Below are 120,816 nucleotides of genomic sequence, written 5' to 3'. Positions count from 1 at the left end.
GTGCAGTAAAGCAAATGTAGGAAAAACCCCTTCTTGTGTGAAAATACGCATTTTCTGTTATAACTGGTGTGATACAGGGCCTAAAGACTTGTCTGCAGCATTACAACAAATTACAGATCTGTGTAGGTTCAGCAGACCTTATACAGACTGATAATCAGACCCCTTCATTATTCATTCTTTCATTTCTCTTATTTGAATCACCGAAAAACATCCAAAATTGGTTCAGCAACTCAGAGGTCTGGAACCCAGCTAGACCGTGTACAATGTTGTGTGAAGACAGGAACATTTGCAATCACACGCCAAGCTTTCCAAATACATCATTTTAACAACATTAAGCTATTGTACCTCTACTCAGTTGCATATTCATGAGAGTGAATCACCCTGATCTTGGAAAAACAGGTAAACTTGAGTTTGAAAAGGAAATGTCTGCTAAAATCTAATCAAGTAAGCCAAATCTGGAGGCCTAATCTGTATTTTTTGACAGTGAAAATTAAAAGTTGTCACTTTTACTCCAGTGTTTAAATTGCTCATATACAGCAAACAAATGTGTAACAGAAACAAAACATTTATCCAAACATTCCCATTTTGTTGTCCAGGGACTCATCTGGTATCACATGCTGATTATTAGTTAATACAGTGAGACTATTATACATCATTTTCCTAATTTCTTATTATATTCCATGTTTTTGAACCTCATTAATCTGAAGAAAGAATTACTTCTCTTCAGTGTCAGAGAGTAACAGGCTTGACATAATGTGATTCAGTGTCCCACCTGGTGGCCAAATCTAGAAATTATCTGGAATGTTGGGAGGTGTAAAAGGTTACTGTATTAAGGTACCACATCAGTAAGAGCTGGTCCACAAACACCTTTGATGGATCATTTCTAGGTGTTAAAACCATCTAGAGAAAGAACTCAATAAAAAGAGGGTGATTATGCCTCTTTTTCTCCAACAAATTTAAACGTGTTGGATGATAGACTTCTTGGAAGTCTAAAATTAGATATGCATGAATAAGAAGGGGAAAAAAAGAGAAGATTAGATTTGCTGCTGACTTCTCTCAGTTCTGTTTCATCTTGGACCATGCTGAGATGTCAACAGAGCCACTGGACATTTGGAGGGAGTGACACTTTGCAGATGACAGTGATTTAGATATCCTTTCAGAACTAATTAGGCTCTATCCCCAGTTTTGGTGTCCTAATTCATCTTTTTCTCCTCAATTATGCATTGACATATATATTTAGCAGGAATGTTCTATATAGATCACACAGAACGGAGCGTAGTCGAGCCGTTTTTCTCAACTTGCAGATTTTTCACACTGCTGGACAACCCAAGGCTAGGAGGCGACATATTACTACTACTAGAAATACATCCAGTTACCGCTTAACAGAACTGTCTGACTCAATTCAATAAAACCAAAAACAAGCCATTCCTAAAGTCAAACATAGTTTATTGTGAACAACATGGGCTCAGATTCTGCCAAATGAATGCCAGATTATGTCAAATTAATCAGATATTGCACAAAAGCATTTATGCTGTTGAAAAAATATAACAGTATAAAGAGTGGTCATTCAGCAATATACATATCACATAGCCAAATCTTGATTGTCTTTAATGTGGATGATTTATCATCTCCAACACCAAAATCGTGTCAACTCCCTTAAAGTAAAACAATCACAATCCCAAGATTAGATTTCACCGGGCACAAAACATACTGTATATTTTCACAATGTAAACAATACTAAAACAACATATGAACAGGGGATATAGATTATCATTATGATGGCCATTGCTAGTCTTACATCTTGTCACAGGGGGCTTTTTAATGACAACAAAGAAAAAAAGTTAGTAAAAAGCATTCAACCAACACTTGACAAAATGCAGGGAAACTGGTCAGGATGTCTCTGTAGCAATATTAATTTAGGATGGTTACCTGGAAAAAAAATCTGCTTTATGGACTGTGGAACTGAGCCTCACTGGCTACACTTACATACGTGCAGCAACCAGACACTTGCTCATGCTCTCGCTGGGCTCTCGTTCAGATCAAGCTATTTACATGTGCCCTTGATAGATTGTGACTGAGAATTCCTGTTTCTATGAATACTACAGGAAGGGGACGCTGAAGCCATTTTTCAGTAGACTCATCACGGGGAGGCCAGCTCAGCCTTTAAAAATGGTTGCAGCATGCCTTCTGTTGCTCTGGAGGAAGCTGCATTTTGTCTGATGATGTCGTCAGGGTTATCTCGGCTCGGGCTGGAAGACGACAAATTTCTAACAGAGAGTGCAAGTCAAAAACCCCAGGCATCGAAAATGTGCACTTAGTCGCATTAAAGGAAATGTAGGGTAGAATCCGGCATCTTTGAGGCTTGATCCATACTGAGGAAAATGAGTCAAGATATTTCTGCCTCTGCTGCACTGATTTTTACCGTTAAAAAAAAAAATCTGCCTCTTGTATATCTCCCACCTTTGCAACACTATATAGGCGGAGTACCCCATAACAGAAAATTTCTGTCAGCTACCAAAAGGTATGAACACTTTGCTCTCACTTTAATCTTTCCCTCTTTTAATAAGCAATAGTAAGTTCATTTCTATATAAGAGGAAAAAAAACATAATGATTCCAAAAGTTATGGAAGCAATAGGTAGTGCCTAAAAATAACCTGATGTTACACCAAGCTGCAGTTGTTGATGAAAATGCACCAATCTGAGAAATGTACACATGATTCTTGAGATGAGTTTTTGTTAGTAAGAATGACAAAAAAACAAACAGAAGTAGTGAGATATGTGCCGCAGTGCAGAGGTTAGTATCAGAGAATAAGCACACGATTTCTCACAATCACACTACATTGTTCTGAATCATGACATAAACACGTGTTAACCCGAAAACTGCTTCATTAACTGTTTTAAGAGTGGACTTCTCTTTGCATGAACACCCACCCAGTGAGAAGGGCCTGGTGCTTCCTATTGTGAGAAAGAGAGTAAGTTCTCCTATGGCACGCTGTCAGTCTCCTCAGCCTCCACCAGTCCTGCCTGGTCTGTGTCCAGGACTCGGAACGGAGGGTGGTACTCAAACGCCGTGAGGATAGTGGAGCCAAGATTATGCTTCTGGTGCAGGAACCAAATAACTGCTGAGACTCCCATGATGGCCACCACGCTGAGAATGACCAGGGCGGACAGCAGCGCACTGGGTTCTGAGGAGGACAAGTTACAATGCAAGGAAAGTGACTACTACAAACACAAAAGAACAGAGGAATACGTAAAGAAACAGCAAGGAAAAAAGTGCAAAGGTCGACTTACTGTGCTTGGCTTCCTCTGCTATAGAGTAAAAAAAAAAAAAACACATTGTGAGACAAGAGGAAAAACAACTCCCAACCATGTTTACATAAATCGCACTGACTCAAATTCTTGCTACATACTCATAAATCAATCACTTGAATAAAATCTAGAGGTAAACAGATTAATGTGTTGCATAAAAACAGACTTGTGTCTTACTCTGATCTGTCTCACAGACCACTCCATTCTCTACTTCATCCAGGCAGCTGACATTTTCCCACTTTCCCGAGTTGCTGTGCAAAGCCACACACGTGTCTATGGGCACGAGATCTGACGGCGATGAGCTGTCCTCCCAGTTAGTGAACCTCACAGGTTCCTCGCCAAACCACATCATGTCTTCACCTGACAAGATACCACCAATCACTACTCCAGCCTAATGGCTAGGCAAAAATACCAGCCACCATCACAGGTAATGTCAGCCATGTAACGGTGAAATTCTCAGTGTACCCCTTTAGCTTTGCCATTGGATCTTCTTCCAGCATTCACACACACCGCAATGAACTGTGTCACAGCACAAATCATGTTGGAAGAAGTCAGGACTCAGGACTTACACAAATGGAAATGTGCTTCCAAAAAAAAAACCAAGCACAAAATAGGGGACAAGCTAACAGACAGTGCCCCTCATAGGAAAATAGAGAAATAACCAAAACAGAAAGATAAAAATAAATAAATAAATCCTAGCTATTCAGACTACTGTTTCCAAGGTCAATAACTAACTTTCAGGCTTAACTTTTTAGCTGACATAGATGATTAGTCCTAAAACTGTGCAGAAATATGCAGATTAGTTAACCTTGAGTCAAGAATACATCTATAACAAAACCATGTAAGATTTACTGTCTGTTTTCCACCTAGTTACCTCCAAACCATTGTAATTAAGTTGGTAAGTAATGTTTTAAGTTTCTGATTGTTATGGAGAATCAGATTTGATCTTATATGGAAGTTACCCAGCATGTTTTCACAGTCCACTGGTCACATGGTACTTACTGTTTGTGTCATAATACATTCCCAGCCAAACGTTGACATTGCCTTTCCACACCTTTGGACTATAATTAATGACAAAGTCATTCTCCTCAGCACTCTGTATGGTCAAAAGCTCTGGAAAAATCACAACAATGCACAGGACAACACAGTCACACACACATTGAGATTTGTCATTTGTCATTTTGTCTTTGATGCAAAAACTGAACATAATTGAAAATAAAATGTCTCATGTACCAAAGCCTAGACAGAGGGTTTTTGCTCTATCAAAAGTATAGCTTTTGATTCTGTCTTCGTCTCCGTGGACAAAGTGGTAACATCTGTTTTGAAAAGGCACCCAGGTGCGTCCATCCGCCGGGCAATCTGAGGAAAAGTCATAGGACAAAACAGGGTCATGGAAAGATTTGGCATCTGACCTATTTACCAGCTTTGCATCATATCTGACTGTAGGCCACTCAACACCACTGTACAACACCCATACTGTCTGTACTACCCTGTTGGTTAGTTTCAACTTGTGACAGTTGTTCCTCTTTACTGGTACACTTTGTCTGTGCTTGGCAAAGCTCTTATGATTTTCTCGACCATTCCCCTGTTTAGTTTTCCAACTTCTGCACCTGTTATCTGGGATCAGACCCTCCCCTCTTTGGAGCTCTGTTGTCTCTGTCAGGTTGCTTTAAAAACATATCTGTCAGACTTATCTTACAGCTGATCCTGCCTGACATGTCTCACCTTCACAGCATCGTTATAGGAGGTTATAAATTTAATTTAAAGTTCATACCTTTTCAGTGAGTGTACCCATTTATTACCAGTCATTTATGGTCGAAAAAATCGGATGTATATTAATGAGATTTTGTAGGTTTTCGTTGCAAATTAGCGACTATTAGCCGCACTAAGGCAAAAGGGAAAACATATACATACATACTTAATACAAGTTTCGCAACATTGGCAAACACACAACTTTGAACTTAGTTACGTGAACAAACTTTGTGTGCCGTGTGTGTTCAAAAGTCATGTTTCCGTATGTAAAACAAGTGTCGACATTCAGGAACGCTGGTTTGCTTACAATCACTACTCTACAGCCATGTCTTATCACTTGAAACCTTGAGCTAAACAAATACAAGAACAAAGAGCGCAGAGTTTCGGGGCACTTACTTTAACACAGGCCTACACAAAGCTATATTCAAAGGCCGTGTACAACCATGGCTAAACCCAGCAGCACCACAACACGCTTGTTTGGTTTAAAGTGAAAACTCGGTCTCAAAGTCCTACCTCCAGCCAAAGCTAACTTCAGGTGCGAACACAGCACGAAGACACAGCATAGCAATGATCCCAAATGGTGACTTTTCTTCAGCGACTCCATGACAGCGAAGACCAAGTAAGAAAGAAAGAAATATATATGTATATATATCGCAGACTCGAAGTTTTCTGACTGTTGCTCGACTCAAACGCCAGGCCAGCAGCAGTGTGAACGAGATCCCACCCACACACAGCACAGCGGCCTGCACACTCCGCGCAGCGTAAAACCTACCAACCTCCTGATTTCACTGATTTCACATACGCTGCTTTACAGCAATTTAATAATGTTGTAGTTATACGGTCTGGACAGAAGTGCCAAAAAGAAACAAAAACAAAAAAACAAAAACAAACAAAACAACAACAACAACAACAAAAAAAAAAACGATTTCAACAATTTTATTATCAGTGTTTTTATTACAAAAATCCAGCACGGAGACAGTTAATCTGCGTTTATGCAACAGTACGAAACAGCTTCCTTGGAAATTCTTCGGTTGTGTTGTCGTATGGAAACAGAAAGTACACTCCTGTGGGATCAGATTTTGCAGTAATCTGCGCACAGGGACCTCTAGGTGGTGCTGTACCCACAGTTTTCGTAAGACTGAATGAAGTTTGTGGATTTACATTGTTTTTTTATGAAGAGAAAGCTGTTCAGCTCAAAATGGACACTAACACACATGATCTCTGCCGGTACGCAGACATAGTTGTCAATATAGACTTATTTCTTCTGATTCTGGGGTTAAATATTTTGGATTAAGCCAGTATTGTACGCTAGGTTCCATCTTCTGCCTTTATTTTGAAATGTATGTATCATAACCATTATTGTGATATGTATAAGGCTCTTAATGTGCAGTATTTTAATGGAAGAAGACTTTTTAATTAGTTTATGTTCATTTTAAATGCATTCAGCTTAATTACCCACCATACTTAAAAACTTTCTCATGAGAAATGTTATTATCATAGTTTACAGTCATATTAAAGCCATAACATCTTTTGGTTTATTGAGAACAAACTTTTTTTTCCTTATTTCTTAATATGTTTTGAAGTTACATTTCTAAGTATGCACAACACTGCATGAAGTTGCAGTGTTGTTCATGGGATGCAATTCAGTTCAATGTCAGTACACATTATGGTATTAAAGTTACCGCAGCTGCATCAACAGCTCTCTAACATAGTAAGATTTGCAAATGTATTTGTTGTAGGGGTAGTGCAGTCGATTGCATTGTGTTGTGTTGCTGCATACTCTGTAATTTTGACGATATCAAATCAACTGTCAATCTGGTTCAGTAAATAATGCTGTAGCTGATTCTGATTCTATAATAAGATCTGAATAATCACAATCAGTATGTTTTATAATTAATTTTTAGTTGTGTATAGGATGAAGCATTTCCTTCTTAAACTGTAGATTTAGTAAAAATAGTATGATGGAAGTATTCTTTCTACCTGAGCAGGTGAGACAGCAGGGAAGCAGCGAGCCTCAGGGGCAGAATGGTTGGACAGGGGGAAGAGAGGGTTTCAACTCCATTGCTTGTAGGCGCAGGTGGCACAGACACAGACAGCTGGAGTGTGAGTTTTGCTCCTCGTCTGGAACTGGTGGCTTCCCGTAGGGTGGCACAACACCCCGCAGGATACCGTGGGGACCCATCTGCCATGGCAAGGCCTGCTCACAGATGCCCCCATCCACCCACCCTATGCCATACCTCCTGATGCCCATAACTCACCCTGTCCAGGCCATGCGTGTTGTCAACAATACCATGTGACAGTGTTGATATAGTCCTTATCAGGTCCTCACCCTCTGAGCTGAAAGCACAGCAATGTATAAATACTGGTTGTCCATCTCAACAGAGCTACAATACACTGAAAGAAGTGCAGTTATTAAAAGTGATGACATTACTATTTATTTTTTAATTGTAAAGGACTGAAACTGTTTGATAGTAATTAAATATGGAGTAGGTTTGGTTTGAGCAGAATATCTTGTCATAGCTTTGATTTTTTTTTTGTGATGTACAATAATGCGACACCACACATTAGAGGAAAGCATCATCTGTTAGACAGTATACATTCACTCCACGGTTAAATGTTTCCAGGCAGCTGCAAGAGATAATAACGTCTCATTAATTCAATGAGTGGGCCTCTGAAGGACTGACTGATGTATGTGCAGTATGTATGTGTAGGGGATGGTCACTGTCACGTTAATGGAGCCTGGTATCTAGGAGAAAACTGACAGCAAAGAGACCTTTGTCAGCTGCTGCTTTCATTAGGGTGCTCAAACAGATGTTGTTCTTTTTCTTCTTACATTTTTGCATTTCTGAACTGCAGTCCATAGTGAACTGTTCCAAGTATATTTATTCCAGCTTATGTTTCAATATAACTATAAAAATAACACTTTAAACATTGTTAAAAGTGCACATCACTATAAACCACTTATTTTTGTTATGGAACATATTTCTGTGTTTGGCAATATTTTTTATAAATTGACGACATTATTTTCAAGCTGTTGCAAGAAAGGTAATTCATTAACACATACATATTTTCCAAATTCTGAAAAAGCCAGATTCTTTATTAAACATAAATTGAAAGCGAGAGACAAAGTGAGAGACAGTGCTTGGATTTCAGCCCTCTGAAGCTTCTGCCAAGCTCCCGTAACAATGACGTATTAAAATTTCCTGTTCAGCTACTTAAAAAAACATTTTACTGGCAAGCTGGCTAATCTAAAGATGTATTTCACATAATTTCATCATTGAACAATGCAAGGTTTCCAAATGGCTGTACTCACTTAAAAGGGAGAACAGGTTTACTCAGGGTTCGTGACAAAGAACAAAAGATCTTCTTGCAAATAAACACTAGACATGCAACGAATTAAAAGGTGAAAATTTTTTAAATTTTTATTCAAAAAATGTCAAAGAAATGAACAGAACAAACCTTAGGAAACAAGCTACTTAAAAAAAAGAAAAACAGAAGTCTTTGGCTTTAACAAACACTATAAAACAAAAATACAGATGAAAGTTTCCTTAACTGTACAAGTTGCCACTGGCAATTGTGTGGCACAAGTTAAAAAAAAAACAATAAACTTTCATCTAGCACTATGAAAATCTTTCTTTTCTCAAGCTGTCTGTACAAAAATTTTCATAAATTAGAACTTTTTTCATATAACTTAATGACTGTTCAACATGATGGTTACCTATATGAGCAGTTTTCTTTGATGCACCTCTGCAACTCTTGATCCAGATACTATGGCACTTGGTTCAGACACCATTAGCAGCATAAACCTCACAGGACAGTATTACTTCTCAGTCTCAGGCATTACACAGAAATCTCAAGTATAGCGGCCCTACATTTGTTGCACACCTAAGTTAACTACAGAGGAAATGCTGCTGCGAGTTTGTCAAGACCCAAGACAAAGCAAAAAAACAAAAAATGTTTGTTTAAAGGAGCGCAGATCCAGTGAACACCACAAAGCTTTGTTGTTATTGTTGGTCGTAAAGATCTTACATCAGCCTCTGGAATCTATTGTCATAAAAGCAGCAGCTCTTTTTGAAACTACAAAACTGAACATGAGTAGAAATGTGTTGTCGCCCCCCCACCCTCCTTCCCATGATTACAATAATACATCATAAAAAAATAGGTCTGATGAAAATCAAAAAGTGTTCAAAACAACCTGAAAGGGAACAGCTGTATGTGGCCAGCTCCTGAGCGTGGCATTTGGTCTGGAAGGGCGGGCTGGACCTGCTAACCCGACCTAAATACAGAGGAGAAAGAAAACTCTGAGGTAGATAATTGGTCAGACTGACCATCAGGTCGGATCACAGGCTTATTGGAGGACACCTTAATCAAAAACCCTGCTTTAATCTATTATGATCAAATTTAGTGCTATGTCCTATCAGATTGCAATCATAGCACCATCTGTTCATTGTTTCAATTGTTTTCTTTTAAACTTAATATTTACTATAATGGTGCATGTAAGTATGAATTCATCTGTGGCACTTGTTGGATCCAGGCCTTCCTTCATGCTTGTGTGTGTTTGTACTGTACTAACACCTATGAAAACTGAATGCAAATGTACAAAAAAGGCACACTGTCCAAACTGCAATTTAGTTTGCAGAGTCACTTATGTCTTGGTTAAAGAGACAAATGATGCTATTCCCTCACTGTACTAGCACACAATCTTTGGTGAAATAAACTACAATTGAAAGTGCCAAGTTTGTTTGTTTCTTATCAAAGAGTGAGGTGCAATTAAATACACATATTCATCTCATCTCATTTTACCCCCCAACTCAGTTCTATTACAAGGCTGTGATGAGTTGTTTTTTTTTTCACAATCATGAGTTCATGTTTTCCTCTTAGTTTTTCAAATAAAAGTGAAAAAGACACACCCCCATCAAAATAACAATTTACATCATCCAAAAAGACAAAAGCATGACAAACAAATAAAATACATTAGTCCCCTCCCTTTCCCCTAACCCACCAAGATCAATTTCAGCTACTCTACAATACCAAGTATTCAAAAAGGCAAGATTCAAAAGGTTATCTTTCAACAGAATTTCACCATTTCAACATCCAGAAACATGTAGGGCCTTCTTACTAAATAAATATTACATCCAATAAAATCATCAGATGTTGAGTCATTTCATTCAAAACATTGTTCTCTAAAATTACCTCTACTTTTCTAGCAGTCCTGGGAGGGAAAAAGCAAAAACACAGGTTTTATTTTATTTCTTTTTTTTTTCGTCCTATGTGGCTGATTTCAAAGGTGACAGCTTTTGCTTATTACCACTGTCTGTGGTGGTCTGTACAACTACTGTATCAAAACTATTAAGGCAAATTTTAATTAGACAGCAAGATCAATCTAAAGTACTAGGAGAAATCACTTTACAAGAAAACGACAGTTAATACTTCACCATAGCAACACTCACACAGCAAGCACAAAAACGGCATTTTCAAAATGTCTGGCTGAAAAAAAAATCGTCAGGAAAAAAAAAGTATTTGGAAATATTAACAAAAGACATATCAAGACTATCATGCACTTGGAACAACTAGTCACATGATTCTTCCTTGTATCCTGCAGCAATCCTTGGTAAAAAATAAACGTTCTAGTATGAAAATAAAACTTTGTCAAAACTTTTTTTTTTATATAGTTTGAAGCATTGGATGAACTCAGATATTCTCTCTGAAAATTATACCAAAAATAGTCTCACTTAAACATTTGCAGAACCTGTGCAAAAACAGTGAAAAGATCCTTAGCGTCCATTGCATTTGTAGACATGATTGTTTTAGCTGTTGTCCAAATGTTACCTCAGCACTACTTGGTTGGTTGGTATGAATATGGGGAATGATTTCTGGATGAGTCCACTTGTGACTGTGCACCATTTTCCTGGAAGAGAGAATGAGATAACCCAAATTCTTTCCCACTGCCATTTTGCTAACAATGAGCTGCTGTTTTAAATGAATGAATAAGGTTTTATACAAGTAAGATAGCACTGATATTAAAACATACCTCCACAGGAACAGGAGCGGTCTGCATGTGTGCATACTGTGGGATATATGCTCCTTGCATAGCTGTGTTGGCGGCCATAAACTGCACAATGAAGAAGAGAGACATTATCATATAGGGATTGTATTCTTTATCTATATGTTTTACAGTTTAATGAAGCACATTAAGCTTATTCTCAAATAAGTATAATGTGTGAAGTCATTTCTGATTCCATGCAGCACTGTCTCACCGTTCCTGCACTACCCAGAGAGAGGTGACTCATCTGCTGTGTGAGGGGGGCCATCATTGAAGCAGGCTGCAGTGACATAGATGGGTCCATAGAGGGCGATATCACGGTACCCTGGAGGAAAAGTGTACACAGGTGAGAGAGGAATGCGTGCAGCTGGTGGAGTAATCTCTCTGTAAAACTCAAATACTTTCCAAAAATCTGAGTGAGTAAAGATTATTCAATACCACAGCAGTTACGCCTGAATTTCAGGCAAAGAGAAACTGTATAATCTCAGACTTTTCATCTCATGCAAACAGCAGAAGGTGAGTAGTCACAAGTTGAACAAGTTGTCTATAAGCACCTTGGCTGGCCTGATGCATCTAGCAGTGTTTTCTCGTCTACGTTGGCTTGTTTTCAAAGCAAGAAAGGACTCCTCTATCTCAATACAAATCCATCTGCTATAAAATATTCGGCATCTGTCATCAAATGCGCATCTTTATATAGCCTCCCTAAAGCAGTCGTTTTTACATTCCTATACAAACACTTTAGCACAGTAAATCCTCAAGGATCACTGTCACCTTATGTGTAACTACAACTCTTCCATATTGTGTCTGTTTGTTTACAGAAAAATGTTTTTATTCTGTAACAACCACAGAGACAAATGTTTTTATGAAATTTAAAAAAAAAAAGAAAAGAGGGAATGTGATGAATACAGTGATGATGAGAGGATGAAGAGATTTTGCTCTTACGGGGTGCTGCATGATGTACTGTTGATGAGGCACCCAGGATGGATTCTGCACCTGGAACATCACACAAACACACTCTGTAAACACATTGGTACTAAGCAGCTGCTATTTCCAGAGATCACATGCTACTGTGATTGGCACAGAATCAAGCATGAAAGGCCACAGCGCCCTTTGTCACATTTAACCTACACTTCCAAAATCCCAGGGGGACATGTTTCTGGATCCCGATGACACATGGTTTATAAGCATAAATGCTGAAATGCTTTTTTTTTAAGTATTACAAGTACTGTTTTTTTTTATCTTTTTTATCAGAGCTACATCTACATAATTGAAGAGAGGCATTCAAACCTGGTATGTTGAAACCGGAGACATGTAAGGAGATATGGACGTTTGAGCAATCATCCTGTTTGAAATGCTGTATGCTGGTGGGAAAAATCTGTGGACACAGGATAAAGTGTATTTCAATAAAATAACTAAGTAAATTAGGTACACTGAAAAACACTGGACACAACAGTGCAATCTCATCTGTTGTTGTAGCTCACCCATTTTGCATTGCAGCCGCACTGGGGTCATACGTGAGTGTCATTCCAGCCTAGAGGAAAAGGACAGCACAGGTTTGACAGCTAAAATGAGGCATTCAACTCAAACACTTAACCAGCTCAACAACGTTGTACTAGAGTCTGTTCTAACATCTATTATGCTTGAACCTGAATGAGTGCGCCCTTGACTACACTGGACTTTACAATGAACAGCAGAGAGTATAACCAGGCCTACAATAAAAATCAAAAGCACTTCAGAGTGACAGATATGATACTATACATGTCATGTATTCCTTTAGATGACTCAACAACATTATACAATAATAAAGTGTTTTTCTGTCAGGTTGTAATCTTTGTCACATCCTCTGTTGTTTATTATATAACACCTTAGGTTTATCCTTTTTTATTCCTATCTGGTCATGGATTCACTCAGACTTCTCACTGCATCCTGGCCACCACTTACCAGTCTCGAGTCACCGTCCCTTGCCCAACCCCGACCATTCTGGGCGAATTTATTCTGACTTTGTCTCTTTTTCTGCCCTCCATCAGCAAACTTGCACAGCAAGGGTTCAGAGGGTGCTAAAGACAGAGAAATGGTGAAAGAATAAAATAAAAGGTTTGTCTTAACCAAAGACTATCCCATAGCTAATGCTGTCTGTCACTGCTCGCTATACAGTCATTCACTCCCTGAAGCCTGGGAGAGCACATTTACTAGCCAGCCTTGGAACACAGACATCTAATTTGGCAGCTGTGGAGCTGTAATCCCCTCCCCTTCCTAAAGGAGGAAAGGCCAGCAGAGACTATTTCAATCTAATAATCCAATTAAAAAGCTTAGAGAGGGAGTGGCGGCCACACAGAGCAGCTCTCTCTCTCTCTCTCATTTTCTTTGTCTGTTTTATGCCACTTAGGGCTGAGTGTATGTGAGCTCTTTACCAGCAGACACACTGACTCCTGTTAGAAGCATGAATCAGCTGGCCAACCACTTCATCCTGTCTATACAACTCCGCCTATTAAGACTGTGCACATTATAGTCATCATAGGACAAATCCTGTTGTTTTCTTTCACATGTTCTTTTCATGGCATGGCAGTTAAACTACATCATTTTACATTGCATGTCTGCAGCGTGTGTCCACAAAAAAGATAATTATATAGTATGTCTTACCTGGAACACCTGCAGGTGTCTTAATATACTTTCCATTGAAGTGAGAAATGACTGCATCACATTTTTCAGTTGACTCCATCCTAAAGTTATAAAAGACAAACAGAGCACAACTACATCAGCAATAGCTGCAGTAATGAGGGTGAGCGGGTGCTTTCCAAGACCTGCTTCCTTTCTGGGTGGGTGGAAAAGGTGGTTCAAAATAACAGAACTTTATCCGTGTTTATCAAATGTACATATGTTATGGACTTGCGCAGTCTTTGCCATTTTTACCACCCAGACCCATTAGTGCACACCCACACACACAAACATCCCTATGATACATTATGATATTTTTGTTTTGTCAGTCATGACCCTGGCCTTGTCTATCAGGTATTTCTGTCAAACGTCAGGTTATGCAAGTACGACTGGAGGAAGCCAGCATTGCCACTATAATTAAACCATCCAGTCATTGTGAAACAATTTTTTAAAGGAGTTTCTATTTGTCCATACAGGAACTGTTCTTTCTGCCTTGTTATCAACAACATAGCTGTTTTTTTCTAGTTATTCATTTTAGACTTGAAACACATTCTATATTATTGATCTGAGAGATGAGAAATCACCAAAACCTTTATAACAATTTGAAAGGTGTACTCAGTGTGATATTTTTAAATGTTGCTTTATTATTGGTAATTGGTAAAGAATAGTAGCCTTGATTTCAATCCTGTGGTCTCTTCCAGTTTATGGTTGTAAAGGGGCCTAATTTGGCCACAAAGTCATCCAACAAAGTTCCTGATCTGATCTAGTGGTAAACTATGTAAAATCCTAATTAGAGCCCTAAATAGAGGCTTGTCAGTTATCTCAGTTACTTTGATACTTTGTGCTTGGTCTGGTCATAACACTGTTATATTTGGCGTAGTTTAGACATATTGATGTTAAAATGCTACAGCATATATAGCACCAAGAAAACAACCTCTTAATATTGTTTCAGTTGCATGAGTCATTGACGGTAAATTGCACAAGTAGCTGACCTGGCAAAGCCCACACCTCTGCTGGCTCCACTGGAGTCTCTCAGGATGCGTGTGGATATGACCTGGCCAAAGTGCTTTAACATATTCTCTAGCTCCTGCTCATCCACAGACAAAGGCAAGTTGGAGATATACAAGTTTGTGGGGTCTTGTTCTTGTTGCTGTGTGGTCAAAAAAAGAGAGAGAGAGAGAAGCCAGAGGTAATGTAATTACACTATTGGAAATTTCTTTGAGCATCACATTCAAATTGGCTTCAGTAATGTAGTAATGTAAAGAAGAAGGAGGAATAGAGGGTGGAAGGAGAAGTTTCCTTACAGTTCCATTTAATTTATCCCTAGAAATAGTTAAACATCCAATACACTTTTAATACAGACATTAGCAATAAGGTTATCATGTCTCTGCTTCTTCCTAACTGTCTCTGTTGGAGGTTTCAGGTAATCAAGGGACACTTTGTCCAGAGATAATTAGGGATTTTTATGCAGCCCGCGGTGGCTTAATTCTCACATCAGCTTTTTTCTTGCTGTATTTTAATAGTATCAGCAGAAACAAAAGGCACGGCTACGAGTCACTGGGGAGCAGCCTCTCACCATTACTATTCATCAGCTTTGTGTTGCATTCAGAGTCAGCTATAGGGCAATACTGCTTTACTAAAAGTAATGCACTGACAGGAAAAAAAATATCATCAGAGGACAATGAATGGGCCATAGTCTGTACTGTAACTAAACCCAAGTAAAGTTTTTCAGGTTTTTCAGTCAGAGGAAGTGGCCCTGAAAAGAGATGGAAGGACAGATGAGAGGATGGATTGAGGGGTGCAGGGATGTGTTTCAGCACTCCAGCTCTCAGCTCTAATAACTCAAAAGGGAGCAGGAGACCTTTAGTAATACTCCTACCTGCTTTTCACATATGGGAGTACACACACACATGCGTATGCTTGTACACATGCACAAACTGGGTCCAAAAAGAAAAAGAAAAAAACAAAAAATGCTGTTTTTTGTTTTCTCTCTTACTTCACTGTCACTGACTTAGATTTCTAGAAGGAATCTTACTTGTTGACTAACTGAAAGAGGGTCTGAAGATAAGAATGACACATTTTTTTATTGATGCAGTAAATTTAACCATAACGGCTCCAGGGATCCATAGGCACTTGCTGTAAGACTAACTGTTCCATCATTTCACAGAATTTTGAAAGAAGTACGATAAAGACATGTTTGTGCATCAAATGTGTCGCCATGCATCAGTCATTAACTGTGACTGACACATGCTTGTGGATGAAGAGCTGTTGAAAAGAGGTATGGCTGGGGAAGGGGTGTTACTCTTTGTCCTGCTACAGAGAATATAAAAGAATATAAATACTGTTTACTGAGAAACACTCTGCTCCCACTTTCAGGAGTGGTAGATGCCCAGTACAGCCTCAGTCTTATCTGTTGACCACTGAGCAGGTCCACCGGAGAACTTGGGACATTACCGGTGTCTTCCTCGAGGGCACTACAACAGTGGGAATGAAGAATGGGCATGTGCTGCTCTTTCACTTACCCCCACCCACATTTATCTTGCTGATGTAGGCATGAGACTGTGACTTTCCGGTCACAAGAAACAATACAAAACAATGCTCTTCCTGTATAAATTTCATCCACACAACTTGATAAAGCCATCTTAAAGAATTCCATGAATTCAGTTTTACCTGTAGTAATACATAATAATAATGTATACTGAGAAAGGGACGCATAAATGGTAATCAAGTATCACAAAACATTCGCTGAAATAATATGGGGTAAAAAAGAAGGGAAACTCTTATCTGGCCACTTCCCACCACCTGCCTTTTAAATAATAAAGAGAGAAAGTCCACTGAAGGATGCCTGGGCAGATAAAAAACAGGAAAAGGGACCTTTGTTGGAGAGTCCATTAAGCCCAAACAAGCTTCTCCAATGGTGAGAATAAAGCTGGAGTGAAAGGCTCACACTTTATAATGGCATTTACCTTCCACAATACAAAGATTAAACTTAGGCATGCCCCTCAAAGCTGCTCTCTTTTAATTAAAAAAAGTAAAATGGGTGCACAGAGGCATGTCAAGAAGCTCTACAGATCCCCAGACAGGGAAATGAGGGGAAGGGTTCTTCCTAAGTGCTGTATGGGAACAAATTTTCCGGGACTGGTTCCTGTTACCATAACAACACACAATTATTTACTTCCTTTTCTGATTTCAGAGACAAGTGTAATGTCAAAGGCAATATAGCCTTACTTTAAAGCCCCTCATCTGATAATCTCCAATATTATATTGTGAACAATAAAGCCTTGAATGACTGGCTGTCCACACAACACTGGGCACAATCAATCTGGCAATCTACCATGCCTCCAACTTACCCAGTGACAAAAAGAGATGCATCCATGTGTATCTCTTGAAATGTTTTCAAATGTTTTAAACATATTTGCTGCATGAAGCCTCATTAACTGAATATTCATTTTTGAGAGGTTTAAGTAAAAAAACATATATATGTAGTATCTCCCTGAAAGTTTTTTGTTAATGTATAAGAGTGCTGCAACAGTGTCAGACTCCAGCTCCTGGACAGACTTAAAACACATTCATTTGGTGGGTAATTCCTCTGGTACATCATCCTGCTGTCAGCAATATATGCTATAGTCTGACTATTGGCGCCATTCACATCTGAAACCTTTCTGTCAGCCTGAATGAGGGTGGTCGGCTGACAGAAAACCTTTGGTAACCATTAGTGATGTATAAACATGTAATACTTGGAGGGAAACGTATGCTCATCATAACACATCAGCATATTACAAATACATTTTAAAAATAAGAGCCACATTTGGCTCAGCAAGAATGTGCACTGTTTTAATCCTGCATTGACTGCACTATTAATCCAACTTGAGTTAAACTGCCTTCACTGCAAATGAAAAAAATAGAATGAGACAAGAGAGCAAAACAAATAAGGAAGAGACAGAACAGCAAGTATGGCAATGATATAGAAACGCCTCACCAATGCAGAAAGACAGAGGAGAGTTGAGCAACAATCTATGACATCACTGTAAAAATATGAGAAACAGGAAGTGGTTTCCATGTGGTGCTAAAAATCCCCACCATGTGAGTGTAAAGCTACACAGTCCCTTCTTTTTTTTTAGCCAAACAAAACCACTGAATCAAACTTAAAAAAAGGCCACCTCTGGAATCCTCCACACAACTGGTTGACTTTTGGTTGGGTGCAAAGTTCTCCATATTGTAATTGATTTATTTGAATAATTATTTTGTTTCAAATCAACCTACGTGTAGTGCCTGTTGATCCCTGGATGGCGCTCTATTCTGCGGGAGAGACACCCTGTCTACACATACCATGTTAAAAATGACCTACATAGCCTTGAGTGACTGTGTATAGGCCATGATGTACCCTTCAGGCAACCAGGAGGATATTTTAGCCAGGGATTACACTAAATGCTAAACTGGGTGAAAGAGCATGAACTTATGACCTTTCCTTCATTTCAACTCTAATCTCAAATGGTGTTGATATGGTCATGTCTCACCAAAAAACAGAGATAAATGCACACTTTAAATATCTTGTCAAAAAAAAAGTACAGTTGCTAACATGTTGACATTGAGTTTCAAGTCTAATGAACACAAACCACAACAGCCCATCTACTGTTGAGTGTTTGCAGTTACACAATAACCTGATATTGTTTTCATTAACAATTAGTACAAATTTTGTGACTGCAATAAATCCAACTGAACACATACTCAGGCTGCATTAACATATCTCCAACTATGTGTGCAGTCCTTCATTAAATGCATGTGCAAAAAGGACACAGTCTCACCTTGCAGACGCTTGCATTATTCACAACCAAACTGAGACTTGCAAACTGCAACAACCTGATGCACATGTGCCACATTTCTCTGAAATATGTAGCAAAACACCTCAGTAAATCTGGTGATGAAAAGTGCAAATGCCTAAAATCAAATACAGTTCCATACACGAGGATGTACAAATACACATTGTTTTCAGCACTGGTGTTCTTCATGATTAAAGTCGGTGATCTCTGGGTCACTGAGCAAGTGTTGGGGAGCATTCACCTAGCAGTCAAAGATTCCAGTCCTGCTATTTAATACCACAAGGATTAGGTTTAAGCTGCCTGACCATGCAGATGGAGGAGAAACAGTGTTAATGGGTGACTTGTATGGATGTTACATCAGGATTAGACTGTAATGAATCCTCACCTTTGCCATCTGAGCTTGGACACCAGTAGTCTTCAGGGCAGCCACAGCCTTCTGAGCTGAAGCGGGGCTGTCAAAGTCCACAAAGCCATATCCTGAGGAGACGAGCAGCACAGTTAGGACAATATTCTATGGCCAGCACAGACAATGGTGGAGCCACCATGCTGTGTGGGTAAACCTATGCCTCTCGTGGATGGTGATGGTCTGTGTGTTCATTTGTGCATATAATGTGTTCCTATGAGAAAGCTTTACATACACTGTGTTACTGACAAATTGTACGGTAAGTATGTGTGTGTGTGTATGTGTATCTAATTTTATATGCATGTTTGTGTGGAAGTAGCAGTAGAAAAGTGCTGAGGATGCAGATACTAGTGTGACATTCATGGCTCAGGTCAGCTCTTTGTCCTGAGGGGGGTACAAACAGGGTAAAACCATGGTCCCTGGCCTGCACTGCAGCTGCTATATTTAACCTATTCGTACTAAATTATGGTGAATATGACAGGGCTCTTTCGGATGAGAATATGGATCGCATTGGTACTGAAAGTTTAATGTGAATGCTTCTCTTTGTACGAAAGAGTTCTTGATAAAGTGTTAAATTAAAAAAAAAACCATTGTGTGTTTGTGTGTTTTTTAAAACATTTAGTCCAAACATTTTGTGAGACTTGAGGTTACACAAGGTTATTGTTAAAGTCATTTCTGGGTTCTATTTAAAATTCAGTCAGAGCTTTACAAGGTATTTAACGGTGTCCCATTTCCCTGAGAGCCTTCGATTAACTGGTATCTGTATAATCCAGAATAGAGTGACAAAGCATTCTCTTAATCTCATCAGCAATAGAGAGAATCAGTAAGTCTCTCTTTAGCCAGGTGGGCTGTCTACTAGAACTGGAACAAAACCAACACTGTCATTCAGTAGAAAGAGGAGGAGTCGCCCTTCTCTCCAGGAACCACCCACAACAGTGACACCAACAGACAAGGGCTGCGGCTTAAAATAACATGAGCTGGGAGGCAGCTTCAAGCAGCCTGGTTGTCTTGTCTCCCAACGTGCCCAGATCCTCTGAGACAACCCCATAGCTGCTAAATGACCTGAGGTTTAGGCAGAATTCACACACTGAATGTCTACTTATTTTGTGAAGTGTAAAAGTGATATTCTCTCTCACAGCAAAGTGTTGAATATGCAACAGGGCAGTTCTTAAAATGGAAAAAGAGGGTTGGAGAGAAAACAATGTCACACACCTTTACATTTGTTTGTAGTCTTGTCCAGAATAGCCTTCGTTGATACAATTTTGCCATACCTAAGGGAAGAGCAGAAAGGCGAGGCATTGTTCGAAGGATTATATACCAGACAGATCCAGTTATAAAACACACAGAGAGGGAGGGTTGAGCAACAATCTATGACATCACTGTAAAAATATGAGAAACAGGAAGTGGTTTCCATGTGGTGCTGAAAATCCCCACCATGTGAGTGCAAAGCTAAACAGTCCCTTCTTTTTTTTTAAGCCAAATTAAACCACCGTATCAAACTCTATAAAGAGTCAACAAAGTCTCTCTTGGGAGAAGTTGGGTCATTTGGGTACCATCTTGGTAAGGACCCTGGGTATTTGGAATTATTGGTCTCCTACGTTTTTATATGGGGAGTCATGTATATGTAAAGTTCTGATGTATAACTACTGTTTCCATTTCATATTTAGGAGCACAGGTCATCTGCATACACCTTAGGGATTTTCATGGCACACTATTTTCATAGAAGGCAACTTTTTTTTAACGTACTGATACTAAAGGGCTGCCTCACACACACAGATTAGGACATTCAAAAGTCTCTTCAGGTTCATGCCATTGCCATGGTTTCAAACGAGCAGTATGCATGGTATGCATGCAGGCCACAGGAAAGCACTAGTGGTAACACTGGAAAACACTGTGTTACAACAGTGTCTTTTCTTAAAAGAAGCTTTGATGCGGTAACTGTTACCTGAAAGTATCGAGGTGAATGGGTAAAAACCTCAAACACATTCTGTTTCTCTCTTTTTTTTTTTTTTTTACCACAGAAAGAGTCTAAATAGCTGACTTTTAAAATTGCTGTTTTATAAAAATTAGAAATTTTGATATTTGTTGTACAGTCCCGACTGTAAGTATATGGACAGCTAATTTAAGTAATCCATGAAACTAGAGGAGGTCTAGTTAAAATATGCGAGAGCAACAAAACTGGCAAACCGAGACTAAATCCTGTGACAGATGTTTAAATAAAGGCTGCAAAACTGATTGGCTTTCAATTGGGTGCTAAGTTCTTCACAAAGAAATCCATTCATTTACAATATAATTATTTTGTTTCAAACCAACCTATTCTGAAGATTTTTTTTACTCAATAATGCAGAGAGACATTGTGTCCACACAGATCAAGTTAAGAATTACCTATATAATCTACACTGACAGTGATATAGCCCACAATGTACCCTTCAGTCAACCAGGAGGATATTTTAGCCAGGGATTACACTAAATGCTAAACTGGGTGAAAGAGCATGAACCTATGACCTTTCCTTCATCTGAACTCTAATCGCAAATCATGTGTGGCTTCAGCATGCTTGCTCTTAGCACCTTCAAAATGTAGTAAATGTAAATGCACACATAGTTAGTGGAACACTTGGTATTTAGTGTGACTCTGTGACATTTTGAATGCACAAGAAAAAAAGGTCCTGTTTGCCCACATAGCTGCACACAAAGTGGTAAAACAGAACACCCGAAGCTTTATGTTCTAAAGTCAGCATTAAATTGTGTAGATAGGGCCTCAGAAAATAACATCAATGAAAAGTCCAAGGCACCAGGGTGGTCTCTCTGCTTGGCAATTATAAAGCATTCATTGCACAAAGAGAGCTGTGGTCAAGCCTACTGCTGACAATATCTCCCCTTCATCCACACACATGATATATGAAATCTCTGCTGCTGTGCCCCACATGCTGTCAAATAGCTCATCATCTACACTCTGTCCTTGTGTGGTCTTTAAGATCTTCTTTTTTTCATATTCAAATGAAGCCTGCAATACTTTTGCATTTGTTATAATCTCAAATAGAAACTACTCAATTTGTTTTACAAAGCGTAAATAATTAAATCTTAAACCCTTTCTTGGACTATTTTACAGACCAATAGGGCCCAACTTATCATTCAAAGTCTTATTATTAAAAAGGAAGAAAATTTCCAATAACAATAAATTGTTACAATAAACACTATATAAATATTCTCATCTTTCAATAAAATAAGCATCCAACTGAGCTAGTAAGATGGCATATTAACATCTTAGCTTTTATTTTTTCACACCTTATTTGTATTTTACCCAATGTAAATCAATAAGTGACTGCCCCACCAAATTAAAACTCAACTCTAAACCTAAGTAGGCCAAGAAATCAATGGCTGATCAATACTAGATAATGATGAGAGGAAGTGTGGTACTCACGGCTGACAGAGCTTGACCAGGTCATGGTCTGTGGTTGAAGGGGACAGGCCTCGGATGTAGAGGTTTGTTTTGCTCAGCTGGTCCCAGCCTGCAGTGCTACTGCTACTGCTGTTGTTAGTGCTGCTGTTGGTGCTCGGACTGGGTGGAGCCATGGGGTGTGACGATGGGGCAACGTGTGGCTGGAACAGACAGGGAGACAGAAAATCTAGTTTGAATTTCAGTTCAGGTCGGGTGGTAATTAAATAATATTGTGTACGGTCCCTCCATATAATAATCCTGTACCAAATGTACCATAGCAAGATAAAAACGTGGCTCACGTCAAATTTTTCATTATAAGATCTGACACTACAAAATGAACAAGTTAAACTTTTTACCACGTGATTGTGAATACATTAACAGAAAACATGAGACTGAGAAGCGCTTAACATCAACATATATAATGAGCTCCTGCATCTCTGCATGAAAATTAAGCCCAAAACAGCTCACTATGTGCCCTCCCCAAGTCATTCATATATAGCCACATATTAGATGCGTCCATCTTTGCAGATTTCTTCTTTACAATGTGAGGATTGTGGTTTTACAGCGCAGTGATCCATATCTACAGAGCAATCTCCATCATGCCTTCACAGTCAGCACAATCAGGGTCCACAGGGGCTTGTAGCTCTGACATCAGTGTCACACTGATGTCAGACATGCTGCTGTGGGGTGCTGAATAAGCTATTTGGAGGTCAAAATAAAAAGTCGCCTATGGTCTAATTCCAGACTCCTTAACCTTAATGCTCCTTTTAATAAAATAGCTTTGATTTTCAGAATGGTTGGAGAGGTGTCAAGTATGACTGTGTATCTTGCCCCTAATATAATAATCAAGAAGTGAACAACTGTTAATACATTTGTATTCTTCATGAGATTATATAAAACATTGTCAAACAACTTGAAGTGCAATTTCCAGTTTTGGTTCATAGACTAAGTATTGCTTCTAAGAGCAGCAGAGGGTAATGGGGAAAAAAAGCAAAAATCCATCTGCAATTGTGCAACTTTGTGTTTTATATATACGGGACACAGATGTCCTGGTCTGAGAGAGCTTTCTCCTTCCGGGATTTGTCTTCTTTACTATCTGACACTGATTACCCGCCCCCCCTCCTCCTCTGAGGAACCACAAGCTGAGAGGAAGATGATGGAATTCCAAGTATGAAGTGGTGACAGGATTGAGCAACTCAAGTCTGGACTTCAGCCTAAAAGGATCTTCTCTTGTGATTTGCTCGTTGACTGCTCCGCATGCCTTCAATGTGAATAAAATTTCTCTTTCTATTATTATTATTAGAATTATTAGTATTAGTATTATTAGTATAGCACCTTTTATACTAGAAGCGCTGCTCAAAGTGAAATTACATGACAGAGTTACATTTCAACGAATGCTATAATTAATGTCACATAACATGGAATATAAAACCCACTTAATAATAAAAATAATAAGATAAAAATAAAGATGATAACAGAATACATAAAATACATTAAAATTAAAATGACATAATAATAATACAAAAATAAAATAAAATTAAAGATTAAAAAATTTAATACAAAAAATCTACTAAAATACAACAGGAAGGAAAAAAAGGAGTGCAGCAATGCATAAATGCAAAGCAAAAACAAAATGCAAAAAAAAAATTTCATCAGGAAAGTAAAGAAACAGTTAAAGGTTAAAGTGAAGAGATATGTATTTGATTTTATTTTAAAATATTTAGCAAGCTGGCTTGCCTGATATCTATCTATCTTTAGGGTGGGGTAATAGACAAAGGCTACACCCCCTTTTTCTTTCAGCTGTTGCTGGTAGCCCCCAGTAAACCAGCAGCAGATGATCACAGTGTTCTTGAAGGCAAATAGTTAACAAGGGAGTTACCAATGTTCCTTGGTCTTAGCCCCTTCAGGGCTTTGTATATTAGGAGAGCGAGAAGAAATCAGTTATAAATGTTACAGGAAGCCAGTGCAGAGCAGCTAAAACTGGACTAATGTGCTTTTTCCTCTTAGTTCCGGTTAATAGCTGAGCTTTAGTGTTTTGAATGAATCTCTCAGTAGTTTTTTTGTGAGGCCAGTACAGTAATCAAATCTGCTAGAAATAAAGGCATGACCCAGTTTCTCAGCATCTATTTGATTTGTAGATGGTCTTTACTTTGTTTCTACGGTGGAAAAACAATGTTTTCATCACCTTGTTAATGTGGGACTTGCAGCTTAGATCTGAATCTAAGATAACACCAAGACTTGTGACCTCAGATTTAATACAGGCAAATTAATTTCCTCAGCTAATTAAACAGCATTTCTTTCTCTTTTTTTTAAAGGGCCCAACTAGTAGGATTTCAGTTTTGTCCTCGTTTAACTTTTTATTGCTCATCCATTTATCTATTGCCAAAAAATGGGTAGTAATGGAGTTTACAGATGTAGAATCAGAAGATGTCCAATTATGTATCATTCACATCATCTTTTGCCAATTTTCTGAAAATTCAGTTAAAATTTGCAATACATTTGGATAGAAACCAGACCATTGCTTAACCATGGTGAGATTCTTTCAGTCAACCTATTTTTAATCTTTAGTATTTATAACAGATGACAAGGTACTGCTGAAATTTTCAACCATGCCATTTAAAGAGCAGTCCCATCTGTATGGAGAACTCTGGTTCAGCCTTGCCATCTAGGGATCGCTTTTGGACCAAAACTTCCTCTTTGGCTTTTGTTAAGATCAGGTTGGTATAAAAAACACACAGGTAAGAAATAGGTCATTTAAATACTGAAACATTATTAGTGTTTAACTTTGGTTTCATTGCTAAATCTTGTATGATGAGTGGCTTCATTCGTTGGGTGAACTGTAGGCTGCCCAGTAAATTCACAAGCTTTGGAGTCATTCTTTTTATTACTATCACTGCTTAGGTCTCCATTCAGGATTAATTTATCATATCTAGTGATGACACATAACATAGGCTCTGAGAGTTCCTGTAGAAATAATGATGAATATATTATTATATTATTATAGATATAATGTAATGATGAGAACTGGAAATTCTGCTTTTGGCTTAAGAGCAAGATATTTAAATGGTGTGAATTCACCCAGGTCAATGTTATTACACACAACCCGTGTAGAGAATATGGCTGCAGTCCCTCCTCCTTTCCTGTTCTGTCTGATGGACTGATAAAAATTATAGTTTGGAGGACAAGCCTCTATCGGTGTTACTACACCAGAAGTGCTGTTTTGCCAGGTCTCAACTAAAAATATACAATGCAAATTCTTTTCAATGACGAGATCATTTACCAAATACAAAAAGGATTTGGTAGCCAATGATCTTACGTTTAAAAAAGATAACTTAAGCTGTAAGGATTCTGTGACAGGAAAGGAGACTGATCGTGTCTGACAAATTTAAGATTACTGAGACTGGTACTACTAGATGGTCTGTGACTGATTGATATCTGTGGTTATTATTGTTAAACAGTTCATCAATTTGACTGAACTTCAGCATGGCAGCTTTAAGTAAGTCCTTGATTGGCAAATGGGAGAACGGGTGTCGCTGAGTCCCTATTAATGCCTTGGTTGATGTGAAGCAGAGGGTCAGATGAGTGGGGACAGATACAGACTTTCTGTCTGTGTGCACTGTCCTTCGTGCTTATCTACATATTCTTGTTTGGGTATGGCACCCCAAGTACATGACTTAAGTTGGCATTGAGATTAAAGGGTCTTCATAGTCACAAAAGATATTGAAATTATCAATAAATTTTATCCCATGGGTGAGGCTCGCCTGATGTCAGCCATGTATTCAGGCCAAGGAGTCTGCTAAAACACTGGATTCCTTTCCCCAAAGTTGGAATGGGGCCTGAGGGATGTTGCATACTGTTGCATCTAACAGTTGCAATTTTTTCTCCAGTAGCAGGGGAAAGTATTTTTTAGGATTTCAGAGCTAGTTTTCCTTCACTGATTGTCAAAAGACCCAGCATGGATAATAATCCTCAAATTACTTGGATGTGTAGAAAAAATAACTGGTAACGGCTCTGTTAGCTCCCTGACAGGTGTGTCAGCCATAGTTAGATTTTCAGTCTCTGCCATTCTTCCATGCTTGCTAATCGAGTCCCCAATCTAAATAGTGTCTGGGTTATCAAGCACTGGTTTGGGAGCCATTTCTTAGGTTTTGGTTAGCCTCAGTGCTAGTGGAATGATTAGTTTTTGCGGCTGACGACATCAGACCAAGACCTTGCTGGTGCTGATACTTTCAGCCTAGTGCCATTGCTGTGCCACTAAGAGTTCTCATTAGGTAAGGCTGGTTTGGGAGCCTCAGCAGCTAATCCAGTAGTGTTAGGATAGGGAAACATGTCAGCCAAGTCCATGACAGGATGCTCTACATTTGATGTAATCCCATTTATAAAAATCTGTGTCTGTCCCTTAGCATGCCACAGAGTCCAAGAATTGCTCAGTCTTGCATCTTTGATGCAGGTTTTCTTTAAAACTTTCCTGTGTCCCAAAAATAAACTATTTTTTTGTTCATTCCCCTATAGATATTGTCATAGGCACCAATGTAACCGGTAATTGCTCTCTTTGGAAGAATATTTAGGAAATTAGAAAATGTAAGCACATAGTAAGCAAGAGCTGGGGAAAACTCAAAAAAAATTTCTCCAACCTGACCACCTCCACCCAAACCTCTAGTCATTAGCAGGGACCCGATCACAAAGTTAAACTTATTCCCTGGGGAGATTTCATACAACTGAAGTATACGGCCCCACTCTTTAGTAAGAACCACAAAGACAACAGCGCCAATATTGCTGCTGTTGCTACTTGAAATTTGTTTTCCAATTCCTGGAAAATTAAAAAAAAACAACAACTTATCAACAGACAATCAATGTGAAACACGTCACAGTTGCACTCATGACTAGAACTCATTTACAAACAACAGAGCCATGACTAAATTTTCATGATTTTTTAGTCATTACAAGGAAACCTGAATCACTGGTTAGAATACTGTCAGGCCAAACACTTACTTAACATGAATAAAACTCGGCAGATATTATATTATCATTCTACTTCAGAGACACTGCACCTTCTTTAACATTGAAACAGTGTCTCTTAACCTTTTTATGGTTTTCATCCAATCACAAGAAATAACACAAGTCTGAAATTACAACTTACTTCTCTTCATCTCATGCTCTTCTGAGAAGCACACACTCAAGAGTTATCTTGGGTGTTTACTTTTCAGGCATGAATTTGAGGTAGACCCTACAGAGATAAAATAAGTACATTTATTTCAAGTTTCTTTATGTTTGTGACTTGAACAATAACAGTAATAAGTTGACTGTAACAATTTTATTTAACTTTAAACCATTGACAGTCACTGTCGTCGCTGTCCCAAATGCATTTGTGAGATGTAAATACATTAAACAGCATGCCAAATAATTACTCCTACTAAAAAACAGTCTAACATGCATTACATAAATTTCAGTCATAGTTTATAACATACTGCATGTAGCCTATCAACACACTACAGAAGGTGGTCTTTAAAGAAAATGCCTGCAACAGAGCCACAACCTTTCATTGTCTGGGGTTCAGATGACTGCGACTACCCTTTTCTGTGGGACTGACAGTAAATTTAGTTTTCATTCATCTGCCCGACCACTTAGATGCAGGACTGTGACAGACTGTGATGGGGAGAGGATGGCATCTTATCAGCCAGTTCCAGACCAGCAGAGCCCGTCATATCCGAGCTGGAAATACACAGGGCTTCCAGTAACAGGCCTCGCCCATGGAGCTCTAGCCACAGGATAACAGCATGAGCACGACAGAGTAAATATGCTTATTCAAATCTTTTGGCTAAGGGGAGTTTTAAAAAAAATCTATATGTAACTGGGACAAAGTGAATGCACCAGTGGGCAATTAGTCAACCATATTTTATAATTCTGTGCAATACAGATAAGACTAATACTGCAAACAAATGTGGTGTATGAACAGCATTTAATGGAATGTATACCTCAAATATTTAAGGTAACCTATGGCCCACTGAAGGTGAGTTTGATCAAAAACTGAAGCCAACCAATCGGTTTAAACCAAACAACTATGGAAACTGCTTTTGTTTGGTTGATTTTCTGTGAAGTGGTGTTAACGGCCAGCTCATGTGTATTACATACCTTTAAAAATCCTGAATATTAAATGAGGGTTGCTTTTGGGAAGGGTTAGCCTGCTGTTTTACTAATTGGACAGTACAGCCATAACATAAGCAAAGCATCAACTTCAGACACATCGGCCTATATCTCTCCAGCAGTATCAGACCTGGACCATAGCCCGAGCAGCAGGTATTCTCATTATGCATAATGGCCTATCTGGATTTTACATCAGACGCAGGAACACAACACTGCCATTTCAAATGACATTAGTCAAAGTTAGTTTTCTGTCTGTTAGTGCGTCGGTTATACATTAAGTTTATACAGGCAGCGAGCTGCTGTAAAACAGACCTATTTTGCGACTTTAATGGAGTCAGTTTTGTGGACAGTATGTCTTAAGGCTAGTCTTTGGTAAATATTTGCGTGTTTACCTGTTTACGATACGGAGTCCTTAGTGGGTTTCCAGAATTAGCAAAAATCATCCTCGGTTCGAAAAGGGAGGGTATTTTTAGTTAAGCTACAAATTTCAAGCGAAATACATCAAACTCCTCGTTTAAGTAGAAAATTAGTTGACATATGTATCCTCCTTACTCCGCTAAAGGACACAAAAACAGGTTTCTACACATACTAGCCGTATACATATCCTTATTGTCGTCGACTATCCAGCAGCAGAAACCACCGTAAATTGTCCCAACTTCGACCGCCCAGCCCCTTTGCCTTGACTGGCTTCATTGATTTGCAGTCGGCGCTGCGCAGGACAGACGCTGCTACGGTGGGAGAAACCATTCCGCCTGTTGGTGTAGGGGTAGCTTTTCAACGGTGTTCCGCAAAATCTATTACAGTTCGTTTATCTTCGGTTGAATAGACATTTTAAAGAATATTTTTGTTATAACTGAAAACACATCCTGTCATTTGCGACTATCTATATTTTCTTGGTTGTCTAAAGCGACGCTGTTAAGAAGTTGTTTTCACCTCAAACACCTTTGCATATTAAGAGAGGCATACCAAACATTCCTCCGTGCGGCTGCTGGTCCTGGCTGTGATATTCTGACAAGTTTCATTTTTGCCTTTAACTCCCACAGTTGTATTAAGGATATAATCAGGTGGCGTGCAAGTAACATGCATTACTGTGTTTTGGTATAATTATAACTATTAATCGCAATGAAGGATTCTATATTTAACGTAGGCGGCAATCTACCTGTGATCAATAATCTACAATGCAGATGGACGTGATAAATGTGTGGTTTTAACAGACGCCTGATTAAAAAAGAAGAAAAAAAATTTAGAAAGTAAAACTTATCACTCTCTTGTTCGTTTAATAAGAGATCTTAAATAAAATGAAAACAAATAAAACAGTTTGTGATATAATTATTACATATTTATCAAGAATGAGTGAAATGGGACAAATGTTTGGTTCACAGTTGGAGTAAAGAATCAACATACCCAAATAACAAAACAACACGTTTTCCTAATTAAATCAACAGAGTGTTCTTTTGGGAACGTTTCTTTTTAGCTGTACCCTCCTGTAACTTTTGCCCCACCCCAATACAATGGAGATGAATGCAATTTCACTTGTGGTGCACTGAAAAAGACATCTGGAAAACTCCACGTAAGGATATTGTGTCTTCCCAGACACAGTAGCCCAGGTAATCAGTTGTAATAAATAATAGCAATTGTAATAAACTACTTCCACTCCAGTAAAGAAAATACTGTATTTTTCTGTTTTTATCAATTGCAAATTATGAGACATTCAAAAGCTTATCCAGGTTGAGTGGTACCTTATTTCTGGGAAGCAATGTTGCTGTTGCATTTTAAGTGCTTTAGCCTCCCAAACCAAATTCCATTCACCTCCACTGTATTTGGTGAAAGGAGTCTCAGTGGTGGATATTACAAAACCTAAACCTCCAAGCTACATGTATGGCTAGAACCCAGAGGAAATTAGGTTAACAGATCTTTTAAGCATTGGGTTTCACAGTAGCTTACAATTTTGTTGAAAAAGGTGCCTTCTATTAAGGATTGGGAGTAGGACCCTCTTAATGTGAGTGATGGGTGGTTGCGATGCTGGTGTTTGTTTGTGTGGGGGTCTTTATTGGAGCAGGTAAGGCGGACAGGCCGGGCTATAAATCAAAGGTAATCTACCCTCCACTGTCACCCGCTGATTGGAAAACCAACAGTGGTGGCAGAAAATGTGAATTAATGGCGACCTTCAGCAAGGTGCAAGCGCCATGCCATGCTATAACCATGGTCTTGCTCTGCCTTTATAGTCTGCCTAAAGCACTGAACCTTCTAATTTCAGTTTGGGTAGCAGCTGTTTTGTGTCGCCACTGTTAGCTAGAACAAATAAGATGATCCAAATTAAATATCACCTTCATGTTTTTCACTTTCACTTTGATGAGAATGCAATAACAAGAGAGAGCATAGCTGAGAAATGCTCTGCTTTAGCTGTGAAATTAAACAGGAGGGTCCCTAAGCCTTACTAATCACTGAAAATATCCTGAGCCCACAATGACATCAGTGTCCTGTTACTGCAGGCAGCGGCACAATGTGTATGCACTGGTGTGATACATGATATATCAACCTAAATGAAACCAAAGGTCACCAGCAGAGCATGTAGAAAAGTTCACCAGGCCAACAGGAGTCAATGGGTCAGCACTAGAAGAAAGGGAGAGAGGTCTGATTCAGCACTCTGCCCAGGGTACTAAAAGGGGGGCAGGGTAGACAGAGAGGCAATTGAAACACCACCTTTTATGAAACACTGAAAGGAAAGGTTATCTCTGATCCCTGTGTAGGCCTGTAATAACACCTAAACCTAAACATGTGTCTATTATAAATTAATGTTATTATCACAGGTAGAATCATTCTGAGTTTTTGTCTGCACTGTAATTAAACAGTTTCTGCTGATTTCCATTACACAAACCAGGCCTGGAATGAATAAGTCATTAAATGTTAAGCCTACAGTGTATAGAATATATTAAATCATTAAATCACTTCAGGCAGGTTGTTTTGCTGTGGAAGGGCAGCCATTGCCAATAGAAGAACAAACAGATATCCAGAGAGCGTGCTGTTCCTTAAGATCTGCTTTCATTCTACAGATGCAGGTTTAGATTGTGCATGTGTAATCATTCAAACAGGCACACACATGCATAGATGCAAAGATTACAAGACACAAACCCATAGACACACAAGCTCACACTGACACACACACAGACTGGGTATTTCCAAGGGAAATAAGAGTGAGGTTATTTTAGGACATTGTGCTATTTGTTCTCACTCTTCCCTGAACTAATGAAAACAGTCTCTACCAGCAAATAACTCTGAGGTATATGAAGAAAGTGTTGCTCTCTGTTTGGTCCTCAGAGATTATAACAGCAATTACAGTCTCACAGCTCAATCTGTGAAAGGCAGAGAGAGATGTTTCTTCTCACTTCCTCTCTGTGTTAGATTCCTGAGAAGTGGCACCACCACAGTCAGTGCTGCAGAGAGTTTTAAGCAGTTCCAGGAAGCTTTTTAGTAACAGCTTCTTACCTTCCTGCCTGGATGGAAGGGTTGGGGCATGTCACCCCTCTTTGGCAGCAACAGATTAATTTCCTCTGACTTTTGACTGTAAATTAGCCACAAAAGAGAGTTGTGACTGCCTATGTGTGTGTGTCACATGAAAAAGAAAAGGCCACATTCACAGCTCTGGTCTTTAATTGAGGTGCGGGTGTGGGAGTGGTGTTCATGACAGTCCTGCTCAGTTATTCAAAAATGAATGAGTCACTTTACTGCTTTCATTTAATAATCATCAACTGAGAATTATCTTTTTGAATGCCTGAGAAATGAATTATACACTATGGTTAGATATTTGAAATGACTGATGGTCTTTCATTGTGTTTATTACAAGATCCTTAGGAATCCCTCACCACACAGTACATAATCTGTGTTTGATTTACAGCAACAGAGAACTCGGATATAATCACCCTGGCGAGAGCAGCACTACCATACTTTGCCAAATTCAGTGCACTCTGACGTTTAGGTGAGAAGGTCCTTATAGTTAGGAAGAATATACACCTTTGGCATTCTTGAAACCTATCTCTTCATTCATATATGTAAAAAAGACATCCGTAGGATGCTGTAGCTGTAGGACATTTTATTTTGAAGCAACTTTCGTAGCCTTTATGTACAAAACATGTGGCAAGGCAATTTTTGAATCCAGAAGCAGCAAACTGAAAATCTCACAACTTGATGTGTGTCTGATGTGATCATCTTTTAAAATGTCCTATATAGGGGTTTGTATGATGAGGTGGGTTGTGTTCATATTTCTATCAGACATTTTTACTAACATCTATAAAGCTTTTTCAGTGCATTAGAGGAAATACTTGACAGCAGCAGGAAAGGTTTTATTGTTGAGCTTGCCCCTCATTTTGCTCATGTCAAATGCCCCGAGAATGAGAGTCATATGGGTACAAAGGCAGTTCTTTCAGGCCTGAACACTGACATAAAGAGTAGCACCACTGAGCTGTTTCATTGTGTACATTCTGCTGCCAGGCAACTCTCCAAACTTTATTGTAAACATTGTATGGTGCTGTTCAGCCTCAGCATAATGCCATTGTCCACATTCCCACCACGGCATTAAATGCTTGATCCTTGATACTGATTTAAAGTTTACTTTGGTGAAAGCAACCTGCTTTTGGCTATCACCAAAATGTTAACAGGTTATCACCACCTTGCTGAGACTTGTTATCTCTGAACAGTCTATATCCGTAAACTGTAAAATCCGCCTCTTTTTTCTTTTTCAAAAATAGTCTTGACAAAGAACACTAGAATAAAATCGGCACAGTCCATTCTCCAGAAATAGTATTTACAAATGTTATACTTAAAACTGTGCAGTCCAATTCATTATTAAGATAAATACATATTTATTTTGGGTTAGGCAAACCAAGAAAGCCCTCTGTGTGATAACATTTATGGGGATCACAGTAGGAGAAATGGACACAGTAAAATGTTGTTCATTGGTTTACGTGCCACTATGGCACTCTGTTACCATGAAACTAATAAAACACCAGAGATGTCCCAAAGAAACAAACAGCCAGCCTTGTCACTTATTTTACAATAATACTTTATCTGGTAAATAGTTGAATAATCTCAGACAAATCTTAGCACCCCTTGTAATCATAAGGCCTGGCATGAATGAATGGCCCCATTCTATTGTGGCCATTCACTGATGATGATTCAGGAAGTGTGTCTGAGGATCCACTAATGCACCAAAAAGTATGATTCCCACCACTCTCATAGTAGCATAATTTATAGCATGGTCTGTGTTTCCGGTTGCTGGTAGAGATTATCTATCTGGAGCCTTGAGTCTCCTGCTGATAATATTTTCATGAGCTTGTGTAATGGAGAGCACTAGTGGGCTCTTTATATGAGATTAGTCAGGGACTTTCCTCTTAACCTCATACACCCTGTCACTTTTGTTCCATCTGCACTTGCTTTTTGTACTATTCTCTACCAAGCCACATAAGCAACCTGTGCTCTGCCTTACAGGACCGTTATCTTATAGTGGGTTGCTTTAATATTTTAAGTTACAAAAATTTACAAATTTACAGTTACAGTTACACAAAATGGGGCATGTTCTGGAGACCAAATACCCTATCTATGTCACAGCTGCAACAACCAGAATCCAGCTTTTGCCTACTGCGTTTGTTCAGGTATGAGATCTATTGTGAACATCCCACATGCATCATCAAGTCAACCCAATTCCTTTAAAAACCCCAACACTGTACCTTGGTTTGCAAGTCTTGGGAATATTGAGGGATCAGTGTTGGTTCCCACTTTTTCCCATGAAGACAGACACAACACAACACCACATTCATATCTTCCGTATGTCATCCTGTGTGGGAAACACACACCGCTGTGACCCTCTCTTTCTACAAGACTATTGATTGCATGCGAATGTCCAAGATGCCTTATCTTATACTGACAAATTAGAAATCAATGCACGTGTTTGAGCACAACCAGTGATTTATTGTGGGCTCTCTTTGAGGGTATCGGACTGTTGATATTTGTGAAACAAAATGAGTATCTGCGTACAGTTAAATAAGATGATATAATATTACATTTGATCAAAAGTGAGGGTTTGTGTTTATAATAAGACTTTGAAAATGTGGCAACAGAGGTGACGAAAAAGGCGGGTTTTGTATCATATTGAGTCAGTAACACTTGAAGTAACATGTGGTTCATCAACCCTTTAAAGGAAAGTTAAAGATCTATTCAGGGATGTCATAATTAGTGTGGTTGATGCATTACTTTACTAATGGAAACTACATTTTATTAAATGAGAGGTTTGTGGTTTAGCGCTTATGTAACAGGAACAGGGAGAGAACTTCCTTTCGCTATCAATCAGGAAATTCTACAAGCATGCAGGAAAGTCTTCTTGCTGTATTTCTGCAAGCTGAAAACTCTCTGAGCAACATCTTATTTAGATCACAGTTGGGGTACAAACAAATAACTTGCTTTTCACAATTTAATCACTTCATGAATCTGTTATATGTTTTTGCTCCTCCCTGGAATTAGACATATAAAAACCATGTCAGCCTACAAGAGTCTGTAAGAGTCCAGTACAGCTTGTGATCGTGAATTTCCCCGTTAACGTTTAGAATATAATAACAACTTGTGTAAATGTCTCAGAACTACTACTCTTCTCACAGTTTTTCATAATACTCATCCCCACCCCATCCTCTTCAAATAGCAGGAAGCCCCTGAGGCCAGAGCCTCAACCAAAACAATATTGTGTGCAGCTTTAGCTTCTGATGGAAACAAAAGTGGCTCACTGGTCTGCTCAGATGTTATGAATGCACGCATGCTATGTCCTGTTTTCATGTATTTGTGGCTAATACTTAAGCTGCACCATGTCATAATGAGATTAATAGTTTTTGCACTACGATTCAGATGAATAAATAGCACAATAGCGTACTTGATGCAAACATTTTTATGAAAAGTGCAAAAGGACAAAGTTGCATTCTTATTTTCTGAACTTGAATTTATATTTCTGCCTAGTTCCTCTGAAAAGCCAGGTTTCTTTTCAATCTGCTCCACCTCTCTCTGGGCTCCTGAAATCTGATCACTGTGTTTCCCCCTGAATTCCTCTTCCCCTGGCATGCCAGAGTCCTCAGCTCTGCCCTCTGTCTGATCTCCTGTTTCTGCAGACCTACAGCAGATTGTTTATTTTGCTGGACATGGAGGAAACAGTGTTGGACCCTTCACTGCCTCGAGATTTACTGCTAAGCCCCACCCAGGCTCCAGTTTGATGGGTATCAAGAACAGGGTCCCCCAATAACAGCATGTTTAGTATCCTTTTCACCAGTGACACATAACAAAGGACAATGGGATGGTCTGCCTGTGGAATACACCATTAGATGATCACATCAGTTGATACGGCATGGTATTGTGCATACAAATAGTCTACTCATTCGGCTAATTGTACAGATTGAGGGCATAGATCACTCAATGAATCACATACACCAATGTCCTATAATGGACAAAGGGCAAAAGACCCACATCTGACCCTTTCAGATGTCTTCTCCAGGGTATTACTGGAAAAGGACACCACATCTCCCCAGAGATAATTTCTGGTGAAATTTATGAGGCCTCTGCACCACTAGTGCCCCCATGTAAGTGATGAGATCAGGGTATTCGATAAAAATTGCTTTGGGAGACTAATTTCTCAAAAGAAAAACACCTCTATGTTCACTCTATGGTTTACATTGAGCAAATACTGTATATCTGTTTTACTTGGCTGCATGGAACACAGATTGATGGTAACAGTGGTTTACAGTGGTCACACAGCACCCAGTGCAGTGTGATCTTTTCATTTCTTCTTTTCAACTCTTTAGTATGTGTGGGTTATTGAAGTACTTATATACTGTGGTCTCACTGCAGGAAATGCAGATATTGTTAACGGAAATGCTTCAATGTGAGATGCAACAAAAAGGATGGCACACTTCTAGGTGTATGTGAGTGTTGTAGTTAATAGCAATGCACGGTGGAGCTTTGAGGAGGCCATTATGATTTAATTCTCACTCAAGGGGGAGTTAAGTAAGTACATAAAGTTCTTACTTTGGAAGGGGGGAAAAGAGAGAAAGAAAGGGCAAGATGGGGAGAGAGAGATCAAACAGAGCAGATCGCCACATGAAAGGAGCAGGAGTATTCATAAAGCTGCCTCATCATGTTTGCACTTTTCTCATCTTTAGTGTGGTTTACTCTCACCCAGGCATGGCAGGTAAAGTTGAGAAAAAAAAGTCTATTGCAGTTCAAAGTTCAAAGCAACCATAATAATATCTGATATTCTTAAGATGGCCTGGTTTAAGAATTTCAAAATGTTGTTTTTATATATACACCAATCAGCCACAACATAAAAACCACTGATTAGTCAGTGTTGTGACTGAGTGACCTGGGGTTGTTTGTAGCAATCTCTAAGGTCATTGAGGGTAAGACACGACAATCTCTGTGGCAGGATGCAAGAAAACACTCCCTCGATGAGTCAGGCCACTGGACCCCCACTGTGCCTGACTGCCCACACAGAGGTCTGCAGCCCACCGACTGATCCTCAGACCAATAATGGAGACAAGAGATACTCATCCACTTATCCTGCTGTGTCATTTTTATGCAGCTCTGGATTCAATCAGTTACAGAGTGGGACTGGGTCATTTAACCTAACACATGCCTTCCTGTGTACAACAATTTAAACCCTTAAAGAAAAGCCATTTAAATTGCTGCTGAACATGGCATCTTTCAAAATACAAAAATAAGACCTATACCCCAGAAATGAAAAAAAATAAGTCAATCAGAAATTCCTGGGTCTGTGTGCCCCGGCCATGGAAAGGTTAACAAACAGGTGTCTGAGAAAGTTAGGCAATGAAATATGCAAAACATCCCTAGAGACACCGTGATGTGTCCATGAAGAAGGAAAAGAATGTGGGGCTAACTGATTTCAAATGCATCAGGAGGAAAATCTGTGGAGAGCTGAGTCATGTTTGGAGACCAGTAGTATGAAACCACATCACTAATGTTTAGAGTTGTGGTAAATCTTATATTGACACACGACTTTTTAAAGAATTGCTTAATCTGTATAAGTACATTTTTCCATTAGATCAATTTGTGATTATGTTATTTATATAAATGTGTTTGTAGAAGTGTTTCCACGTCCACTGATATTAAACAGGCTTTAAATAATGTCAGATCCACATTATTCACATGACCACTGTCAACAAGTAAGAAATTAGAGCAACATCAGCAGGGTAGTGAAACAACTTAAATTTTCCTGTAATTAATTTCATTTCACTCACAAAATACATAGTTTTGTCTAGTAAACAGGTAACAGAGCACAGTCTTATGCACATTAATGTCATATTAAAATATCATTCCACCAGCAACCAAGTTATCATTAAGTCACTGCCTTTGTCAGTGAACTCCACTGATACCCACCTTCCCCAGTACGTTATGGTACTTTTCCAAAGGTTTATGTACCACACACTGGAAAGTACACTGTTGCCCATGAAGTTGGAATAAAATATATTTGACCTCTTCTCATGAAGTGTGTGACTATGCGTTTTATTCTTGATAGATAAAGTGTATATCTTCTCAAAACTTTATTGGTCCATGTCTTCCAAATACATTACTGATGTGTATAAATAGCAATAAAAATAGGAATGTGTCTGCAAACAAAATTATTCCAACTTTATGGGCAACAGTGTATTACATGGGGTCTGGGGATATCAGCTGCAGGCACTTCAAATAATCAGATGGGACTGACAGCAGGAATTGTTTCACTTGGTTTTATAACCTCAGTGGGTGGCACATCATACTCTGCCTCTGTGCTCTAAGAATCTTCAATAACTAAAAGGTTAAAGTCTCTGCAAGGAAGTAAAGAAGATACCTCATCTCAAAAAGTCACTTAGCTGCCATCTAGTGGTTATTGTTTTTGTTCTGCTGGCATTTCAGTTTTCACTGTGGCACACAATGCAGTCTGGGACATGCGTTCATTTAGTCACGGTCAGAGGTGACACAGATGAGAACTATAGACCTAAATCATGTTTAATCATACCCACACATTAAACAAGGAGAGGATGTTTGGAGAACCGTAAAAGCATGACCGTAGTTGTATAGAAAGAGCTAAGACATGAACAATGAAGTGAGTAGGGCAGAGTACTGCACCACTGCTCACTTACCATGTGTTTATACTGCCAAATAATAATAAGAAGAAGAAGAAGAAGAAGAAAAAGGGATGCATGTGGGAAGATTACTCACATGTCCAAGCCATTAAGAAAAAAAAAAACTTGTGTTTTCCTTAATTTAATTAAGGTAGCAGTGAGACATTCATCCTTATTCTAGGATGCTAAGTTTTAAAAGAAGTGAAAAAAATTCTGTCTTGCCAATTTGCAAACCTATGGTTAACAGTCTATATCAGTGCCAAATGAAAAAACATGTTATGTGGCCCATTTTTTCTTAACAACTTAATATCTTATCATTATCATTCAACATTTCTTCCTCTTCAGGGATTTCATAAGTCTGGCACTGAACAGGTTCATTGCATTACAAGGCCTTAACATCATACCTCACTGAGTCTTTGCCAATATATAAGAACCTGATCCCATGTGGTAGAAGTTGTGGCCACATGGTTTTTGCTGATGAACATTCAGGTTAAGCTCACTGAATGAGTTGTTTTGTGAAGAATAAATCAACAATTTTCACAAAAAGCATAAAACCAACAATGCATCAGTCTGTCTCTTGATGCATTCCAAATTTTATACCCTGTCTGTGGCTCTCAGACCTAAATATTTAATAAATAGGTCAAGAATGTGTAGGCCCTACTTTCATTTTTGAAAAATGCCAAATGATTTCCCAAAACGGTATAGTTAGTGGTAATTTAATTAAACATAACTTTATTTAGGATTATTTGTCATTTGACCACAATATAAACTGAAGTAACAGAGGTCTTTGTTGACACAGGGCCTTTCTGCAAAACAGGGCCACGAGATTATGTAATAATGCAGGATGCAGGATAGTGGTGCAAACTCCCAAACAAATTAAATGATCAAATTACCAAAACTCAACTGACACACAGTGAACTGGGGCCTTCTGGGGTCTCTGGAGGCCTGAGCATTTGCCCGCTTTACCCAGACTGTAACTAAGTTTTTTCATATTGCCTTGTTTCCTTTACATCTTGTCTTCATTACTTTTTGTGTTATAAAGTGCTGTGAGTATCCTTGCTGTTGAAAGGTGCTCTACAAACAGACTTACATGACCTGATAAGCCTCAAAAGCCCCAAACACTGCATGTCAGGTTTTTTTCTTTTCTTTTTTTGATTAACTGCACATTGCGCATTTTGAGCCAGTAGGCTAAAGTACACGAACTAAAGCAGTGTTGCCTTGTGCAGAAGAGTCCCAGAGCATTTTTTTTTAAAAATTTTATTCTTTTTTTCTTTTGCCTGTGGGCTCTTCATCAGGTTAATCCGACCATGTTTACAACAAAGCAAGCCGAGTTCTTTCGACAGATCTTGCTTAAAGTTCAGCAATAAAAGTAAAAAAAAAAAAAAAAAAGTTGAAGAGTAAAATGAGCACAGCACACGTCTCGTTTGGAGACAGTTTTAACATGCACAGCAGTCGGTTTGCAGACGCGTAGGAAGAACCCTCAACCAGCTAACCACCCAACTCTTCTCTCTGAACTCCGCGCTGATTGGCCGGGGTCGAGTAAAGACGGAAGTCTCAGAGCAGGGGGATTCCCCGAGGGAAGTTCCCAACTCAACTAGGCTATGTAAAACATACTTTGCAATATCCTCTCCAGCGCTTCGTAACTTCGCATTTGAAGATCAGGCGACGACGCTGCGGTGGTGTCAAAACAATAAATTCGACTTTAGCTGTTACTCGAATGAAGGTAAGAGGATACTCAGTCACTGGCAGCGGGGTAAACTGATCTGTGGAGTTGTTGCTCGGTCGCTTTATCCACCACCGGCTGAATGAGCTACGGCTAACAAGTCTCTTACATTGTAAAGAATACGGAACTGTGTGGATCTGGTTTTGAACGACACTTTAAAGTGCTCCTCTGCTGTGTCCCGGTAGGCTCCAGCGTTAGTGTTACTGTCATTTTACAACTCAGCCTGCATCTTCTACTGTGGCTTCATCCAGGAGCTGTTGCTGTGTAGTACCGCTGACAGGTAGTGTGCTGCTATGACATTCATTATGAAGAGCGAGAAATAATTGCTGAGCAGCTCTGGGTGAGACTGGCATCAGCTTCTTATTCTTATTTTGCACCACATCAACTCGTCCACGGGGACTGTTGCAACAGTAAATATGGTGCTGTAACTGTCCTGCAATTGCTCAAAAATTGTGTGAATGTCAGTTCAGGCAATGGACAAGAAAAGAAAAAAGAAAAAGCAAAATGTAAGAACTGTGTGGGTCAGTAGTCTTTGTATTTGTTGTGCAAGATATTGCAAATGCATTGAGTAACTTCATTTGTCATTACTTGACAGTAGCTCAGTTGCTCATCATTTCATCCAGAGCTAGAACAAGGTATCAGTTGTTGAAACGTGAATACAATTTTGCTTTTGTGTGCAAAATGATATTTCACCCTCACTGCCAATGTTTTTTTTTTTTTTTTTTTTTTTTTTTTTTAGAGATTAGGAAGTGAGTTTACTCAGTTTTGGCACACTTTTGTCATTGCATCAGTAGCTTACATAAATCAACCAAATAATTTGGCACCACTTTATTGACTTTTATTTATTTTTAAAGCGTGTGAAGACAAGTTGACAAGTTGTGTGCAGAGAAGAGCAGTAAGATTCACTCAGCATCTCCATGCTTTTTTTTTCTCTTGTCAAAAAAAGTGCTATCTTTAAAAGTGTGTAGCTTTTTGGAACAAATTGTTGGTGTGCTTTGAAACATGTTGTGATTTCACTCATAGGGCTCATGTCTGCTGTGTCAGTGATGATTGTGGAGCACACGGCATGGAAAGGAACATCGGAGACCAGCTCAACAAAGCTTTTGAAGCTTATCGCCAGGTCTCCATTGAAAAGGACAATGCTAAAAAAGAGCTGCAGAAAATGGTAACCATTTTCAAGCTTTGTGTGAATTGTTAACTGTTAATTGTCAAATAGGAGGAAATCTGTTTTGATTATTACTTATGTAAATGTGAATGTGGCACACATGGATGTATAGACACGGATGATATTCCAGATAATGGTGCTAAATACAATAAATAACAAAAATTCTTTTTCACAGACTGAATATTATGAGGAATACACTCAAACACTTCAAAAGCAGATAGAAGACCAGCAGCAGTTGATTTCAAAACTTCAAGCTAAGTTGTCAGCAACAAGGCAACCATCAGGTTAGTGAGGCATGCCAGATGATCTCTTTGCTTATATGCTGGAAAGGTAATTTATCCTTGCATTGCATTCCATTCTAGGCACTGAACAATTTTTAATACGTTGTCATCAAATATACTGAATCTGTTTCATCTATCATTTCCTCCTGTTAATTTTTTAACTGTTTTGGATTCTAAGGAGAGATGAAATGTGAGCCTTGCAACCATCTCCTTGATGGGGCCAGTGCTTATAGGATAAAACCGTACCCGGTATGTTCACTGTGCTCATTTTGTGTCTACTCTGTGTGAAAACCTCTATATCATGACTCCAAAACAGGTTTTTCCTCATTCTCACATTTCAGATTATGCGTGAGCATACATACAGCTTCCTTTCACACACAAACGCACACGTTGACAGTGCTTCTGCTTGATGTTGCTGCTCTTGTGTTTGCAAGAACGTTAAAGGCACATATTACGTTAGTGGCCAATGAATATGGCATAAACTATGAGGCTTAAGATATGGTTGGTCCATATATTTCATACTGTCATACAAATTCTGAACAGTGTTTTTATGACTGTTAGATCTAAGCATGATCCTTTAAAGTAATTTTTACGTTTCATTTCTGCACCTCTGGCTGTACAGCACAAGTTAGCCTGCAAAAATAACTTTTTTTTCACTGCTGCTAACCATTGTTTACTCTGCTCTAAAGCAGTATGCAGATAATCTCATGATAGTTGAAGGAAATTCTGTTCTAATTCAGACATTCACTCTGATGAGAAGGGATGTGCTTTTATAGTGTTTCTATATTCTTCTATTTATTTGTTTTTCAATTATTAAGTTGTTGAGGGTGGCTAAGATTGTATTTCTGCGGTAATAGCACCCATCCTCTGTTTTACTCTACACAAGGTGTATCTACTTTCACTTCACCAGATGGTGCTAGAGGATAATATCACTGCACAGCTCAGCAGCTTGAGCTTCACTGTTCATTATTTAACTATCCAGGAAACGTTTTTCACTAGTAAAAACTAAACTTGTGATGTGTTAATAAAACTGCACATGTATTAACATGGATAATTGGTATTAATGATCACTATCAATGTAATGTGTCTTTTTTCAGGAGAATATGGGCACTGTTGCTGTTGCTCCTAATTTGCCAGTCAACAGCAGCGTTGACTAGTATGTGTCTCTCTTTGCCCAAAGACTTTTTTTTTTTTTTTTTTAAATCATCAACATTACATTTGAAGGTAGGAATTTTTTTTCTCACTCTTTTATTTATTTGTTTGTCAGCCAGGACATGCTGGATGTATTTGAAGTTATTCAAGGAAAATTCCGGCAGATTCGGTCTCTGACCCAAAGACAAAAAGACCACCTAAAAAGATTCCATGGACGAAGTGATTCATCAAACGGTAATGTTAATATTTATTAAATATCACCTGCTGCTTTTTTAAAGGCTTGAATCTAATCTCCGTTTTTTTTTTCTTAATTCAATTACTTGAAATTGTGTTGCATTAAAATAGGTTTGTATGGGTCATAAAAACTTGTGTGTTTATTAGCTTTTGCTTTGTTCCTTAAGATAATTAGATAGCAACACCTTAGCGAGGACTATACATGAATGGCTCATTGTTCTTTCGAACCATGGCTGGCCACCTCTGTGAAAATTGCATGGATAAACACACTTAATAATTCCAGTGACTAATGGACAAAGCTGGCTCTGGATATGGCATGTTTAATTAATAATATAATATTATTATTCATATAACAATTATTGTAAAGTCTGGTAAAAGTATCTTTCAGTTATATACATGTTGAAAGGACCAGTGTGAGAGTACCCTTGAGATATTATTTTATGTCTGTGCAACTTCTCAAATCATTGCCAAGCTCAAATGTCCTTAAAGCCAGCACTGAAATACGTCAACATGTTGACTGAGACAGAAAAACTGTGTAAAATCTAATGTTTTTCTGCCATCTGACAGATCAGCGGTTCTCCATGCCCATCCAGTGCACAGACCGTACAGCAGAGGCAGAGGGACCCTTTTCCTCAGTGCTAAGGTCAGCAGTGGATATCCCACACCCACCCACATCTCTGGCATCCCGTGGCGCCAGCCCCGAGGAAAGGGACTTAGTAGACTCTCTCACCAAACTCAGTGTCAAATTCCCGCCCTCTGCGGACAGTGAATATGACTTCCTGAACAGTGCTCCAGAGAGACACATTGGTCTCACCATGCCCATGAAGCCGCCTGTCAGTACTATCCCCTCCGCAGTGACAGAGGAGGAGTCCGTGGAACAGCCCATGGCTTTTGTCTACCCTTCCTCCCCCTCCCACTCAACATCATCTTCGCTCTCCCAGGAGAATGTGCGGGGACCCCAGCAGGTGAGAATCACAGGAGAAGGTCTGAGAAAACTAGTAGCAAATTATCAGTTTATGATTGGTCTTTGCTAATGGAGGAGTGAAACAGTGTGAAGTCCAAAAAAATCCCCTTGGCTTAACTCGAAATGTATTACTGTGTAATGTGTGCTGATTCGTTTTTTTTTTTTTTAAACTTAAGCATGGATGCTCTGGTTATATTTGGCATCTTTGCTGGAAAGTGTGAGCCAGATGGAAGCAAATTACAGTGTCTGAATCTGATGAAGCAAGCATGATGGTTAAGTGGGATTTTATTTGCTGATGTGTATAAAAAATGCCTAATAAAAAACTGTGAATGACATGCAGTAAGATCTTAAAGTTGGTCCAGTTTTTCATAATATGATTCTTTCCTTAGATTCCATCAACATGGCCATTTATAATAGACATGATATAATAGACATGTTTTGATAACTTGGATGAACACAAATAGCAAGATAATTAAACACTTGAGGATAGCCTTTTGCCTTTAGTGTTGCATGAATATTTCCACTGGTTATTGGGTTGACAAAGGATCTGTTCTTCTTTTCATTAAAACAACAGATACTTCAACCTGAAGGCCAAGTGATCCACAGAGTTAGTGTTAGAATTGTTTAGAACATGAATAATATTTTGTTTTTGTTTTTTTTTTGGTTCATCCTGCTCTGCAGCCTCTCTGGAGCCCTGAGCTGTGTGAGGCAGTTGACGTGGGGACAGAGCGGGTGACGCCTCCGAGCAGCAGTCCTGATAAATGTGCTTTCTGCAACGCTGTGGTTCCTCAGGACCGAATGAACAGCCACCTCTACTCGCATTTCTCTAATAAAAATGAAGTCGACAATTGACAGCGGAAGCAGAGACTGGCGGGCCAAGGCCTCAACTGCTCCAAGACTTTACTGTATTCATGGTTTGCCATGATCCTGCCTGCCATGAAGTACATGCTCTGTACTGGATTTGAAATGACACTGCAATAAGACTTGAATCCATTTATTTAATATTGAAGAATTGAATGGTACACTTCTCTGACCATTATATTTTTCTAGTATCGCGCTGAGATTTTACTATAGGAAGTGACTATGATACATAATATGGTATATATGCGCAAATAAAGCTGATATTTACTCTTCTGACATTTTTATCACTTGAATCGTTTTCAACATGTGAACAGAAAACACGGTGGTATAGTCTTTTTATGAGTACATAAAGACATCAGGTGGACTGTGTGTGTGTGTGTATATATATATATATATATATATACACACACACACACACACACACACACACACACATCTTGAACATATTTATATATTTTAATTTCACAACATAATTTCCACAAGAAATGCATCAATCTCCTTTTGGAGAGACATTAATTCTGCAAATCAGGATTTGGTGCAGGTAGATTTTCTTTTGATAGTTTCTGCTGATATGACAGCTTTGCCCCCTTTTTACGTTGGCATCAGGATTTTATATCTCATAGAACAACCATATGTTATGTATTGGACATGCCAACAATATGCATCAAATCATTTAAATATAAATCATTCAGGCTTTTCTAGAATGGTGGACATGCTGATTAGCTCTTCCTTGTTGTGCACCAGGATAATATGAAGCAGCTGTGTGTCATTATTGGTGCGGAGTTGAAAATATTACTTTGAAGTAAGTTTAAAAGTTGGTATGCCATGTGTTCATTAAAATTGTCTACACAGATGGCAACACAACACTTAGGCACACATTCATTGTTCAATTAGTTGCCCAATTACCTTGCTGTTTGTATAGTAATGGTTTGTACTTTATGCAATATTACAGTGTAGCTATGTAGGCACTTTTACTTTAATGGTTACATTAACATGTATTATGTTTTTACTCAAATTATGCTATACATAGTTATAAAATGAGACATTCTAGGTATGCTGGTTTTAAATTACACCATAGGGTACATTTTAATATTATGAAAATATATGACAGTTTAATGCTGAACAGTGAAATACAGGTAATCGGAATTTGGAAATGGAACAGATGATTTATCAGTCACTGCTCATTGTGTGAGTGCACATCTTTCACAGTATGTACACCAGTCTTTTGACTAAACCTGAGTCTTCTAAACGGCGGCATCAGTTCTTGATTTTTGCAGTATTTATTCACACCTTTGCAAACAATTGCAGTGATTTTCACCATTCAGTGTGATGATGTTTAAAGAAATGGGGACACTGTGAGTGTTGGAACACTTAGTTGTGCAGAGAGGACCTTGCAGCCCTTCAGCTATGGGCTGGTAACACTTGTGCTGGGTAGATGAGATGGTGTGAAGTCTGCAAACAACCTTTTTTTTTTTCTTTACAAGTGTTAGGCATTATAACTCACTTCCAATAATCAAATACTGCTTAATAGACTGATTGATTTCCTGTTTCAACCTTAACTTATATTTGGCGTTGAGCATTTCACTGTTTCATAAATAGCGCAGAAGGGTGTAAAAAAATGTGATGTTGTAATGCTATTAACTGTTCCCAACTAATGAGTCATTAGACCAAAACAGAAGACCACTACTAAAACACACTATATAATGTTCATGAAGGAAAAGATTGATCGTTCCAGCCATTTGGTGAATATTACATATTTATCTGATGTAGTGTGCCACACATAATGCATGTTTATTTTAGAGAGATGTAATCCACATAATTTAACATTTCACATCACATTGTGGACACTGAGGGTAGAATTTATTCAGATGTTTTTTTTTTTTTGGCAAATACATATCCCTAATGATCCTCTCTGGTTAATCTGTGAAGAGTCGGACATTGTGCAGTCTGCAAGCTTTTCTCTCTGGGATCATGAACAGCTGCTTGCTCATAATTATGTTGTCATTCATTGTTATTTGGAAGAGGAAACTTGTACTGACAGCTAGGATTTTTTTTGTGTATTTCCGTACACTGTATATTTACTTGCTTGTTTGTACAGCAATGTGAACTGTTTGGGACACCACTTTTGCTCTGAGGCATTGTTATTGCCACCACTTTAAGTAAAATATCAGATATATGTGCCTTCTTTCTCCTTGGGACATTTGCTACCAGAGGCAGTAGATCTGAAATAGATTTAAGAGCTATAAAAAAAAAAATGAAAGAGGACAAAAAAGGAGAAGGATATGGATTGAGACGGAGAAGTAGGCTGATTACAAGGTGTCAAAATTGCCAGGAGCAAGAAGGTGAAAGCAATCAGGGGTGAGAAGAGTGCAGCATTCGTGAGGGGCAACTAATTATCCATCTCATTTGTGGAGAGAAGCATTTGAGGCAGCTCTAGCCCACTGAATGGTGACAGATTGGTGCGGAGGAGAGGGGAGGTGTTAGAACAATGGAGCCCAGCTCACCATCATTACTGCATGCTAATCAGCAGTGCTTCTGCACCACCAGTCGGTGCTGCAGAGAGTTTGGGGAGACGGGAAGTCACTGGCTTCAGGGGACCACAGTCATTTCCAAGTAGGGAAGAGAGAGAGGAAACTGACGCACGCTATAGCTGTTGGCACTCTACTACTGCTTATTTGAGCTTGTAGGTTATCCTAAGCACAGACTGATCTCTGTGGCCCGCTGTATTAGTTTGTATTTGTAACATGAGCTGATTGTACTGGAGTGTTTTTAAGTAGATTGAGTGGAATAATAATTCACTGTGTGGCGTGAAGCAGAATATACATGTGGTAATGTCATGAGAAGTTTGAAAATAAATAATAATAAATAAATAATAAAATAAATTAATACAATAGATTTTAAGATTTTAGATAGTAAGTGTAATTTAAATGTTCACGAGACTTTATGAATACAACTGGGCTAAATGAACCCAGTTAAAAAAGACAAAAATAACACTTATGTTTTTTTCCCCGAGATTTTAAAAATAGATTTTGTCATATATGGCTACAAGCAGGGCTGCTGCACATGCATAGTGCTGTTAGATGGAGAATGCAGCTGTGTATTTCTGTTTTTGGGCAAGACCATCTCAAATCTCCACTCTTTCTGTGAAGCAGGAATAATTTTTTATAATCACAGTCTGAAACAGCAGTTTTTTGTAGTGGTAAAGTTGCAATATCCAATGTTGCTTTACAAAAAGCACTATTACATTAAATGTAGAATCAATAACCCAATTGCATTCAAAGATGTAGCCCCAAAACCAAAAATATAACTACAGCACTGAAACCTGCTATTACCACCAAACTGCAAAACCTTTTAATATAAGGACGTACACTGGACAACTATTAATTTCTGATGCTTTTGAGGAAGGTTTGTTTATAATTTTTTGAGGACACATCTGTAAAAACCTATTTTCAATTTTCAAGGGCCTTTAATTTGAAATCTACATGAATTTAATGTGGTAAAAAAAAATAATTACGTACTCATCCTTTAAATATAATTATTTTGTCGATAGAATGGTATACAATTTTTATACGAAGGATATATAATATATAGTTTATATCAACATCACATCTATGTATGTTTAGCTTCTGATGTTAACTGACATCAAGCAATTGATACCTCCGATGTAATAATATTTAAACTTAATTCCATGAAACAAACATACATTTTTCTTTATTGGCCAGTAACTGGATTAAAATTGCAGCAGACAATAGATGAGGCACCATTCCACTAAGTAATTACTTTCACAGTTATTCTTCTAAATATTATATTTCTAAATATTCTAACAATGTTTATCAGATCATGCCATTGCCAAGAAGATATAACACAAGTGGGAAAAAAAGAGTTGTTAAAGGGTTTAATCAAATCGAAACAAAACAAAGAGATAGCAAGTGGATTAAGGTCACCTGGCTAGAATGCCCTCTTCACATCAATGTCATTTAGATAATTAACAACTTAGGAGAGAAGCATATTCAACTGTCTGTGCACTGGTCACCGTTGGCATGAGAGACTGCCAACTCTCATGGCGTTGCGAGCTGAGAGTATCACCTCACAGTTGTCTTGCCATGCGTTGGGCTCCTCGTGCTCTCTGTGCAGAAGTGGTGGAGCTGACTTTGTGTTCGATTAAATGTGTTGAAGCCGTCGCTGCCTGTGCAAAGTCTCAGAACAGCCCCTCTCCATTGTGTTTGTTTCAGTGCTGGTCTCAGAGACCTGATTTCTGGAGCAGAGATTTGGCAGTCACAGCAAGTGATGACAGAGGCAGTGGTGAGATCGCACCCAGAACCCCAAAGGAGGCTCACATTTCAGGCGGATGAGAGACTCGTTCAATACACAGAACACAAAAGCACTGATCAGTGGAGTTTGTTGATGCCATTGTTCTAAAATTCACATTGCACTGCCACCATAGCAAAGACTACTTTTATATGTTTACCAGGGGAGGGTTGGAGTGTTGGACATTTGTAAACTTCTGAACTTTTTGAAGACATTTGGCTGCCAATTTGAAATAATTGTACGACTGAAAGTCTGGCTTGCAAGATGTCATCCTCCTGCTATTTTATTGTCACTGCTAAATCAGTGTAGGTTGTTTTTCTTCTTGACACATGGGGGTGGGATTGAGCATGGGGATGTTTGTGGAATGGTAACTTGCAATTCAAGGGTTAAGGCAGCATGAAAGAATCCATTCTCGGTTTAATGACCTAGCCTCGCTGGGCGAGGACGACAGGGAACATGCTCTTGACTTGTACTGAATTTGCCAATTAACACCTCCAATAACAGGCTGCCTCTGAACATCACCAATGTAGAGAGAGGAGGAGCAACTCTCATGCACTTTGTTTTTCAGCCTCTGATCCTGTAATGATAAGGTCTTTGATTTCTTCATGCATTAAAAATTATTTTGCCTTATACCCAGTTTGGTAAATTTTCTTTCATAGTAGAATTTTGGATGAAATATTGCAAGAGCTATGTGATAAATAAATATATACGTATGTAGTGACTGACGATCAGACTTGCAATGATGATCTTGGAAATATTGTATTTTTCCACATGCTGCTTCAATCCTTACGTGGTTATTGGACATTCTATTTTTTGCACATGGCCATATGGCCACGTGCAGCTTCAATTAGACACATGGCTGGTATCTAAGAGACACTGTGCTTGATTAGCTTTGTCCCCTTCTTATTGTTATACATGATAATACAAAACAACAGTGCCGTCCTTGATAGATAAATCTGAAAAGATTTGTGCCTTCAAATAAGGCCCCCATTCTAGCCACCCCTCTGGTTTCACACATGCTTATCAGACTCCCAAACAACACCTAGTACAGGTGTGAATATCAAAATCCCCAGTGAAAATCACAGTGGGCACTCTTGTGTTGTCTTCGGAGTCCTCTTACATACAGCAGTGGTTTTGCATTGGGGCTGGGATGCTGCTAGCTAACAGCAACTGCAGAAACACCTTTGGCTAAGTGTAAGGTGGACATCCTTACACCAAATGTGCTTAATGACTGAACAATCGCTACCCAGATCTAATTGAAAAATGTGCTTAAGTGTACAGTAGCTGGTTATTGCCCAGTACAATCACACCATAACACGGTAGTTTCACAATTCATTAGCAGGTACTAAAACAATATACAATAATTGAAAGATGGCTGCATAATTGATAGCAGTTCACACCACAGGGAAAGTGCAGTGATCCATCTAATGATAGTAATAAAGTGTAGTGGGTTAGGACACAGAAGATAACACTTGAGGTGTGAGCTGTGTACAATTGTGACGACAAAGGCCTTTTCTTAACACTTTGTCAGCATAACAGATACAAACACTGCGAGGATGTCAGTCATATTCATGTTAGCGGGACTGAGGAGATTCGCCATGTACCTCCTCAGGGTTAGCAGATCACAGCTCGCGTATTCTCATGCTGACCACCTTTGCGTCACGTGCAAAAGAATATGAACCTTTTTTTTTTCGAGATGCTACATTCAAATCAATTCATTTATTCAGTGTTAAGAAACCATCTGGCTTGATTAGAGCTGAAAGTCATCCTGGCAGGCCAGTTTCCTGACTGACACCTCATAGAATTAGTGGGAGGACGGCTTCATTTACTGTATTTGCTTAGCTCAGACTACACAGCTCATCATCTCGCTGTACTCGAAGCTCCTATATGTGAGCTGAAAAGTCTTTCCACAAGCTCCATTTACCTCAAGTCTTTGTCGCAGTATTTAACGGATTCAGCATATCTTGGTTGTTGTTTATTAGTCTTAGATAGTGAGATATGACACTTTTTGTGTTCTCTTTGTGGAAGCTGTGAAAATGGCACGCCATATGTAATACACTTGCTTGCTGTTGGTCTTGCCAATTCCCCCAAGATCAGTAATTCCTGTGCCAATGCTCACACTCTCTCTTTGTCCTTGTGGATTGATTGAGCTTGTTGGATTGGATGGGTTTCTTTTTGATGCTGTGTCTGGTGTTTAGTTGTTGATTTGATGTCACTCGCAGTCCGGTTAAAATAACCATTTGAACCAGAACATACGTGTTCAGATGTACCTCCAAGCTACTGAAAATTTGAAACAACAACAACAACAACAACAACAACAACAACAAAAAGAATTTCACATAGTAAACAGATATAGATAAACCACAGCATGTTCCTATAATGTTTTTTTTCTCTTCTAATTCAGCACAAAACAAATTGGCTGCACATTTTGTTCACACCTTGTGTAACCTGGGGATAGTAAGCGCAATTCTCCCTCGTCATACCTGTGACTACAACCTGCAAAGTGCTCCCAATGCCCTAATCTGCGGGGTAGAGACCTGCTGTTGCTGCTGCTGCATGTAGATGTTGTTTTCTTCTTCCTTAGCTGCTTGTCCCTGTGGTTTTTACATTTACACACCCACCAGAATCACACAAGGTAAAAGAGAATATGCGAGTGTATTACAAGCTACCAATTTTTTTTTTTTTTTTTTAATCAAAAGCATGTTCTCGTTCAGTAGAAAGCAATAAAGGCACACTGATGGTGTTTGATTTAGAAATGGCAGTCAGACCATGATTTTAGCATCAACAGATGGCCAGTAGATTGGTTTAAATGAGTAACACCACTGCCTGCTTTAGAGTTGGCTCAAGTAGTAGAGTAGTGTACTACTGTCTTATCATATCTCCTTGTGTGAATGATGATGTCACCATGATAGATGCTACTCAAGTGGGATCAGACCTACTCAGTGATGCCTGTAGAGACCAGCTTTGGGAGATCCCTGTCTAGTTGCATTATTCAACAATACTCCTTTACCTCTCCCAGGGAAAAGGGACTGTTGAATATTTGAAAGACAGATTTGATTTTTTATTTAAGTGTATAGATGTATATGGGAGAAAAGGGGAAAAAAATAGAGATAGTGCCAGTCGGTGCAGGCTGGATGATCACCAAGGCAACTTGCCGAGTTTTTCTAACTGATCTACGGGACTTCTTGGCTGTCTCACTGGGGGACGTTTTGGAAACGTGGGCTTCTTTGAGCGCCTTTTGACTGCGACTACAAGTTGACGGATCATTGATCATTTTAGTCTCATAATTATGGCCACCAGTTAGTTTAGAATTTGGTCAAATCTTCACTTAGACTTTTCCACGTTTTGTGGCCGTAGCAGTTGCGACTCTGATTACACCTTGTGAGGCGTTTCAAGAGCTCACGATTTGTTGTAACGCTATTAAGAACTAATTTAAAAATTAAAAACAGGTAAAAGGTGCTGGGTCTCCTCTGGAATCCTGGGCTGTTTTGTTAAATTGAATGAATCAATATTTCAGTTGCAACATAAGAAAGGAAATCTGCTCATTGATAACGTACCAGACATTGTGCGAGACAGTGATAGCCTATTTCAAAACGGCAGTGTAAAAAAAAAAAAACATGGCTGCAGAACCACTGCTCAGATCCTGACGAGCCAAGCTGAGTATTGATCCATCTGGCTCTGAAGACACTGTCATGTCACCTTTGCATTTAAGTGTTATCTTGTCAGCTTCAAATGATCTAGCTGTCAGATCTGGAGAAAGCTGGCCTGTGTGATGTTGCTTTGTCTCTAATGTCCAGCTGTTGCTACAACAGTCTCTACACTAGCACAACATTTTAGACAAGCATTTAGTTGTTGTTTTGTACATTGCAAGATTTATGTGTAATATGATGATATCTGATTATCTATATTAACATTTTAAATGTTAGATATGATTGTGTGCACCTGTGTCAGAGTGTATACCCATGGATATTTCAACATTATGCATGACAGTTGATTCTTTAGGTCTACAGTTTTAGTCACTTTTCATCTCATTCTTTCCTTGGTGTCACCCACTCCCTCAGATAATTAAAAAGACAACTTACAATGAATGTTATCAGATGCTCAGTAGTGGCACAAACCAAGTGCAAATTGCTTCAAAATTGATTCCTTCTTTATAGCCGATGTAACCGATAGTTAAAGGGTAAGAATCCAGGCTTGTGGTGAAAGGGCACAAACTCTTTCAACCAAGGTGTGGTAACAGGGTGAAAATTTGAAAGCAAATTCACTTCCTGCTGATGTAGCCTACATCACCCCTAATGATAACACACCCACTGTATTGCACTTGCGGCACTAATTTTCGTGTTTTCACTCACATTCTCTGCAAACGTTTTTAGTTGTTCCATGATTTCTCTTTTCCTTTTTTTTTTTTTTTTTTCTTCCTTTCCTCTCATGTAGGAATCAGTGTACGGTGTCCAGTATTTAATTCAGTCCCAGTGTAGCGGCTTAGTTTCCTGGTCATTTAAAGACTGGATCGGTTCCTAACGGCTCTTCGAGATGCTGCAGGCCGGGGGAGCTGCTATAAAGGCAACAGTAGGACACCAGGCAGTAGTTCACACTTGCTGGAGCACACTGGCGAGGCTGTGAAGATGGATTCTTTCTTGATTATACGGTACTGTCTGTGTTTCTCGTCTTTCTAATCAGTGTGAAGTTGTGGCACTGTGAAATGTATTCTTTTCTCTGTGCCATTTCTGAAACATACAGCATCCTGTAGCACTCATGCAGCTGTACAGACGAAGCATTCAAATTGCAAAAAATCCCTATCACTACTTTTATTTCTTTATCAGCCTTACCACTGACAAAGTTTTTCAAGGAAATAAACTGGTCTCTATGTGTTTGTTTGTGACAGCCTGGATGTGAGTGGTGGAGACATAAATCATGTCACATTTATTTTTCCTCTCAACTTGGAACAGGGTTCTCTTCCCTGTAGAATTCAGAACTGATCATTAACCTTTCCTTTAGTTCCTTCCCTTGCCTGGTCACATTTCCTCTCTATTTGGTTCCTGGCCCCATATGCCACTTTCCTATTTCCTGCCTGCAGACAGCAGGGAGTAGCTCTATTATCACCTTCCTAGAGCTGTCTTTGAATGTGAGAGGCAATTCCATTTCACTCAGCCATGGGGAGGAGGAGGAGTAGCAGAAAAAAAAACACACCATAGAGCACGCAGAAATTGGTTTAGGGTTACTTCTTATGGTCGAATGTAAGACTATTTTGTTTTTCTACTTGTATTGCCCAGATTGAAGAACTATACCTTGTACTATCTGCTTCTGAGGTGCAGCTTTTTTGTAGAATAGTTCCAAATCAGAGCAAAGGTTAAGTGCTGTGTATCATGTCGTTGTTGTGTGAACATTTTATCGTCAACTCCTTTTAGAAGTCATCTTTTGAAATATTAACAATCCTAAAGCAGCTATATTACACTGCTGTGAAGCTGTGCTAAACATATCAAAGATGTCTCTAATGCTTTCGCTCTCAAGTGTGTTCTCTCCATTTTGCGACATTTTACTCGAAGCCTGTGTTATTTTTGGGTTTCCCTAAGTCTTATTCCAGCTTTTACAGGCGTCTAGTTCTTTGGAATGGTAGGGCTCTTGACAATATTGCTCCTGGATAAATTAAACATGAGTTACGTAGAGTGATAATCTGTGGGCCTCTCTTTTCACACTGCATTCCCAATGAGCTGTGTGTTGGCCTGGTGTTGTTGCCTGTGATTTTAATGAAGATTATTCTTGTAACACGACAGTCGCCTGTTTGCTCCTATTCTCCCCAAAATATTTTCTCTTCAAACAGAGAATTTTGTTTTCTTTCAGGGGATCTGTGCAGCATTTATTCCTTTTTTTTCCCTCTCTTTTTTTTAAGTATTATTTTTGGAGGCGAATTACCAATTAATCATGGTTATAGTTAAAGATATTTAGGTACCAAATCCTGGATGCTGATTAATCAGATAACAGGTTTCGGAGATGTTGTTTTTCCGATTAAACATTCATCATCATGTCAGCCTAGTTATCGATTAAACAATACGCTGGCAGACACAGCTGTGACTGGGTAATTAGTACTCAGTTTCATCCTGTCTAAGCAATGTAGGCTCACATCAAAAAAGGCAACGCTCAAGTTACTGGACTGGAGCCTTCTGTTTTCTATTGTTCAGGTTTAGGCTGATAGTGTTTGGGAAACCTCAGAGGATTCTCAAAGGAGTAAGTGCACACTTCAATTCATGGCTACTCTTAAAATGGAACTGATGTGTTATAAATAATTTCAAAGTTACAAACATCAGCCTCACAATCACAGCGATTCAATGATATTCATTTGGCATAAGTCAGTTTCATTTCTGTGTGCTTTTCATCAGAAATGGCTTAAAAAGTAGAGTTAGTCTGAATTTTTTATGCCATGGGCTTACTGGGGACAGTGGCCATGTTCTTCACTTGCAGACGTCTGACAGTGCATGGCAGCAGAAATAACAAAATGGTCACAAACCCCAACTGCACTCGCTGGGTCACACAGGCTCTTAAAAATTTAAAGAGACTAGCAACAAACCAAACAGTTGATAACAGGTCAGTAGCAGGTGATAAAAGAAGTTTTCGTGGGGACATTAGCCTTTCCACCAACTTCGTGATTCCAGACATTATATCCTCACCATTTGTTAAACCAAATAATACACATCAGAGAGCGTGAAGCAGCTGTAGGCGTTACTCTCAGGGATTGTAGTACCCGAAGGATTACTATATTTTACAAGTGTTACTTTGCTGCAGAATTGGTATGAGACTAAATTCACACGTCTATAATTATGCATTAATTTTACATACCATCATCTATATTCACGTTATTCTAGTTTTGGTAAAGGGGAGAACTCAGCTGAAGCTATGTGGATAGCTCGTGGCTCATTCTCCCACGGAATTATTTCCATAAGAGTGTGTTAATTATCATGCTGTCATTGTCCTGTGAGGTAGAAACAACGGAGAGCGACAGAAAGACCCACGTTAAAAATAACTTACTAACATCAATATGCGCTTTGCCTAATTTAAGAGATATGGTAAACAATTGTATTGAATATGAAATGGCATATTAATGATCTGTCGCACAGGAGTGTGGAGATTGAGAAATAAAAAAATATGATGGATATGATGGATTTGAGTGGCCTGCCGGAAGCAGGGTTTTAAAAGGGTGTGAGATGACAAAACGACAACTGTGAATAAATGCACAGTCAAATAATTAGTATAAAAATTTTATTTAAATAACACAATTCACCAGAATCTTTGTTTATGTGCTATTCTGTCATTTCTATTTCTGCAAACACTTTTAAAAGCTAAATTACAATTGGAAAACTGTGTAAATTTGTTCCCTTTATAGGAAAGTAATTGGTAATTGATGCTTTTTTAAATGGGCAAATACTGTAGGAACAGAGAGATAAAATTAACCAGGGGCTACAACCTGTCTTGAATGGGTGACTTTTAATAAGCTTAGATACTGGTCTTATTTTACTGCGCTCCAGATAAAGAAGCGCATGTATAAATATTTGTTTTGGATGAACAGTTCCTACAGTGCTAGGCTCAGGTATGGTATTAGCACAGGACCCATGTCACTTGTATTTCCACTGAACATCATAATTACCTGTAGTGAGGTTAATTTGCTGTGAGCTTTGTGGTAAAGAATCACGGCTGGGTCTGGTCTGGCTGGGCGACCCTTAAAGGCCATCAATAATGAGCAGGTGTAGGAGTGCACTTCTGCGTAGACGCGTGTCTTGGTGTGTCCAGGGAGGACAGCTAATAAGGGTTTAAAAGCCACAACTGTCCACTCCGCCCCTTAGCAGGCCTCCAGCTGTCTTTTCTGTCAGAGAGCACCCTGTCTCCCTCTGACAGAGCAGATCACTGATGGCAGGAAACCACAGGGGGGAATAGTTATGTTAGCATAGCACAAAGCACAACCACACTTGATGAGATTAGTAAGTAATAGGTAATTAAAGACTTAAGGTAAACACAGGTTCTGTCTTTTGTTTTGTTTTTTTTAAATCAAAGAGCCAGGAAGAAGGGAAGAAATACTTCTACTTTGATTTATTGATGGAAATTGCAATGTGACGTCTGGCAAACAACATATAAATAACTTAAAGGCCATCTTAAATGCATTCCCATGAAATTTTTAGTGCCGCTGTAATATAAGCCACTACCTGTCATGAATCCCAAATAACCTTGGCTCTATCCTCTTAGTTCAGCCCAGTGTGCCTCATTCCTTATTACTGGCCTGACAAGGAAATGTTTACCCATCCGACAAGAGACAAGCCATTTCATAGTCGGAAAAAGCAATTTCACCTGACTGGAGTAGCACACTATGTCCCCATATCCTTGCTGGCTATAATTTTGTTGTCATTTTGTGTGCTGTGATCATATCATTGAAGTGACAGTACTGGGCATTAGGTAAAGTCCCTTAGCTGGTGCTCACTTTCAGGCTTTTTCTCTCCTTGTCATTCACATTGATTAGATTAGACCCAGGTGGCAAGCAGATTCCTTTGGCACAACAATAAAAAATGATGATACAATGCTTGAAAAAAAGCAGGTTGTTTTATGCTCAACTGAAAAGTGTCAAGCAGAACTGGTTTATGAAAAACATTTTTTTTTGTTTTTTTTGTTTTTATTAAAATAATTATGTATAGTTGTATTTTACAGGATTCGTGAAGGACATTTCTAATAGAGATCTTTCAAAGAGATTTGCTGTAATTTTTGGTTAGGACCTATTTTTATGCTATACCTGCACTGACAAATATTAGACATATAAATGTACTTGTACACTAATTATTTTGGAGTAGAACTGACTCTTTGTAGGGAGCCTGTGCATTAAGCTCAGCTGGTCAAAGGAGGATTTGTGACAGGCAGGGGGCAGAGATCCTAACCTGCACTTATCTCCCCAAGGGACAAGGCTGGCCATGAGCATAACAAATCCACCCCCCCACCCCCCCCTTTGGTTATGTCCACTAACTGACTGAGCCAATAGAAAGAGAGAGTGTAGTCTGATAAACAGGCACCTGGGGAAACACACTGAGTTGCTGCTCGGGTGATTCAACAATTGGTTTGTTCGGGGGGTGGGTGAGGGGGGTGCAAGAAGCGAGCCCATTTTGCTTATTAAAGATCAGTGTTGGAAGTGAACCATAATCCTGTAATGAGGAGAGCAGAGAGTGACCTCCTTTGCTTGGGCAGAGACAAGCCTGTGCTTGTATGTTTCACAGGAAGAGATTGCTGGACCCTATAGCCCTACTGTAATGACCCCTCTTGTTAGCTTCAGAGATTCATGACTGTTCATTAGAGATACAAACTTGTGGATGTACCCACCATGGTAGCGGCTTTGTTCGGTTTTTGTCTTAACCTTGTCTGGTTCAGATTGTTCTCTGTACACTTGCTGGTTAATGACGCTGCAGAATAACTAAACCAAAAAGTTATTCAGTGAAGCGGAAATGATCCGTTTTTGATGCTGTTCTCAGTGATGTTGTACTAGACTCTGGACTGCTTTATATTAAAATGGGTTTCTAATATTTTCTATGCCCTCATATGAGAGGGACAGAGAAACACCTTTTAACCTAATGCAACTGAATAGAACCCCATAAACTCCAGTTTAAAAAAAAAAAACACACACACCACAGTATTGAATCAACACCTCTCTGACACTATAAGCCTCATAAATGTTGCATTGAATTATATTATTATTCAGGTGCACCGGAAATGTGCAGACCCAGTACAAGTTAAAAAAAGGGCCTTACAGTTACAGAATCAACTGTACATCAAACCACTCGCCTTGAATAGCAGTATGTGTTAACTTGGTAATAACCGTGTTAGCAAGTTAAACAGGAAGGTGTTTAAACTGGCTGCTGCCACCCTCTTTGCACAGGAGACTGGGTCACATTAACCTGCAGCCATTCTGGTAATTTCAAATTCTGAATTGTCATCATCATCATCATCATCATTGTCCTGGAAAAGTTTCATTATTCAGCAGTTAGGACTTCAGGTAGTCTGTTTAAGCAATTAAATGATGGATTTTTTTTTCTATTTTAGTTCTTATTTACTGAATTCTAGCTGCTACCAATAAGCTCATACTCCTTGTTTTAATTGTCACTTGTCTTAAAGACCTGCTTCCTGCTCACACGAAATTTGACCTTCATTTTTTTTTCTCATTATGTATAACCATCCAGACTTGATATTATTTTAATATACCTTTAGTGGTTACTCTTACATTTACTTCTCCAAAAGACAAAAATTTATGGATTAAAATTGTGTTAAAAAAAAGAAAGAAAAGAAAACCAACTGTCCCAAGCATATATTTTTTAAGCTCTTCCTTTACTTTCTGTGAGCTGTGTTTGTCACAGCAGACCCCCGTTATCAGTGCACTGGTTCATAACTTTACTGCATAAAATATTTACCAGCACTGGGACTCATAAACACATCTTCAGTGGGACGCCATGATTTCACGCTATATCGCAAACATTTTAAGGCATCAGATGCACTGCCTGTCATGGACTGTCATTTTTGGTGTGTTAATAATATATCTTGGTTTCTTCGGCAGACATACTTTGGCACTCATGGCACATAAATAGGTAAATAACGCGGATAAATTGGTAAATAACGCAGCTGACGTTACAACTGACAGTGGAAAGCAACATTTATATCCATTACACTTTTATTTTATTTTGTTTTATTCTTTATTTTATACTATTTGTGTTTTATGTTATTCTTGTTCATACATATTAGAAACCGGAGTCCATATGTTTTAATCAAATATAGGCCCATGTCACACTACAAACAAATCACTTTGCTCACAGCGCTCCTCATATTGTCCTAATTAAGAGCTGTCTAATTAAATTACAGCCTTGAGTTAACCAATGGCAGTACTTGTTTCATTAGCAAAGCAGGGAGAGTGATGGAAAGAAAATCCTTCCTGATTGCAGGATGGTGTCAATTGGCTAATTTGCTGCCTTTGGTACCTCAAGTCATAGCAAGGCGTTTTCATAGTGTTAGATTAGGAAAGGCGTGCGCAAAAGCTTGTGATATAGGTTGAGCTAATAGTGGCTTCCTATTGAGCTATGCAGGTTGAGAATTGCATCTCGCCAGCGAGTGATCTCTCCAAGAAATTTATGAATGTGGGCAGTGGCTTTTCGAGCTCCGATGGATCAGAGCTTTCGTTGCAGGACCATCCTATTATATCTGCAAGTGACAACCTGGAGAGAAGTTCACCTCTGAAAAAAAACTCTAGGGAGATGACGAATCAGTCAGAGGCAGACAATTTTCCCGAATCCAAGGACGCATCAGGGGACGTCCAGAGGGGCAAACTCTCTCCTGATCTTCACGGAGTCTCTGACATCCGTCATAATTTCGATGGATCTGCAGGAGAAAGGTGCATCTTTTCTCCATCTACCCAGCCACAGTCAGTCTCAGCAGCTCCCAGTGCCATGTTCCCTTACCCGAGCCAGCATGGGCCAGCGCACCCGGCTTTTTCTATTGGAAGTCCCAGCCGATATATGGCTCATCATCCGGTCATAACTAATGGAGCTTACAACAGCCTTCTCACCAATACTTCTCCTCAAGGCTACCCGGCAGCGGGCTACCCTTACGCGCAACAGTATGGACACACTTACCAAGGAGGGGCTTTTTACCAGTTCTCTTCGGCGCAAGCAGGACTGGTTCCGGGGAAAGCGCAGGTGTATCTGTGCAACAGGGCCCTGTGGCTGAAGTTTCACAGACACCAAACAGAGATGATCATCACAAAGCAAGGACGGTAAGTGCGCGCACTCACGGGCTCATCTGTCATATACCTGCAGAATTAGTCGATTTTTTGCTACATCCCTGTGAAGCTTTTGTTTCCAAAGTTTGAAAAAAATGATGTCTAATAACATCACATTGCTATTTTCCCCAATTAAAAGAGAAAAACGGACTCGGCACGAGGCCAATGCGAGCTGATAAGAAAACGGGGAATCTAATCTGATTTTTGTGCGCCTTTTTTTTCATCATGGAGTCGCTTTTTTTTTTTCGTTTTTAATCTGTGTTCCTTTATTTTTCCACAGACGAATGTTTCCGTTTTTAAGCTTCAACATTTCTGGCCTCGACCCCACTGCTCACTACAATATATTTGTGGATGTAATACTTGCTGATCCAAATCACTGGCGATTTCAAGGAGGAAAGTGGGTACCATGTGGAAAAGCAGACACAAATGTAATAGGTATCATATTATTTTTTGTAATTATTACATTTATTGCACAATTAAAAAAGGTACTATTTGTTGATGAATTTTAACCACTGTCAGTGGTTTAAAAAAATCTGATTTGAGTTTTTCATGGGAAAAAAAATCTCTTATAATAATAATAATAATAATAATCAGTCACACACACTGTTTAAGTTGTCTGTTCTTTGTATGTTCTTTATAGGAAATAGGGTTTACATGCACCCGGACTCGCCAAATACCGGTGCGCACTGGATGCGTCAAGAAATATCATTTGGGAAGCTAAAGCTTACAAACAATAAGGGTGCCTCAAACAACACAGGGCAGGTAATGCAACACTGATGTTTCAGTTATAATTTTTTATTTATTTTTTTATCATAATTGATTGAATATTAGTTGGAAATGTGCAATGACAAATATCTATTTTCCCCCTTTCAGAACTTATTCGCTGCACATGCTAGTCATTATGTTTTTCAGTTGAAGTTGTTGGATATTGCTAATTGTATAATTTACAGCGCAACAATGCTTTCAGTTTTATTATAACAATGATAAGATTAAGCTAGATCTGTTTGGCGTGATGTTTAATCATCTATCAAAAGTTTGAAAGTGAGTTTCTTTTAACTGAATCTCCAGATGGTGGTTCTCCAGTCTCTCCACAAGTACCAGCCCAGGCTCCATGTGGTGGAAGTAAACGAGGATGGGACAGAAGACACCAGCCAACCAGGAAGAGTCCAGACTTTCACCTTCACAGAAACGCAATTCATTGCCGTCACAGCTTACCAGAATACCGACGTACGAGCGCTTCATATTTGACACAACGCCGCAAATTTCCACCCAGACAAGTCTACCGCATTTCACCTTTAACAATTCTGATATATTTCTGAAATTTTAAAACAAAGCACAACAAAATGCATTTGAATGGAAATCGAGTAAAAAAAAAAAAGTCTAAAATTCTAACAAGAGGTTGATTGCGAATGATCTCATCCTACACACACACACACACACACACACACGCACACACACACACACAGAGGAAGAGAGACTCAGTACTAAATAACAAAATATATTTTGGGATTGACTCTGCAGTGCACTGATCTACCTACACAAATCTTTGTCTTCTAATGAATTCATTATTTTCCCACAGATTACGCAACTGAAAATTGACCACAATCCGTTTGCTAAAGGATTTCGGGACAACTATGACACGTAAGATTGCCCTCTTCTTCCTTTTTAACATTATTATTAATATTATTATTATTTTCTGTCAGAATTTTGACACACGATACTGTAATATGATTTTTTTTTAAAATAAAAAGTCAGACTGTTTCTTTCTGAAAAGGTTAAAGTCACCACTGTAGTCCTGCTGAGTGTTTTCTGAATGTTTTCTGTAAATATATGGAGGAGGCTCATAAGAGTTCGAAAAGGAATCGAGTTTGCATTGACTGCTGCTGGAATAAAGGATTTTTCAATTTAACATGAAAATACTTGACAAAAAATAAAAAAAGAGAGAAAAAACCCCCACTTTTGATTGATGTGAGTTCCGCCTGTCTTGCACTGAAAACAGGTGCATATTGGCGATTTGTAATGATATTTTTTGGCAGTTTCGCGTTGCATTAATTGATGTTTTCTTTGTCTGAGGCAGCTGAAATGTTTTGAAACCAAGTTATTATCTCCTCTCTAAAGAAGACAGATTTTTTCCCCCCTCTCACGAGACATACCACACAAAATTAGTGAGCTGGTGAAATGGATACTAGCCCACATTTCTTTGATTTTTAGATGACCGGCTATGGCGCACAGTTTAGTTTCTGAATTGTTTCTCTGTTTTTTTTCCTCTCCATCTTTTCAGTGTCTACACAGGCTGCGACATTGACCGCCTAACTCCATCACCGGGTGACTCTCCGCGTTCACAGATCGTGCCGGGTGCGAGATATGCCATGCCTAGCTCTTTCCTGCAGGACCAATTTGTCAGCACTTATGCCAAATCTCGCTTTCACCCTGGCGTGGGGACTGGTCCTGGCACGGAGCGCAGCGTCCCACTCGGCAACAGCTTGCTATCCCCGCAGCAAACCGAGGAGCCCACTGTTGCCACCCCCCCGCAGCGATGGTTTGTCACCCCTGCCAACAACCGACTGGACTTTGCTGCCTCGGCATACGACGCCGCTGATTTCGCCGGTAACGCGGCCACCTTGCTGTCCTACGCAGCGGCCGGAGTAAAGGCTCTTCCCCTGCCGACTGCAGGCTGCTCCAACCGGCCTCTTGGCTATTACGCAGACCCGTCAGGCTGGGGAGGACGCACGCCGCCGCAGTACTGTGGTGTAAATAGCAAATCCAGCTCGGTCTTTTCCTGCTGGCCCGCTAACTCTATCGGTGGCAGAGCGGCCACCAACTACCTGGCCGAGGAGGGAGACTCCATCCCGACGGAGAGATCACCTATTGGCGGCTCGGAGGAGACCAAACCCAAAGACATGACATCTGAGTCGAGCTGGATAGAGACGCCGTCCTCCATTAAGTCCATTGATTCAAGCGATTCTGGTATTTTTGAACAGGCCAAAAGGAGAAGAATCTCACCTTCTGCCACGCCGGTTTCAGAGACAGTGTCCCCGTTAAAATCTGAGCTGCTGGCACCGAGAGAGTGTGAGAAGAACTGCACAAAGGACATTGGTTATTACAGTTTCTATCCTCACAGTTAAAACAAAGACAACAATCAACCTGTCTATCTATCTATCTATCTATCTATCTATCTATCTATCTATCTATCTATCTATCTATCTATCTATCTATCTATCTATCTATCTATCTATCTACCTGTCTATCCATCTATCCATCTATCTATCTATCTATCTACAGGTTAATCAGTTAAAAAAAATGATAAGGACTGCTGCCACCTCCTCAGTTAATGGCCAAAGTGTAAATTCTTCCACTATTGACTGCTTAGCCCTGTCATGGGCCGAGCGCTTTCTTTTCACTATGTCAAGTAAAAAAACACAAACACTGTAATTATGAATATAATGTATATAATACTGGACATTTGGTGATAGTGATTGAATGTACACAAAATAGATAAAAATCTGATCCATAAGTAGTGTTTTAAAAAGCGAACCCCTTTCTGTTGAGTAGCCTAAACGGTTAGTAAATGAAAAAAAAAAAAATGTTATTGAGAATCTGTACATGAAATGTTCTTGTGTAGCATATACTGGCATAAAAATGCCTGTCAGTGAAAAAAAAACCAATGTATTTTGTACTTTATCAAAGCTGTAGGCTACCAGAAGTTTATGAACTACTGCAACATTCATGATACATGTGGTTAAAAAAGTTATAAATGTTGGTAATGTAGACTTAGGGTCTTATTCATTTATTAATTTCAGACGCTTATTTTTCATAGCCTGTATGCCGTTGTGAAAATCTCTGTATCTGCTGTAACGTGACTGAAACATAATAAACGATGTTATCATCAGGACAAGTAAGTTCTGTTTTATTTAATCTCATATCAAAACTGACATGCACGTGAATCGTCTTTAAATAGACAAAGAGTTTATATTTTCATTCACATTTTTCGTGAACCCATCCTCTGGAGCGTTTTTTCCCCTCCCCAGCAGAACATAGCGGTTATATAAGGACTCCATGAAGGTGCTGATCGATGAGAAGGCTCCAGATAAAAGTGAATAAAATAAAAACGAGAAATGTTTTAATCTGAATATCAGATAGAAGTGATCCCAATGACATCATCCTTGGGAGAAAGATTTCTCTCTTCCATCACTCTTCCTCTACACAAGACGTTTCTTTTATTTTCTTTTATTTATTTATTTATTTATTTATTTTTTGATTGGAGACACTGCAACAAAAAAAAAAAAAAAAAAAAAGAAAAGTTTAATTTAAAGAGGGAACCACAAATCATGGGAGATTAATAATAATAATGGAGTCGTAGTCTGAGTGGTTGTTCTCGGATCTCTTCAATAACCTAGATATTTCTTTTCTGACTCGACAATAAGGATTACTGCCGCAACATTTGGTTGGAATGACTTCGGCGTTTGCATTGTTGGCCAAGAAATTTCGGAGGGTGAAAACTTGAAAACTTTTTTTTTCTTTTTTTTTTTTGTTTGATAGTTATACACACTGAAAATCTGTAAAGTTTACAAGTTTATTGTTCAGCGGCCAAAGGAAGTGACACATCAGAAAAAGAAAAAAAAAGTGTCCATTGTGTGAAAATGTGCAAAGGACCAGAACAGACCCGCAGTAGCCAGGGGGGTGAGGAAAAAAAACACACACAAAAAAAAAACACGTGATTTTATAAAATATGCGGCGAAAGTACAAATTCTTTTTTCGATATAACTGATTGCAGATTGGTTAAACTGCCGATTGAAAGACTCGACTCCGGCTATTTATGCTCTGCTTCTTTTTTTAATTGCGTCATTTGAAAAGTGATTGAACACTGATACCAAATGAATGCATTTAAGAACAATTAAAACTGACGCACTTACATGGATTTTCAGTGTGAAGGAGACGCTCACAGCTGTCGGTAAGAGCTGTGCAGTTTAGTTTTGTCACAAAGCGTGTGTATGAGTGTGTGTGTGTGTATGAGTGAGTGTGTGTGTGCTAATTCTCGCTGACAGTCAGCGATAGGCCTTCCCGGGGATAAACAGCAGATGGCGATAAATGAATGCAGGTCCTGTGATCAAAGTGCTCTTCAGTGAGCTCTATTCTTATACATATACATATACATATACACACACACACACACACACACACACACACACACACACACACACACACACACACATATATATATATATATATATATATATATATAATTCTGTTTATTAATAAACAAACTTCTATTTATGACTCAATTACAGGTCCTTACTGCTGTTTTCCTCTGGATTCAGCTAGTGATCTACACCAGATGGCGGCACTTTACTATTATTAAAAGGAATCCCTGCTGTGAACAGGACTGAAAACTGCAGCGCCAAATATGTTTTCAGCAGCAGTCCCCAAGCTCTGCTGAACACCACAAACAGGCTTGAAAACACTCTCCCTGACAACAGTCAGAAGTTACAACTAAAGAAGTCACAATTCAAGTCACAGTTCAAATTGTAAAAAAAAAAAAAAAGTATGATCGGCTGGCATGGGTGCCTGGAACACCTGTGCCCATTTGGACCAAACAAGACTCTCCATGTGGAGGCTTGTTCATCCTCGAGTTCAGTAACTTCAACAATACAAGTCATGTGCATTCATTTGTCTTTTAACAATAGGACCTGGGGTGAAAGGGGACAATTTCAGTAGCTTGAAGTTGGAGAGGACCCACATCATCTACTGTAAGGACAATAAGACGCGTAAATGACTCTCTCAAGTCTAAAATTCATCTTCCAACTCAAAATTATTATCCCCAGATAAATACCATTTAAAAGATTTTAAACTCATTCTTAATTGATCGTGCTCTTGTCTGGCTTTTTGGAGTTCAGTTTCTATTAATCATGAGTGAGATATTGTGTGGAATGTGTGTGGAAAAACACTCAAACAAAGATGGCAGAGCAGAGAGTGGGACTGCAGCTTTTTCTGCTAAAATAGTCCGCATGAATAAGCCTATACCCACTGAGTCAGAGACTAAAAAAAAAAAAAAAAAAAAAAAAAAAACATCAAATAATTTTAGGCTGTAACCTGCAACGACAAACAGCACACGTCACAGAGCATCTTTGGATAGAAAACATTGTTTACTTCTGATTTCAGTGATGTTTCCTGTGAGTTGGTCTTTTTCATATTTCAGCCTTCTCACCTCTGTATCTCAAACAAAGGCTAAACATTTCAGGAGTGACGCGTTCACGTCAGCCATGGCAGAGATGCGCATGTTTTTATGAACCGGGACGGCGTCTGAGAAGCGCTAATCATCTCCGAGCTGTTGACCGACCGACGACGATATGAACATATGACCGCTGTGTGGTCGCTCAGTCACTGCTGCACCTGACGGGATTATACACAGCGGAGATCTCGGCGCCATCTCTCTGTTACCGGAGAAGTGCTCAGAGAAGGTGATGGACACCGCGGACCAGGGTGCTGCTCAGATAGAGCCGCTGCTGCCATCGGTAAAGAGCACTGATCTCTTGGGACAAATATATTTTTATATATATGTATGTATGACAGGAAGGGTGTCTTAGCTTAATCAGTGTGATATGTCTACTATTTTAAGTCTGACGGTAGCATTTAAAAGATGCAGGAGGCAGGCACAGAGTGTTTGGCAGTCAGTATCCTTCCACAGGTGATGATACAGTAGCTGACTGCAGTTGTAGGTCACCCGAGGAGCTCTGCTCACTAACACTTTGCTTCTCTAATCAAGAGCAATGACAACATGCCAGCCTGCAACATGCTGATCCTCCATTACTGATGTGTGTTCATGATGATATGAAAGTTACTTTCACTTCCCGGGGACTTTTCTCTGGTCCTTCTTTTCTGTTTCAAAATGATGCAGTTTTACAGTACAACGTCTGCTGTAATCAAGTTATGTCCCATTATTTTGTGCTATATAATTTAATATGTGACAAATCCCTGTTGTGGCAGTATTAATATAGTACATTTAGAATACAAGAGTGACCTGGTGTACTCCCATTATGTAAATAAATCGTGAGACTAGAGATTAAATTCAGTGTAAAATGCAGTAAATGTATCATGAGGGGATGCTGCTCTGACGTAGCTACAGGCTCCACAAAGGCAGACTTAGGCAGCTAGCTCACACACAGATATCCTCACATAATGGAACTCTGTTTTAACATTTGGAGAAATTATCATTACATCCAATCCAGATAAAAGAAAATAAAGTCTCTCTGGGGATGTTCTCAGAGAGACAGGGGCCCTTTCCCGTTGGTCTTTGCTGATCATTTTGGAGGAGATTTGTCATCATCCATTTGCTGTTTACATCAAAACAGATTTTTCCATTTAGCTTAAGGTTTTAGACTGACAGGCTTTTGGCTCAGAGTTTCTTTGCTCTGGTCCTATTTTTAGTGGCTTTGGCCACGAAAGGTTAGGTTACAAGCTGACCCTAAAAGTCACCCAACATTTAAGAATTTAAGGACAACATTTCAGAGATAATCTTTATCTGATTTGGAGCAAAATCTGTGCAAATGTGAAAGTTCAGAACTTTCCAGACAACACTGAAGGCTGCAAATGTTCATGAATCCTTTTACCTGTTAAACTAAAGTGATGGTTCATTATCTTTCAGGTCAATTCTTCCTTTGCCTTATCAGTTGGGCGTACAGGGGGTACGGAAAGTATTCAAACCCCCTTAAATTTTTCACTCTGTTATATTGCAGCCATTTGCTAAAATCATTTAAGTTCATTTTTTTCCTCATTAATGTACACACAGCACCCCATATTGACAGAGAAACATGAAATTGTTGACATTTTTGCAGATTTATTAAAAAAGAAAAACTGAAATATCACACAGCCATAAGTATTCAGACCCTTTGCTCAGTATTTAGCAGAAGCTCCCTTTTGAGCTAATACAGCCATGAGAACTTTCTCCCATCTCCCAACTGCATCTCTGGAGCTCAGCCACAGAGATCTTTGGGTTCTTCTTTCACCAAGGCTCTTCTCCCCCAATTGCTCAGTTTGGCCAGACAGCCAGCTCTAGGAAGGGTTCTGGTCGTCCCAAACCATTTTAGGATTATGGAGGCCACTGTGCTCTTAGGAACCTTAAGTGCAGCAGAAATTTTTTTGTAACCTTGGCCAGATCTGTGTCTTGCCACAATTCTGTCTCTGAGCTCTTCAGGTAGTTCCTTTGACCTCATGATTCTCATTTGCTCCAACATGCACTGTGAGCTGTGAGGTCTTATATAGACAGGTGTGTGGCCTTCCTAATCAAGTCCAATCAGTGTAATCAAACACAGCTGGACTCCAATGAAGGTGTAGAACCATCTTAAGGATGATCAGTGTGATATTTCAGTTTTTCCTTTTTAATAAATCTGCAAAAATGTCAACAATTTCATGTTTCTCTGTCAATATAGGGTGCTGTGTGTACATTAATGAGGGAAAAAATGAACTTAAATGATTTTAGCAAATGGCAGCAAATTAACAGAGAATGAAAAAATTTAAGGGGGTCTGAATACTTTCTGTACCCACTGTAGAAGTTTGGTGAGTTACATTCCCTAGATTTTATTGCTTCTAGTAAAAACAAACAAACAACAACAACAACAACAACAAAAAAACAGTATAAAAACAGTACATCTAATGTACATTTTTGTTGCACTGTTGTATTTGAATTTTCTTTGATCAAATTCAAAAGAGTGCAAATAGAAGACAGACTGGTTGGTGGAGAAACACCACCCTTGGAGTGACCTACTTGATTCGATGCCACAGGAAAATATTATCTATAGCTTTTACTTTATACACAGTATATATAAAGAGGAGAGAGCTTTGTTTTTGATAAGATGCTGCTGGGTAGCAGCAATGATGTCACAGCTATAATCTCATGATGAGAGCCTGGTTGCTCTGTTGATAGATGCTCAATCACAAATTACAGCTGTTTGACACACCAGAAGGGCATCAATATTTACCAGGCATGGTACGCAGCGGGGCAGCAGGAGTTCGTGCTGTCGAGCTCAGCTTTTAGACTGCGTTGCACTCTGACAGAACCGATTAAATAGCGGAGGACACACAGGGAAACCTCATGCATTCTGAAAACTTGGAGGCTCCTTGGCTCTTCAAATGTCAGGTAGGACCGGGCTTGATCCCCAGGTTTTTCACCATTCTGACATTGTGGAGTACATATTCTATTTGTTGTGTGGTTAACAGAGGGCAGTAAACTGTATACTTTCAAATGTCATGATTTCAGGATATTTTCTATAGCGAGCCTCCTCTATGTGTCTAAAATGAGTGTAAAAGTCTGATAAAACTGACAATTTCCTGCTCACCATGACTGATCCATCTTGTAGATTGGAGAGAGAAGCAGACATACAGTCTGCCAAAATCAAAGCTGTCAAATAGCTTAAATAGCAGCTCTAAAAAAAAAAAAAAAGACATTTAGCACTAACGTGTCCTCTTACAGGATGTTGAAATTTATAGCTGAAACGTTTAAGGATTACAGTGCATTTTGTGCCACATGAAAGCCTGTGCAGTTAATGACATAGCTGCCACTGACGGTCCCAAATTTGCCACAGCTATCTGTAGGGATCAGATCCAAGTCTGTGCCACATCCTGTGATATCACTTCAGCTGTGTGGTTTGCCAGTCCTTTGATATGATTTTGCTGGTGACTGGTTGATCATTAGTCTAAAAAGCAGCAGTGGGGTTTAGTTTTGCCTGGGCAGTAATTGGACCGCTATACTAGTACTATATACTTTTTTTTTTTTTTTTCTGTTTTTCTTCAGAAACTAGTTTGTCTTGAGAACCGAGTTTATTGATCCAATGTAATCCAGATCTGAGCCTGTTTTGTCATTTGGGTGTCCATCAGTCTGCAGTGGTTATAAGTTAACGTCCTTGTGTTTCTTTGTCAAGTCAACCCATTTAAACAGGATGAAAACACAGAGCAGTTTTGTGTATGAGCCCCTTCTTGAGAGGGCTAAACTGATTATGGTGCACTTATTCAAGAATGTAGGGGGATAATATAGAAGCTCTTCCCTAGAGATGGTTTTCAGAATGAAATGAATGTGTTATAATTTACGTTTGAGGTACTAGACATCATACAATGTTTACAAATGCATTGTATGTGAGCACAGAGCACATTTAATATGGGCTAATGTGGTTTGTGCTTTAGTAACAAATACTGGCAGTTTAATCTGAGCACGGATGCTGATCCATGCCCTGTGTATTTGTAGACAGATTATCAACATCAGCCTCGTGGCCTGGCCAGCCTATGTGCCACTGCAGCTGTGAACAGCAGCGCCCTTCATTATCGTAATGCCTTGATGGTCAACTGGTGGTCAAGATGGCTCAGGGAAAAGCTGATATCAAGTGAGCTTATAGGATAAATAGTAAGTGCTTTGAATCTGTTTGGCTCTGTTGAGGAACAGCCAGTCTCTGTGAATTTAGCAGAACTCCCTCCAGCGCTTAGTAAAGGCAGTTGTGTGTTTGTTTTGCGTTCTGAATACCAGCTGTTCCTGCTTGGATTTACAGTAAATGACAGTGTCAAATGAGTTCCACTGTTAAGTCCATACCAGTGGTTCACTAATCAACACCAGTACGGTGCCCAGCTCTGATAAGTAATCATGTCTTAATGTCGGCAGTGTTTATTAGTCACACATCTCACAGATTGTTCAGTAAGCACTGTAGCAAATCAGTTGTTTAATGAATGCTTGGTGTGGTTATGGGAGTTTTCCTTGAGTGTAAAATTATTGTGTTCTGTGTATGCATTCATTGTTCATGTTTATAAGGCTAATCAGTTCAACTACTCAAAAGTATAAAATACAACTACACAATGCAGTCTGTTGTCTGCAGTGTGGTCTGTCAGTCCAACACTTAAGTCCAGAGAGAAAAGCCCAGACAGTTACTGGATTCTCATGACAACTGGTGAAGAAATTCATGGTCCATAGAGGATCAGTACTAATGACTTTGGAGACCCTCCGTCAGACCAGGTCACAGTTTCACGAGTCCAGATCTTCTGTTTATGACTGAAATCTGCTGTTAGCTTGCTAACATTAGCATGCTAGAATCCAAATGTTAGTAGAAAGGAGTGTAAAGACAACAGTTTGTGGTTATATGTGGTAGTGACTTGCTGGAGGTCTTGTTGTCATTGTGCGGTCGTCAGACAACCAGCGGAGACTCAAGGAAAGAAATGCATCAAGGAAACGCAAAACCAGCTGTAAAAAAGATGCAACAGGTAAATTAGAGATTAATTTGAGTTGATTTTTGGTGTGTCATTTGAATTACAGCCATTAGCATGGCTCTGGACATTTAGTCCTTCACTGATCCACAAGAGGTTCAGACTCTCAAAGTTTCAGAAATCACTTTCATAGAGTCATAATAACCTAGATTTTTACAAAAATGTCCTTATACTTATTATTGTTATTATTTTTATATTATGATCATCAGCCTCTTCATGTACCCGTCCACTGGTTATGTCCCTTTTGTCTGGTGCTCTCATTATCATGGCCATTCACTGTTTGAGGCTCTACAATTTAGCTGTGAATGTTCATGTTGAAAAACTACAAAACTTTAATGAATAACCTGCAGTTTTTATAAAAGAGGCAAAGGTGTTGAAATTGGATCCTTGCAAGTGCACTGGTAAACGACAAATAATGATTTCTGTTGGTTTTCCTTATTCTCTCTTACCACCTCTTCACTCTCGTCTTCTCTCTCTCTGTCTTATATAAGCAGGCCAACATTCACACCACAGAATGATGGTTTTCTCAGTGACTCTAATCAACCAGCCATGTGCTCTAAGTCATCTCCTGCTACGACAATGTCTGTCTGTCCTGCTGCATTTCTCTTGTTCTCTCGCCGAGCTGTCAAAAAATTGGTGGTAACTGCTTATTAACTGCAGTCACATGTGGAATGGGAGTCCAGAGACCATATCAACCTGGTGTTGCCGTTGGACAGGAACGTCTATAGGAAACGCTCAAACAGCCTTAATGACATTTTCAGCAGTCATTCAGTATTCTCTCTTGTAATCTGACAAAAGCTCTGTACTAAGGATTATGCTCTCTCTCTCTTTTTTTTCCCGTGTTTGAAGGTGGTTGTGGACCACTGGCATAATTTAATCTTCATTTCTGCTGTAAATCAAGAGTAATATCACAACTGATCATTATAAAACAGCTCCAAAGCAACAATTTTAATTTAATATAAATATTAATTATAAATTAATTATTATTTATTTACAGTGAGTTTAATAATTTTCTTTTTTTTTTTTTTTTTAAATCCCTCCTTCAATTAAGACCAAATGTGTATTGTTGGTATGTGGTATTGTTGGGGTGGTAGAAGAAATATTGATAGTTCAGTGATTAACATTTAAAACTAAAGAGTGTTTTTTTTTTTTTAAACAAAGGAAACTAAATACATAAACTTGCCACTTAAGAAGAATACTATCTTACCTTTTTTTTTTTTTTTTTAACTTTTTCAAAACTAAGTCAAGCGGTGATTCACCTTTCAAAGTAGTGCAGGTCACTGCAAAGGAAGCACCATGAACAGAAGCAAAAGTTTAGTTGTAGCTGAGTAATTTATTCCCATTATGAAAAAGCTTTCTGTTTGGACTAAGACGATACACTTTCCTCTTCAAGATGAGATGTGCAATTAGTTTCCACGGCAACCATGCTATTCAGTTGGAAAATGTGTTTGTTCACAATGCCCTCGACTGCAAGGGAACACCAAGTCAACAAAGATGTTATATTCAGATTACGTTAGTATTTTACTGGAATACATGTTGTTCCAGTTGTGTGGCTGATAAGGTACTGTACTGTTCTTATTGAATAATAATAATATCATTATGTTTATCAATGTGTCCAACAGCGGAACGACGATGAGGCTGTGGTGGACAGAGGGGGAACATGGTCCCAACAGAGAACCGACTTTGAGCAGGAAGATCTTGAAGGTACCACGACTGACACGAAATGCATCAGGAATACAAAGCGCTCGAAGCACTAAAAGGCTGCTGCAGCTGAGTCCGCCCACTCTGTCCTTACAACTGCTGCTTTCCTCTTGACAGCTTTTTCATAGTTAAAAGACAAGAGCAGAGTGGGAGGCAGAAGCTGTGGGTGAGATGAGTTCGCATCATTAATTTCATAAGCACTGAAAAACATGGACAATCAAAACAAAGATGCAACCAGTACAACTGAGTAGCTTGAGTAAGCTTTGCCCATCTGTATCTGCAGACACAGATAATGATGCACAGCTTTTCAGTGAAAATTTCAAGTAAATATGAAATCTGCTTCCATACATTTTCATTTAAAGGAATCCCAGACCATTACACTATATTTTGCTAAAAAAATACATAATAATGAAGGCCGTATGTATGGCACAGCCAACTGCAAAAAAAAAAACAAAAAGAAAGAGGCAAAAAATCATATAAAATAAAAATGTCTTTGTAAGAATTGGAGCTATTGAAATGCTGTAGAGCAGGTTCAATGTGTTTCAATAACAAATACAGTGATTTTTAATTGACAATATTCATCCTATGTGCATGGGTAAATGGTTGAAGGATGCCTTAATTAATTACCTGTGTCAGGCCAATGTCTACTGCGTAGCTGTAGCAAACATTCTGGAGAGCACTGTATATACTGTATGTGGTTGTCTGAATCCTCGTGTCATACTGCAGTGAGCTGAGTGGGCTGACTTATGAGCGCAAAAACAGATATGCTCTCTCTCTTTCTCTTTCCATCTTGCTCACACAGTCTCACAACCGCATAAACACAAACATGGACACACATACATGAACACAGTTGCGCAAGGCATTTTAAAGGTAAAAAGAAAGGATTAACAACTAGGCAGCACATATTCACACAGCTGCAGGCTAAGAGTGTCTGCACAGTAGTTTACAAACAATAGAACATGAACATTAATCTCTAATTACTAAACTGCAGAATGACATTTTGCACAACACGTGTTTGCTCTGTAAATTCACACTTTTCACTTTCATTCTCGTGAAAATACATTATACGCAGCATATACACTGTACAGTGGCACCTTCACTGTACCATAATCTTAAATGCCACTGCTGACCAGGAACACTATTACTATCACATTTTTAAATATTTACACTCAGATGTGTTTAAAACCCATTTTGATTCATGTATTAATTGTTTGTGTGTCCATAAGCACTAATTCAGGCCATGTTTTTATGAACCAGATATGAAGCCAACATATTACATTATGTAGTACCTGCACATTTATTTGCATGGGTTTTTTCATGTGGGTGGTATAGTAGATTACTATGCTTTGTTGCTGTTTCTGTTGCTCTATTTTTCTATTTTTTTTTCAAAGAAAAGAACCAGTCAATATTAAATGTCTTCCTACTAAATCTTCCAGCAAAAGAAGCTGTTTTATATATAAAAAAATAAGCACAGTTTTTTAGTTACTTGTTATTAAACAGAACCAAACGTCACTCATAGAAAACCCTTTAATAACCTGTTTTTCATGCTGACAAGGTAATTCTGACAATGTTTCATTGTACAGCCTTAACAGGTGATATATAACTTGGCGATCAGTGTGGCATGGACTATATAGCAGCAGTAAGCATTACATTATTACATATTATCTTTTGAGCAATGCACTTCATTACAATAAAAACATGCAGGATAAAGCAGAGACCCATGATGAATAATAAAGCTTAATAGAGTAAAGCAAGGAAGTAGTGCTTAACCATGATCAGTGAAATCACAATGATTATCTGTAAAGCTTCTGAGAACACACACACACACACACACACAGTGGCAGTTGATCTGCCTTTAACCTCTGTGGGACTTATCCCCAGGCCACAGGACTCTCTACATCGGGGTCCATGTCCCCTTGGGCAGTACCAGATACCGAAGCCACCGCAGGCACCGTCACCATGGAAACAAGCACAGGAGGAGGAGCAGGGACCAGGCCCTCACCTTGGTTGAGGGTAGAGAGTCTCCACTTTATGGTACTTTTTATGCATCATGGCAGAATTTATTTATTTACTTTTCCAAAATGTACTACCTTTTGTTATCTTGAGATATTTGATATGACAGTGTCAGTTTGGACCACTTGCGCTATTCCTTATGTCCCCAGACACTCCCTCCCAGAGAGTGCAGTTCCTGCTGGGCACTGAGGATGATGATGAGGAGCACATTCCTCATGACCTCTTCACAGAGATGGATGAGATCTGTATGAGGGATGGAGAGGATTCAGAGTGGAGGGAAAGTGCTAGGTACTGTTAGACTGCCATGCCATATATGTGTATGTGTATGTGTATGTATGTATGTATGTATGTATGTATGTATGTATGTATGTACATAGTATTTACACACAGTCATAACCTACATGTCATTACAGAAAGCTCTGATTGAATGGACTGGTCATGCCAGTGAGTCCACTTATACTGATGAGAACTGTGTGTCTAATGTTTATATTTAGATTACATTAAGTAATTGCAATTCATTGTAATTGCTTGGGGAATTATCGTCATGTTATTCTTTTTTTTCTTTGGAACTTGTCAGTGTTAATCAAGACGTAGAATTTAGTTATCACATGAATTACGGTGTTCTGTTAAAATGGTAAATCAGACATATTTTATTTACACTGATACCCTGCTGAGAGGCAATAAGGAAGGAGAGTAAATTAGTAAAACTGAGAGAGGGAAAGAAATATTAGAGCTAAATGTGAGGAGAGAGGGACCCAGAATGAGTGTTGTCATTGCCGATAGAACAGATTGCCCGCCAGTTTGTCGTCTGTGGGGCCTCCCCTTACTGGAACTCACTCTCCTGTTTCAGGTGGCTGAAGTTTGAGGAGGATGTTGAGGACGGAGGAGAGCGATGGAGTAAACCCTATGTAGCCACCCTGTCTCTACACAGTCTGTTTGAGCTGCGAAGCTGCATCATCAATGGCACTGTGCTGCTCGACATGAGGGCTAATACCATTGAAGAGATTGCTGGTAATTCCAGCAATAATACAGATGAAAAAAGAAGTGTAAAAGTGTGTGTTTGTTGTCTTCCTGCTGGGACTTTGTGATGCCATTTGTAATCTCACAATATGAGCTTATTCTTTTTTTTGCAAAAATTCAGTTCACAGTTCAGTTCACAGTGGAACAAAAGTCTGTCAGCTAGATCCCTGAAACATCAATCCAAACAGCTCGTCTGTATCTCCTTCAGACATGGTCTTGGACCACCAGGAGTTATACTCACCACTGGGGGCTGAGCTGAGAAAGAAAGTGCGGGAAGCGCTGTTGAAGCAGCACCATCACCAGAACCAGAAAAAGTTGGCGAACCGCCTACCAATTGTACGCTCCATTGCTGATATGGGTCGACGGACATCGGAACTCCACCTGGACAAGAATGGTGAGCAGAGAGCTGAGACTCTGTCCTCTGCTGCAGTGGTTCCCAACCTGGGGCTTTGGACCATCCAAGGGGTTGCAAGATATATAGTGTCTTATTGAACAAATTTACTTTTTTGAGCCTCTATAAATGTTCAAATAAAACCCCCCGAGAAGGAAAAAAAATCAGTCTTTGGTTGAACTGGTCACCACCTGTTGATGTACCATATGCAAAGTATGAGAAACTTTGTTTTAAGAGGCTGCAAGTCGAAAAAAGTTGGGAACCATTGCTGTTTTGAATTCTGTAATGAATCTGGTCAGTGGTGTTCAAGTGTGGATACTTTATAAATGTGCAATATGTGCATGTGTCTAATACGCATATGGGCTTAACTTGCGTGTGTTCCACTCACCATCTGCCCACCCACCTGCCACAGCCCCATTGAAGTCAACAGGTGCTGATTTATACAGCCTGCCCTTTCCCCTTTACCAGCTTACAGTTAAAAAACATATTCTAGAGGGGAGTATTCTCATGGTTTGTGTTGATATTGGCAACTCAAAATAGGTTGTTTTTGTCAGGTTGAATAAAGGTTGATATAAAAAAGCAATGTTCATAAGTACATTCTATAAATACACAAATTTATTTGCTATTGATCTTCGTAGTACGAGTACTGTTTGGTTGAATTCTGGGATAAATTTAGTCCAGGACAGACTCACAATTGGAAGCATTTCTTGTCTATATCAATGCCAACTGCATTTTACAAGCTTCAGGTCTGCCAGAATTCCACATGACAAATTTAGGTGCGCAGCACACACCAAACTGTTTATTTATAACTGTTTATTCATTTATTAGTGTGCTAGAAATCTTGGTGGCACATCACGAGCAATTTAATTTCATTGTGGCATTTTAAAGCTGATTTCAAAGCCATGTTCTCTGATAAACTTCTCTTTGTGATCATATTAAACACTGTAATTAGTGTTAATTTGTTTAGCAAATACAGAAATTAGGCTAGACCTGTCAGCCAGCTTGGCAGTAATCACATTACCATGAGCTTGGATTTTTTTTTTGTTTTTTTTTTTGAGGCAACAACAGCGATGAAAATCTGGGTGGTTTTACCCACAACAGCACCGGTAGAAGCTGTCCTCCATGATCTGTGTGCGATCCTCACTTTTGTTTTCCCTTCTAAATATATCCTGTGTACTTGGTCAGTCTCAATAGTCACAATAGTTAGTGAAATCATCAATTCAGATTTGTTAAGACCTTTTTGGAATTGAGACACAATTCTCCTATCTGGATTATCCAGGTCAGATGTCATCCTCCCAGTCTCAGCTTGCGGGTCCGGATGGAAAAGGGGATGTCAGTAGAGAGAACAGTTCTGTTGACTTCAGCAAGGTATGGTACACAGATTGCACAGTTGTACATAATGCTGTATTTAATAAGATATATAACGTTGTGCATGATGAGTTCCTTTGATGCTTTAATTATAAATGATAACAGGCTTTTACTTAAGTTGAATTTTACTTGTTATTAAGCATCTCTGCATTTCTGTATTGCTACTTTTATTTTTTTATTTTTGCACCATTGTTAAAATGGCATGGGAAACACTTTATTCAGAGTAAGGATTATGGTGTGGATCTGTCATGATACGGCAGTGTACATTTAACAGTAGCCCAAATGCAATTCTTAGCCTACTAAAAGTATGTCATCTTTGACAAATATGAGCAGACTGCCATTTACTTGTGTGTTTCGAACAATGAACAGGTGGTCATTGTTGGTCTTTAATGGAATGGAAAGGCCGTTTAGTCAGGGATTAGGATTATAACCATGTTAAATATTATAAAAGTCATTCAGCACTGATGATAACCACATGACAACCACACACATAGAAGACAAAGATAAAATCCTTGTTGATACCTTTTGCATAATGTATATGAGTTTAACCTTTTGTCCAGGTCATTATTTGAACTGTCTCGTGTGCTTTAGCCTGTTCATTGAAAAAGTTATAAAACATGCTCTGCTTTTATGTCCACCTGTACAAGCTTTTTTCTTATACATGCATCTTCTCTTACGACTTATACATTTCTGGACCAGCCACTGATTTTTATTTATGTGACATACAGAGAAAAATAATCACTTTTATCTCTGAAACTTTTCAAATCAGCACTATTCCAGTCCAAGTAAACAATGACCCATCAAAGTATCACAGCAATTCTTTTTGATAGGCCCAGTTCCCCCACAGCCATATGAACAAACAACACTCCAGTCAACACTTATTATCTTCACATAATTATCACTGAAAAATCAACACGTTTAATATTCAGAGATTTTCTATCCAATGAATGAAAGAGTGGAAAGCAGATATACAGTAAGGGGATCGGTTTCATAGTCAGGGTCTGCTTGTATACACTTTTAGGCTTCATACTTTTGAGGAAAGAAAGACACCCCATCCTTGTAAAATAATATGCAATTGATCAAACTGTCACCTATATTTCAATAATCTTTTGTAATATTTAATAGGACCACATCTGTGACTTATTTGAATTTTTTATCCTATAACACACAAAGTCGCATTATATTTAGACAACAGTCTAGTCAAACCATTGCATTTGGGGCCCAGTGTGAGGATAAACAATAAAAATAATGACATATTTATAGAAAGCTGCTTTAGACGATAAGCTAACTGGAAAGGGTGTCACCGCCTTTTGTAGGATTTTCTAAACGCTGTTCTTTGTATCTTCTTTCAGATAGACCTTCACTTCATGAAGAAGATCCCTCCTGGGGCTGAGGCGTGTAATGTCTTAGTAGGAGAGCTGGAATTTCTGAACAAGCCCGTGGTGGCATTTGTCCGTCTTTCACCAGCAGTTCTGCTCAATGGGCTGGCTGAAGTTCCCATCGCCACAAGGTTACTGCAGGCTGATACTGTACACCATGCTCAGCCTCTTCAACAGATATCTCTTATTAACCCTGATGAACCATTTTTGACCTTTGCAGTAAATATTATGGGGGGTGAAAATTTTGATTTGATAATGTATTTAAAATTTGGAGAGTCGAAAATACATCTGTTTTTCCCTTTAGGTTTCTGTTTATTCTCTTGGGGCCGATGGGTAGAGGGCCTCAGTATCATGAGATTGGTAGGTCCATTGCAACACTTACGACAGATGAGGTAAGAATTCCTTATTAACAATCAGCATTTTCTGGGTTTTTTTAAAATACATGAATGTTTTCAAAAAGAGGGTGGATTGGTTTTAATGTCAACCAGATGTCGAACTCAGATTTTCTGTAGGCAGTTTGCATAAATTCACAGTCCAGCAGAACTCAACAAATTTCTGAAGTGATAGAACATTTCTCAGCATGAAACACAGCTCAGAGCTTCTATGACATGCTTTTGGTTCTTAGTCAGCTCTCATGTCCTCCTTTTTTTTGTCTGGGATTTAGGCTGCTATCCATCACCACTCAGGAAAAGATGGGGTTTGACAAAGCCAAACTAGTATACACTCTAATATCCTAGCCTTGCTTCTGTCTGTACAGAGTTTGAATAGTGTGTTGCATGTTTATATGGGGTTCAGTTGACAAGGGGCACTAAACTGCCCATTAGTGTGAATATGAATACGCTTCAAATGGGTGGTGAGGCTTCCACATAAGGTACATGTACACTGCAGTGAAAGTTTGAGCCAGAACTGTATTTAAAAGCCTGCTTTCAAAACCATACTTTTCTATTTCCAGGTTTTCCACGATGTTGCCTATAAAGCAAAAGACCGGAATGATCTGATTGCTGGGATTGATGAATTCCTCGATCAAGTGACAGTCCTGCCTCCAGGAGAGTGGGACCCCACCATACGGATAGAGCCACCGAAAAATGTCCCATCTCAGGTTAGTTGGTCACCTTCGCTTCTTTTTGTTTAGATTCATATTTATATTACATGTCAGTCTCAAGAATTTGTACTTGAAAAAGAACCAATTGCTGTGCCCTGTTTGTTAAACAGGAGAAGAGGAAGAAAAGTAACATCTTGCCTAACGGATTAGTAGAGGGTGATGATGAAGAAGAGCATGGGGGCCATGGTGGTCCAGAACTGCAGCGCACTGGAAGGTGGGGGAGTCACAAAGGGAAGCACAATGTGCAGTGGTGCTGTTTAAAGTGAATTCTGATCAGCAGTAGAATAGTGTAAAATCTATATACAGAGGTGTAGAAGTATTATTTTAAGTACCACATATTAAACTGTGGATAAGCAGTGCTGAGGCAGTACAACATGCAGCCCACTCACTACACTCACTGCTACGATGCAGAGAATTTACTTACAATTTACAAAGTCACTGCAACACATTTATTTTGTTGTGGTTTGTAATATGTAAAGAAGAAGTTTTAGGGTGCCTGCAGTTAAATATTTTATTTTATATTTTATTATTTGATACCAGTTTTTACTTTTTGCAGGTTTTCTAAAACTGAAAAATCCCACTTTCTTACAAACTGAATGCTGTAATGTTCATCGTCTATTTCTGGGTAAACTTGGTGTGTAGTTGTAGTCATAAAGTGGTTTCCATAGAAACATCCTGCCTTGAGATCAGATCTCTATTTGCAACTAGACTTCACTGTTACAGGGACATATCACACTGAGCCATACTCAGAGTTGAATGTTGGAAAGAGGGCAGTGGAAGGAACAGAAATCAGTGAAACAGAAAAAAAAATGTGCACACTTTTCAAAAATAATGCTGAAACCTGTACAATTTATCTTAATATTAATTGTTGTTTCAACATTTTAGTGGACAATCAAAGTGAATACATTTCTTTTCATGTTCCCAGGTGGTTTGGTGGCCTCTTTCTAGACATCAAGCGAAAGGCACCCTACTACCTGTCCGACTACACCGATGCTATTAGTTTGCAGTGTGTGGCCTCTTTCCTTTTCCTCTACTGTGCCTGCATGTCCCCTGTCATCACCTTTGGAGGACTGCTGGGTGAAGCAACAGAAGGACGCATAGTAAATCACCTGCTCTTTCCTCTAAATGTTCACAGTGTTCTGCCAAAACTAGTTGTACACTGCTGTGCACTGTACTAACCCTTCAGTACATTAAACCAGAAAACAGCTGCAGTTCAGTATGATAAAGACTTTGAAGGTAACTTTTGCTGAGTAATCTTTTTGTCCTCTTTCTATTTCCCAGAGTGCAATTGAGTCACTGTTTGGAGCCTCGCTGACTGGAATAGCCTATTCGCTATTTGCCGGACAGCCCCTTACCATTCTTGGCAGCACGGGGCCAGTGCTTGTATTTGAAAAGATATTGTTCAAATTCTGCAAGTATGTTTTGATTTAATGTAACTGCACACATAAATCATCTCACTAAATGACCAGTGACCTTGGCCCATTGCATAATTTTGTGATTACATGTGTGGTGTTTATCAGCTTGCCCCTGGATAAATTCTGTGAAAATGAATGCACCATCTCCCTGACATCTGGCCTCCTATAGACCATTTAATGTTATCACTGGATAAACGAAAGATCATTGCATTTCATTGTGATAATGACTTTCTCCAATCTGCCACATTGCAAGCAGTAAATAATCAATTTGTGATGTGTTGTGATCTCAGATAGGTTCCAGTGTTATTTTTTCCCCCTCCTTTTATCTCCACACAGGGAGTATGGCTTATCCTATCTGTCACTGAGAACCTGCATTGGTCTGTGGACAGCTGTCCTCTGCATTGTGCTGGTGGCCACAGATGCCAGTTCCCTTGTTTGTTACATCACACGGTTTACAGAGGAAGCCTTCGCCTCACTCATCTGCATCATCTTTATCTACGAGGCCTTGGAAAAACTTATCCACCTAGGGGAACACTATCCCTTTAACAAGAACAACAACCTGGACAAACTCACCATGTACTCGTATGTGCTCACACAGTGTACTGTTTAAAGTAGAAAAAAACACTAAGTACATTTCTTGGAGGTACAGTAAATCCCTGATGGATAAGGGATTATTTAGTCACCCAGATGTTCATGTGCTTCCACAGATGTTCATGCGTTGAGCCTTCTGACCCTACCAACGGCACCCTGAAATTCTGGGACATCAACAATATCACTGCCTCAGAAATCTACTGGGAAGCGCTGGAGGTCAAGGTACTACCCACGCCGTCTTGGAATAAAAAAACAAAACAAAAATAATAATAATGTTAATAGCTATGTGTCAGTCATGGAGATTTTAAATGCACACAACAGCAGGAATTATTAAGTTACACAAAGAAAAAAAAGAAAAGAACACATTTAGGTTTTTTTTTCCACCTTAAAGTGGCGTGCTCTCCCAGATGGAGGAAGCTGAACAGAGGAGATTAAGGGCATGTGGGCTGGATTATATTGGATTACTCATTGCAAATCACTCTAAAAGCACATTTTTTGTACTTTGTTAAGTTTTTTTTTTGCAGACGTGGATGTTCATTTGTAGGTTTGTAGAAACCTAAAATCTGCTGATGCTGTTGCTAATCATATGAAACTGCTCTCCACCTATTGTTGCAGGACTGTATTGAAAAGAGAGGAGAGTTTGTGGGCAGCGCCTGTGGCCCTCATGGACCCTATGTTCCTGATGTCCTCTTCTGGTGTGTCATTCTCTTCTTTTCTACGGTCTTCATGTCTGCCTTCCTAAAGGAGTTCAAGTTCAGCAATTACTTTCCCACAAAGGTACTGTTCATCCTACCTTATCTTCACATTAGTGAGCTTAATGTTCCAAGCAAGGAGACAGTGCTCCATCCTCTGCTAAACAGAGTACCACAGTGCAGTGGTACACTCTAGTGGTTAAATATGGGTACTGTGTGATAGAGAGAAAATGGAAATGAGGAGTCAATTATTTTCTACAATGCTTTTGTTGAGTTTACAATGGGTAAATTAAAAGAAACTGTATTACTGAAGGGCATTTTGAATAACTTCTCATCTCTATCAGGTAAGGTCCATCATCAGTGACTTTGCTGTTTTCTTCACCATCCTTACAATGGTCTTAGTCGACTACGCCTTAGGGATTCCTTCTCCAAAGCTAAAGGTTCCCAGTGTGTTTAAGGTAAAAACAAAAAAATTGTATACGTATCAGATTTTATTAACAAATACAAATTGCTTAGTAACTCTATCATTTTTCAAAACCAAAAAAACCCAAAACAAAACAAGTCCTTGTGTCAAACCAACTATAATCAATTTTTAAAATCAGCCAACCAGGGATGATCGAGGTTGGTTCATCAACCCACTGGGGCCCAACCCCTGGTGGACAGCAGTCATAACGGTGGTCCCAGCTCTGCTTTGTACCATCCTCATATTCATGGACCAGCAGATCACAGCTGTCATCATCAACAGGAAGGAACACAAACTTAAGGTATGTTCCTGTCCCAGCTTTGAACTGTGGTTGTGTTTCTGCGTTAGTAAGATGACTGGCTTGTATGTTATGTTGGAAATGTGCCGAAAGTACATCTGAATTACTCATCTTCATTTTCATGTGCTGGTCCTTCTTCCCCCCCACCCCCCATCAGAAAGGCTGTGGGTACCACCTGGATCTCTTCATGGTGGGGGTGATGCTTGGTGTGTGCTCCTTGATGGGCTTGCCGTGGTTTGTAGCAGCCACCGTGCTCTCCATCACCCACGTCAATAGCCTGAAGCTTGAGTCAGAGTGCTCAGCTCCCGGTGAGCAGCCCAAGTTCCTTGGCATCAGAGAACAACGCTTTACTGGCCTCATGATCTTTACCCTCATGGGCTGCTCTGTCTTCATGACATCTGTGCTGAAGGTCAGTCACAGTCTTTTTGGAATTTTTCCCTTTTGGTCTGTGTGTACTTATTCTCCCAGTATTACTGATGTGACTTAAAGTTTCCATTTGTAATTGTACTATACACAATGTTGTTGAAATAGACAATAATGACATACACAATAGAGTTACTTACATGATGCTTTCATTGTTCTTCAGTTCATTCCTATGCCTGTGTTGTATGGCGTATTCCTTTACATGGGAGCATCTTCTCTTAGAGGAATTCAGGTAAAATGATTTGAGTTTCATTGTATTTAATGCAGCCTTTTTTTCTTATACTCTATCACTACATGGGTAAGCATGACAAGGCAACACTTGCCTCATTTTGAACTTTTGAACATGAATACCTTTGCAACTGTCAGTGGACTTAATGCAGTTTTTATCATGTAAATTATGTTTATCAGTTTTCATGCCCTCACCAGGCATGAAAACGGCATGAAAATGATCTGCAGTCCCAAATTTAAAATGTGATTAACAAACACTTTAGGACCTTTACTGAATTCGGGTTGTATATGACACATTTTTTTAGATTATCTGTGTGGCTGAGATTAGATAGAGAGCTGGTCAGTGTTGTTAATTTGTTGACCCTTCTACCAGATAATCTGTGTAGACTGTTAATTCTCTCCAAGCCACAATAGGGGATCTCCTCCATATTGTCTGGCTGCCCAGATAAAAAGTGTTAATTGGCCACTAGTGTGTTCCCAGCATTTACAGAACACCTGACTGTTACTTAATTGCCCTGTCTACTTCTTATTTTCTCCATTTCAGAGTACTTTCTATTGTTGGTTTTGAAAATTATATTTAACTAAAGATAAAAATATGTTTATCAGGAGATCCAGCCTGTTACAGTTACACATCCAGCAAGCACAGAGTAACTTTTACTTTAAACTTGTTAGATGTTGGACCTTCTCCAGCAGCTAGTCAACAACTTTGGTGTTTCGTGATGGGGAGGCAGGATTATAAGGTTTATAGGACCTTTTTTGCTTAAAACAGCTGCCTGCTGCTGCTGACTTGAAGAGAGCGGACTCAACCACATTTAACTGACATTTGATGCTCTCGTGAACCCTGTTACATCACATGTATAAGCTGTTGTAACTCAAATACAACACACATTTTTAAAAGAAAGATCACTTAAGAGTTGTTAATCATTTGTCCTCTTCAGTTCTTTGACCGCCTGACACTGTTCGGTATGCCCGCCAAGCACCAGCCAGACTTCATCTATCTGCGACATGTACCCCTGAGGAAGGTGCACCTGTTCACCATCATCCAGCTCAGCTGTTTGGTTCTGCTCTGGGTCATCAAAACCTCCAGGGCTGCCATTGTCTTTCCTATGATGGTGTGTAAACAGTCCAATTATACCATCTGCAAGCCTGTTACACAATCTGCACACCTTTCACTAGACACCTAACTGAAGTGTTAACAGGGCTCACAGTTATGATACCGGGGTCAGCCATCGACGCTGTGATTAATGCAGGAGTCGTCAGATAAAATAAACACGAAATTAAAATGACTTAAAAATTGGTCAGGATCATTTCACTTTCTCTGTGTTAGTTTTGTTTTGTTTTTTTCAAATAGATGTTCCCTTTAATCTAGCGTAGATAATTTTGCAGGTTTAACCATTGGACTTGCCACAAATAATGCTGGTTTGGGAGTCTTATTTTGGCATACCCCACTTTTCAGCATAGTATTTTTGCTCCTACCACCACTGCCTTTTTCCCATTTAACTAAATGTAACTCCATCTACCTCTTCAGAACAGTACCCCATATAGGGGCAAAAGTCACCAACAGAATGTGAAGATGTAACAGTTCTGACGTTGAGACATCTGTGCATTGTGTTGCAGAGATATCTACTGAAGTTAGCATGCTAACCAGCTAGCCCTGGCTTGTGATGCCACTTTGTACCTCAAGAGGCGATAGTGAGTTACTGTGGTGTCCAGGCTGCCCTCAGTCTAACACGACAGGATGAAGAAGTAGTACATGCGAGTAGGCTATAAATCGCTGTGTGGCATTCACCCTCTCTAGGTGATGTTCCTCCATGCTTTCCTCAAGCTCAGGTATTTGTTGCTGTTGCTCTCCTTCTCCCTCATGTCCCTCCACCACTTATGGCTCATCCTGCAATCCTGCCACCACGACATCTTCCATGTCCCTCTAACTGGGCAGACTGGGTGGGTTGAGAGTGTATTTTCTTGTTTCTTACAATAAGGATGGAAACCTGCCCCCTTTTTGTTGGGAGTATGAACTTGACAGTTGACCAGTTCTTACACATTGCCGCTTTAACACATATGGTTTTCATGGATTCAGCTGTTTTTACTGTGTTTGTCAAATCCTGCAGGTGTTAGCTCTTGTGTTTATCAGGAAGCTAATGGATTGCATCTTCACTAAGAGAGAGCTGAGCTGGCTAGATGACCTCATGCCAGAGAGCAAGAAGAAGAAGCTTGAGGATGCTGAAGAGGTGCTGTTTCTATCATAAACTATGTACTTTTTCACCACAATATGCCTGTCAGTGTTAATTTAATGTTAATAATAATCACATGCATTTAAACTGTAATTTATTCAATCTTCAGGAGGAGGAGCAGAGTATACTGGCAGAAGATGAGGGGGGAGTGCAAGTGCCATTAGAAGGGTACAAGTAAGTTATATTACACGTGTGAAGCTTTAAAAATGAACATCACCGTTTTTTTCTAAATTCTATTTCATGTACAGTACACTCTAATTTTTAAATTAATCAATTATTATATGGCCTGTCTCTTCACAGGGGAATACCTATCATCAACATCACAGATGAAATGTCAAAAGGTTCTTTTGGAAATACTTGGAACCCCAACAGCTAAGACATTTGAGAAACAATCAAGAATATTATAGTAAGGTTTTGCACTGCTGAATATACAGAAAACTTACTCAGAGGTGAACAAAAACATGGTTGGTTATTACAAATTACAAAACTAACATCTATTTGACTAAAATATGGACAAGTTCAGTTTATGAACAACAAAAAAAAAACCCAAAAGAAAACAAAACAAAAACCCCAAAACCCGTGTGAACACGTGTGAGCACTAATAAGAATCGGTAAACATTTCAGTTACAAAACAGTGACAGTATTTATCCAAAAGGTTGGCTGCTATTTTGCTCATTACATTTTTTGGCTTTTTCTGGCTGTATATGCCTGATATTTACAGAAAGCCTTTATGAAAAAATAAATCTCACAAGTTGTTTTTTTCCCTCTTTTGTTTAATGGTTTCAAAAAACAAAGTGCAAAAATTATGTGTTATGGTTTTAAATGGGGGGTTATGTGCTGGACTACCTGTTGGCCATGTGTGTCATTTTTACACTTTGGTCTTTATATTTTTTTTTAACACAATACAATAATTCAATATAATATAGACAGTATATAATAATGTGACGCTCTGAAAGGGGCTATACTGAATGATACGTTTTTTTCCCTTTTGTTACTCGAAGTATGTTTTGTTATTAATTCTTCTGTACTTTTACTCATGTAAAATTTTTAATGTAGGACTTTTACTTTTAATACAGAATTTACACACGCTTACATGCATAGTATTGACACACTGCATACCATTCAGTTATACACCTATCTTTTCTTTCTTGATGCTAACAGTTTACCACAACATTCACAGTATTTCCCCACAAAATGAGAGTGCAATATGAGAAATGTAAGGTGAAGAAGATGAAGGACAGTGTTGTGAGTCTTTGTCACTGTTCCTTCTGTGTGTTCTTAAATCTGCATTGTGTTCTGTGGTTTATCAGTCCTTCAAATTTAGTTTTGTAAATCTCTGTGCGTAAATGAATAACCGTGTTATTTGATGTGTTACAAATATTCTGCCTGTTCATGAACCAATGAAACCTAATTTAGAATTTTCTCGTGTTGTTAATGTCAAATTGTACTTTCTAAATTTAGATACTACATTGCTAAACAGAATGTAATCTGCAAAAAATGGAAAAAGTTGGTCTTGCTGAGAGACTGTTTTCATTTTTTTTGTATTAATTTTGTTATATACTTTGTATTTTGAGATACCATCATGTCAACATGGATTCTTTGTCTGTTTATATACTGATCCCTTATCATTCTCTCTCTTCTTATCATTCTTCAAGTTCTTTTCAGATATTGAACATGATATGAAATTAAATATAACAATCTAGTAAATATTTTATAATCTTAAGGTCATTCTTGACAATGACCATATAAAAACTCTCTGAAAAGCCATACACAAATGTATACAAAGTCCTATATATAAAATGCCTGTAAAATATATGTTTCTGACATATGTTCAAGGGACAATTTTCAATCCCTCCTAATGATTGTGACTAACAAGCCTAAGATGAGAATGAGTGCTTTAAAATATTTACTAAAGGACAATATAAATTTTTTCAGAACCAAATACAAAAGCACTTTTTATGCTAGAATATCCAATAAATATTTATATGAGAAATTATTTATCTCTATTTATTTTGTGGAATGAAATAAATATGTATGCTACGGAATACCTAACAGAGACTTACAGTATTTTGCTTCCTTGTGTCAGTGTATTGCTTATACTGTAAATGTAATGATCTCATAATGTGCTTTAAAGTTGGTATAGTTTATTTGTCGCAAATTTTTTAAGCTTGGTCATAAAGGCATTTAACCCTAAAACATTCAAATTCTGATCCACATCTGAGAATTCCAATAAGGTTGAAATGTTGGAGTTCATAAAGAACTGAAAAGGGGTTTATTTAAAAAAAAAATTACTTAACAAGCACAATTTTACGATGTATATTTTATCAGTGTTATTTTAACTTAATAAATTTCTATGAGCACTCTTGTTTGCCTTGTCACTGTCACACATACATACACTCAATCCTAACTTTGCATATACATTAACAACTGCTTCGTTGAATTTACTCAATTTTAATGTTGAAAGTGGTTGCACGCAATACATTCATCTAAATCTAGACATATTTTTTAAGTTGTACTTAGTATTTTTGAGTAATTTCAAATAAATTATGTAAGCAGTTTCAGAACAAAAATTCTAAGTATTTGTTACTCTGATTTCCTTAGTAATTAGTGGTGCGGGGTGTAGCACCACTAATTTTTTCTTACACCTAGAATTTCGGTTCGTAACTCGTCCCACACTGTTGAGCGCACACCAACAAATTATACATCAAAACATGCAGCTCGATCGGACTCGGTGTGTCTGTATTTTTTTCTCCAGAATATTCAGGTTTCACAACATAATTTGTGAAAAGCTGCAAAAAATTTCCCATAGAGAATGAATGGACGAGGTCAAAAAAGTGTCAAAAAAGTAAATAAAAAACATCAGCTGCTCTGGCATACTTTCACCTAGAAACACCATTCAAACTTTAAAATGTAGACATAAGTCCTGTGTATTCAAGGTGTGCACAGCTTTTTTCCTAAGTTGTGTAGTTTTTGAACGGTGGCCCTTTAATGATCATGAGTGATTTTGGAAAAATTCTGAGTTTACAGTGGGTGTGTATTGCAGAATGTTCCAGTCTAGAGTGGGAGCTTAAAGTGTAGAGGCTTTTAAAAAAGACTCAGAAATGTTTTTTTTTCACACGATGACTACAGCCACAAATTTTACTCTACAACAGTGATATTCTCCAACTTTGTAGCCACACTTGTCTTCTTTCTCACAATGTGTGTACTTTATCGGTAGGATTTACGGTTTTTGAATAGTCTGCCTTTTACTGACATGAGTCGCTCTCAACTGCTCCATTGACTCCAATGTAAATCGAGAAGATTTTTGGAGAAAAACAGAAAATACCCTTTTTTAAACTCTCCATGTATTATATTGTTGTATTTATATATTGTTATTGTTTCTGAACAAAAAACTGAACAAAAATCTTAACTGAAAAAGTAAAATTTCGATTTGAAAAGTATTTGTATTTGCCTAAAGTCTTTGTCCTTTGTTTTTATCATGATCATAATCAAAATCAACTAATTGAAAACTGAAAATCATAAAATCATTCAATGATCATGAAAATTCAAATTTTTGCATATTGCATTCACTTCATAAATTATGACGCATTGCTCCGCCCTACACTAAAGTAGATAAGCTGATTTTCTGAGTAAAGAAGTGTTAATATTGGTATGGGTCTCAGCAGCACTGGCCCTGTATTTACTTGGTATGGGATGATATCAAATTTTGCAGTATGGCACACCCCTATTGGTTTCTGTGTTTTGTTTCATAATACATGACCTGTGATATATGGTCTGACTCAATTATCACTGGCCAATCATTAGCCAATCAGAGATGACATCCCACCTGGTTGTTAGAGGGGTGGGACTTAAAAAGGGCAGGTGCCAGCCGCGAGGACGCTAGACACAGGCGGACAGGTAGACGCTATAGTCGTGAGTTCATTAAAATCTGTGAAATACTGTTGTTCAAAAGGTGAAGACCCGGGACTTTGAGTCAAAGTGCAACCTGATAGAACCGGACGCTGAGCCGTGTGTTGGAGCTGGTTTCAGGTCGTGGTTCAGCTAAACCACGGTACCACTGTGACCACCACGCAATGCGCCATTACCGCGCCGGTTCGGAGGAGAGGAGAATGCGTGTGCGCGGAACACGGACTTCCACCGAGTTTCTGAGTGAGTATGAAGACAGTGTGAGCACACAGAGGGAAACAGACCAGGTGTATCAGACTGTGAATCACTGTGTTTCAGATGCTGCAGCGGAGCGGCCCTGGTTTTTCCACCACGTTAGCCACAGACGCCATTTTCTGCTCACGACCGCGCACACGCTCTCGCACACAGCCTCAGTGCGCGTGTCTACATCGCACCGCTCACCTTGGACAGGAGGTTTGGAAACGGTTTTCTGGACTTTCTACGAAAAGTGAGTACACACGACATTTAAATCCACGATTTCAGCGCGCCAACGACATGGTTCCGGAAACATTCACAGTTTACGGTGACACGGTGCGCTGGTGCTACCTGGGGTTATGTTTTAAGGTGGAGCTCACCTGGTTCTGTTGTAAATATTCTTTGAGTATTGGTGGTTTAACATATTTAAATTCTGGACCGTGATGTGGTTCATGTGGTAAAGATAAAGGCTGAATATGACATGTGGGACAGCGCAGCTGCACGGAGATAATTAGGCCTCAGCGGCCTCCTCAGTTCACGTTTGTAAACCCTCAGTTCACCTCCCACATGCTCAGGTTATCAGGGGTATGTGGAGACAGGCCTGTAAGTCCTCAGAGTTGGACAGAGACGCAGTTTTTACTCACATAAACCTTTATTATACTAGTCCAGAGCTGCAGGTCAGTGCACGTGGACTGTGTGTGTCTCAAGCGCACCTGCTCCTTTGTCTCACAGGTGCAACAGCGGCCTGGGTGAAGGGGAACCTGAGGCCGTGGTTCGCTCTGACTGCAGCTGCACCACAGTCATCCTCACTCAAACATCACAGTCTCCAATAAGATCAATAATTATGACAGGAAATTATTATTCCCTGATCAGTCTGTGTGTATAAAGCTTCACACAGATGGATTTATATTCAGTGAACTGATGTCCACAGTGTGTGAGTGTTGGACAGGATCAGTCCAACCGCCACAGGTGAACTCTGACCTGCAGACTCAGACTGAGCTGGTTCTTCTTCTTCTTTCAGGTCCACAAACAGATCAGCATGAGAAGAAATCAACAATTAGTAAGTGAAGTTTTTATTCTGCTGCTGGGGTGTGTGTGGTCGGCTACTGTGCTGACCTCGCATGCACATACGCGCACACACACACACACACACACACACATACGGCGACTATGCCAATCTGTCTCACCCTCTTTTTCTTTCTGTCTCACACATGGCCATCGTGCCATAATTATTATTGTCCGCTTGACCAATCGCCCGTCTGTCTATCCCAGAGGTCGGCAACCTTGAATACTCAAAGAGCCATTTGGACTGTCTCCCACAGAAAACACCCAGAGCCACGAAACCCTTTGACATCTAAAATGAGGATAACACTGCATATATGTGTTTTTTTTTTAACCTGTATGCTTTGTATAAAAAACTATAGTGTGTTGCAGTTATGAAATCAGTGAACTGCTACAGAGAACACAAAATTTTATTTCTGTATGTAACAAAAACATTTTGGACTCCGAAAAAACAGAGGCTTGGTTAATGCTTACTTTCATATAAAATACTCAATGTCTGTTTGAGTCCTCCTCGTATTTATGAAATAAAAATCCAAACTTAAATTATCCACCTGCAGCGAACCAAAAATGGCATCTGCTTCTGTGTTCCGTCATCACTTTATCAAGTGTGGAGCGTGCAGTCAGCTGTCAACTAAAATAAAAATACATTTAAATTAAATACTCATTATTTATTTTCCAAAGTCACAGGGAGCCACAGCAGAAGGATGAAAGGGCCACATGCGGCTCTGGAGCTGCGGGTTGCCGACCCCTGGTCTATTCCCTCTCATAGACTTTTCCTCCTACAGAATTTGTTCCTGTCCATCCAGTATGGCTGCCATGGGTCATCTCTCTGTCTCTGTTGGTCGGGCGGTTGTTTGTTTGTTTGCTTGCTTGCTTGCCTGTTTGTTTGTAGCGTCGATTTTGACTACGTGGGATCAAGAGGCTATACGAGGTATTTGACTTTCACTTCTTTGTTGCTGGGATGTCTGGCCGCCGTGCCATAACTTTTCCTCCTAGAGAATTTGTTCCTGTCCATCCCTCCGACGTGGCTGCTGTCTGTCCGGCCATTTTTTATTTTGAGCCTTCAAGAGGTATGAGGTTGTTTGCTTGGCCACCATGCCATCACTTTACCTTGTCTCTGTCTTTCTGTCTCACCCTGTCTCACACACACACACACACACACACAGACTCTCACTCACACTCACACATTTTTCTCTCTCCCTCTAATCAGCCTGCTAGGGGTTGATCTGGGGGCCCAGCATTGGGGCAGTTTAGGGCCTGTCTCTCTCTAATATGGTTGATTTTGGCCTTTATCAGATCAGATAAACCTGAACACCAAATTTCCAAAGCAGACAGATGGTTGGCAGAATATACAGTGATATGTTAATGTCAGCAGTTGTATCACATAACAAAAATCTTCAAATAAGACAAATTAACTTAACCTTGTGACCATATTCACAAGTGTGGAAGCAGAAATATGGGCAGCTGTAAAATACATTTACTATGGGATGGGGGGGGGGGGGGGGGGGGGGTACACACATACACAGCCTTAGAAGAAAAAAGAAAAGGAAACCATCAGGCATTTTGAGTCAGACTGTCCTTGCAAATTTCAATTTGGATAGTCAAAGTAATGTTAAGGTAGGGGGCTAAGGCATTATGTATTTTAGTTTTTTTTTCTCCTCTCCTGTCTCCACATGTGCTTCCCTGTAAATTCTTTTATTCTCTTGATTAACCTTGTTAATCACTGGTGATAACTTCTCTAAGATTATCATAACTGATTATAAGGACAAAGACTTTGACAATGACTTGCCTGTATTTTGACTGGTTATTGATAATTGTTTTAAATAGAATTGTTGAGAGAACATTGCTGTTCTGATCTGATGAACTGGTTGTAAATGTGTTTCTGATGTTGGCTTTCTCAAGCAGTTTTTCACCCCATGGATGTTGTTTTATGAATGCATTTGAAATCTGAATTGGCATCTGAGATACATTTGTGATCACTTTTTTTTAATATTGAATAAAATCATTTGTTAGGTCAGTAAGTTGCTAAGTTTTCCATCAGTAAATGGTGGAAATACATGGGCAGGTCTGATGTAGATGGATTGGGGATCCTCCAAAGTAAGAGTTGTTGTTTAATAGTATTCAACCTGTGTCCTGAGCATAGTTGCATTGCTGTCCATCATCACCACCCAAATTTTGATAGAAGCTTTATTGTACAGGGACGGTGAGTTGGACTTTGAGGTCAAACACTGGCTCGTCTCGCTCTGCCAGGTTTCGTTCCTAGGGGAGACTGGAGTAGGACCTTTCCGGGTTGAAGAAGGTGTGGTGAGGAAAAGTTTTGCGATTCTTACGTTTTTTGGCGTTGGCACATAGGGAGGCCTCCCGGCAGGGGAATTTTTCCCGCCCCTGTAAAGCGCTACACACGGTCAGTCACAGAAAAGATTCACTGCGGTATCAAGTGACGTGGGGTTATTTGGGTCAGGTTTAAATTAATCAAAAATAATGATTAATTTGCTCCTTCTGAGCTATGTGTGATTGACATACTTGAAGTTGAACACCTGAATCCAAGCCCTTGAGAAACCGTCTAAAAGAAATGGTATCTTCAAAAAAAAATTTTTTTAAATGCAGGTTGAAGTCAAAGGATTTCTTTGTCCCTTTTCTTGTAAGTTTCTCATTTAATTTTGTCACTTGGATGGAGAAAATCTTGTACGTGTTTAATTCTTTGTATTGTCTTTTATTTAGTGCTCACATTTTGTCAGTAATTTGGTGTCATTAACAGGATTCAATTAGCCAGAATTTCTCCATTATATAGTGAATAAGGTCAAACTGAGTCGACTCATATGACATAAGATGTGATACTAATATGACATAGTGCTGTTGTAAGTAGTTATTGTTCATTTAGACTGTTGCTGACTCTGACTTAAAGCTGTATTTATACCAAGTGTGTGATTTTATGAATAAATTTCAATTCTGTATTGGCATCTGAATTATGTGCATGTTTAACAGAAGAAACCATAGCAAATAATTGTTTTAACTTTAGGTTCTTATGATATGGGATATTCTGCTGTTTCCAAGGGTACCATTCTCAGTTTGTACTGTGAGGTTGGTATTAGCTGATTGTACTCTCTCCTTATTGTTAGCGGATGTTCTGTCATTCCCAGTCTCTGGTCAGTCTGTGTTGAACTGCGATAAGTATGTTCATGATATAACTGAATGTGATGTAATTAGAGACCCAAAGTAATTTGTTCACATTTTATTTATATATATTTATATATATTTATTTTATGACACACAGACAGACACACACACACTCACACACTGCTATTGACATTCTTCCATCCTTTATCCTCCCTAACTCCTCTTAAGATCTCCTACTCCTTTTTATCATCTTTTCCTCCCTTTCTTAACCCCTCTGTGCCCCCATCCCCATCTATCCATCCTTGCCGTATTCTTCTACCCTCCCTTCCCTCTTTCCTTCCTACTGTCATAGTCTGTAAATTTATATGTTATGTTTTTGTCTGGTGTCTATATTGTCTTGTGGGTTCTTGTTTTATTTTGAAATCATTGCCCTAGTATATCTTGTCTTGTTATACTTCCTGTCTTTGTCTTGTTTCCCGCCGTTGTAATTGTCTTCCCAGCCCTAATTGTTTCCACCTGTTTCCCCTTACCTGTTGTGTGTATATATAGTCTGCGTTTCCCCTTGTCTTGTGCCAGTTCGTCTTGTCATGTTGTCAGTGAACCAGCCGTTGTCCATGTTTACCTTGCCCTTGCCAAGTCAGGTCGTGTATTTTTGTTGTTACTTTATCCTAGTCTTAACTTCTGTTCTCGTTGTTAGATTTTCTTTGTTACTTTGTTTAGTACATTTGCCTTTTCTCCTCGAATGAGTGATTTTTCGTTTCCTGTTCTTACATTGACCCATTGCCTCTTAGAGTGATTTTCAGTTGTTACTTTGTGAATAAAACTGTTTGCTTTGTACTTTGTCGTTGAGTTGTGCATTTGGGTTCAAGTCCTAGCTCAGTCATAACACCTACAGTGATTTTCCATACTAGCCTATTCTTATCATTCCTCCCCCCTCTGTGAATCGGACCCTTTTCTATCTGACCTACGCTCCCTCTCTTCTTCTCCTCCCACCCCCTCTTCTATCATTCTTTAATTTACAAAGGTCATGAATATATTTTGGTTTCTGCTTTACAGTAATAGTACAGACAATAAATGGGACAGCACAGCACACCGCACCACTCTCGCGGTTTTATTCTACATATGTAAAATATGTTAATTCAATTCACAATTTTATTTAAAACAATCAAAATGCATATGTAGATGTGAGGGTGGCCTAGAGACCCGGTATATAACAATGAGTTGTGGCAGTCTGGAGCAATTCCCAATTCCATTTTATTTGACAAAATTAGAGTCTTGTTCAAAAACTTCACAGTAAAAAAAATAATCTCAAAATGACTAAGTGGGTGCACATGTGTGATTGTACACTTCACTGACATACAGTGATACCTGCATGAGGAATGGCATAAAGGAAACATCCAGTATCAGAGTCGCCAAGCACTAATGCCCATTTCTAACCCTCAGAGAATTGGCCTAGACTGGAGTGGGCAGGGCTTTTGTAATCAACAGATGGTTTGATGTGCTATGGTTGACAGCTTAGAGATGTGGCACATCCCTGAGCATGTCAAGCTGCTGGCTCATGTGAATTATTGTTTTGTCTCAGTGCCAGGGGGAACTCAAGAGTGTCGACCCAGTCATTGTTCCCAATGAATCTGGCTTGATTGACATAATTTCCTTTTCTTTCATTAGGCATGGCTCTCCTTGGCGTGTTGTCAGAACATCACTGGGAAATCTCAGTGAACAGCTGACAGATGACACACCTCATCTTGTTACCAGGTAGTGCTCCCAAAGTACATTTCTCCCTGGGGAGTGGTGTATTGATTTTTGTTCTGCTGTCATAAACAGAAGGCTTAAGATAGCATGACAGGAACACCAATGGTGCACAATATCAAATCTTGTTTCTTAGCCAAGAATTAACACTAATATTCATAATAATATTTGATGGAGATGCTCAGCGGCTTTTATGTTCTCATTTACCAACTGACTATGTTAAAATGTTCTCTTTGAGCCTCATATTGATGAAAATTACCTTTTTTTATTTTATTAAATTACTGATGGACATTAACAGTGGGATCCTCTGCCTAAAACATCATCTTTATGTATTCTCTGATAGTAGGGACGTAGCTCCTTGCCAAGAGCGATCGTTGTCAAACCAATATTTCCAAGCGAATTCAACTTTTTAAAGAGGGCACTCATGGATTGTACACATTTCTTTATTGAAATCTAAACATGACTTTTCTGAAGAATAAGAAAATTATTAAAGTAAATTATTTAACTTGCAGTTCAGATCAGTAATGTAATTGGATCTTGGTTCTTACAACTTTCTGGGAGCAGGAAGATGAAAATGTGCCAAAATGTGAAATGTGAAAAAAATGAAAAAAAGAATCATGATTTGAATGCTTGATCAAAACTGACAGCATTTATGATTGAGACACATTTCAAACATACTGTAACTTTTTGCATTTTGACAACATTTCCTTCAGCCACTGAAGGCAGACAGAGCTTCTTATGAAGGGAATTTAATAGCATGACCAAGGAAAAGGCGAGCGCAGACTGTGAACATATATTGGCACAGAGTCAGTGGGAATTGTTGCATTATTCAGGGAGTTGGTGTGGCTCTGTGGCCAAATCTACTCTCTTCTGCCTCGGCCAGTCTTCAGCCAGGAGACAAACTCCTTGGCTGCCTGATCCTGCAGGTAGGAGCTCACGTCACTGGTGTAGGTGCCGTCTGCATGGCGTCTAAATAGACTCCTGTTGAAACACATGCATTTAGGTTATACAGTCACAATATCTGTAACTATGGCACAAAAGGCTAAATAAAACCAACATTTATATTACTATAAGAAACATTATTTTGGGATAGGCTTGATTTGACTTGAAATTGTATCAGTTGTTCAGGTCCAAAAGCAGAGGCATTTAACAATCTACAATATTACTGGAATTAAAGCCAGACTTGTGGTTTTCTGTGTATATTACAAAGTTAACTTATAGTTTATTTGAAATAATTCAAACTATGACACTGACCTGAAGGGATTCAGCAAGAAAAGGACACACTCACCCGTTCCTTTTTGAGTTCTTCAGCCACTGGACAAAGTCTTGTGCTCTTCTTGTCTCCAGGTATTTACTGTAGTCATTGGAAAATGTTCCCTCTGAATGTCTCTTCATGTTTGGGACCTCAATGGGTTCAGTCAACATGGAGTTTTCAGTCAGTAACCTTGGAAAAGACACGTTATTGAAACAGCTGAGCAGGACACACTCTCACTTCAAATACTCCCCTCCCTGTCATATGTATAAGCATACCTGTTTGTTCTCATTTTTCAAGCCCGAGCCTCCCTGCCCCCTTTTCTCTGTCCTTTCCCTCTTTTGTAGGGTCTGAAGTCTTACCCACACCACAGCTTTTCATCCTGTTCCATCACTCCCATCCACCAATCACTACTCATGCGTTTCATAATCAGTAGTCATAACTTTAAATTTGGATCTCATTGGTGCTGTGGTCCGTGCTTATGAAAATGAATTATCAAAAATTCAGGGACACTAAGCAATACTTTTGTAAATTTTGTTGTGCATCAATAAGTTCTACAGTTTCTTATTTAGTTCTAACTGTAAACATTAAAGCATTAAAATGACAATTCATGAAAATAAGACAACAAATAAGCCATATTGCTTATTTAATGAGAGTTCCACAGACTTGCTATTAAATCATGCTGTGACCCTTAGAAGCATGCTTGCTTCAAGAGATATGAATCTGATAAAACCGCCGCGTTGCACTTTTTGCATTCATGCGCACAGCTCAGGATGTGTCATCAATGAGCTACTGAGAATGAGAATAAGAAGGTCAGTCTTACATGGAGTTTCGATCTGTGTCCTGATCAGGCACCTGCCAGCTGCTCTGGATGATGATGAGAAGCAGGAGTCCAGCCAAAGAATGAGAGCTTTTCATTGTTTGAGCTTCTGAAAGATGAGCAAAGACAGACAGAGAAAATCATTGTGAGACTATTATACCAAAGCACGTTAAAATAAAAAGTTTATCTTGACTAAGGTACAAACATTCTCACCTGTGCTGCTTTTTGTTGAGCGTCGCAGAGAGGGATTGTAAAGACCTCTGATTGGTGCCCTTCTTCTCTCTTGGCTTCTGGAGCTGTTTAATGGTCCCCTCTTGATCTGCTCAGTCTTATATAGTGAAGCTGAGGAGCACTCTCCCAGGTGACTCCCACCGTCACAGAAACCTCAGCATATCCTCTGTTACTCCCAAGCCATTAGTCAGCTTCCATCTCAGTGCGCTAAATTTGTTTGACTTGAAAAAAAAATCTAAGTGACAAAAGCTGTTACTTGAGGTGTCACAATCAAACAAGACCTCAGCCCTGACAATACTGGCACCCATACCTATTTAAATCACTGCCTCTCATTGTCATGAAACAAAAGCCTTTTGGTTATTTTCTTTTTCAATTAGAGACAAGCCATGCAGAGTTAGAAACAAAAATATTTTTTCATACTTTTATCCAGAATTCTTTCTTCATGATTTTCATGTTAAAACTTCTTGTGGGTTTTATGGTCCTATATGCTTGAGTGTTACATCATACAACCCTATCTAAAAAATTCACACAAAATATACATACAACTTAATTCTTTCCAAGTGCAACATATGTTTGTCAGAATGTGTGGAAAAATTAATTGGGCTAATGTGCTATAATGAGCAAAATGATGAATCTGTTATATTTCAAAACAATGTTTATTTTACCTTCATTACAACATAAACTAAACACGTATGATACCACTCCACAACAAGTCAGTGCAGTGCAATTAAACTATTGTATGTTATCATATGCACAAAATGTGTTTGACTATAAATGCATGCGATGAGTTTTAGTTTGTTTAAAACGACCCATACTTAGAAAATAATTCCATAATTCCACATAAAATACAAATGTTCATTTGTACAAGCAAGTGAATGTCCATTGCACATAAAAACCTTTACAAAATGTTCAACCTGACACTTCAGAATACCAGTAAAAAAAACAATCAAACCACAAATTAAACTTCACTATAAATGCCGTCACATTCTTCACATCTATTTGGGATTGAGGAGGCATTTCTGCAGGAAGTGGCTCATGAGGGTGTATACATGATGGGTGGCTGATCCACTGAGAGCGTGGTCCTTGTCAGTGTACCACTGAAATTAACACCAAAATCATATTAGTGGATGGACTAACATTCAGAATCCCACGTAACATGATACAATTTTAAAACATTTTAATCGTAAATATTTTGTACTGGGCACAGTAATACAGGTTTTTTTTTCTTCACATTTAAAACCTTCATTAAATCAACACCATCGGGGTCAATATTAGTCCCACTTCGCTGAGCCAATATTTACCATTGTCTCAAAGTCCACTTGCTTGTCCACCAGAGCTTTGGAGATCTGTGCTGCTTGCTGGAAATGGACGTTGTCTACAGGAAAGACAGTGCTTTCACTACGTGACCCAACATCAAAGCTCAACTTTCCATTGAGGCAAACAGTCTATTTGTTCAAGGCTTTACTGTCTTACCTGGTGCACTGGTGAGAAATGGGGTTATCACATGCTAAAGACTTATCAAAAACTGAAAAGAAGAGTATGAAACTGAACATACCATCTGCTGTGCCGTGAACCAATAGATAGTCTACAGTTTTGAAGTTTTGTGCTCTGGCCGTCACTGTGGAATTCTGTTAAATAAAAGAAAGATTTTACGCTTAATAACATGTCTCAGGTCAGAAATGTGCTGTAGTTTAAAAAGATTGTTATAGAGCTTGTATGATATTTACTTTGTAGGCATCTGAATTCTCTGTGGGCTTGCCCATGTAGCGTTCAGTGTACACTGCATCTGCAAAAAAACAAAAACAATACCACATACTATAAAAACATAACACTTATTCAGAAAGTATTAAAGTAGAATGAATAAAGGTTTTCAGGGACTTTAAATGAGATTTGATCTCCATTGACTTTACACATCAGAGTCTGTTTACAAGTCCTGGGGAGCAGTACTAAGGCTTCTAACCTCAAGCAACGATGTTTGAATTTCTGAGATGTTCAAATCTCTGAGACATTTCAATCTCTGACTGAATTGCCAGTGGTCGAGTTGCACTGCACGTATTGTAGGTGCCAAAACTGTCCACCATTAGTCTGACAATGTCAAAACATCAGTGATATACTTTTACCAATGTGTACATGTAGATGACCGCTGCAATGCCTGGAGGTATAAGTGGGCTCCCCAGATGAAAAAGGAATACCTTCCTTGTGAACTTCCGGTTTTGCACAAAGTACACAAAAACCATGGAGGTACTAGAGGAGGTTACAACCACTACTACCAGCTACTGCTCCCAAGGACTGCAGGACATGATGCAGCCATGATGCACATGAGAACACGCAGGTAAAAGAGAGTATATCAGCTACCAGAAGTACTCTTTTAAGTATATTGCAGAAATGACAGCAAAGAAGGAATACAGTGCTCTCAGAACATATTTTAGAAACTTATAAAACACTATGCATGCATCCACACCCACCATAATATTCCCACTTGGCTACTGGGGCAACTGCTATTCCACATTTGAAGAGCCCAGTTCCAGCACCCAAGGCCATTGAGGACACGTAACCACCATATGACTGAAGATCAGAATTGATGAATTTTAGTGAATGCAAAAACATTGAATACAAAGATGAGTATATGAGAAATATGGAGAGAAACAAGAGATCGTACAACTTACCCAGCCCCATATTGCTATTCTGTCTTTGTCAATAAAACCCATGTCAATGAATTTCCTATAACACAAAAATCATTTATTAATTGACAAAAGCAATAGAAACATATTTGGAGATCTGCTAAACCAGTAATTTGCCTTTACAGTCATCACATTTTTTCCAAATGGTGCAGTGCATGTGATGTGATGATGAGGTGACTAAAGGTTCAGACACACTTTACCTCACAGCTGTTATCTGATCTTCCACTTCGAATGTCCCAAGGCGCCTGTAGATCGCATGCATTATTTCATCACCTTGGTAACCACTTCCCCTACCGTCAAAGCTGGCGATGATGATTCCATGTGAACTGGAGAGGTACGTGCCCCAGTTCAGCTTGAAACGATAGTCCACCTTCTGACTACAGGGGCCACCGTACCTGCAGAGGACACCAATGGCATGTATCATCACATTAACAAATACCCACGGAATTATATCAGGATGGAGCGCTGGGGAGGGCTGTTCACTTACACGTCAATGAGAAGAGGATATTTTTTAGATTTCTTAAAATTTGGTGGTAACATCATTTGATACCAAAGATCTGTGGGCAAGGAAAAAAGATTCGGAAATTAGCAAACTGGTGTTTCACATATTGTTACTCCACTTGGATGTTTGACCTTCACTGCATAGAGTAATGTATGTGCAGAGTTGGACACTAGAAAGTTGTTTTCACATTCATGTGCTTGTAGGCGGAAAGTTTCTCTGTGTTCAGCACAAATCTGAGTTTTAACGTGTCCTTGAGGGTGCATAATGTTGTGACATCTAAAATGGCTTGAAAGCCAATCTTGATCCAATATTCAACTTACACAAGTGAGATGTGGAAATTTGAAGCCTCCAGTGAACACACACTGAGAATGTACTTTTCAGGGAAGTGGGAAACATCTTGTGTCCAACAGTTAAATTATGAAATAAAAACTTATTTGTATATTTGTACATATAGATGTGCTTTTAAGATTTTTTTTATTAGTTTATTAGTTTTTATGTGGAAAAGCCATACCAAACACACACTTTTATTTAAAGCAGAATAATTTCATAAGTCTTCAGGCATTCTCTCACCAAATCCTGCAACCTTTAGTGTGCCATACTGCATCTTTGGCATTTGGATTTCAGACAGGATATTTTCCAGGTCCTTGTTTTCTTCAAGGACGGCGATGCCTAAAAAAAACCCAAAAAACATATAAATATGTATACAAATCTGTAAATCTGTATCTGAGCATACCTGCATACCTGAATGGCACACAAAGCGAAATGATAACATGAACTAACTGTAAAATGATGCAACTGAGTTAAAAAATTCAACAATGGGCATGGGGTTAGTGCATGAAATCAAGTATACGTACGTGCACCTGGGCCCCTGTTGTCCATGAGTATGTAGAGGGGCAATCCAGGTCCTGGTGAAAACAGAAATAGAAAATATACAAATCATTGATTACACACCAAGTCTTCTGTACAACTTCAGCGATGACTATTTTGGCTCAGATTACGGTTCACAGATGCTCTGCACCACAGATTAATTCCCACACATTGACCATGAATGACCATGCCTAAGAGCAGGTGGTTGGGGGGGGGGGGGTAACTGACCGTAGCAGGTGATTCGGTAGTAAGAGGCGTCAAAGCTGAAGTAACCTGTGTTGTACTGACATCTGTCCTTATACAGGTCACAAGTGAGGCACTGAGGTGTGGAGGGGTTGCTTCCAATCGCAATCCTGACAAGCAAACAAGTAGCAATTCATGTCAGTTATGTCATTCAGTTGGCGCCAGTTCGTAATATTGTGTCTTCCCTCTTGTTTAGTGATCATAATTACCTTTGGCTAGTGTATTTGCTCGTGTTCATGCTAGTCCATGAATACATATGTATATTGACATTAACTTGTACAAAAGAAAAACTAATATAAACAATGCACCAAAAAAAGATGCAATAAAACAAATTAGTTTGGCCATCACACTGATAACAGATAAATAAAATTCCTTACTTGTAAAGATTTCTCTTTACTGGTATTCCTTGGTACTCATTACTCACAAAATATCTGTGGAAAAGAGTTTTACATGAGTCAGATTTTCATGTGCAATAGTTTTTAAAGTTTATGTAGTTTTACCAGAAATGTATGGTATCATCACTCACATGACACCTTTTGTTAATTTGGTTATGTAGATGACTTCCCACTTCCCAGATGTAATAGGTGTTGCTTTGCCCTTAACAAAACACCTTTAGTGAATATAACACTCTAGACTAAAGACATGATGTAAGTGACTGGAGAGCATTTTCTGCATAACTAGAAGTGAAAATACTTACATCTTTGACATAATGAATATGTTTGTAGCCCTGAGTGTCACTCATCACTTTGTAGAAACTGAGTTTATCTTCAGCAAAAAAAAGAGGTAAAGGCATGTACTGGGAAAAAAAGGAAATATTTTAAAGTCACTCATCAAGTCAAATCCTGAGGATCAATTACTTAAATCGGTGGTGGTAACTTTTTGGAAACTCACATGGCCGACCCAACCGGTCTTACTTGTTTGCTCAAATTTCTATAGAGAGTAGAGATTTTAAGACATTGGTTAATTAGCATTCAATTAGCATTTACCTCCATGAACATTAAATGAATTCATTATCAGTCATCCCTGAGATCAACAGGATTCGCTGACCAGACAGGTAACAAGGGAAGTGACACATACCCGTGTTTCTTTCCAGCTGCTTCCATCAAAGTCATAGATCTGTACAATCACGTAATTCTGCTTCCTTGTGAGCCACTGCACAGCGACGCGCTTGTCTGTAACCCAGGTCACTGAGCACAAAATGTGATCACTGAGTAAAGGTGACAGAAAGTGACAAGGTGTTCACACAAGACAGACCATGAAGGTATTGTATTTGCCTCTGCTTTAAATGTAGTACGATTTAAGGTTTAATGCCATAAACGGAGGAATCTACAGACCCAGAAGCAACGGATGCAGGAGGAAGCACCTGTGCGCGGCTGGATGGATTTGTGGTATCAACCACAAACAGTTTCACCCGGGTAATGGTCGATCCAGCCTTTAACAGATACAATGATACATTCTTGATGAAAAATCATATACTATGAGAGTGTGAGGAAAATAAGGGGAGGACAATGTGAACTATAACATCCGATCTCTTAATCAGCCTCTTACCTTTGGGTACGGAACAACCACTGTTTCAGGATATTGCTCAGATCCATACCAAGAGAATTCCACTTTGTGAACTTCTGTATCATTTAGCTCCAGATAAGCCAAGAATTTTCCAGTTGTTGACCACCATATTGCCCCATTCGATGCAAACACTTCCTCTGAAGTTGTTGGAGCGAAAAAAAAACAAAACAAAACTCAGTAACTATCTCACGGATGCATACTACTGAAACGGTGAATTGTACTTACCTTCATATACCCAGTCAGGGATACCGTTAAGGATTTCATTCTTTTTCCCGTTGTATGTCAGTTGTACAGCTTCAGCAGTGACATCAGATTTTAAAAAAATGTTGTAGTCCGAGACATAAGCCTGCAAAATACAATGTATTTACAGTTTATTATGACTTTAACAATAAATACAGTCCACAGCCATACTAAGGTTTAAATTGTACTTAATCAAAGACACGTTTTTAAACAGACTTGCAATATTGTTCACTTCAGCTGAATGTGAAGACTATGATACATGATAACACTGTGTAAACTCACAAATTTGTGTCCTTCTGGGGCCCAGACAAAGTACTGCACAACAGCTGGAAGATTCACAGGTGAAACAAATGTTCTGCAATGAAATGAAAAATGATTGAGGATCATAATCATTGCCAATCACATCAATGTTTCTACCAATGTTACTGAAGGATTTAACATATTATCGTGGTAAAAACATACAAGTGCACCTGATTTTCATTTGTTTGGGTTTCTGAACTCCTGCTTTTTGAGTGTGATACCATCACAATAAAACACGGCTACTTACGAGCGCTCCATGTCATAGATGGAGTATGAGGCTGTGAATGAATGTCTCCATTTCTGTGGGATTTTAAACACAAAGCTTGTCTTCAGACTTTTGTATTTAGATTTGTTATGATCAAACATTTACAGTGAACTATTTGAAATGTAAAAACAGACATACAAGGCCAAGTGAAGGACAGTCATAAGAGGTTTCTCACCTTTGTGTAATTGCTTTCAAAAGCAATGTATTTATAATCACCAGACAGCAGGTAACCTGTGGCATCCACCTGGGCCTGTAGTGAAAATTATTATTGAAATATTAGTATTAGCAATTATTAAGTGTTGATAAAATTGTGTTTATTGTTACAAAATTCTAATATTTGAAAAACGAAATTACAAAGGTTGAATTGCTCAAATATAGTGACTCCTCATTCGTTTCAGCATTGTGGAGAAAGACATTCCCCTCTCTGGTTTTATGCAGATATTCCTTATCTGCAGACAGGAAGGACAACAAATAAGCTTTGACATATTTGTACACAACATGAAGATTAACTTATTATGTTGCCCAAAATAACTGCTTGTATAATAGAGGTGATTGGACTGGAGGTGATACCTGATATCCAGAGCAAATTGTAGGAGTTCCATCTTATGGTGTCATTGAAGTAATCATCAAGCGTGAATGGCCTTTTGGTACGATCATGTTCTGAAATTATGCATATGCTGTATTAACACCAGAGCTTGTTGCTTACAAAAGTGCTAGAAACTGGTAAGATTTTGCTTCTGAAATCTGAAATGAAAAACCCTCCGTCACGCGGTGGCGCTATTTGAACTGCAACTTCTGCACGCTATACTGTTAAATCCACATGAGGGAAGTTAACAAAGCGTATCATCATTTTCTGTTCTGAAGTTTAGAAAGAAAAAAATGTAGGAATTTTATTTTTAAAAAATCTGCTTGGAATTAATCGATCAAGAGTTAAAAAAAAAAAAAAAAAAGTTTGTAATTTGAAATACATGATTTCGAGCTTTAGTGTAACACAGTTTGTTATTTTCACACTGAGCGCCGACAGCCAGCACAGACACAGAGAAAGAAATGAACAAACGGGCCTGGGCTATAACTTACTGCTGAAATAAACTGCTGGGATTGTTATTAACATGATGACGACAACCGCCCCCAGCGCAGCCCACATCACCTTGCTGCAGCCCTGTGAGAGGTGACACACAAACACACACACACACACACACACACACACACACACACACACACAACCAAACAGTTGCAAAAACATTCTCTGAAATACACAAGCTGACGTTGCAGGTCCTCGTCTTGAAGCCTGTTCATTTATCCTATACGTGAGCGTAACACAGTTTACTGGAAGTAATGCTTCATTCACACATTATTTGTATTAAAAAAAAAAACAAAAAACTATTTTTCACAACGGAAGCGGAGAGTAAATTGACTACTGACCATGATGCGGATGAAGTCGCAATGAAGATCTCAGTCTTTAATAATCCTTAAAGGTCGCTGACGTTACGTTATAGAGTGAGTCCTTCAACAAGCAGCCTGGTTCACATACTCTCACCACAAAAAACGCAACAATAACTTTAAACTAAACATGGCAACATGAGAAAACTGAGCTTCGTCCTACTTTAGTTGGAGCAGACTTCTCACTCTTCCCGCTGCATTCCTGAGAGGAGTCCGACACCAGAAAGAGATGAGTCCCTGAAGTCAGCAGCCCGAAACTTTCCAAGAGCGCACAACTTGCTGGTATTTAGGAAGTGGCTTTTTCACCGAGGGCGCAAGTCATTCACTCATCAAATGTGAGAGCGTCGAAATGACAACTTAAGCAAGAGCTTCACTTCCTAGTGCAATTCAGCATGTGTGATTTATATTTTCCAGTTGTTATTATCAGTGACAACAGTCTTGGTTTTTTTCACCCTCTGAGCAAAGTAAGGTAATCAGAAGGGGAAAGGGTTGATTGTATTGGGGACTGAATTAGAAAACGAAATCAATAAATAATCAGAGTTAAAAGCCACATAGTGGAGACAGTTTTAACACTTGAGGATCCATGAATATGTTCAAACATTTTCCAGGATAATCATGTTGCTTAAAAAATTGTTGCTCAGAAGTGACTAGCAAACAGTTGTATTTCACGGTAAATCATCAGCATCTGTTTGTCTGCACATGTTGACAGGTGGTCTCTAAGGGGCTATCACAGGCAGTGGCTCCCACCTCATGAGACCTCAGGGGTTGGAGAGGAAATTTATTATTCATCTTTTCCCAATTTATTTTCTACCAGTAATGTACACTTACATACACTATACATATATTTTATGATTTTTTAAGTATTTCACCAGACAAAAAAGATTAGAAAGAAAAGAAAGAGATTAGAGATTTATGGAACAACCCAAGAAAATGATTAAATTGTTATGTTCTGGACAATCGTTTAACCCCACCACTGTCAGTAACACTAGATCTCATTTAAGTGTAGCACTGTAAAGAAACATCGCATTTAACACTGTGATGGGCAATGTATGCTGTACAAGCAAGACAGATATGAATACAAGAAATCAGTGCTTTCTTGATTACTGGCTATTATAAATAGTTCAGTTCACATTGTCTCTTCATCATCTGAGCTCTCTGCCACCCGGCTCGCATGTTCAGCGTAGTCAAAGGCAGCAAACTTAACGGCAAGCTCGTTCCACTTGGTGCATTTGCTAATCTTCTTTCCATTGAATGTCACCACAAAGTTTTTCACATGGAGGCAGGGCAACTCGATCCCACGGTACATCATCATCGAACCCCATCTCTGCAATGGAGGGCAGCAGTTAGAAAAATAAAGGGACGATATGGGAGCACATGTAGGCGATGGCAACACAAATTTATGGGGAAATTCCGTGAGGCAGTCATGGTCTCTGTGGTAGTATTTGTATCATATGATTCATATGACTCATGTTATTGTCTCCCATTTTGAACAGCTGTTGATGGCTGATCTTGACTCATTTCCTACTCCTATTTTTTTTTTTATAATCAGCAGTATATCATTAGAGAAGTGGCTGCACTCCCCCTGAGTGTTGCCATGCTGCACGTAGCTTATCTAGCTCCAAGGAAGAAAGCAAATAAAGGTATTTTCCAAAATGCTGAACCACTCTTTTAGGATTCATAAGAAAATCTGCAACAATCCCAACTTTGCAAAAACAGTCCTGAAATACGTTTACCTGCCCGCAGTCTTTGCATGCTATGAAGCAATTGGTGTCACTTTCTAGAAGCCGCTCCTGAAGAGAGGTGTTTTCTCTCTGAATGAAAAGTTTACTGTAAAAAAACAGTATAATGAATCATCAGAATTACAGTAGTGAAATACAGTTTGTACATCACTAAACATAAGCTAAACAGTTCAGAGTAATTTAAAAGCGAACTTTAAATTGTAATGGGTACCAAAACTCCGATGTAACATTGACTCGGTGCATGTTTTCAATGATCTGGATGTCTTCACCGGTGCAGACATGTTTGCTGCAGCCACGACAGCTAAACTTCACTTCAGATGGGTTTGCATTCTTCATGTCTTTCTGCTTCTTCTTTGTCATTCTCACCTTCTCCTCCATGATAGCCTGAATCTGAAACTCTAAGATCTGATGAAAGGGGGAAAAAACATCACTGAGTACAGTCTTACACCAATGTGGAGTATCAGTTCAAAGGACATAAAAACGCTTGAAGTGAACATACTCGTTTGTCATAGTCCGCTTGCTTTAAGGCTCTGATTTTGTCAATGGCTTTGTTCATCATGTTCTTGCGGTACTCATTGACACACTCCTTTTCAGCCACCCCAGAGTTTTTCACTTCAACTAGAGTGTAACTGCTGTCTTCGGCTCTTCCTCTACCTTCAGCCTGCAAAAGGTAACAATTGAGTCAACACAAACAGAATTTAAGTGCCTTAATTAACAGCAATAATCCTAATTAAAGACAACACATCCTTACTCATTTGACTACTGATGTCACTGACCTGAATCATAGCGATCTCATTGGTCACAAGGCCATATCGGATAACAAAATTGCAGGCTGGTATGTCCAAACCCTCCTCTGCCACTGTGGTAGCAATCAGCAAGTTGACGTCACCATTGCGGAATTTGTTCAGCACGTCCACACGCTCTGCCTGATTAAGGGGGTCAGGTGTAAATTGGATTTGAAGTGCACAGGATGCTAAAAGCAAATGTGGGTTAGTTTGTGTAGTGTACACTCACAGAAGTCATTGGTTTAACAACACTCTGGTCTCCTCCTCCAATGACATGTGAGGCTTTCACTCCAATGTCAGCAAATTTGGGGTTTTCCTGAATCCACTGGCTTAGAGCAATGGCACTGCGACGTGTTTTGGTGAAAATGATCCCCCTGGCCTCCTCCCTGCTGCTGAACTCTTGCAGAATTTTACTCTTTAGTTTCGACAGGCTGTCATTTTCATAAGCTGGAATCCGTGCGAGCCTCTGCAGCTCTTCCTTGTTCTCTGCAGGACACAGATATTAAAGAACTGAGGTAAATCCTCTCTGTCACTTTAAAGGTTGAAAGAACAGCTCAGCATTTTGGGAAATAGGTTTATTCACTTTCTAGCTGAGAGTGAAATGGGGAGACAGGTAGCACTCTCATGTCTGTCAGATAAGTGTATGGCTACAGCAAGCAGCTAGTTAGCTTAGCTTAGCAAAAGACTGGAGTAGCCTAAACCCACTTGTTAGGAGATCTAATTAACATGCTGTATCTCATGAACAAGAATAGTCTCGCATCCCTGTAAAGCTGCAACTTGTTGGGTTTAAACTTGGTTTTTGTCCAGATGAAACATGTTAATGTTGGAGATGTTGGTTAGTGGATTTTGTTACCTTCCCAAAGAGCTTATTTCCTAAAATGTTAAACTTATTAAAATGCTAACAAACATAAAACAGTATTGTTAATCACAAAAAAGTCAAGAATGCAATAGGTCACTCTAACAGAACACTACAGTACCATTAAACAAACTGAAGAGGAATCTCTCAGTTTCTGTGACTGTGATCGGCTCCTCATCTGGGGTTGTTTTTCTCTTTGTCTCCTCCTCGTAGTATTTGTTCAGGAAAGCAAAGGCATCACTCATACGAATGGTGTTGCTAAGATTCAGGCCCTCGCTGTATTGTCGAAGGTGCTCTGCGCAAACCCGCAGTTTCTGATCTTCGTCTGTTGCAGCTTAAAAATGAATTGAAACAGGTTTTAGGTCCCTACAAGCCATATGACTGGTTTTGCGTAAGAAAAAAAAAGTCAGACAAAGGGTTAGTATCCCTGAAGATGAGGAAAATAATCTACTGTACTCACCTTTTCGCTCTTTTTGAACAACCCACTGTTCATAATTCTGAGAGCCAAGGTCACAAGTTGGGTTGAGCTTGGCATGGGCATGAATGGCATTCATGATTTTCTTAATTACTTCACCAAAGGGATCCTGAAAAATACAAAAATTAACAAAGACTCTCAATGCCATTCCTTAGAGAAACCGTATTAAAAGGCTACCACGAGGCCAAAGAGGAACAACTGTACCTCTTTTCTATCTTCAACAGTTAGAGTTATTTTCCTTGGTTCCTTTTTGTATTCCCCAAGGCTCCCTGTCATGATTTTGGAAGCATCCAAGTTTGCACAAATCTATGAAAGAGACACAGATTTATAGTGTTAGACTGAATCAAATCACGCATCTCTGTGACATTGTTTCTACTGAAGTTCTTCTTGTCTAACACAGAGTTAATACCAAAAGGATGTTTTCAATTTTTTTAGTAGGAAACTTTATGGTTGCCCTGTGTGCATGAGCAGCGTGGAACATTGGAAACAGCTTGGCTGGAAGAACAGGATGAACAGGGTCCTTGATGACTAAGGCAGAGAAACTGGGGCAGGGTTTAGATTAAGAAAAGGTGAAAAATAGAAACAAAACAAAAAAAAGAGAAAATGAGGTTGTTTATGATGATCCATGAATATGCTAGGTGTGAACAAAGTTAAAGCTGTAGAATTAATTCAGTACGATAAACATACTCTGAAATATTTTTGTGTTTTGAATATACTCAAGTTTTATTCAAAGTGTAGCTGTGTGACTGTGACTAAAGTGATTTTTGAGGCCAAATCTGGTGTTGTTGGCATCATAGCTGAGTTGTTGGTGGAGCTGAGAATGGTACTTACTCGCAGAATGTGCTCCTCTGCTTTCTCCATTTTCGTTGCTCCGCCGACCCCTGGTGAGGCAGTCAGGCCCAGTATCTGAGGGAGGGGCATGGGTTTCTTCTGCTCCTTCTCCAGCTTTCTGTTCTTGTGCTTCTGTTTCAGGTAGCGCATCATTATGTGGTTGTAGACTCCTCCTTTCTGAGTGTGGTGACACTCATCTATTATGATCAGTGTCAGATCTACAAGAGCAGAAGACATAACAACAAATATATGAATTCATGTACTATATGTGACGCAAAGTAGTCTCTGGACAATATGCTTGTTAGGGACAAAGTTGCAGTTCAATGCGGTTTCATGATAGGTGGTTTAGAATAGAAGGAATAAACAGAGACAAAGATGATTGTTTCATAAGATCACTGCTTGCTTTTAAGACAATACATTTCTGTTTTTTTGTCAGAGTAAAATTATTGTCCAGGGACAAATTGCTTGCTATTTCTTAAGAAAACATTGTTCTTAACCAAGCAGTCCTATTTTGAAGTTATTTATTTAAGTCACTTAAATAAATAGAGGTGATTTTCCCTCACTGATTATAGCATCTCTCTGTAAGAAAGATCCTCCCACACAAACCAGCGCTTTTCCAGGAACTTTTGACACAGCAGTTTAAACCACACAATAAAATATGCTGGAAAACTGTCTACTTTAAAAATAACTTAAGCTACTATTTTGTATTTTACAAAAGCGTAAGAAAGGTGAATAATAATCATTCACATATACAAATTTACCCAGAATGATACAAATTTGTCCTTGGAGAAAAAGAGCATGGAGAGTGGCAGCTTGATGTACTGTGGGTGATAGAAGCTCTCATGTGAATTTGATCAGCCACACACTGATGGCTTGAACAGACGTGTGGCCTGGAAACCAGGAGATAGGAAAAAAAAAAAAAAAGAACACGCTTTCAGGCGTTTCAACAAACAGCATATGTTCCACTGAGGTGGCTATTCCACCTTGGAGTGGTGAGTGCCAACAGGAGTGAACAACAGAGCTGGAATACTTTGACAAGATCCTGTCAGGTATCATCAGGGGAGATGCTGCGGAGACGAGTCCTCCGAGTGACTTTCTATTCCAAAACCTGTCAGTGTCTATGGTTTAAGTCTGGACACATTTTAGCTAAAGGTTTTCAGAAGCCTTTTTTTAAAAGAGGTGTTATGGCCCTATTTAATTTTGAATGCTTATTTGTTTTGTGCAATCAAGTTTCCTGAAACTAAAGAAAACTATTCAGTGAAGGAAAACTCGTGATGTGTTCTATTAACTTTTGTAAACATCATACCACTTAAGTTCACCCCTTCGTCCTCCCCTTCGTTAGACCTCTCCAAGAAGTTTTCCAGAATCTGGGCCGTGCAAATGATGACGTCGTTTTTCTTCACAATCTCTGTGAAAGATATTTTGAGCTGGCAGTCTCCACTGACTCTCTCCACTTTATATGCTTGCTTCAGAAATGGCAAGAACTCGGAGGAATAATGCTGCTCAACAAGAGGAACCTGCAGGAAACCAGTGCAAATTCATTTTTATCATGATGGTGCTACAGTGTCAAGAAATAACTGTCTGCATTGTTTCTGTTACCACAAAGCTCCTGATGATTTGAGACTATGTTTGTTCATGATCACAGTAACCGCAGCCTGACACAGAAAAATATGTCCTGGCCTTTTATTCACTTTGGCAGGGGCAGGGTTTCAAATTAGTTTTGCAATGATTTAGAAGATTTTATTGTTCATTGTCTAAGGATCAGGGAAGAGACACAAGTTATTACTCTGTACTAAAGAAGGAGCCACTATGTTGACTTTCAGTCACATACAACTGCTATTTCTCAAGCTGTTTTAAAACTAACCTCAATAGTTTTAAAGCTGGAAAACCTTTAATCCAAAGTAGAGCAGATCACACATGTGCCAAATAGCAACAAAATGCAGGGGAATATCTAAACCTTACGGTATGTAATTTGTGGTGAGCTGACCCACATGTGCTAACTGACTGAAAGATAGAGTGTTTTCTTTGGATATGAAAAGGACAGAAGTAGGTCAGCATAGTAGTGCAAAGCCATAAGTTAGGTATTCCAGACTCGGGTTGTAGTACCTTGTTCACTAGGACGACTACTTTCCCTGATTGCCCCTCTTCCCTCCTGCGGTCCAGATGTTTTTTGGTAATATAAACTGCAACCCTGGTTTTACCACTTCCTGTCGGGAGGCATATGATGATGTTTTTCCCCTCCAAGGCAGGTCTAGCGACGTCCGTCTGATAATCTCGAAGAACAATATCACCGTTTTCTGGGCCTCTGGCTGCTGCTACTGGGTCAGTTCCATCTGTAATGCAGAGCAAACGTTCAGGCAGACAAAACGTCAGTCCATGTTAGCAACCCACAATTACAGGCACTGCCAGACAGGAAAGGATTGTGATTGTCATTGTTGGTGGTTAGTGGTCCTGAAGTTGTTGAAATGCTTTCTTAATGCTGCTATTAAAAAGTCAAAATACACACCCACAGCCGTACATATATTTTATTTTTGTTATAAGCACTATCATGTCACTAAGAGGCACTATTGGACCATTTTAGCTTAATCCAAACTATTAAGTCCAAAGCTTTAAAAACTGTGCCAAAAGTAGACCAGTATGTGCAACAGATGTTATTGTTTAAATACAAACAAATATATGTACTCTGGACTTTTACAACATCATTACCAATCAAAAACTGGCTTTAAAATGGTGATATGAGGCATTTTTACTGCCTCATATTTTCCAAAAATAATCAAACAACAGGCACTGTTTTTCCTCACACTAGTTAACATTTGTATGTATTTATTAATCATTTAAATGTAGTCAGATTGCTTGGGGTGTATCATTTCATCACATGTGATTTGGGGAATGTTTTTAAGGACAGCAGACTCACTATGATCCACATCAGTCAGCCTTAAAGTCGCTGGCAAGCTATGACTCACTTGATCTGTCTAGGCTGGGGATAAAACATGACTAAGGAACCATGCACACTGTGCCTGTAGCCCCCTCTGTGCATCCTTTTCCCCTCAGCTCTAAGTTCTACAATATTCCCCCCAGATGAGTTCAATCCCCTGGAAAGTTTTTTTTTCTCTCAGCGCAGACAGCTTTTAATTTTCCCTCCCAGACTTTGTATACCAGAGGTTAAAGTGCTGTTTCAAGCAACTACATGAAGTAAATACATGTCTGTGCTGATGTAGAGATAGAGCTCTAATAACAATAAGAACTAAACAGTGGCCTGTGTATGTTAAAACCTGAGAGGAACAGAAAACCCACAGGCCAATTTTTCAGTGTGATTCAGGGCAGTGGAACTAAGTTAATTTCAGAAGACCCACAAATAAATCCACACATGCAACTTTGTTCACAGACTGGTCTGTTTGAGCTATGCGCTCTGGCCATCAACAGTCAGCTATATGGTGTTACACAAATTAATGAGAGAAATTGTCCTGTAACCTCATATTAATAAATTATAAGACACTTCCTCTGTTTCTTCATTTCATCAAATCATTTCCACTGCCTCATTAGTTCACATTATGTGCCACATCTCTGCTCTGGGTTTGTTATCCCTGAAGCAATTATTCATTATGCTAACACAATGTCAGAAAAGCACTTCATATGATAGCAATGCAAAGAGAGCACTGCACAATGCTGATGGAATAGCTACTGAAATAATCAAACAGATGAAGCATGATATAAACCTAGAGGTGTAGAAGAGGGCCCCACTTCACAGTATCTTGACTGAAAGGTTTCCTTTACATTTCTCTACAATCTGGCAATATAGAGTCAGCATGTGGTTTTAATTTGAAGCGCTGGCTATGCTCTGTTCTCTTTGACCTCCATGTGGTTCATTATAGCACACACATGGAACATATTCTTTGGTGTCAAGCACGCAGGACAGACAAATGTTCCACTTGCAGCCCATTCCAACTACACACTGCCTTTTTGATAATATTGGGCATCTGCAGACCCAGTGTACATTTTTCTTGTGTTTGTTTTTTGTGTGTGGCCTACTGGGGGAGGAACATGAGCTTTTTAGATTACTAACATACTTTAAATACTTTAACAAAATTAACAGTATCAAGGGTGAGAGAGGTTGAATCAGTCCCACCTTGTGAGGGCTCCAAGCTTTTTGCCAGTTCAGAGGATTCAGAGCTTGCTCCTTCGTACAAGTCTGAAAAGATATAAACTGAGCTGTAAAAATCAGTCAAAAAGGACAGAATATTAATCTAAACCTTGTTCAGCTTTTAAACTAATTACCCAAAAATGGCCAAAAAGTGAAATTCACCACTCATCTCCAGCCATGTAGTTAGTTTCAGATTTACTTGCTGGGGATCTAACAAATTTGTCTGTGAGGTTTCTACTGCTTCTCCAGTACAAGGGAGGTCAATTGTATTTCCTTAAAGCGTTTAAAATTAGACTAGGAAAACTTTTATTCATTTTTTTTTTCAGAAGCAATGCCCTATATCTTTATTTATTTTTTTCACTGATTATTGGGTGAGGTGCCCTGTAAGACCTGTGGCTTCTCCCTGAGGATCCTCAGTTGTGCTGATGTCCATGAGCTCTGGGCTATCACAGCTTTCATCTGCTGCTGGATTCTCCACTGTGGCACTTCCACTTCCGGTGGGTTCATCTTTCAGGGAAGAAAGTTTCTCATCTGAGCCTACCAATAAATAAATAAAAACATTTTAGAACTGAAGAATAATAATCCTACAGTAAGAAAGGAGTTCTTAGAGTATTAGAGATTACTACTGATAATTGCTTATAACACTGTCATAACAAGTTTATGAGCTCTGATAAAGCTGGAACAAAGATGGTAAGCAGTCCACAGCTGTACTCATAGACTTGTTTCTATACCAAAAGACTGCCTGATGGCATTCCCCATGATGGGTGTGTGCTCCAGTGAAGTTAGTCACCTTGTTTGTCACAGTCAGGTGACCCTCCAGTCAGCTCATACAGGGTCTGGTGTTCAGTTTCACGCAGAATCTGGAGAAATTTTGAAAACCACCCTGGTCGACCTCTCACGATGCTTCTCAGAAGTTCTCGGGCTCCACTCCTGGATCCTCTGTTTGTTATTTCATTTTTAATCTAAAACATGATGAACATAATAAGTGATATAACCTCGTTATGCAATAAGAGGGAAGTGTAGTGCTTTGCAAAACAGAAGAGTGCATTTGTCTGCCATCTTGTGGTCAACAACCTCAAAGACATCTACTGGGACTTGGAGTTTTGAGTTAAAAAGCTGAACTTGAAAATGTATGCAAATAACATGTGTTAACAGTTTGTATTATAAATTTATTCTTAATGCATAGTGTGACCCTTTCAAACTTACATTATCTTTCATAGCTGAGGGGCTGATTAACTCCAAATGCCAAAAACCAGCAGTGGTTTGCCAGCTCACTTTCGGTACAGTGTACTTACAATGTCAGAGTCCTCTTCTGTAAGAAGGCCTTCAGAAAAACAGTGTAAACACACTTCTTCAGTTTTCATGCCCACAAGACTGGGAGACAGAAGCTGAATAAGCCGGACGCAGTTATCATTCTCTGCCTCCACTTCAGGTTCTGGGAGATTGACTTGCATATAATCAGCTGCATATTCACAACCTGCATTTGACAGCGCGTCAACAAACGCCCTAAACCAGCCTCTGGTGTGTGGCTTCTTAAGGACTGCGTTAATGAGGAGATCAGCTGCTATTATGTTGCCCTCGGTCCTCGCCTTTTGTCTGATTTGATCCGTCTGGTCGTTTTCGAGAACATGTAAATGATCCAGAACCCGGTCCACCACTATATGCTCTCGCAGCCTCGGCCTAAAGTCTTCAATGAGACACTCGTATATTTCATCTTCATCAGACGCCATTACGACTCACCTCAACGATAACACTGATAACAATACTATTCTACAAGGTGGCTCCGGGGTTGTAAAGACCCACTAACTGCACAAATGATGATTCACGAGCTCGTGTTGAGGAAAGCGAAACTCTTTCAGTTTCGTTTCGCAAAAAAAAAAAAAAACAAAAACAAAAAACTGGCCACTAGGTGTGAGTATTGGAACACAGTGGGTTTTGCATGTTCTCCAAGAGCTTCCTAACATTTTCATGTTACCATTATAGAAGCATTTACATCTCTTTTCCTTAACACTGAAGACAAATGTTTCTAATATTCAGTGACCTGTAAGGACTATTGTTAGTACGCAGCTGGTAATAAGGGTATTGCATTTGTGTATCAACATAACATTATTAAGTAATATTTTCAAAAAAAGTGAAAGCCAGTGACACCACTGTAAGTGTTTTAATTTATTGCTCCCACAGCTTCAAAACAAACATATGTACTACTGTTTTGCTAAAGAGTTTCTCATATAATTTACTCAGTTAAAAAAAATACATTTTTTTTTTTTTTTACATCTGGCAATATGATGTACTTATTTTCTAACAATTGCCTAACAACATATTTTTAATGTACATCGCCAACAAAAACAGTGCAGGGAAATGTTATGAGTTGTTGTTATATGGTTAGTTATACATGAAGATGCTGACTTAGCATTTGGATTGGTTGTATAGGCACAAGACCCTCTCTGGGGCCTGTTTATGCGCAAGTACTAACTTTCCATGTGTTCAAAATTGCCCTCCTACCCTCTCCTTCTGGCACACCCTCTAAGTGCATTCTAAAATAGACAAGTATACTGACATCATTTTATATTGTAATGTGCTACTTTGGGCTCATAAGCAGTGCAAAACAGTAAATATAGAGATATAAAACACATGCACTGCCTCGTAGAAATGCCTGCATCATACTTGTTTGTCAGGTGCCTAGCTCTGGGATAACAGCAGAATACTCTTAAATCTGCATGTTATCTTGTCTGCCCTGGACAAGCATGTATGGTGTGCTCTGTTGGCTTAATGTAATACAGTAGGTGCACATCACTGACCGCAGAAATAATGCACATTGTTTAAAGAAGAAAATGACAGTATACTTGATACTGTACTGTATATTGCAGTGCAATTGTCCATAACCCCTGAGTCACACTTCAGAGAAGACAGGCATACAACTAAGGATAAGAAAACTGTTCTCACACCTTTGTAATAATGCTGTATTACACTAACAGCTGCAGAAAATAGTTTGTATAGTATGTTCATATGCAGGCTCAGGCCCTCTAAGAGGTAGAGTCTGTATACATATCGCACACAGGCTATAGACTCTAATAGGCTCTAACAGCAATGACCAGGTCCATCAGTGACTGTTGAGCGTGTACATGTTGGCCAGGCAAGATCTTCTGTCACAGTAGAGAAAATTCACTGTATGTATTTCCACTTATGGCCTTGCCAGTGCTTCAGTTTCAGGAGCTAAGCAAAAAGGTGTAATCTTTTCTCTTCCTGTTCTGTTCTTGGTGTTCTGCTAGAACACCAAGTCTTTGTCCACCAAGTGCCAGACGGCCCTGGTGACAACAGTGGGCCACCTCCAGTCGGCATTTACAATCTTAAGTCATGGCCTCTCCAGCTCTACTTGGCTGTTGCACTGACTGGAGTGTAGGAAGCTGAGTGATGAGTTACATTGCCCCATCTCTAGGGCCACTTTGGCAGTGAGTGATACAGTAGCTGCTCCCTGTTGACACTCAGCTTCTGCAGAGATAACCGTTCCTTCATCTGACTACAGATATGAAAAGGTGGAAAAAAGGTTGACAAGTTTGTTGGCAAATTCCTGTCCAAAGAATGGATCACTGTTATCTATGCATCCTTTGCTTTCTGCACAGGAGTTCTGGTAGTTGAGGACTGGTGGCTTCAGATTGTATCCCTGTCCGTCAGATGACTTACTTTTGTTGTTCTTCTGGCCTGTGCTCAGTAGTAAAGAGAGGTCATGAGACTTCTATGTGGTGCTGCTTTCACCCTCACCTTCAGCTGGAAC

General features: G+C 39.1%; 7 protein-coding genes across 14 annotated transcripts; 2 read left to right on the top strand and 5 right to left on the bottom strand.

The window, feature by feature from the left end:
• Nucleotides 1-1,429: 1,429 nt before the first annotated feature.
• cd302 (CD302 molecule) lies at nt 1,430-5,821 on the bottom strand. 2 transcript variants are annotated; one of them, XM_041056533.1, is made up of 6 exons: nt 5,575-5,821; nt 4,543-4,668; nt 4,312-4,422; nt 3,487-3,669; nt 3,292-3,306; nt 1,430-3,185 (listed from the first exon to the last, which is right to left on the bottom strand). In XM_041056533.1, the coding sequence occupies exons 1-6, from the start codon at nt 5,663-5,665 to the stop codon at nt 2,983-2,985; spliced, it is 729 nt and encodes a 242-aa protein (XP_040912467.1). In that variant the 5' UTR covers nt 5,666-5,821; the 3' UTR covers nt 1,430-2,982. The 2 variants fall into 2 exon arrangements, with proteins under 2 accessions (XP_040912467.1, XP_040912466.1); XM_041056532.1 differs by having other exon boundaries at nt 3,292-3,309; nt 5,575-5,816.
• A 2,368-nt stretch (nt 5,822-8,189) lies between these two features.
• Nucleotides 8,190-29,248, bottom strand: LOC121194030 (RNA-binding motif, single-stranded-interacting protein 1). 4 transcript variants are annotated; one of them, XM_041056529.1, is made up of 14 exons: nt 28,958-29,248; nt 22,404-22,582; nt 20,195-20,253; nt 18,965-19,056; nt 14,752-14,909; nt 13,745-13,824; nt 13,046-13,161; nt 12,586-12,635; nt 12,392-12,479; nt 12,047-12,097; nt 11,319-11,429; nt 11,093-11,173; nt 10,891-10,969; nt 8,190-9,337 (listed from the first exon to the last, which is right to left on the bottom strand). In XM_041056529.1, the coding sequence occupies exons 1-13, from the start codon at nt 29,006-29,008 to the stop codon at nt 10,898-10,900; spliced, it is 1,188 nt and encodes a 395-aa protein (XP_040912463.1). In that variant the 5' UTR covers nt 29,009-29,248; the 3' UTR covers nt 8,190-9,337; nt 10,891-10,897. The 4 variants fall into 4 exon arrangements, with proteins under 4 accessions (XP_040912463.1, XP_040912462.1, XP_040912465.1 ...); XM_041056528.1 differs by lacking the exon at nt 8,190-9,337 and having other exon boundaries at nt 9,462-10,969; XM_041056531.1 differs by lacking the exons at nt 8,190-9,337; nt 28,958-29,248 and adding an exon at nt 27,562-27,633 and having other exon boundaries at nt 9,462-10,969.
• Nucleotides 29,249-40,297: 11,049 nt separating this feature from the next.
• Nucleotides 40,298-45,369, top strand: tank (TRAF family member-associated NFKB activator). Of its 3 annotated transcripts, none has more exons than XM_041057997.1 (9): nt 40,298-40,436; nt 40,622-40,716; nt 41,460-41,601; nt 41,777-41,885; nt 42,061-42,131; nt 42,980-43,038; nt 43,150-43,268; nt 43,836-44,233; nt 44,914-45,369. In XM_041057997.1, the coding sequence occupies exons 1-9, from the start codon at nt 40,431-40,433 to the stop codon at nt 45,082-45,084; spliced, it is 1,170 nt and encodes a 389-aa protein (XP_040913931.1). In that variant the 5' UTR covers nt 40,298-40,430; the 3' UTR covers nt 45,085-45,369. The 3 variants fall into 3 exon arrangements, with proteins under 3 accessions (XP_040913931.1, XP_040913932.1, XP_040913933.1); XM_041057999.1 differs by lacking the exon at nt 40,298-40,436 and adding an exon at nt 41,291-41,331 and having other exon boundaries at nt 40,638-40,716; XM_041057998.1 differs by lacking the exon at nt 40,622-40,716 and having other exon boundaries at nt 40,303-40,436.
• Nucleotides 45,370-60,650: 15,281 nt separating this feature from the next.
• On the top strand, nt 60,651-90,047 carry LOC121194818 (sodium-driven chloride bicarbonate exchanger-like). Its single transcript, XM_041057882.1, has 33 exons — nt 60,651-61,183; nt 61,470-61,624; nt 61,830-61,951; nt 62,258-62,416; nt 62,769-62,830; nt 63,471-64,285; nt 66,874-66,954; nt 67,568-67,701; nt 67,817-67,874; nt 70,255-70,322; nt 74,050-74,131; nt 76,010-76,162; nt 76,291-76,429; nt 76,992-77,152; nt 77,370-77,555; nt 78,832-78,920; nt 80,273-80,430; nt 80,604-80,691; nt 81,252-81,398; nt 81,512-81,615; nt 82,327-82,501; nt 82,683-82,816; nt 83,153-83,398; nt 83,524-83,629; nt 84,023-84,184; nt 84,444-84,557; nt 84,702-84,863; nt 85,018-85,269; nt 85,447-85,515; nt 86,450-86,623; nt 87,620-87,739; nt 87,852-87,916; nt 88,043-90,047. Exons 1-33 carry the CDS (start codon nt 60,666-60,668, stop codon nt 88,116-88,118), a joined length of 5,334 nt encoding a protein of 1,777 aa, XP_040913816.1. The 5' UTR covers nt 60,651-60,665; the 3' UTR covers nt 88,119-90,047.
• An 8,623-nt stretch (nt 90,048-98,670) lies between these two features.
• On the bottom strand, nt 98,671-99,980 carry gcgb (glucagon b). The gene is made up of 3 exons (XM_041056527.1): nt 99,886-99,980; nt 99,099-99,254; nt 98,671-98,791 (listed from the first exon to the last, which is right to left on the bottom strand). Exons 1-3 carry the CDS (start codon nt 99,978-99,980, stop codon nt 98,671-98,673), a joined length of 372 nt encoding a protein of 123 aa, XP_040912461.1.
• A 793-nt stretch (nt 99,981-100,773) lies between these two features.
• LOC121193989 (fibroblast activation protein, alpha) lies at nt 100,774-108,515 on the bottom strand. Its single transcript, XM_041056463.1, has 26 exons — nt 108,200-108,515; nt 107,855-107,936; nt 107,348-107,437; nt 107,132-107,226; nt 106,953-107,027; nt 106,760-106,812; nt 106,495-106,567; nt 106,198-106,318; nt 105,955-106,109; nt 105,741-105,838; nt 105,484-105,613; nt 105,298-105,336; nt 105,104-105,202; nt 104,933-105,003; nt 104,784-104,837; nt 104,392-104,516; nt 104,151-104,201; nt 103,867-103,965; nt 103,282-103,351; nt 102,995-103,189; nt 102,780-102,834; nt 102,579-102,678; nt 101,841-101,899; nt 101,669-101,741; nt 101,415-101,488; nt 100,774-101,210 (listed from the first exon to the last, which is right to left on the bottom strand). The coding sequence occupies exons 1-26, from the start codon at nt 108,200-108,202 to the stop codon at nt 101,109-101,111; spliced, it is 2,241 nt and encodes a 746-aa protein (XP_040912397.1). The 5' UTR covers nt 108,203-108,515; the 3' UTR covers nt 100,774-101,108.
• A 350-nt stretch (nt 108,516-108,865) lies between these two features.
• ifih1 (interferon induced with helicase C domain 1) lies at nt 108,866-118,885 on the bottom strand. Of its 2 annotated transcripts, none has more exons than XM_041056453.1 (16): nt 118,340-118,885; nt 117,835-118,006; nt 117,435-117,581; nt 117,030-117,092; nt 115,010-115,236; nt 114,210-114,420; nt 112,904-113,121; nt 112,277-112,378; nt 112,058-112,181; nt 111,719-111,931; nt 110,971-111,227; nt 110,733-110,882; nt 110,456-110,617; nt 110,168-110,361; nt 109,951-110,044; nt 108,866-109,541 (listed from the first exon to the last, which is right to left on the bottom strand). In XM_041056453.1, exons 1-16 carry the CDS (start codon nt 118,772-118,774, stop codon nt 109,344-109,346), a joined length of 2,967 nt encoding a protein of 988 aa, XP_040912387.1. In that variant the 5' UTR covers nt 118,775-118,885; the 3' UTR covers nt 108,866-109,343. The 2 variants fall into 2 exon arrangements, with proteins under 2 accessions (XP_040912387.1, XP_040912388.1); XM_041056454.1 differs by having other exon boundaries at nt 108,868-109,541; nt 118,251-118,355.
• Nucleotides 118,886-120,816: the final 1,931 nt, after the last annotated feature.

Source organism: Toxotes jaculatrix, chromosome 15 (assembly GCF_017976425.1).
Source record: "Toxotes jaculatrix isolate fToxJac2 chromosome 15, fToxJac2.pri, whole genome shotgun sequence".
Taxonomy (NCBI): Eukaryota; Metazoa; Chordata; class Actinopteri; family Toxotidae; genus Toxotes; species Toxotes jaculatrix.
The sequence above is the reverse complement of the archived record's forward strand: the minus strand, read 5'-3'. Positions and strand labels throughout refer to the sequence as shown.

Bases quoted from the DNA above. Each gene is read 5' to 3' on its own strand.
- cd302 (XM_041056532.1), bottom strand. From the start codon at position 5,665: ATGGAGTCGCTGAAGAAAAGTCACCATTTGGGATCATTGCTATGCTGT. The intron at 4,423-4,542 runs GTACATGAGACA...TGATTTTTCCAG, and splicing joins AACCCTCTGTCTAGGCTTTG to AGCTTTTGACCATACAGAGT. The intron at 3,670-4,311 runs GTAAGTACCATG...GTATCTTGTCAG, and splicing joins AATGTATTATGACACAAACA to GTGAAGACATGATGTGGTTT.
- LOC121193989 (XM_041056463.1), bottom strand. The intron at 105,839-105,954 runs GTAAGAGGCTGA...TATCTGTTAAAG, and splicing joins TGGTTGTTCCGTACCCAAAG to GCTGGATCGACCATTACCCG. The intron at 104,838-104,932 runs GTGAGTGATGAT...TCTTTTCCACAG, and splicing joins AAATTAACAAAAGGTGTCAT to ATATTTTGTGAGTAATGAGT.
- ifih1 (XM_041056453.1), bottom strand. From the start codon at position 118,774: ATGGCGTCTGATGAAGATGAAATATACGAGTGTCTCATTGAAGACTTT. The intron at 112,379-112,903 runs GTAAGTACCATT...TCTCTTTCATAG, and splicing joins CAGAGGAGCACATTCTGCGA to ATTTGTGCAAACTTGGATGC. The intron at 110,618-110,732 runs GTCAGTGACATC...TACCTTTTGCAG, and splicing joins ATGAGATCGCTATGATTCAG to GCTGAAGGTAGAGGAAGAGC.
- LOC121194818 (XM_041057882.1), top strand. From the start codon at position 60,666: ATGACGAATCAGTCAGAGGCAGACAATTTTCCCGAATCCAAGGACGCA. The intron at 62,831-63,470 runs GTAAGATTGCCC...CCATCTTTTCAG, and splicing joins TTTCGGGACAACTATGACAC to TGTCTACACAGGCTGCGACA. The intron at 85,270-85,446 runs GTCAGTCACAGT...ATTGTTCTTCAG, and splicing joins TCATGACATCTGTGCTGAAG to TTCATTCCTATGCCTGTGTT.
- tank (XM_041057997.1), top strand. The intron at 40,717-41,459 runs GTAGTGTGCTGC...TTTCACTCATAG, and splicing joins CTGTGTAGTACCGCTGACAG to GGCTCATGTCTGCTGTGTCA. The intron at 43,039-43,149 runs GTATGTGTCTCT...TTTGTTTGTCAG, and splicing joins GTCAACAGCAGCGTTGACTA to CCAGGACATGCTGGATGTAT.
- LOC121194030 (XM_041056529.1), bottom strand. From the start codon at position 29,008: ATGATTTTTGCTAATTCTGGAAACCCACTAAGGACTCCGTATCGTAAA. The intron at 20,254-22,403 runs GTGAGTACCACA...CTCTTCCCTTAG, and splicing joins CTGGTCAAGCTCTGTCAGCC to GTATGGCAAAATTGTATCAA. The intron at 13,162-13,744 runs GTAAGACATACT...CTCTGTCTTTAG, and splicing joins GACACCTGCAGGTGTTCCAG to CACCCTCTGAACCCTTGCTG.
- gcgb (XM_041056527.1), bottom strand. From the start codon at position 99,980: ATGAAAAGCTCTCATTCTTTGGCTGGACTCCTGCTTCTCATCATCATC. The intron at 99,255-99,885 runs GTAAGACTGACC...GTCTTTTCCAAG, and splicing joins GACACAGATCGAAACTCCAT to GTTACTGACTGAAAACTCCA. The intron at 98,792-99,098 runs GTGAGTGTGTCC...GTGTTTCAACAG, and splicing joins AAGAACTCAAAAAGGAACGG to GAGTCTATTTAGACGCCATG.